The 125,886-nt window shown below is 48.9% G+C and overlaps 2 protein-coding genes across 2 annotated transcripts; one reads left to right on the forward strand and one right to left on the reverse strand.

The window, feature by feature from the left end:
- The first annotated feature begins 48,515 nt into the window (after positions 1 to 48,515).
- NR1I3 (nuclear receptor subfamily 1 group I member 3) lies at positions 48,516 to 82,669 on the forward strand. Its single transcript, XM_060257169.1, has 9 exons — positions 48,516 to 48,663; positions 54,760 to 54,990; positions 56,974 to 57,104; positions 66,011 to 66,210; positions 69,495 to 69,700; positions 72,500 to 72,645; positions 75,836 to 75,952; positions 78,479 to 78,584; positions 82,460 to 82,669. The coding sequence occupies exons 1-9, from the start codon at positions 48,530 to 48,532 to the stop codon at positions 82,590 to 82,592; spliced, it is 1,404 nt and encodes a 467-aa protein (XP_060113152.1). The 5' UTR covers positions 48,516 to 48,529; the 3' UTR covers positions 82,593 to 82,669.
- Positions 82,670 to 91,136: 8,467 nt separating this feature from the next.
- TOMM40L (translocase of outer mitochondrial membrane 40 like) lies at positions 91,137 to 104,263 on the reverse strand. The gene is made up of 9 exons (XM_060257185.1): positions 103,571 to 104,263; positions 101,517 to 101,584; positions 98,668 to 98,760; positions 97,127 to 97,228; positions 95,973 to 96,078; positions 94,262 to 94,384; positions 93,244 to 93,320; positions 93,050 to 93,152; positions 91,137 to 91,883 (listed from the first exon to the last, which is right to left on the reverse strand). Exons 1-9 carry the CDS (start codon positions 103,674 to 103,676, stop codon positions 91,744 to 91,746), a joined length of 918 nt encoding a protein of 305 aa, XP_060113168.1. The 5' UTR covers positions 103,677 to 104,263; the 3' UTR covers positions 91,137 to 91,743.
- Between the last annotated feature and the right edge of the window lie 21,623 nt (positions 104,264 to 125,886).

The following is a 125,886-nucleotide window of genomic DNA, read 5'->3' on the forward strand; positions in this document are numbered from 1 at the left end:
TCAAACCTGGTTCTCCCAGATAAGAGTCTGCGCACTTAACCACTATGCCACACAGTCACAAAGGTCCTGTTTGGAGATCCTTCACTGCATGCCTTGACCATCAGACGTATGGTGTGTGACCGCCGGAGCAGAGACTTTCTCAATAGAAGCACCACAACTGTAGACGGCATTCCTGAGGAAGGTTTGAACCAGTTCATTTAACTGCTAACATTTTGATGTTTGTAGAGAACAGCCCCTTTAAAAAGAGAGCCTTTTGCAGTGTTGAGGATTGGTTGCTGTGTTTGGAAATTATTATCCTTTCCTGGTTTATGGTTTTATGAGCTAGATCGTTTTACTTTGCCGATAGGGAGATTGATTTTTACGGCCTCCTTTTTCTACCAGTGACGGCTGCGCCTTCCCCTCCTGTTGTTGGCTGAATCATTATAACCTTTCACTAGCTTTTGTAATTATTCAAAAAAAGGATTCCTTTATTCCTTTATTATATTGCTATCTCGCTTTTCAGTACGGGAAAAATTAATTCTCAAAGCTGCTTTTCCCCAAAAAATGGAGTAGAAACAACAATTGAGGCTCCATGCAAAATATTCTTGGGTGGGGGGGAGGATTATCTGCTAAACTGGACAGAAGAAGACTGCAGATACCCTGGCCTTCTCTCTGAATCAGAGACTCAGAGCGGCTTACAGTCTCCTATATCTTCTCCCCCCACAACAGACATTCTGTGGGGTGGGTGGGGCTGAAAGGGTTCTCCCAGAAGCTGCTCTTTCAAGGACAACTCCTGCGATAGCTATGGCTGACTCAAGGCCATTCCAGCAGCTGCAAGTGGAGGAGTGGGGAATCAAACCCGGTTCTCCCAGATAAGATTCTGCACACTTAACCACTACACCAAACTGGCTCTCATGGCGGAAGTATATTCCAATGGCTCTCTCCAGCTAGTGATGCCAACCTGCAGGTGAGACCTGGAGATCTCCTGGAATTACAACTGATCTCCAGTCTACAGAGATGGGGTCTCCTGGAGAAAATGGTGGCTTTGGAGGGTGGTCTCTATGGTGCAATACCCCCAACTGAAGTTCTTCCCTACTCTAACTCCCCTCCCCAGATTCCACCCCCTAATCTCCAGGAATTTTCCCACCTGGAGATGGCAACCCTTCCTCTACCTCACATGGATAACGACTGGACAATTTTACTGATTGGTTTGTTGTCCAAATCAATTCTATTCTGCCCTTCTCTTAGCAGATCGCTGTAAATACATCCCTCCCAAGGTGGCAAGATTTTGTGCTCTCGGGTAATTTTAATCAGGCAGAGAAAAATAATTTTAACTTAATTTAATTCCAATATTTTATAAATTCTAAATGTTTACTTATTTAGTATCTGCCTATTTTTAACCATGCACGTTTGAATGTCATGAATGGATATGTTGTATACTTGTCTTAATTGTGATTTTGGATCATTTAATAAAATATGCTGTGCTACGACTGGTTTGTTGTCAGTTTGCCCTTGGCAAGATCTGGGGGCATAGTTGTTTTCAGTATCAAATTCCTGCTCTCTCCTCCAGCCTTCTAAAAACTTCAGGGTATCATGTAACAGAGGTGATCTGGGGGGGACACATCCCCATGCAATTTCAACCCTGTGCTCTAATAGGAACCTGCCCCTTCTTTTGTACTGCCATCTAAGGCTCAAGCTAGATAAGAACATAAAAACAAAAGCGAAGCCATGTTGGATCAGGCCAATGGCCCATCCAGTCCAACACTCTGTGTCACACAGTGGCCATAAGAACATCAGAGAAGCCATGTTGGATCAGGCCAATGGCCCATCCAGTCCAACACTCTGTGTCACACAGTGGCCAAAAAAACCAGGTGCCATCAGGAGGTCCATGATGTGTGGGGAAGGACACTAGAAGACCTCCCACTGTTACCCCTCCCAAGCACCAAGGATACAGAGCATCACTTGCCCCAGACAGTGTTCCAACAATACCCTGAAGCTAATAGTCACTGATGGACCGCTGTTCCATATGTTTATCCAATCCCCTCTTGAAGCCGTCTATGCTTGCAGCTGCCACCACCTCCTGTGGCAGTGAATTCCACATGTTAATCACCCTTTGGGTGAAGAAGGACTTCCTTTTATCTGTTCTAGCCCAGCTGCTCAGCAATTTCATGGAGTGCCCACAAGTTCTCGTATTGCGAGAAAGGGAGAAAAGTACTTATTTCTCTTCTTTCTCTATCCCGTGTATAATCTTGTAAACCTCTATCATGTCACCCCCTCATTCTCCAAGCTAAAGAGCCCCAAGCGTTTTAACCTTTATTCATAGGGATGTTATTTACCCCATTGAGAGGGCTTCATGGGGCCATTTGGGGGTCAGGAAAACAGCACAAAGAAGAGACAGAAGACTCTCCTTCCCCCACACCATGGCTTGATCAGAACTGGGCCCCTTTGGCTCTGGGGGACTTAGATCCGCACTAGGGATCCTCCAGGTGGGACTTGGGGATCTCCCGCTTTTACTTGATCTCCAGCTGGCAGAGATCAGCTCCCCTGGAGAAAATGGCTGCTTGGAAGGGAGGAGTCTATGGCATTGTACGATCCTGAGGCCCCTCCCCTTCCCAAACCCCACCCTCTGCTGGATCCACCCCCAAAGACTCCAGGTATTTTCCAACACAGACCTGGAAAGCTTAATCCCAGCACTTGCTCCATGTTAGAGCAGATTTGAGAGCTGGGCTGGGAAAAGCCTGGCTCATTGCATTTAAAATTATCACGTCCTCTTTGAGCCTGAATTCCTTTCCTTGAGATGTAGCAACTGCAGAAAATGCAGGACTTTTTTGTAGCAGGAGCTCCTTTGCATATTAGGCCACACACCCCCTGATGTAGCCAATCCTCCTGGAGCTTACAGTAGGCCCTGGACTAAGAGCCCTGTACGCTCGTGGAAGATTGGCTACATCCAGGGGGTGTGGCCTAAAATGCAAAGGAGTTCCTGCTACAAAAAAAGTCCTGAGTAAGGGCCTCTTTTAGAGTTGCTGGCTCTGGGTAAGGAAACACCTGGAGACTTTTTGGGGGGTGGAGCCTGGAGAAGGTGGGGTTTGGGGCAGGGAGAGACCTCAGTGGGGAATAATGTCAGAGTCCATCCTCCAAAGCAGCCATTTTTTCCAGGGGAACTGATCTTGGCCATCTGGAGAGCAAGCGTAATCCCAGGAGATTTCCAGGTGGCACCTGCAGGCTGGCAACCCTAGCCTCCTCTGGGTGGGAGCTCATTTACTGGGGGTGGGGAGAAGAAGAAGAAGATATTGGATTTATATCCCACCCACCACACTGAATCTCAGAGTCTCAAAGCGGCTCACAATCTCCTTTAACTTCCTCTCCCACAACAGACACCCTGTGAGGTAGGTGGGGTTGAGAGAGCTCTCCCAGAAGCTGCCCTTTCAAGGACAAGTCCTACCAGAGCTGTGGCTGACCCAAGGCTGATCCAGCAGGTGCAAGCGGAGGAGTGGGGAATCAAACCCAGTTCTCCCAGAGAAGAGTCCGCACACTTAGCCGCTACACCAAACTGGCTCCCACTGCTCTGTACTCCCACAAGGCCCCTGTCGTGTTGGTTCATGTAATCGAAACTTCGTATCCGACAAGGCTGAGCGTGAATTTTCACCTTTGACTTTCAGGACAGTGACTTTAATGTGCCTTTCTGGTGACCTGGCAGTCAGTTATTGATACATTTATCATCATTAAGTACTAAACTATATATTTCTTACGTTAGTTTTCCGTGTACTTCAATACGCTGTATTCCCCTATGACATGGGGGGGAGGGGCTACAGGAGGAAGCCCTCAGACTATAATTTAGCTCAAGTCCCGTCTGCCTTCCTGTCATCTTTCAAACGCCCTCTCGAGGAATGCTTACTTAGCACCCGTGTTGCTAAAATGTAGGTGCCAGGAGAAAGTGATGTGATTTTCCTGGGTGTTTGCTTAGCTATGCAAGGGGACCAGTCAGTGACAGTTACCGTCAAACGTCTGTGTGTCGGCTTGCTTAATCTTTTAACAATTAACTTTATGCCATTGTTGTGGGATTGGGGGCGGAAGGCGCTGTTCAAGCTGCAGCCGGATTTTTGCAACCCTGTAGGGTTTTCAAAGTGAAAGACGTTGGGAGGTGGTTTCCCCCTTGCCTGCCTCTTCATAACAACCCTGGACTTCCTTGGTGGTCTCCCATCCGAGTACTACTTCCTTTTTCAAAATGGCCGACCTCTTTCGTTGTAAGCTACCTCAGGCACAAATTGTGGAAAGGGGGTATTTTTGTTTTTAAAAAGCTTCAAATAAATTATCCCTTTGTATCTTAGCATGAGAACATAAGAACATCAGAGAAGCCATGTTGGATCAGGCCAATGGCCCATCCAGTCCAACGCTCTGTGTCACACAGTGGTCAAAAAAACCAAGAGCCATCAGGAGGTCCACCAGTGGGGCCAGGACACTAGAAGCCCTCCCACTGTGCCCCCCCAAGCACCAAGAATACGAAGCATCACTGCCCTAGACAGAGAGTTCCTACAATACGCTGTGGCTAATAGCCACTGATGGACCTTGATGGGGAGAATCCCCCCTCATAACAACCACAGCCTATAACTGGTAAGGTGGCTGTCCTCCAAGTGGTGACTGGAGATCTCCTGGGATTACAACTGATCTCCAGTCTACAGAGATCAGTTCTCCTAGAGAAAACCCCTCTTGAGAGGAAGAGCTCTGTGAGAACTTGTGATTGACTCAAGGTCACATCAGCAGGTACATGTGGAGGAGGGGAGAATCAAACCCGGTTCTCCCAGATAAGACTCCACATCCTTAACCAAACTGGCTCTCAACTGTATTTCCCATACATGCAGAGTCTGAACACCTCTCTTTTTGTAGCCTTTCCTTCCATTTTAGCTTGACAACAATCTTACAGGGTAGGCAAGGCTGAAAAAGGAGTGATGTTTTCCCCAGTGAGCTTCTTCATAACTGAGTGGGGAACAGAATTCAGTTTTATCACAACCAAATCTCTCTCAGTTTGAGTCCAGTGGCACCTTTAAGACAATAAAGTTTTATTCAAGTTATAAGCTTTCATGCGCGCACACACTTCTGCTCCACAATACCGACAGCTTTACAACAATGCCGTAAATCTTGGTGCATGTTAATCTTTCCAAGTTAATATTTTTTTTCATTATCTAACAGGGCAATCCTATGCAGAGTTTTAAGGCCACTGATTTCAATGGGCTTAGACTTGAATAAATCTGCATTTATTAAGTTGTGGGTTCTCTAAAGGAAAGGGGAAATCTTGATCGTGGCTGTGGTGAAAGGATTATAAAGCCGGCCTCAGTAGAGAGGTCATATCAGACTTGGAGACAGGTAGGAATAAAATATCACTGTGGAAGTGTGTGGGGGAAAATAGGGAAGGGGCCATAGCTCATTAGAAGAGCCTCTGCTTGGCATGCAGAAGACCCCGGTTCGATCCCCAGCATCTGCAGTTAAAAGGATCAGGCAGGAAGGGATGGGAAAGATTTCTGTCTCAGACCCTGGAGAGCCACAGCCAGTCGGAGTCAACAATACTGACTTTGATGGACTGATAACCTGTTTCAGTACAAGGCAGCTTTGTATCGAACCCTAAGTTCCTCGAAGGGATGTAAGTATTCATGTCAGATAATAAGAGAACATAAGAACATAAGAGAAGCCATGTTGGATCAGGCCAATGGTCTATCCAGTCCAACACTCTGTATCACACAGTGGCAAAACCCCCCCCCCCCAAGTTTCATCAGGAGGTCCACCAGTGGGGCCAGGACACTAGAAGCCCTCCCACTGTGCTCCCCGAAGCACCCAGAATACAGAGCATCACTGCCCCAGACAGAGAGTTCCAACAATAAGTTGTGGCTAACAGCCACTGATGGACTTCTGCTCCATATGCTTATCCAATCCCCTCTTGAAGCTTGCTATGCTTGTAGCTGCCACCACCTCCTGTGGCAGTAAATTCCTTTGGTAATCACCCTTTGGGTGAAGAAGTACTTCATTTTATCCATTCTAACCCAACTGCTTAGCAATTTCATTGAAGGTCCACGAGCTCTCGTATTGTGAGAAAGGGAGAAAAGGACTTCTTTCTCCACCTTCTCTACCCCATGCATAATCTTGTAAACCTCTATCATGTCACCCCTCAATCGACATTTCTCCAAGCTAAAGAGCCCCAAGCGCTTTAACCCGTCTTCATAGGGAAAGTGTTCCAACCCTTTAATCATTCTACTTTCTCTTTTCTGCACTTTTTCCAATGCTATAATATCTTTTTTGAGGTGCAGTATTATAGCACAATAACTAAATTCTTGCATGTGCCCACAGACTATTCTAACCCTTTCCTTTGACTGATTTTTTTTTAATGCAAGCCCCATGCCTGGCATGGTCCTGATATCATCCACAAAAATCACTAGACTGCCTGCCTGCAAATCAAAGTATCTTGGGGCACGTAGCAGCCTGAAAAGGAAAAAAAAAAAAACAATTAACCCTTCCTCTTTACCTTGCTGCCAGCTTTCAAAAAAGCTTTTTCTTCTCGGTCGCCTAGAAGCGATTCCAGTTCGCCACAGGCGAGCAGGGAAAGTGTCCCTTTGCAAGTGTGGCCTGCGGTAGGAGGTACTGTTGTAAGAAAGGCGAGACCACCCAGGAAGCAGACAGGGGAAGGGCTCAAGGAGCTGGTAGCATCCAGGCCTGCGAGATACATTTTGAATCATCGGCATCCATCTCGGGCTCCGGACCAATTCCCATCCCAGAGTCCCAAGCCCCCCCCAAGGGCTCTCCTTGGCCTCTCCGAGGCAATTAAGCATCATTAAGAGAATTGGGCTGGCCGGCCTCACGCCTAAATGGCTCCTGTCAACCCCACTTAGACACTGCCCGCTTCAAGGGCTCTCGCCAGGCAGCTCTTCTCTCTGCAAAAGGGATCAGCGGCTGGGGTGAGAATCACAAGGCAGAGGCAGGCCCCCTGGGGGAGGGGAGGCCCAGGGCTGCCTAGGTGCCATACAGCCACAACTGCAATGTCACAGAATAAATATCAAGGGTGGCCAAACTTGCTTAATGCAAGAGCCACATAGAATAAACATCAGATGTTTGAGAGCCACAAGACATGAATGTTAGATGTTTGAGAGAAGGAGGGAGGGAGGGAGGAAGGAAGGAAGGAAGGAAGGAAGGAAGGAAGGAAGGAAGGAAGGAAGGAAGGAAGGAAGGAAGGAAGGAAGGAAGGAAGGAAGGAAGGAGGGGGGAAGGAAGGAAGGGAAGGAAGGAAGGAAGGAGGGGGGAAGGAAGGAAGGGAAGGAAGGAAGGAGGGGGGAAGGGAGGGAGGGAGGAAGGAGGGAGGAAGGAAGGAAGGAGGGAAGGAAGATGGGGGAAGGGAGGAAGGAGGGGGAAGGAAGGAGGGAGGGAGAGAGGGAGGAAGGAGGGGGGAAGGAAGGAAGATGGGGAAGGGAGGGGGAAGGAGGGAGGGAGGGGTGAAGGAAGGAAAATGGGGAAGGAAGGAAGGAAGGAAGGAGGGAGGGGGAAGGAAGGAGGAAGGAAGGAAGGAGGGAGGGGGAAGGAAGGAGGGAGGGAGGAAGGAGGGAGAGGGAAGGAAGGAGGGGGGAAGGAAGGAAGGAGGGGAAGGAAGGAGGGGGGAAGGAAGGAAGGAAGAAGGGAGGAGGAAGGAGGGAGGAGGAAGAAAGAAGGGGGTAGGAAGGAGAAAGGAAGGAGGGGGGAAGGAAGGAAGGAAGGAGGGAGGGGGAAGGAAGGAGGGAGGGAGGAGGGAGAGAGAGGGAAGGAAGGAAGATGGGGAAGAAAGGAAGAAGGGAGGGGGAAGGAGTGAGAAGGAAGGAAGGAGGGAGGAAGGAAGGAGGGAGGGAGAGGGAAGAAAGGAGGGAGGAAGGAAGGAGGGAGGGAGAGGGAAGGAAGGAAGGAAGATGGGAGGAGGGAGAAATGGAAAGAAAGTAATTTTAACTATAAACGCATTCTCCAAGCCACTGGCTGGCTTGGCTTAGTGAAGTGACTGAAACAAACGAATGCCTCCTCGAAGCTGGTCGATGGGGCAGTGGGGGCTTCAGGAGCCACACAATATGTGTGAAAGAGCCACAAGTGGCTCCCAAGCCGCAGTCTGGCCACCCCCGCCACGGAGCTTGCAGGAGTGGATCGTCGTCAAGGCGGCTCAGCTGGATCAGACGAAAAGCCCAACTAAATCCAATCTCCTCTTTGGCAGCCAACCAGATCACTGCAGGAGGCTCCCAAGAGAATGCAGGAGGGCAACCGCCCGCCTCTGTAGCCTGCTGCATCTGGTAAGTCAAGGTATTCTGCTATCGCATATGGAGGTTCCGTTTACCTATTATAGCCAGGCCTTGAATTCAGCAGGAGCTCCCAGGAGCGCAGCTCTTGAACCTTTCTGAGGGTCCCCCCTCCTCCTCCCCACCTACCTACCTGGTCCACTGAATAGTAGGTGTAGCTGCATAACAATCCCTGGATGAGCTCCACCACCTGTTTTTCTACAAAGCAACCCCTGATCATAGCTAATACTGACAGTGCCACTACCCTCCCTGAAGGAGCCTCAGTCCCTTTTTGCCATCGAAACTAGTAACCACCATCACATCTTGTAGTAGGGAGTTCCATAGGCACCGCGTGAAAGGAAGGACTTCCTTTCTGGGCAATTGTGAACCGCTCGGGTGTCTGGCATTATTCAACAGAGAGAGAAAGAGAATTCTGCCTCTCCACTCTCCCCGCACTGCTGGTTATTCTTCTCGAGTTCCTCGAGGGAGTCCCCCCCCCCCCGCTTTCTTTCATTCCCACACAAGGGGGATCTCTTCCCGCACTTCCAGAATCAGATTGCACGTACTGCAGAGTGAATAGCACATATGCTTCAGAGTTCACAGCGCGCGCATTCGGATCGATACACCTAAACGCGCATAGCGGACCAGGGCCGGCTGGGCTATCCAGATGGGACTGAATGGAGTAAGATTAACGGTACCATTAGAAGCATGCCTGAATCTGGTTTCTCTCTCCCTCGTAGGATGACACACAGCCAACAACTGGCTTGGGCAGTCAAAACTGCTCCTCGTTTCTGCACGACTTCCACAGGTTCGGCTTTTTCTGCCCCTCTCTGACAGGCAGGCACAAACCCATGAAGGCTGGGTCATTTGTCCGGGTTCAGCTGCTGTTACCTAGCTGAGAGAAGCTGCACACGCAGAAATCCCCATCTTCCCCGCCATTCATCCCAGTCTCAGAGATTTGCAAAAACAAAAACTGTCCCTCAGCTCCCAGAATGCTCACGCGCAAGCAAAGCCATAGCAATAAGCGCGGCTATTTACATTGGCGTGGGATCCCCCTCACAGGCACCCACGCTCACCGCCAGGGTCTACCTTTGCAGGTTGGTCTTCAGACAACCCCCTGGGGAGGGGAGGGACGGTGGCTCAGTGGTAGAGCATCTGCTTGGTAAGCAGAAGGTCCCAGGTTCAATCCCTGGCATCTCCACTAAAAGAAGGGTCCAGGCAAGTAGGTGTGAAAAACCAGCTGAAGACCCTGGAGAGTCGCTGCCAGTCTGAGTAGACAAGACTGACTTTGATGGACCGAGGAGGGTCTGATTCAGTAGAAGGCAGCTTCATATGTTAGGGGAGGGATGGTGGCTCAGTGGCAGAGCATCTGCTTGAGAAGCAGAAGGTCCCAGGTTCAATCCCCGGCATCTCCAACTAAAAAGGGTGCAGGCAAATAGGCGTGAAAAACCTCAGCCTGAGACCCTGGAGAGCTGCTGCCAGTCTGAGTAGACAAGACTGACTTTGATGGACCCAGAGTTTGATTGAGTAGAAGGCAGCTTCATATATGTTCATATGAGCCTGCGTGGAGATCCCTCTCTTGCTTCCCTCTCTTTCAGACCCAAGAAGAAAGTTCTCTTTCTCTCTCTTCCACATCCCATGAAACCTCCCTCCTATACGCACAGTTGGATTGGGGCACACACACACACTTGAGCGATCCCCTTCCCGCGGAGCCCGTCTGCCTTTCTCCCCACGCACAGATTACACAATTAAGTCTGCCTGTCTCACCTAGCTAGGTAGACACACTCTCCGGAGGAGCTCCTCGGTGTCTTTTCTGCCCACCGCTGTGACATCCCAGCCCTGCTGTTCCAGCTGCACCCCACATGCCAAGTGCGGAGAAGCTGCATCTGCAACGGGGGGGGGGGACCCCTGGATCACACACAGGACTCTGCTTCCAGATCCCCTTCTCTCCCCCCCCCCTCCCAAGGCCCACATCCTTCTCACCTTGCTCATGACGCCTGCCGGGCTGGTACCCTGGGGATGCTCTGGCAAAAGATGCTGTGGTCCTCTTCTTCTCCCTTGCGCTCTCTCGCTCTCATTCACACACTGGCCCCCCTCTCTCCCCGGCTGTCTGGCATATATAGCATCTTGCCGGACTCAAAGATGCCGGCACTGTGAGTGGCAGGCGCGGGCGGCCAATGGGAGAGCGCCCTAGCTTTTTGCTGCATTTGCAAACTAGGTTAATACAATGGGTTAGCGATAGTAAACAGACACTTAGGAGGGAATTTGCCACCTGGCTGGTTCCGAGCAAACACAGCTCGATTTCCCTTCCCTTCCCTCTCTCCCTCTCCTTCCCTGACGCAGAGGTTTCCTTTCTGTCCCATTCTCCCATTTGCAACCTGCAAGCAATGCAAACAGATTAATATATACAAGCCAATGGTATTGATGGGGATTTTTTTTTTTTTTGCAGAAACCATCAGCCCCTCATTGGGGGCGGGGGGGACGACGAAAAAGACGGCAAAGACAGAGTAGGCAGATCTCTGGAAGTTGGCATAGAAATATTGCATGTCCCCCTCTTCCAAATTGATACTGGAACAGATTTTATTCTAGATCCAGGGCTTTTTTTTTGTAGCAGGAACTCCTTTGCATGTTAGGCCACACGGGGCTTTTTTTTGTAGAAACAGCCGACCGGAACTCATTTGCATATTAGGCCACACACCCCTGATGTCATCGTTGTTTTACATAGAGCTTTCTTGTTGAAAAAGTCCAGCAGGGATTCATTTGCCTATTAGGCCACACCCCTGACACCATGCCAGCCGGAATTGCATTCCTGTGCATTCCTGCTCCAAAAAAAAGCCCTGAGGCCACACACCCCTGATGTAGCCAATCCTCCTGGAGCTTACAGTAGGCCCTGTACTAAGAGCCCTGTAAGCTCTTGGAGGATTGGCTGCATCAGGGAGGTATGGCCTAATAGGCAAAGGAGTTCCTGCTCCAAAAAACCCCGTCTAGATCACTTAATCTGGAAGAATGACTACCCCCACCGTCTCATGCCCTGACCCAGCTGGCCCAAGCTAACCTGACCTTGTCGGATCTTTGAAAGCTAAGCAGGGTCAGCCTTGGTTAGTATTTGGATGGGAGACCACCAAGGAAGCCCACGGCTGCTATGCAGAAGCAGGCAATGGCAAACCACCTCTGCTCATCTCTTGCCTTGAAAACCCCACGAGGTCGTCCTACGTTGGCTGTGCGCACAGCTGTTGCAGTGGTTTAGAATGTCACCCATATTGACAGGACGTGCAACTGCAGCTCAATCATCCTTTAAGTACGCATAGGGTTCTTTTTGTAGCAGGAACTCCTTTGTATATTAGGCCACACACCCCAGATGTAGCCAATCTTCCCGGAACTTACAGTTAGGGTTGCCAATCCCCAGGTGGGGGCAGAGGATCCCCCGGTTTGGAGGCCCTCCCCCCACCCGCTTCAGGGTCATCAGAAAGCGGGGGGAGGGGAGGGAAATGTCTGCTGGAAACTCTGTTATTCCCTAAGGAGGCTTATTCCCATAGAAAATCATGGAGAATTGATCTGCGGGTATCTGGGGCTCTGGGGGCCCTGTTTTTTGAGGTAGAGGCACTAGATTTTCAGTATAGCATCAAGTGGCTCTCCCCAATATACTCCCTAATTTTCAAAAAGATTGGACCAGGGGGTCTAATTCTATGAGCCCCCAAAGAAGGTGCCCTTATCCTTCATTATTTCCTATGAAAAGAAGGCATTTAAATGGTGTGCGGTCCCTTGGAATGTGATGGCCAGAACTCCCTTTGGAATTCAATTACGATTGTCACACCCTTGCTCCTGACTCCACCCCAGTGTCTCCTGGCTCCACCCCCAAAATCTCCTGGCTCCACCCCCAAATTCCCCAGATATTTCATGAATTGGACTTGGCAACCCTACTTATAGTAGGCCCTGTAAGAAGAGCCCTGTAAGCTCTTGGAGGATTGGCTACATCAGAGGCGCATGGCCTAATATGCAAAGGAGTTCCTGCTTACAAAAAAAAAAGGCCTGATCACGCACTAGGATTGCCAGGTCTGTTTTGGAAAATACCTGGAGACTTTGGGGGTGGATCCAGGGTAGGGTGTAGCTGCATGTGGAGGAGTGGGGAATCAAACCCAGTTCTCCCAGATAAGAGTCCGCACACTAAACCCACCTATGTTCACTCTAAGCTGCAGAGCCTTGTGAGCAAAAATTCTACTTTGTAAGCTACAGGCAATAAAGTTGTGAGCTACTGGCATTAAAGCTGTCAGCTACTTGTATAAATTATTGTGCTCTGGGGCCCTCCTTCCTGAGCTAAGACAAAAATGTGCGAGCTGGAGGCTAAAAACCTGTAAGCTAGCTCACGCTAACTCAGCTTAGAGGGAACACTGTTAACCACTACACCAAACAGAGCCAGGCACCGGCTTTCTGGTATCTCGGATAAAGTCTTCTCCAGCATCTGGGAGGATTTCAGAACAAGATTTGAGAGCTCCGGGTTCAAATCTCCGCTCTGCCACAAATGCTCATGAGGCGACTTGGACCAATTGCAATCCTTCAGCAGAGCCTACCTCACAGGGTAGACATCGTGACGCTAAAGGGAGTCGGGGAGAACGATGCTATAAATCTCTTTAGGAGCCTCAAAGCAGAGTATACACTTTAAAAATAATTGTCTGGACGTTTGAGCGTTTGTACTAAACAAGCAAGTTGTTCTGAGGCAGAATGGGACAATGGCTCCCTGTCGGTGCCGTACGCCTCATGACAGCTTCCGCCGCCTTCCCCGTGCTTATCTTTTCAAAGGGAGACAGCTCCTGTCACCCACGCTGGCCCATTTAGAGTTGATGAAAGGCCTCTTCCTTTTCTTTTGGGGGTGGCTTTCCCCTCCCTCTGTCTTCCCCTCATGTTTAATTGAGAGCTGAAGAAGCGGGTGATAAAAAATTAATGTGGCACAGCCAGACCCAGGGAGAGGTGAGGAGCGGATCAAGATGGAAATCTCTGACTCAATTCGGCTTCCCACCAGCCTGCTCCCTCTGCAAGGCCATGTGCTGCGCACGTCCCATAGACCTGGGAGTGAGCGCTCCCAAGCAGTCCCTCAGAAGAGAAATGAATGGCTAAAGCTAGTTTGAGGTACAGGTTGGCTATTTGGTGTAGTTCCAAGAGCGGCAAAGGACCCGACCTCCCCAGGCTTTATGGCTCACCTTAAAACTTTAGAAAGTAGTGTGAACATGAGAACATCAGAAGAGCCTTGCTGGATCAGACCCATGTTCCATCAAGTTCAGCATCCTGCCTGTTGTTGGCCCTCCAGAGGAACTGGTTGAGGCCGCTGTATGAGGCAGGAAGCTGGACTAGATGGACCACGGGCCTGATCCAGCAGGGCTCTTCTGATGTTCTTATAAGGAGAAGGCCTCGGCCTCCAAGCCCTGTTGTTGGCCCTCCAGAGGAACTGGTTGAAGCCACTGTGTGAGACAGGATGTTGGACTGGATGGACCACTGATCTGATCCAGCAGGGCCTCAGTTAATTCCTCTGGAGGGCCAACAACAGGGCAGAGAGGCCAAGGCCTTCCCCTCATAAGAACTTCAGAAGAGCCTTGCTGGATCAGACCCATGTTCCATCAAGTTCAGCATCCTGCCTGTTGTTGGCCCTCCAGAGGATCTGGTTGAGGCTGCTGTATGAGGCAGGAAGCTGGACTAGATGGGCCACGGGTCTGATCCAGCAGGGCCCTTCTGATGTTCTTATAAGGGGAAGGCCTCGGCCTCCAAGCCCTGTTGTTGGCCCTTGTGGAGAAACACCATCTTAGAGTGTTGGTGCTTCATTGGCAGGGATCAGTAAATTCCCCAGCAGGCTTTGTAGCCTCCCTCCAACCCCCCCTCCCTTCCAGAGCCAAACCAACAACTCTAGAGGGAAAGCCTCCTAGAGAGGCAGGAAGTTCTTTTGTTCTCTGCATGTGAGTTAGGAGGAAGGGTTTTTCAGTTTTGCAGCTGGCGCTCTGGAAGAGAGGTTGCTTGCCTGTGAGCTCCTGCCTGTGGGGGAGGCCTGTTCAGGAAAATGAGGCCTCCAGGCAGTAAGACAAAGTAAGTCATCCAAAAGGGCAGGGCATGTTTAGACCAGGGCCAGCAGGATGCGTTTATAATCAACTTTTCTTTGTTATACTGGTTGCTGTACGGGTGCTGTGCTAATTTTGTAAATGCAACTGTTTTTGTTTTGTTTTTCTTTTCCTATCTTTTTCTCTTGTAAATAAATAGGTTTTCTGTTTTAAATGCTGGCAGTCAATCTCTGTACCACATAGATCCCCAACCGCTCTAGACCACGCTGTGTTGAGAAGGGGGCCCCGGGGAAGGGGAGAAGGCATGCAGTTGGATAAGGTGCCAATCCTCCAGGGGTGCCCCAAAGAAGTGCTGAGGTCTTTGTGAAACCCAAGTGCAGGGTGGCAGAGGACCTTGAGGCCTGGCCTCATAGCTGGAGAGGGGGATTGGGAGTCCTGTTCCTCTCAATCTGAACCCCTAGACTGAGCAGGTGGTGGCAGCGCGCCCAAGGGGCAGGAGGAGAAATAGCTCCCTCCAGGAGTTGGCGACTCAATAGGGAGTTGACGGGACCGGGTCTGAAGGCACAATCGGGCCGGTTCCGCCACACTTGGCGGCAGCGGTGGGATGAGAACAAACAGAGAACTTGATTGGCCAGGCATTTTTGGTTTTTGATATGTGCAAGCACCCAGAGGAAGCAACAGAGGTTTTGTTTTCTTTTCGGGTCAACTGGAGTAGGGAAAGTTCAGTTTAGTTAGGATGGAGCGTGCTAAGAAACTGGAAATCCTGAAGATGACAAAGCCACAGCTCCAGGAAGAGTGCGCAAAGCAAGAGCTGGAGTGTGACAACCTGACTGTAGTACATATGCAAGTCCTCCTGTTGGAGCATTATCAGCATGCAGGGGCACCTGCAAAAGTGCCCCCCACCCAGTCAGAAGCAATCTTGCGGCTACAGTTGGAACTGGAGAGAATGCGTATCGAGAGGAAGGAAAGACAAGCTGAGATCCGCAGACAGGAGGAACGAGAGAGAGAGGAACGACAAGCAGAGAGGGACAAGATCCGCAGACACCAGGAAAGAGAGAGGGAGGAGATCAGCAGACAGGAGGAACGGGAGAGAGAGGAAAGACAAGCTGAGAGGGAGCTGAGACAAGCTGAGATCCGAAGACGGGAGCAGGAAGAGCAACGTCGCCATGAGCTTGAGGTGCTACGTCTGGAAGCTGAACTAAGCAAAGAGATCCAAGTCACCCCCAAGGACTTTGCAGTGTACCAAGAGGGAGAAGACCCCTCCATATACCTCTCCAACTTTGAGAGGGCAGCCAAACAGTGGGGGATTGCAGAGGAGGACTATATGTCTCACCTCTGTAGCCTCCTGACTGGAGAACTCTCAGCCATCTATCACAGCATGCCTATGGAAGATGGGGGGATAACTTTTGCAGGCTATAAAGCTGCTGTATTTAAAAGGTTTAAACTGGGGCCAGACCACTCCCGAAAGCAGTTCAGGGGTTTGGCTCCACAAGAAGGTAAATCCTATTCTGAATGTGGGGTAATGAAGGAACAAACAGTTCCAGTGTTATTGGGCCGGGATTTGTTGGTTGGCCAGTACTCTATCAATGCTGTAACCCGCAGCCAAACCCTCAGGGGGAAGTGGGAGGAGGAAGGCAATGTTAGGGAAGCCACCTCACCACCAACCAGGGAGGGGGAAATAGCCCAGGTTACTGAGGACGAAGAGAGGGCAGTCACCCAAGAGGGGGAGGACCAGCCTATCTCAAGCCCTGGAGTAGGGTGTTCCCAAGGGGAAGAGGGGTGTAGCTTTCCCCAAGTGCAGCAAGAGGCTGTAGATGTTCCTAGCGAGGAAAGGGACCTGTCGAGCATAAAGGATGTGCGTGCTGAAGAGACCAAGGTGGAGAGTGGAGATTTCACAGGAGGTTCTGAGAGCAGCAAGGTTAATGTGGGCTCAGAGGAGCACATAGCTGAAGGCTTGGGGGAACGGGAGTGGTTCCAGAAGGGGGTCCGGAGTGACCTTAGGTGGGAACCGGTTCACCAAGTAGCTGTGGATCAGGAAGTGGGATCGGCCGAGACTCTCTCAAAACAGGTCGTCTTGAAGCAGGGCAGACAGGAGTCCTGGGAAGCTGTGGGACCTTCCAGGCAGGAAGGGGGTCAGTTGGGTAGTGCTGGAAAACCAACCGAGGGGACTGAGAACCCAAGCCAAACCCTCAGGGGAAGGTGGGGGGAGGAAGGCAACTTTAGGGTAGCCACCTCACCACCAACCAGGGAGGGGGAGGACCAGCCTGTCTCAAGCCCTGCAGGAGGGTGTGCCCAATGGGAAGAGGGGTGCCAATTTCCGCAAGGGCAGCAGAATGCTGTGGAGCCTTCCAGGCAGGAAGGAGCTCAGTTGGCTGACACTGAAAAACCAACTGGGGGGGCGGAGAACCCAGATCAAACGTTGGCTGGGTGTTCTGGAAACAGTGGGACTAGGGGTGGCTTGAAGGAACAGATGATAGGAAGTCTGAGGGAGCCAGAAATGTTCCTGTCTGAGGTTCAAAGTGACCCTAGGCTGGATCCACTGTGTGAGGTGGCAAGGGACCAGAAAGTGGAGTTCTCAGAAGCTGAGACAGGGGATAGGGTGATGGTTTTCCTGCCCCTTCATACTGGTGAACGGAAAGTGGAATGGGAGGGACCCCATGTGATTGTGGATGACCTAGACGAGGCTACTTATGTGGTGGCTATGGAGAAGACGGGAAAGGCAGTTAAAGTGGTGCAGGTGAATATACCACAGCCATTCTCTGCGAGGTCCATGGTGTTGCATATAGGTAGGAAGGAAGGAGACAAAAAGAAGCTGGGACAGCAATTGTTTAGAGCCCCAGAGGGGGTTTTCTGGGAGGTCAGAGTGGACAGAGGGAACATTCCACCAATGAGGGATAAAGAAGAAGCAACTGTGTGGAAACTGGGCAGTTTCCAACCTCATATGTGGGGCCAGGGATTTCCTCCTTTGATGGACCACTCACCCCAGCAACAGCAGCAACGGAGGGAGAGCACCAAACTCCAGAGGTGGTCCTGGGAGATGGAGGAGTACATCTTAAAGACTGGACATTCCTTCTGCATGCAGCAATGCAACGTTTTGTCCAGAAAGGACACGGACACCTAGGTTGTGGGACTTTGTGTATTATTGGAGAAATACCTGAATGTTTGTGTAATATTTTGGTTAATGGGTTTCTCCTTGGTTGGTTGGATTCTGCTACGGGGTCACCTTTGTAGGAGGCAACCCCTCCGGCTCAGAATTTAAGGAGGGGGACGTGTGGAGAAACACCATCTTAGAGTGTTGGTGCTTCATTGGCAGGGATCAGTAAATTCCCCAGCAGGCTTTGTAGCCTCCCTCCAACCCCCCCCCCTCCCTTCCAGAGCCAAACCAACAACTCTAGGGGGAAAGCCTCCTAGAGAGGCAGGAAGTTCTTTTGTTCTCTGCATGTGAGTTAGGAGGAAGAGTTTTTCAGTTTTGCAGCTGGCGCTCTGGAAGAGAGGTTGCTTGCCTGTGAGCTCCTGCCTGTGGGGGAGGCCTGCTCAGGAAAATGAGGCCTCCAGGCAGTAAGACAAAGTAAGTCATCCAAAAGGGTAGGGCATGTTTAGACCAGGGCCAGCAGGATGCGTTTATAATCAACTTTTCTTTGTTATACTGGTTGCTGTACGGGTGCTGTGCTAATTTTGTAAATGCAACTGTTTTTGTTTTGTTTTTCTTTTCCTATCTTTTTCTCTTGTAAATAAATAGGTTTTCTGTTTTAAATGCTGGCAGTCAATCTCTGTACCACATAGATCCCCAACCGCTCTAGACCACGCTGTGTTGAGAAGGGGGCCCCGGGGAAGGGGAGAAGGCATGCAGTTGGATAAGGTGCCAATCCTCCAGGGGTGCCCCAAAGAAGTGCTGAGGTCTTTGTGAAACCCAAGTGCAGGGTGGCAGAGGACCTTGAGGCCTGGCCTCATAGCTGGAGAGGGGGATTGGGAGTCCTGTTCCTCTCAATCTGAACCCCTAGACTGAGCAGGTGGTGGCAGCGCACCCAAGGGGCAGGAGGAGAAATAGCTCCCTCCAGGAGTTGGCGACTCAATAGGGAGTTGACGGGACCGGGTCTGAAGGCACAATCGGGCCGGTTCCGCCACAGCCCTCCAGAGGAACTGGTTGAGGCCACTGTGTGAGGCAGGATGTTGGACTGGATGGACCACTGATCTGATCCAGCAGGGCCTCAGTTAGTTCCTCTGGAGGGCCAACAACAGGGCAGAGAGGCCAAGGCCTTCCCCTCATAAGAACTTCAGAAGAGCCCTGTTGGATCAGAGCAGTGGTCTATCAAGTCCAGCTTCCTGTCTCACACAGTGATCTCAACCAGTTCCTCTGGAGGGCCAACAACAGGGCAGAGAGGCTGAGGCCTTCCCCTGAGAAGAACATCAGAACCCTGATGGACCAGACCAGTAAGGGTCCATCTAGTCCAGCATCCTGTCTCACACAGTGGCCAGCCAGTTCCTCCAGAGGGCCAACAACAGGGAAGAGGGGGCAAGGCCTTCCCCTGATAAGAACATCAGAAGAGCCCTGCTGGATCAGAGCAGTGGTCCATCTAGTCCAGTGTCTCATCTCACATGGCAGCCAACCAGCTACTCTGGGGAGCCAACAGTAGAACATAGAGACCAAGGCTTTTCCTGATGTTGCATCCTGGCACCAGTAATCAGAGGCTTCCTGGGTCAGATTCCATGTTCCCCCTAAGGATACCAAAATCTCAAAGCCAGCAGTATGGATAAGCAAGAGAAGAACCCACTTCTGACCTCACGCCCTATCTTGAACCACAGTGCCACGGTTTCTGAATTGACACATGTGTACACCCCTTTTCTCTGATGCGGAGCAATCTGGCTTCTTATATATATCTTATGCAGATACTGTGAACTGTCAAAAAGTCAAATCAGCATTGATCCTCAACCTAGACTACCCTATGAACAACCCAGGGGCTGCATCAGGCTGGCCAGTATTGGAGATCAGGGTTACCAACAGGTCTGGAGAACATAAGAGAAGCCATGTTGGATCAGGCCAGTGGCCCATCCAGTCCAACACTCTGTGTCACACAGTGGCCATAAGAACATAAGAGAAGCCATGTTGGATCAGGCCAATGGCCCATCCAGTCCAACACTCTGTGTCACACAGTGGCCATAAGAACATAAGAGAAGCCATGTTGGATCAGGCCAATGGCCCATCCAGTCCAACACTCTGTGTCACACAGTGGCCATAAGAACATAAGAGAAGCCATGTTGGATCAGGCCAATGGCCCATCCAGTCCAACACTCTGTGTCACACAGTGGCCATAAGAACATAAGAGAAGCCATGTTGGATCAGGCCAATGGCCCATCCAGTCCAACACTCTGTGTCACACAGTGGCCATAAGAACATAAGAGAAGCCATGTTGGATCAGGCCAATGGCCCATCCAGTCCAACACTCTGTGTCACACAGTGGCCATAAGAACATAAGAGAAGTCATGTTGGATCAGGCCAATGGCCCATCCAGTCCAACACTCTGTGTCACACAGTGGCCATAAGAACATAAGAGAAGTCATGTTGGATCAGGCCAATGGCCCATCCAGTCCAACACTCTGTGTCACACAGTGGCCATAAGAACATAAGAGAAGTCATGTTGGATCAGGCCAATGGCCCATCCAGTCCAACACTCTGTGTCACACAGTGGCCATAAGAACATAAGAGAAGTCATGTTGGATCAGGCCAATGGCCCATCCAGTCCAACACTCTGTGTCACACAGTGGCCAAAAAACCAGGCGCCATCAGGAGGTCCACCAGTGGGGCCAGGACTACTAGAAGTCCTCCCACTGTGCCCCCCTCCAAGCACCAAGAATACAGAGCATCACTGCCCCAGACGGAGAGTTCCAACAATACGCTGTGGCTAATAGCCACTGATGGCCCTCTGCTCCATATGTTTATCCAGTCCCCTCTTGAAGCTGTCTATGCTTGCAGCCGCCACCACCTCCTGTGGCAAAACTATGCTAGTTCAATCTCTTCTGCTCTGGTTGGCAGAGGCCCCCCCAGGGCCAAAAGAGCCAGTAGAACTGCCCGCGTTGAGTTGTGAAATTCCTGGAGATTTAAGGTGTTGCTTGGGGAGGGCAGGGTTTGGGAAGGGGACGGACCTGAGCAAGGGGTAATGCCACACAGTCACCTTTCCGCAGGATCAGCTTCTTCCAGGGGGACTGGTCTCATTTTCAGGAGATTGGTTATAATTCCTGGAGATGTCCAGGCCCCACCTGGAGGTTGAGAACAAGAAAACAGCCCTGTGCGAGGTTGTAGTTACAACCATTAAACATATGCTATAAAGACCGCATATACATATGCTGTAAATAACTATACAACAAGGACCACTTCTCTGAATTACGTTTCCTTCACTAGTTAATTGAAGGAAAACTACTATACACCATTCACACTGACAGAAAAATACGTAAGAGCTTCCTTTCAAAAAAATAAATGCAAGTCCTTAACAACGCCCGAATGGAATGCTGCAAACAAAGTCCAATGATGTCTGAGACGGTGGAAATAAATTATTATTTTTACTGAAATGTTGTCTGTTCCCTAGGCTGTGTTTCCCTTGTTTTTGTTGCCCACCTAGAAGTTGGCTACTCCAGAAACCAGCCAGAGGGCAGTTATTTATTTATTTGTTTATTTGTTTGCTTGGCGTCCCGGCTTACTGGGCCATGGCAGATGACCCCCAGGTGAAAGGGTGGAGCCAGTACCGCGCACACTGCGCTTCACCTAAAAAATTCCTCTGCGCAGGCCTGAAGGGCATATCCACATCCACAACCCACAACACACCAAGTCCTGCAGTGATGGGCAAGGGGCGAAACGGCAGGTGGAAGATGCCACTGGAAGCCGCAGTCCCGATCCTGCATGTAGGCGGTTCAGGGTATTGGTCACCTTATGCTAACCCGGAGACGAAAGCATTTTTCGGCAGCACCCTGAACGACCAAGCAGCCTTATCTAGGGACAGCACTGCTTGCTCCACACGGAGAGGGGCCTAGAAAAGGTGGCCTAAACAAAGCTCGTCTCCTCCCCGCCAGTTGGCTAGCCGCGGTCAACGGGCATCCTTACAGCACCAACCCTAAATCAGACTTTTCCCTGCAGCCACTGTGGCCGGACCTGCCTGTCCCACATTGGTCTTGTCAGCCACCAGCGAGCCTGCAGCAGACGTGGACTATTGCACCCTTCTTAAATCTTCGTTCGCGAAGCCAAGCCGAGAGAGAGAGAGAGAGAATTTCTATCTCACCCTCCCATAAGGCTCAGGGCGGGTTACAACAATTTAAAACAGTTAAAACAAATTATCACTCTTCTGGCCCAGGTCAGATGCTGCCTGGCCTTTTTTTGGTAGAAAAAAGCCTAGCAGAAACTCATTTGCATATTAGACCACACACCCCTCCTGGCATCACCGTTGTTTCACACAGGGCTTTTTATAGAAAAGGTCCAGCGTGATCTCATTTGCATATTAGGCCACACACCCCCTGGCATCACTTTCACGCAGGGCTTTTTCTACAAAAAAAGCCCAGCAGGAACTCATTTGCATATTAGTCCACACATCCCTGTTGCCAAGCCAGCCGGAATTGTGTTCCTGGTCAAAAAAAGGCCCTGGATGCTGCTCTCTTTTCCCCACTCCTCCCAGTGGCTCTGTGAAAGAGCACACATTTTGCATGCAGAAGGCCCCTTGTATAACCCCTGGGAGAGCCCATGGGCATCTTTGGAATTCTGACACAGTGTGGCAGGCACAGCCCCAAAATGGTTGCTGTAGATCCTTGTGCTGTGCTGGCAGCTGCTGCCAAAATGACGTATTTAACGATCTACAAAGCCGATCAAATCCTTGATACTCAATCCAAAGCCTTGCTGAACAAACAACAACAACAAAACCCACCAGGTCCACCCACTTTCTAAAAGCACTTGGTGGGCACCAGAAAAAGTGTTTGGGTTGGTGCCAGGGCACCCACAGGAATCGAGTTAGGCCGGGGTGGAATTCTAGCAGGAGCTCCTTTGCATATTAAGCCACACACCCCTGATGTAGCCAATCCTCCAAGAGTTTACAAAAAAAGAGCTGGTAAGAAGAGGAGAGAAGAGACTGGATTTATACTCAACCCTCTACTTGGAGTCTCATAACAGCTTATAATTTTCTTTCCCTTCCCCTCCCCACAACAGACACCCTGTGAGGTAGGTGAGGCTCAGAAAGCGCTGAGAGAACTGCTCTTGAGAGAACAGCTCCAACAGAACTGTGGCTAAAGTTCACCTAGCTGGCTGCCAGTTTGGTGTAGTGGTTAAGCGCGCAGACTCTTATCTGGGAGAACCAGGTCTGATTCCCACTCCTCCACTTGCACCTGCTGGCATGGCCTTGGGTCAGCCATAGCTCTCGCAGAGCTGTCTTTGAAAGGGCAGCTGCTGCAAGAGCTCTCTCAACCCCACACACCTCACAGGGTGTCTGTTGTGAGGGAGGAAGGTAAAGGAGATTGTGACCACTCTGCGATTCAGAGTATAGGGCGGGATTTAAATCCAATATCATCATCATCATCATTTGAAGGAGTGGGGAATTAAACCTGGTTCTCCCAGCTCCTAACCACTACACCAGGGATGGCCAAACTTGCTTAATGTAAGAGTCACATAGAATACATGTCAAGTGTTGGAGAGCCACAAGACATGAACATCAAATATTTGAGAGCTGCAAGACACGAACATCAGATTTTGAGAGAAGGAAGGAAGGAAATAGGTGGGGGAGGGAGGGAGAGGTGGAAATAAAGCAACTTTAACTTAAAATGCATTCTCCAAGCCACCAGCTAGCTTGGCTTGGAGAAGTGATTTAAAGAAACAAATGCCTTCCCAAACCAGTCTACGGGGTGATGGAGGCTTCAAGAGCCACACATCAGTCATAGAATCATAGAGTTGGAACGGACCTCTAGGGTTATCTAGTCCAACCTCCTGCGCAATGCAGGAAACTCACAGACACCTCCCCCTAAATTCACAGGATCTTCATTGCTGTCAGATGTCTAACCTCTGTTTAAAAACCTCCAAGGAAGGAGAGCCCACCACCTCCCGAGAAAGCCTGTTCCACTAAGGAACCGCTCTAACGGTCAGGAAGTTCTTCCTAATGTTGAGCTGGAAACTCTTTTGATTTAATTTCAACCCAGTGGTTCTGGTCCTACCTTCCGGGGCCACAGAAAACAATTCCACACCATCCTCTATATGACAGCCCTTCAAGTACTTGAAGATGGTGATCATATCACCTCTCAGCCGCCTCCTCTCCAGGCTAAACATCCCCAGCTCCTTCAACCTTTTCTCATAGGACTTGGTCTCCAGACCCTTCATCATCTTTGTCGCTCTCCTCTGGACCTGTCCCAGCTTGTCTATATCCTTCTTAAAATGTGGTGCCCAAAACTGAACACAATACTCCAGATGAGGTCTTACCAGAGCAGAGTAAAGCGATACCATCACATCACATCTGGACACTATACTTCTGTTGATACAGCCCAAAATTGCATTTGCCTTTTTAGCCGCCGCATCACACTGTTGACTCATGTTCAGCATATGATCCACTAAGACCCCTGATCCTTTTCGCACATACTACTGCTAAGACAAGTCTCCCCCATTCTATAACCATGCATTGGATTTTTCCTACCTAAATGCAGAACTTTACATTTATCCCTGTTAAAATTCATTTTATTGGTTTTAGCCCAGTTTTCCAGCCTGTCAAGGTCATCCTGTATCCTGTTTCTGTCTTCTTCTGTGTTTGCAACCCCTCCCAATTTAGTACCATCTGCAAATTTAATAAGCATTCCCTCTGTTCCTTCATCCAAAACACTGAATCAATGTTCCCTTTAAGCTGCAGTCTTGTAAGCAAAAATTCTACTTTGTAAGCTACTGGCATTAAAGTTGTGAGCTACTGCACAAATCAGTATGCTTTGGGGGTCATTCTTCCTGAGCTAAGACAAAAATGTATGAGCTGGAGGCTAAAAATCTGTGAGCTAGCTCACGCTAACTCAGCTTAGAGGGAACACTGCACACAATATGCGTGAAAGAGCCACAGTTTGGCCACCCCTGCCCTACACCAAACTGTAGAGTCCAAGCAGAAGATTCAGTCCCCTACTACATCCATTGACATAGCAGATCAGGGAAAGATCTCTCTCTGCATACAGGTCCGAATGGACCACTGATTCACTGAGTCAGACCACAGGACTGAAACTTCACAAATGTTCCTCAGCAAGCAAACAGCACGTTTCTTGCATACCGTCCCCCTGTTCACCAGAAAGGTGCGTCCATTCTCATTCGGTGCCTCACATTCCATGAGGACAAAAAGCCATACAAATCCCCCTGTCTGTCTTTTCTTCCGACCCAGCCTGAAAGCCGATGTGCGTCGGCTCCTTCAATTACACACCCACCGGTGAGCTCGCAGAGATGCGCTTGCTTCCCCCAGACAGACACTGTTCGTGCACACCGAGAAAAAGACTTGCGCGGGAGGGACACAATCGATGCAGCCTGTCTCTCTCCCATGCTTCAGCCATGCAGACACCCAGAGAGAGAGGCACACACACACTCACACACAAGCACACCTCCTACCTTAACACAACCAGGAGCACACCCCAAAGCATCCTATTTCCGAGGGGAGACATCACTATTTTGTGCACTGTACGTGTTGTTCCCGCTGGTAGGATTCCAGCAGTTCACAGCTGTGTGTTACGTTTATGAACCAAGAGTACATATTCAGGATTTCTGATCAGTTCAGAGCAAAATGAATCTCGGTTCAGTGACTGTGCGTCTGTAGCTGTTGCAGGAGTCATTGGAGGCATTTTGAGCCCATACGAGGCATTCCTGTGGTCTCCCTTAGACCCAGTGTACAGTGTGTTTGTGTGTCTATACACAAACACACACACATATGTGTGAGCTGGAGGCTGTATTGTATATATGTGTATTGTATTGTACATATGAACATATGAAGCTGCCTTATACTGAATCAGACCCCCGGTCCATCCAAGTCAGTATTGTCTTCTCAGACTGGCAGCGGCTCTCCAGGGTCTCAAGCTGAGGTTTTTCACACCTATTTTCCTGGACCCTTTTTTGGAGATGCCAGGGATTGAACCTGGGACCTTCTGCTTCCCAAGCAGATGCTCTACCACTGAGCCACCGTCCCTCCCCTAAATTGTAAATTTGACTTTTTGATTTTTATTGTCTAATCTATGCTGTGATCCACCCTGAGCCCGTTATGGGAAAGGGCAGGATATAAATTCATTAAATAAATAAATTAAATAATGTGTGTGTGTGTTTAAAAAATTATAGAGTTGGGACCTCCAGGGTCATCTAGTCCAACCCCCTGCACAGTGCAGGAAACTCACAAATACCTCCCCCCAAATTCACAGGATCAGCATTGCTGTCAGATGGCCATCTAGCCTCTGTTTAAAAACCTCCAAGGAAGGAGAGCCCACCACCTCCCGAGGAAGCCTGTTCCACTGAGGAACCGCTCTAACGGTCAGGAAATTCTTCCTAATGTTGAGCCGGAAACTCCTTTGATTTAATTTCAACCTATTGGTTCTGGTCCTGCTTTCTGGGGCCACAGAGAACAATTCCACATCATCCTCTATACGACAGCCCTTCAAGTACTTGAAGATGGTGATCATACCTCCTCTCAGCCGCCTCCTCTTCAGGCTAAACATGCCCAGCTCCTTCAGCCTTTCTTCATAGGACTTGGTCTTCAGACCCCTCAGCATCTTCGTCTTTGAAGACCTCCAGGTGGTGGCTGGAGATCTCCTGGAGCAAACTGATCTCCAGGTGAAAGGAATCAGTTCACCTGGAGAAAGTGAGCACTTTGGAAGGTGGCCTCTGCAGCGCTATACCTTGCTGAGGTCTCTGCCCCCCCCCATTCCACCTTTCTCAGACTTTCTGCCCCCCCCCACCAATAAAATCTCCAGGTATTTCCCAATCTAGAGTTGGTAACCTTAAGTGAGTGGCGGCACAGGACCAGGAAGGCTTATCAACCCCAAGATGGGGGCTGGAGCCCTCCTGGCTGCGGAATTGCAGTGTACAGATGATCTCCGGACTATCATGTCCCCTGCAGGAAACAGCAGTTTCAGAAGATGGACTCTAAAGGATAGAATAGAGAGACAGAAGTCCCAGAATGACACCATATCCCCACTGAGTTCCCTGCTTCCCAAACTCCTAGCCTAGCCTGAATATTAAGTCAAAATATCCACACAAGTCCCATGCACATGGAGCTTATCATAGAATCACAGCGTTGGAAGGGACCATAGAGGCCATCTGGTCCAAAGGTGGCCAAGTTTAACGTAAGAGCCACATAGAATAAACGTCAGGTGTTTGAGAGCCACAAGACGTGAATGTCAGATGTTAGGAAGGAAGGAAAGAAAATGGACAGGGTGGGAGAGAGAGGTGGAAAGAAATCCACTTTAAATGCATTCTCCAAGCTGCCAGCTGGCTTGGAGAAGTGATTTAAAGAGACAAATGCCTTCTCCAAGCCGCCCTACGGGGCGGTGAGGGCTTCAAGAGCCACACAATATGTGTGAAAGAGCCGCATGCAGCTCCCATGCTGCAGTTTCACCACTCCGGGCTATACCATATTGCCTTCTTCCCCCCTGCATAATCTATGGTCACAAAGAACTGGAGAATTCCATTTTTAAAATGGTGTCAATTCCTAGTCCTTTTATTTTCGCCATCAAGTCACAGCTGGCTTCTGGCAATTCCTCATGGGGCTTTCAAGGCAACAGAGGTGCACTGCTATTGCCTGCCTCTGCATCATGACCCTGGTATTCCTTGGCGGTCTCCCATCCAAATACTGACCAGCAGGGCTGGAATTCTAGCAGGAGCTCCTTTGCACATTAGGCCACACACCCCTGATGTAGCCAATCCTCCGAGAGCTTACAAGGCTCTTTTGTGTAAGCTCTTGGAGGATTGGCTACATCAGAGGGGTGTGGCCTAATATTCAAAGATGCTCCTGCTAGAATTCCCCCCCTGCTGACCAGGATCAACCCTGCTTAGCCTGGGCCATGCAGAGCAGGGCCTCTAACCCTTAAGGGTGCACAAAATGCATCAAAACGGGGCCATTCCAGAAGGAAAGCAACGTTAGCCTGTGGCTGCCAAATAAAGCCGGAGGCCAGCTTCAAGACTAACAAAGTTTACTCCAACCGAAGCACGGGTGAGTCAGAGCTTCCTTTGCCAAATGCGTGAAGCGTTCATCCATAAGAGCCGCATCTATTTTTAAAAGGCATAAACAATAGGGGGGGTGGGGCCTGAGGTTTTACCCTGGCCTGTTTTTGGAACATCTCCCCAGCCCCACACCCTTTCTTGCGGCTTGTCACTTTAGGTATAAATAGAACTGCTATGGACCCAGAACATCGGACAAAGTGAGCTTCCGGCTCGCAAAAACATCTGGCTGGAATAAATGTCGACCGATTTCGCACTAGCGTTTAAACCGCGGTGGCATGCCTTTTTTCTCCGGTTCATTTGTTGGGTTTCGCACATGTTGCCCCGCATCCTCGTTTTGATCCGCGGCTTTACAGTTTTCACCGCGCAGTATCTCGATGCTCATTTTTGCGGACTTTCCGAAAACCTGCGGATTCAATTCGCAGACCTTTCAGTGGGAAAATCAATCCCGTTCCGCGGCGACAGCTTTTGGGGGCGTCACCCCATTGCCTGTTAGTCCTCCCACTCCCTCCCCCTTTGACGTCGCGCGCAAAATCATCAGCCGTAGCACCTAGCGCTGCGTTTACCTCCGGCGGTCTCTTTCCGATGCCAATCCGATTGTAATGCGAAAACAATTTGCCGCGGAGCTACATGCGAAATTACCCCGCAACAGAGACCTGGTGCGAAATCCGCAGAAATGATCGGGAACAAAAAAAAATCCGCAGAGAAACGGTAGCAAATGCTGAATGCGAAATCGGTCGTTGTTTAGTCTTGAAGGTCCCCTGCCCCACCCCAAAACTCCTGTGTACTTTTTAAAATCTGCTTACACACTGACTCTACACTGCTTTCTACCTTACCACCATAAACCACAGGAGTTCTTCGCTGGTTAATGCAGAAGCAGCACTGTCTGGGGCAGCTGACCCAGGCCTTGAATTCAGCAGGAGCTCACAAGAGCGCACCTCCTCCTTCTCCCCACCTACCTACCTTGTTCATTGAATAGTAGGTGCAGCTGCATAACAACCCCTGGATTAGGAGAATGGGTAGCCAGCCAGCCACCAGACGCTTTGCCACACCCCCAGCAACCCTCATTAACCCCTGGAGAAGCCTGCACCACCCTTTCTCCACGTCTTATGTGATTTTGGGCTGGCGGGGGTGGTGGCCAAGGAGAGCCCCAGGTGAGTGAGGCCTGCTTGGGTTGGTTGGATCTTTAGCCAGATCAAGCAGGCCTCACTCACCCAGGGCTCTCCTTTCTTGCATCGGGTTGCTTTTGGCTGGGGGGCGACAGCAAATGCTAATGAGTTACGCTAATGACTCCAAATACCTGATCCCCTCATCTGATGAAGTGTGCTTAGAGAGCACACGAAAGCTTACGTTCTCAATAAAACTTGGTTGGTCTTAAAGGGGAAATTTGACTCCTGCTTTGTTAATGACTCCAAAGTAATTGACGCCAGTCTCCAGGCATGACTTGGAGTGATCGAATTTTTGAAAAATGAGTCCTATAAGCACGCAAGCCTGAGGAAGCCGCTGTGGGAAACGGGACAGTTCGGCTAGCATTCTGTCGCATTACAACACAATTGTGCGCCTAGACCAACAAGAATTTGGGAACATCAGAAATATTTCTATTCAGCACGAAAGTACAGCATAAGGAACGGGAGTTCCACTTTAATTGATTGGACTTTGGTATGAACCTCATGGTGCTTTTCCGTCGAGTCTGCATTGTACTGAGTTTTATATAGAGACGGGATCGTTCCCTCATAGATTTTGTAAAATTACATAGCATTCTTTTTTCACTTGCTTTAGTATCATTTATTGCACAGCTTGTGTTTACCATGGAGCCATGTGCTTCTTCTTTTGATCCCACCTGGAGGTTGGCAACCCAAGGACCAACGCTTGAGCTTGCTGAAGAATGAGTGCTAGAAGGTGTTCCATGCTATAGACTCTGTCTTGTAGGGGTTGGAGCTTGATAAGTATATATTTTATTTTCCCATCTTTATTATTTATAAAATGTATAGTGTTACTGGGCTGCTTGCCATTTCACACATTAGACAGAGACAAACCCAAATTTACTATCCAGTCTCCTCTCCCTGGCTCTCCCCACTCCTCCTGGTCTCATAGTCCAAAAGGGGTGGCCAAACTTGCTTCACGTTAGAGCCACATAGGATAAACATCAGATGTTTGAAAGCCACAAGGAAGGGAGGGAGGGAGGGGAGAGGTGGAAAGAAAGCAACTTTAAATGTGTTCTCCAAGCTGTCTGGGCTTGGAGAAGTGATTTAATGAGACAAATGGCTTCTCCAAGCCAGCTGACGGGGTGGTGGGGGATTCAAGAGCCACACCACATGTGTGAAAGAGCCCCATGGTCCATAGGGTTGCCAGGTCTCTATGGCCACCGGCAGGGGGTGGAGGAGTAGGGCTGTCAGCTCCAGGTTGGGAAAGTCCTGGAGATTTGGGAGTGGGGGGGACAGGGACCTCAGTGGGGTGCAGTGCCATCGAGTCCACTCTCCAAATCGTCCATTTTCTCCAGAGGAACTGATCTCTGTAGTCTGGAGATAAACTGTAATTCTGGGGGATCTCCAGGTTCCCACCTGAAGGCTGGAATCCCTAATTCCTGATGTACCCTTTTAGAATCACTGCTCTACAAGGCACCCAAAGAAATCCGCAAGGGGATACAACCCACTGATCAATTTGGAACTGTCAAAAAAAACCTCAAAAGCTATGTAATCTTATGCAAATTGCAGATGCTAAATAGGGTTGCCAGTTAATTTAAAAAAAAACGTTTCAAAAGCAAAGTTTATTAAGAAAGTAGGGGAAAGCAAAAATAGCATGAAAAGTTAAAGCAAAAATACATGCAAATATCAGGTAATGTGGAAAAAGAGTGTTACATAGAACACAGAAAACTTGCTTAGTAGGCAAAGGCAACTAAAACAAGTCTGAACGGCGACTAATAGATTTTATTAATAACATCGAGAGTGGAATGGAAATCATCATTATTGGCTAAATAGCCTAGGAAACCAAATGGAAGCAGATTTGGGGTTGTATGGGTCTGATTCACCCTGGGAAAGAAATTCTCCCCATAATGCAATATTTCTTGGACTTTTAGCAGCCAAATATGGATGGTTAAAACCAGAAGGCTCATGAGATGTGTAAAGCCAAGAGGTTTCTGTAGTTTACTGCTCAGTGTCACTGATTAATTGTTACCGATCGCACTGCTTTTATTTTATTTATTTATTTGATCTGTATCCCGCCCTCCGTGCCAAAGCAGGCTCAAGGCGGCTCACAGTATAAAAACCACAACAAACAATTTAAGATACGTATTATAAAAATTACACATTCGATCGTTAAAACAGAAATAATTTGGTGCTAATCTCTTGCTATTATACGATATCGCTATTTTAAAAGCATAGGTGCGGGGGGGCCATTGAAAAGTTGGCAACCTTCCTTGGAGGATCGCTCCAGCAGAAGGACCCAGGTGAATACTAGAGAAGCATGAGGTCGCATCCTTGGCAAATCCACACTGCAGCTGTACAAAGCCGAGGGAGGGGGGACCGTGCCGCCAACGTGACAGGAGGGAATGAAAAGACAATTTTCTCGTCGTCTCTCTCCCTCTCAAATATGAGGAAGAACAAGAAGCAAGATATTCCCCCAGGGATCCTAGGGGAAAACATCAACTAGAAGACTCTGAGTCTGGAAGGGGGGAGGATTGCAGTGGTACGGAGTGGGAAGCACACCTGACCCCGGAAGAACAGCAGATCGGTGGCTGAGAGCGTTGCCAGTGGGTCTGGAGAAAAACGTCCCTTTCTTTTAATAAGGCTAAATGTGGTAAGAGTTGGATTTATAGTCCGCCCTTCACTTGGAGTCTCAGAGCAGCTTACAATCTCCTTCCCTTCCTCTCCCCACAACAGATACCCTGTGAGGGAGGTGGGCCTGAGAGAGCGCTGAGAGAACTGCTCTTGAGAGAACAGCTCTGACAGAACTGGGACTGACTCAAGGTCACCCAGCAGCTGCTTGTAGAAGAAGAAGATGGCAATATTGGATTTATGCTCCGCCCTCCACTCTGAATCTCAGAATTGTAAGCAGAGTGGCTTACAATCTCCTTTACCTCCCTTCTCCCACAACAGACACCCTGGGAGGTGGGTGGGGCTGAGAGAGCTCTGACAGAAGCTGCCCTTTCAAGGACAAATCCTATGAGAGCTATCTCTGACCCAAGACCATTCCAGCAGCTGCAAGTGGAGGAGTGGAGATTCAAACCCGGTTCTCCCAGAGAAGAGAAGAAGACTGCAGATTTATACCCTGTCCTTCTCTCTGAATCAGAGTCTCAGAGCGGCTTACTTACAATCTCCTTTTATCTTCCTCCCCCACAGCAGACACCCTGTGAGGAGGGTAGGGCTGAGAGAGCTCTGAGAGAACTGCTCTTGAGAGAACAGCTGTGACAGAACTGGGACTGAATCAAGGTCACCCAGCAGCTGCATGTAGAAGATGGTGATATTGGATTCATACTCCACCCTCCACTCTGAATCTCAGTCTCAATTTCCTTTTATCTTCCTCCCCCACAACAGACACCATGTGAGGAGGGTGGGGCTGAGAGAGCTCTCTCAGAAGTTGCTCTTTCAAGGGCAACTCCTTTGCGAGCTATGGCTGACCCAAGGCCATTCCAGAAGCTGCAACTGGAGGAGTGGGGAATCAAATCCAGTTCTCCCAGATAAGAGTCCGCACGCTTAACTAGTATACCAAACTGATATAGCCTGATCTTGAAAGCTAAGCAGGGTGGGTCCTTGGACTGTGACTCTGCAGAGGAAAGCCAAGGCAAACCACCTCTGTTTCTCACTGGCCTTGAAAGCCCCTTGCTGGGGTCACCATAAGTCAGCAGCAACCTGGCAGCACCACACACACACACACACACACACACACACACACGTGTAAATAGGCAAGTAAAGTCTTTCATGGCATGGAAGTAAATAACACCCTCCTGGGAAATAGCAGCCCATTAAGTTTTAATTAAAGGGAAAGGCTCCCACCCCACCCCCACTGTCTGTTGGCAGCCCTTCCACCAGTGAAGCCAAATGAAAAAGACTTGGACCTCAGTCCAAAATAATAATAATAATAATAATTTCAAGTTGCCAGCTTCTCAAACAGGCTTAGGGCTGCCAGGTCCGACTTGAGAAATAACTGTGGACTTTGGGAGAGGAGCCAGGAGACTTTGGGGGTGGAGCCAGAAGACATTGGGGGTGGAGTTAGGAGCAAGTTTGTGACAAGCACGACTGAACTCCGAAGGGAGTTCTGGCCATCACAGTTAAAGGGACCGCACACTTTTTTAATGCCTTCCCTCCATTTGGAAATAATGAAGGATAGGGGCACCTTCTTTTGGGGCTCATAGAATTGGACCCCCTGGTCCAATCCTTTTGAAACTTGGGTGTTTTGAGGAGAGTAATCGGATCCTATGCTGAAAATTATGGTGCCTCTACCTCAAAAAACAGCCCCCCTCCAGAGTCCCAGTTATCCACAGATTGATTCTCCATTATACCCTGTGGAAACCAGTCTTCATAGGGTATAATGGAATGCCCAGCAGAAGTTTCTCTTCCTCCCCACTTTCTGATAACCCTGAAGCAGGAGGAGAACCTCCAAACCGGGAGATCCCCTGCCCCCAACTGGGGATTCACAATAGACTACACAGAGGAATGAAGTTGCAACCCAATAAATCAAAACCACTCTGTGAAAAATATATTTACAAAATGTGACTCATACAAAAAAAAAAGTGCCATTCAGCAACCTCATCATTTTACCTACTGCATGTGCTTGTTTATGTACAGATATATATCAGTCCAAATCATAAATAAATCCAAGACATGAATCCAAAAAGAGCTCCAATGGACAGCTAGCAGTATACAGTCCGTTTCGGACTGCCAGGTCCTTCCTCCAGGGAGGCAGAACTTGCTGTATATGTGTAGAGAATTTCACAATGTTCAGATCTTTCACAAATTTATGCACAAAATTGGAATGCTGCTGCCTTCATCTGGTCAGCAAGTTAACTGCATGAAATTCTCTACACAAATACCGCAAGATCTGCAAGACACTCTCTGGAGGAAGGACCTGGCAGTCCGAAATGGACTTTACACTGCTAGCTGTCCGTTAGAGCTCTTTTTGGTTTCATGTCTTGGATTTATTTATGATTTGGACTGATATATATATGTGCATAAACATGCATATGCAGTATGTAAATGATGAGGTTGCTGAATGGCACTTTTTTCTTGTATGAATCACATTTTGTAAATATATTTTTCACATAGTGGGTTTGATTTGTTTGGTCCCAACTGAGGATTGGCAACCCTAATACAGGCTCTACCCCTGTGCTACTAATAGCAGCTTAACAAAGAGACCTTTAGAGAACCATTTATTCTGGGAGGGATGCTACACGCCAGAGAAAGTGAGCCCTACAGAATTTTTGTGAGTCTGGCTGCCGTCAAAGGCAGAGCAGCAAGACCAAAAAGAAAATGACGCTCATCGTGTACCTTTCACGGTTGCATAACCTTTCACGGATGCATAAGCCTCCCTGAGCCTGCTTGTGAGATAGGGCGGGATATAACTAAATTTAATTTAATTTAAAAAATTAAATAACACTGAAGTTGCATGAAACTGAGGATTTGGGCCAAAGCAGCTCTCGTCCTGGCCTTTGGTCTACAGGAATTTGCCAGTGCGAAATGGTAATTTTCCAGGCCATACAAAGGCTACACAGCACGAGAGCAGGCTACACTGGGGGTTTTGTGATCAGTTGGCAACCCGGCCTCCTTCCTCTGTTCGTCTTGCTCCCCTGAGTGTTCTCTCATTCTAATAAAGACCAGAATCTTACTTCCCAGTTCTGGTGTCCATTTTTCTCTAGGCTGTGTTTTTCTGCCCTGAGGGGAGGGGGCAGCGGGTTAGCCACCTAGCTGGCCCAAGGTATTTGTGATAAATATATCTTATTAGAAAGCAGGAAGGTACATAAGGTTCCTGTCTGTGGTTTTTGTTGTTCCGTGTCTTTAATGTGATTATTTCATTTTAATACCCTGGCGTTTGCCTTATTTTGCGCACACTTCAACAGAAGCGATTTGTATATGTCATTCTCTTAAAGCACAATTTCCCTGAGAGAAAAAGTTTTATACGTGATCATTTTACTTGCAGGAATGACATGTGCAAAAACACTTCAAATTCACCAGTGACCTGCAAAATAAGGCAAAGGGACCAGAAGATTGCCAAGTTGCCAACAATCCTGGAGAAAGTTGCCAACAATCCTGGAGAAAGTTGCCAACAATCCTGGAGAAAGTTGCCAACAATCCTGGAGAAAAATACACTGTCCCTTTTAATACAGAATACATGCCTGGAAATAGGGAGCTGAAACTTTCCGTGGCATGGAGATCATAAGAACATTGGAAGAGCCCTGCTGGATCAGACCAGTGGGGGTCTATCCAGGCCAGCATCCCATCTCACACATGGCCTCAACAAGTTCCTCTAGACAGCCAGCAATGGGGCAGAGAGGCCAAGGCCTTCTCCTCAGAAGAACATCAGAAGAGCCCTGCTGGATCAGACTGGTGGTCCATCCAGTCCGGCATCCTGTCTCACACAGTGGCCTCAACCAGTTCCTCTGGAGGGCCAACAGCAGGGCAGAGAGGCGGAGGCCTTCCCCTCAGAAGAACATCAGAAGAGCCCTGCTGGATCAGACTGGTGGTCCATCCAGTCCAGCATCCTGTCTCACACACTGGCCTCAACCAGTTCCTCTGGAGGGCCAACAGCAGGGCAGAGAGGCGGAGGCCTTCCCCTCAGAAGAACATCAGAAGAGCCCTGCTGGATCAGACTGGTGGTCTATCCAGTCCAGCATCCTGTCTCACACAGTGGCCTCAACCAGTTCCTCTGGATGGCCAACAGCAGGGCAGAGAGGCGGAGGCCTTCCCCTCAGAAGAACATCAGAAGAGCCCTGCTGGATCAGACTGGTGGTCCATCCAGTCCAGCATCCTGTCTCACACAGTGGCCTCAACCTAGGCTTCCCAATCCCCAGGTCCCAGAGGGGGATCCCCCGGTTTTACAGGCTTCCCCCCTCCCCCAGCCAGCTGGCCAGCGGGGGAAGCCCCACCCCCAGAGCCATCATGCACCTCTATGAACGATTCCCATAGGGAATGATGGGGAATTGATCCACGGGTATCGGGGGCTCTGGGGGGGCTGTTTTTTGAGATAGAGGCACCAAATTTTCAGTATAGCATCTAGTGCCTCTCCCCAAAATACCTCCCAAGTTTCAAAAAGATTGGACCAGGGGGTCCAATTCTGTGAGCCCCAAAAGAAGGTGCCCCTATCCTTCATTATTTCCTATGGAAGGAAGGCATTTAAAAATTTGTGCAGTCCCTTTAAATGTGATGGCCAGAACTCCCTTGAAGTTCAATTATGCTTGTCACACCCTTGCTCTCGGCTCCGCCCCCAATGTCTCCTGGCTCCACCCCCAAAGACTCCTGGCTCCACCCCCAAAGTCCCCAGATATTTCTTAAATTGGACTTGGCAACCCTACCTCAACCAGTTCCTCTGGAGGGCCAACAACAGGGCAGAGAGGCCGAGGCCTTCCCCTCAGAAGAACATCAGAAGAGCCCTGCAGGATCAGACCAGTGGTCCATCTAGTCCAGCATCCTGTCTCACACAGGGGCCTCCATCAGTTCCTCTGGAGGGCCAACAACAGTGCAGAGAGGCCAAGAGCCCTGCTGAATCAAACCAGTGAGGGTCCATCCAGTCCAGCATCCTGTCTCACACAGTGGCCTCAACCACCTCCTCTAGACAGCCAGCAACGGGACAGAGAGGCCAAGGCCTTCTCCTCATAAGAACATCAGAAGAGTCCTGCTGGATCAGACTAGTGAGAGTCCATCCTGTCTCACACAGTGGCCCCAACCAGTTCCTCTGGAGGGCCAACAACAGTGCAGCGGCTGAGGCCCTCCCCTCATAAGAAGTAGGGTTGCCAAGTCTAATTCAGAACATATCTGGGGACTTTGGGGGTGGAGCCAGGAGAATTTGGGAGTGGAGCCAGGAGACTCTGGGTGGAGCCAGACTTCCCCATTTCCAAAATAAATACATAAAAATACAGCAGTGCAGTTCACCTGAATAGTCATCATTTCCTCATTCCCCAATACCTGCAATCAAGTAAATGAAAGTGTACACACACTAAAAGCAGTCAAAATGCACAGAGTTTGCAAGCTCACATTTTTGTGATCTCACTGGGGCTTTACTCACAGGAACTGCTGTTCTTCAGGTGAACACTGCAAATAAAGAGAGAGGTGGAGTTTTCCTCCATCCCATAAACAAGCTCCTCTACAAAGACTCTGAAAACAATGCAAAACAAGCACAGAAACACACATATACACTCTTACTGGCTCCCCTTCAAACACTTCTGAAAAGTACAGGGGCTACGTTGGTCTCTTTCTAACACAGAGACACACTTACTTGCTCTGAAATGAAAGCAAAACTTACAGGATCTGTGTTCTGACTAGACTTCCCAACCCTCCCACCCTGGCGGGGGACCCCCGAATTTTCAGCCTCCTCCCGCGCTCTTAAAAAATCTGGGGGCAGGGGGAGAGAGAACATACCTGTAGGCATCATGTTGTTTTACAGCTTGGGATCCGTTTTTAAAATGTGTCCCTTTAAGGCTGCACAGGAAACAGGAACGGCCCCTCCCTTTCTTTTCCTGTGCAGCTTGCTTTCCTTTTCACAGCAAGCAAATTCTGCTAGAAGAAGACCAAGTAAGGTAAGTATTTGTGTGTGTGTGTGTGTGTGAGAGAGGGAGGGGGCAGGGAGGGGGGATTCCCTGGTATGGAGGCCCCCCTTTAGAAAGCGTGGGGGGGAGGGAAATGTCTACTAGGCACTCTATTATTCCCTATGGAGAACGATTCCCATAGAGAATAATAGGGAATTGATCCATGGGTATTGGAGGCTCTGGAGGGGGCTATTTTTTGAGGTAGAGGCACCAGATTTTTAGTATAGCAGCTAGTGCCTCTCCCCAAAATACCCCCCAAGTTTCAAAAATATTGGACCAGAGGGTCCAGTTCTATGAGCCCCAAAAGATGGTGCCCCTATCCTTAATGATTTCCTATGGAAGAAAGGCATTTAAAAAGGCGTGCTGTCCCTTTAAATGTGATGACCAGAACTCCCTTGGAGTTCAATTATGCTTGTCACATCCTTGTTCCTGGCTCCACCCCCAAAGTTTCCTGGCTCCGCCCCCAAAGTCCCCAGATTTTTCTTTAATTGGACTTGGCAACCCTAGAGGGGAGGGAAATGTCTGCTGGGTACTCATAATTCCCTATGGAGACTTATTCCCATAGAAAATAATTGAGAATTTATCCATGGGGATCTGGGGGCCCTGTTTTTTGAGGTAGAGACACCAAATTTTCTGTATAGTATTCGGTGGCTCTCCCCAAAATACTCCCAAGTTTCTAAAAGATTGGACTAGGGGGTCAATTCTTCTTTGAGCCCCCAAAGAAGGTACCCCTATCCTTCATTATTTCCTATGGAAGGAAGGCATTTAAAAGGTGTGCTGTCCCTTGAAATGTGATGGCCAAAACTCCCTTTGGAGTTCAATTATGCTTGTCACACCCTTGCTCCTGGCTCCACCCCAATGTCTCCTGGCTCCACCCCCAAAGTCCCCAGATATTTCTTGAATTGGACTTGGCAACCCTAGCTCTGACAAGCCTCTGCTACTGACCCTTTCCCACGAAGTACTTCCTGCTCTTATTTAAAAGTACACACACATACATTTTAAAATGGGATCTGTTTGCAGGTTTGTAAAACTGCTGGAGATGTATATGGTGGCTGTGGAGGCGAGGCTTCCTCCCCACTGGCCAGCTGACTGGGGGTGGGGTGGAGCCTGTAAAACCAGGGAATCCCCCGCTGGAACCTGGGGATTGGCAAGCCTAATAAGAAGAGCCCTGCTGGATCAGACCAGCGGTCCATCTAGTCCAGCCTCCTGCCTCACACAGTGGCCAACCAGTTCCTTCAGTATTTCCAATGGAGAGAAAGCATTTAAAAGGTGTGCGGTCACTTTAAATGTGATGGCCAGAACTCCCTTCGGAGTTCAATCATGCTTGTCTCATCCCTGGTCCTGTCTCCACCCCCTCAAAGTCTTCTGGCTCCACCCCCAAAGTCCCCAGATATTTCTTGAGTCAGACCTGGCAACCCTAACCCCCAAATCTCCAAGAGCTCCCCAACCAGGATCTGAAAGCCCTACCCCCATCCATTCCCGCCTGTGCCAAGGGAGAACGTAGCAACCATAGACTTCCACTATGGCTTAGCTCTTGGCAATAGATTTTAACGCAACTGGTGTGTTTTAAGACTGCGCCCTGTTTAAATGAGGCAGTGTTTGAACTGTTTTTAATCATTTTATGCTAGGGCTTTTATATTTTATTAATAACACATTTTTACAAGTTTGCCGTGAGCGATCTCGAGCGTTTCTAATGGAAAGAGTGGGATATAAATATTTTAAATAAGGTACAGAGCCCTGTGCTAATAGGGGGGACGTTGGAGGAAGAGGGAAGTCCCAGCGGGTACAAAGATTCCTCATGTAAGTACAAGCTCAAGTGATTTCAAGCACAATTTTAATTGCTGGGAAGGGGGGGACAGCTTTGAACAGCCCTGGCTAGTGGTTTTATTAAGTTGCAATACTATATAAGTCAGAGCATGGACCAAAACCAGTTTTTTCACCAATCTTAGGACTGGTGGTTTTTTCGCATCGGAAACACCAACAACAGTGTTCTTGTGATTTGCTCAATTAATTTAGATCAGGAGTGTCGAACTCATATGTTATGAGGGCCAGAGCTGACATAAATGTGACCTTGTTGGGCCGGGCCATGTGTGTACCTATTTAAGATTAGGTAGCAGAGATATAAACTTTATAAAAGATACAAAATACAATTAAATGGTTTTTTTTAAATGTAAAAAATGCTGAAGACATTAGCACTCCTTGGTCTTAAAGGTGCCAAATTTGTATTTCTCCAATGGGATCTAGGGAACAGGGCAAAGGAAGCTCTGGCTCTTTCCTTCCTTTCCCAGGGGACCAGGCGGAGGAGCCTCAGCCAATAGAAGGAAGAGAGGCTTGGCTCAGTAGCTCTGCTGTGCGATTGAGAGAGCCTGGCAAAACAAGCTCTTCCTTCCCAAGGGAGGAGCCTCAGCCAATGGAGAAAGTAGGGGTTTTGATAAATAGCTCCTGTGTGATTAAGCAAGCCTTGCAAAACAAGCTGTGATGCAGAATGAAACAAGAGCGAAGTAGAAGGAAGCAGATGACAGGCAGTTGCTTGGAGTTCTGATAGGAGCCCTCCGGAGGCCTGATTTGGCCCTCAGGCTGCATGTTTGACACCCTTGATTTAGATGGTAGGATTTTATTTGTTTAGCAGTTCTCATAGGCGCTCAGTGATAGTGGAAAGTGCCGCCAAGTCACAGAAGACCTACAGCGACCTAGTAGGGCTTTCAAGGCAAGAGATATTAGGGGAGGGACGGTGGCTTAGTGATAGAGTATCTGCTTGGGAAGCAGAAGGTCCCAGGTTCAATCCCTGGCATCTCCCGCTAAAAAGGTTCCAGGCAAATAGGTGTGAAAAACCTCAGCTTGAGACCCTGGAGAGCCGCTGCCAGTCTGAGAAGACAATACTGACTTTGATGGACCGAGGGACTGATTCAGTAGAAGGCAGCTTCATAGGTTCATATTTAGAGGTGATTTGCCATAGCCTGCCTCTGCATCACAACCCCAGACTTCCTTAGTGGTCTCCCATCCAAATGCTAGCCAGTGCCGAGCCGACCCTGAAGAGATCAGGCTTACCTGGGCTGAGAGCCGCTTTTGGTGTAGTGGTTACGTGCAAGGACTCTTATCTGAGAGAACTGGGTTTGATTTCTGTTGTGGACTGAATTTAATGTTTTGCGGCAGCTTTCGCACACATCCGGGTAACCGCAGGAACGCCTAAGACACTTGATAGATTTGAACTCTGAACAGAAGCCAATGAGCGGTCTTGGCGCGAAATTTGACCGCCGTGATTTGGTAAGGGACTCTGGGGGGGGTGTTTCATTTGCGTGTTTATAAGCATGGTCTCGGCCCCGCCATTTTACCTTTGTGTGTAGTTCGTTAATAAAGCATGTTCCTGGATGAACTCCGCTGCATCGAACTCACTGTTTAACAGTTCCCTACCCCTCCATGTGCAACTGCTTATGTGACCTTGAGTCAGTCATAACTCTGTCAGTGCTGTTCTCTCAAGAGCAGTTCTCTCACAGCCCCACCTACCTCACAGGGTGTCTGTAGTGGGGAGGGGAACTCCAAGTGAAGGGCAGGGTATAAATCCAATCTACTCCTCCTCCTCCTCCTCTTCTGTCAACAATATTATCCTTACTACTAATAAAATTACCGCAGCTACTGAAAAGAGCAAGTCTCTAGTCCTCAGGAAGGATAAGCAAGAGATGTGACCAGGTTCTGCTAATAACAACAAAACTATAAGGGCCTCTGTGGGGAGGAGGTTCCAGCAGTAGGAAAAGGTACACCAAAGATTTAAACTTGAGCACAGAGTGATCCTTTGGTTCCCACTTTCAATTATGTGTTGGTGGGATTCAGGCTGAGAACATAGCAATTATCTGCAGCTCAGGGTGGTATACGTGGTTTCCTCCTTCTCCCATCCGTCATACCAAGATTCATCCTTTAAAAGTAGCCAGGGTTTTTTTTTGTAACAGGAACTCCTTTGCATATTAGGCCACGCACCCCTGATGTAGCCGATCGCCCAAGAGCTTACAGGGCTCTTAGTACAGGGCCTACTATAAGCTCTTGGAGGATTGGCTGCATCAAAGGGGCGTGGCCTAATATGCAAAAGAGTTCCTGCTACAAAAAAAGCCCTGAAAGTAGCTAAACACAGAAGGATGGCAACGCTAGCCAATCACACAGAGATCAGGGTCGGCGAGGGAAATTGTAATTGCTGGGATGGACAGTCCTCCGGATCCTTCCGCAGCTGCTGCTGTGGGCAACCATTATATGTTAACAAGTGCAGCCAATAAGAAGCCCTGCCTTGCAATAACCCCACCCACTTTCAGGAAAGTAGCAGTGGGTGCCACGTTGGGGAACCTTTGCTTAGACTGATGGACTAGGATCTGGGGGAAGGAAAGGAAAGGTCCCCTGTGCAAGCGCCAGTCGTTTCCGACTCTGGGGTGACGTTGCTTTCACAACGTTTTCATGGCAGACTTTTTACAAGGTGGTTTGCCATCGCAAGCTGGGTACTCATTTTACCGACCTCGGAAGGATGGAAGGCTGAGTCAACCTCGAGCCGGCTACCTGAACCCAGCTTCCACTGGGGATCGAACTCAGGTCGTGAGCAGAGCTTAACACTGCAGTACTGCAGCTTTAACCCTCTGCACCACGGGGCTCTTCCTAGGATCTGGGGGACTCAGGTTCAAATCCCCACTCTGCCCTGGAAGCTGGCTTGCTGACCTTGGACCGATCACACTCTCTCAGCCTAACTATTTCCAGAATAGTGGTTGTTCTGAGGATGCTGCAAGCTTCTTCGGGTGGCCAGGTCCCCCCTGTCCACCACAGGGGATGGGGGTTTAGGGTTGTCAGATCCAGGCTGGGAAACTCCTGGAGTAGGGTTGCCAATCCCCAGGTGGGAGCAGGGGATCCCCTGGTTCAGGGTTGTCAGAAAGCGGGGAGAGAGGAGGGAAATGTCTGCTGGGAACTCTATTATTCCCTATGGTGATTTATTCCCATAGAAAATAATAGAGAATTGATCCGCGGGTATCTGGGGCTCTGGGGGGGCTGTTTTTTAAGGTAGATGCATCAAATTTTCAGCACAGCATCTAGTGCCTCTCCCCAAAATACCCCCCAAGTTTCAAAACGATTGGATCAGGGGGCCCAATTCTATGAGCCCCAAAAGAAGGTGCCCCTATCCTTCATTATTTCCTATGGAAGGAAGGAATTGAAAAGGTGTGCCGTCCCTTTAAATGTGATGGCCAGAACTCCCTTTGGAGTTCAATTATGCTTGTCACAGCCTTGATCTTGGCTCCACCCCTAATGTCTCCTGGCTCCACCCTCGAAGTCCCCAGATATTTCTTAAATTGGACTTGGCAACCCTATCCCGGAGATTTGGGGGTGGAGCCTGGGGAGGACAGGGACCTCAGTGGGCTACAGTGCCACGGAGTCCACCCTCCTCAAAGTGTCCATTTTCTCCAGGGTAATTGGTCTCTGTAGTCTGGAGATGAGCTGTAATCCTAGGAGACCCCCAGGTCCTACCTGGAGGCTAAAAAGACAAACACAGGAAAAACACAATGTAAGGCTAAGAAACCACAATATTCCCTCTAAACTGTGGAGTCTTGTGAGCAAAAATTCGACTTTGTGCGCTATTGGCATGAAAGTTGTGAGCTACTGCATAAATTAGTTTGCTCTGGGGCCATTTTTCCTGAGCGAAAACAAGAATGCGTGAGCTGGAGGCGAAAAACTGTGAGCTAGCTCACGCTAAGTCAGCTTAAAGGGAACATTTCAAGACTCCACCGTGTAGCGACAAGATAATAAACTACCGCATTCAAAAACTCTTGTCGGTGTTTTCGTTATATAGCTTATTTTCACATAACCACCATATAAACCGTATCACTACTGTGAATCTCTAGCTGAACTAATTAGGTTTGGGGGGGGGGTTGCTGGTTATGTGAAAATAAGCTATAAAAAGAATACACAGACAAGAGTTTTTGAATGTGGCAGTTTATCATCTTGTATTGTTGCTACACGGTGGAGTCGTGTGGTCTCCCCACCTGGAGGCTGGCAGCCCTTTCTTTGGGTCCCAGTTAGGGAGGAAAATGTGGTAAAAATATCTAAATAAATTCCTAAACAAATTCCCTGAATGATGGTTCCGAATCTAGTTTATCCCATTTGCCAGGGCTTTTTTTGTAGCAAGGAGCTCCTTTGCATATTAGGCCACACCCCCTGGAGCTTACAGTAGGCTCTGTGAGAAGAGCCCTGTAAGCTCTTGGAGGATTGGCTACTTCAGGGGGTGTGGCTTAATATGCAAAGGAGCTCCTACTACAAAAAAAAGCCCTGCCACTTGCCATTATCTCCTCTTTCTTCCACAGACACACGTTTTACATGCCATCCCTGCAGAGTTGCCATCTTCAATTCTGGCCCGTACCCAGGGGTCATTTTGTAGAAAAATAGATGACGGAGCTCATTAGCACAAATTATTAGCATATGCCCTCCCCGCCAAAGGCAACCAAATGCAAAAAAGGAGAGCCCCAGGCAAGCGAGGCCTGCTTGGGCTGGCTACAGATACATGTGTGGGTCAAAAGGCCAGCAAGCCATTCGCTGCCCAAAATCACATAAGAAGTGGATAAAGGGTGGCGTGGGCTTCTTCAGGGGTTAATGTGGGCTGCTGGGGGTGTGGCAAAGCCCCTGGTGGCTGGCTGGCTGCCTCCTCTCCTAATCCAGGGATTGTTATGCAGCTGCACCTACTATTCAATGGCCAAGGTAGGTGAGGAGGAAAAGGGGGAACCCTCAGAAAGGTTCAGAAGCTGTGTTCTTGTGAGCTCCTGCTGAATCTGAGGCCTGCCCATACCCATAGCAAGCAGCCTGACTCACAAAAATTGGGTAGGATGCGCTTTTTCCCATTCCTGTACCAGAAAGAAAGAAAAAAGATTTTCCTGCTTAAATCCGTGTTAAAGGCACTGGAGCAAGGCCTGGTTAAAATGATGGCTACCTAAGAAAGCAGCAGAGCAGAGCTGACTGCAACCCACTGAGTCCCATCATCTTTTCCCCCTCCCCGGTGTCTGATTAATGCCCCATTCCCCTGGCGATGAAGCCCAATTTCCTGCTAATGAAACTTGGAGAGAAACTTGATTAATCTGCACCGTGCCAAGCCAGGCTGATCCGTTCTCCCCCCCGGCTCTCGCCAGCGGTGGCGGCTGGGCCTGAGATGATAATTATATTTGAACAGGACGTCTTCATTTTCCCCGTGACAGCTTCATCACCTCCAGACCTCCCTCGTCAGCTTCTCCTTCCGTAAGCCAGCACACCCCTGGGACTCCGCTAGCGTTGCGGCGAAGAGAGAAGGGAAGTTCAAGCCCATTTCGATCCGGTTTCCCCTTTGCCTCTTCTGCCAAGTACCCAGGGAACAAGGCGGGCTTGGCTTTCTACAGCAAATGCTTGAATTTGGCTTTCTACAGCAAATGTGTAGAACCTGCCTGTGCAACTTGGCGCATCGGCTAACATTGCACAGAGGAAAACAAGAACATAATTACAACACCCCGGCTCAGACTGAGGCTCACTGCCTGAACTCCCCCCTTCCAGATGTTACACATTGCTGAAGGCTCCACATTGCAGCTGCATGAAGGTACTCCTGAGTTCACTCTGCAATGTTACCCTCCACTGATTTAAAAGCCCAGGATGTTTGTTTGTTCTCTCTATGTGTGTTTTAAGTGCCATCGAGTTTCTTTCGAGGCATGACAGCCCTGCAAATTAATGTCCTCCGATAGGTCCTCCCATTCATGACCTTGCTCAGGTAGGGTTGGAAAATACCTAGAGACTTTAGGGGTGAATCCAGGAGAAGGTGGGGTTTGGGGAGGGGAAGGGCTTAGGGGGTGCACAGTGGGTGCTTAGGGGGGCACAGTGGGAGGGCTTCTAGTGTCCTGGTCCCACTGATGGACCTGATGGCACTTGGAGTTTTTTGGCCACTGTGTGATACAGAGTGTTGGACTGGATGGGCCATTGGCCTGATCCAACATGGCTTCTCTTATGTTCCTACTGTGTGACACAGAGTGTTGGATTGGATAGGCGATTGGCCTGATCCAACATGGCTTCTCTTATGTTCTTATGGCCACTGTGTGACACAGAGTGTTGGACTGGATAGGCCATTGGCCTGATCCAATATGGCTTCTCTTATGTTCCTACTGTGTGACACAAAGTGTTGGACTGGATAGGCCATTGGCCTGATCCAATATGGCTTCTCTTATGTTCCTACTGTGTGACACAAAGTGTTGGACTGGATGGGCCATTGGCCTGATCCAACATGGCTTCTCTTCTGTTCTTATGGCCACTGTGTGACACAAAGTGTTGGACTGGATGGGCCATTGGCCTGATCCAACATGGCTTCTCTTATGTTCTTATGGCCACTGTGTGACACAGAGTGTTGGACTGGATGGGCCATTGGCCTGATCCAACATGGCTTCTCTTATGTTCTTAGCATAATACAATGCCATAACTCTCCAGATTTTTTTGCCTACAACTCCCATCAGCCCCAGCCAGCATAGCCAATGGCTGGGGCTGATGGGAGTTGTAGGCAAAAACATCTGGAGAGCTACCATTGGCCACCCCTGCCATAGAGCAGGGGCGTCAAACTCATTTCTTATGAGAACCGAATCTGACATAAATGAGATCTTGCCGGGCCGGGCCATGTGTGTACCTATTCAAGATTAGGTTGCAGAGATATAAACTCTATAATGGATACAGACAAACATGATTAAAGGGGTTTTTTTTAATAAAAATAAAACATGCTTAAAACAACAGCGCTCATTGGTCTTAAAAATGCTTTCTTTGTATTTCTCCCACGGGATCTGGGGAACTGGGCAAAGGAAGCTCTGGCTCTTTCCCTCCTTCCCCAGGGGACCAGGAGGAAGAGCCTCAACCAATGAAGAAAACTGAGGTTTTGCTCTGCAGCTCCTGTGTGACTGAGCAAGCCTTGCAAAGTAAGCAGCGATGCAGAAGGAAGCAAGCGAGAGGAAGCAGAAAAGAGCCAATTGTTCAGGGGGCTGATAGGAGCCTTCCGGGGGCCTGATTTGGTCCCCGGGCCACATGTTTGACACCCCTGCCATAGAGTCCACTCTTTAAAGCAGTGTTAAGTGCTATCCAGTTGCTTGTGACTTAAGCTGACCCTATGAATTAATGTCCTCCAAAACATCCTATCATTAACAGCCTTGTTCAAGTCTTACAAACTGAGGGCCATGGCTTCCTTGTTTGAATCCATCCATCTCCTTTTGGGCTTTTGGAGCCAGTTTGGTGTAGTGGTTAAGTATGTGGACTCTTATCTGGGAGAACCTGGTTTGATTCCCCACTCCTCCACTTGCACTTGCTGGAATGGCCTTGGGTTAGCTCTGGCAGAGGTTGTCCTTGAAAGGGCAGCTTCTGTGAGAGCTCTCTCAGCCCCACCCACCTCACAGGGTGTCTGTTGGTGGGGGGAGAAGATATTGGCCCCAATGTGCATTACTTTGCACTTGGCCACATTGAACCTCATCTGCCACGTTGACGCCCACTCACCCAGCCTCAACAGATCCCTTTGGAGTGCCTCACAATCCTCTCTGGTTCTCACCACCCTGAACAATTTAGTGTCATCTGCAAACTTGGCCACTTCACTGCTCACTCCCAACTCCAAATCATTTATGAACAAGTTAAAGAGCATGGGACCCAGTACCGAGCCCTGCAGCACCCCACTGCTTACCGTCCTCCACTGGGAAGACTGCCCATTTATACTCACTCTCTGCTTCCTATTAATCAGCCAGTTTTTGATCCACAAGAGGACCTGGCCAAGTGCAAAGTAATGCACAATCGGGCAAAGAATCCCAGCTACAAATACAAGTTGATGGGGTGTGAACTGGCAGAGAATGACCAAGAGAGAGATCTTGGGGTTGTGGTAGATAACACTGAAAATGTCAAGACAGTGTGCAATTGCAATAAAAAAGGCCAACACCGTTCTGGGAATTATTAGAAAGGGAATTGATAACAAATCAGCCAGTATCATAATGCCCCTGTATAAATCGATGGTGCGGTCTCATTTGGAGTACTGTGTGCAGTTCTGGTCACCGCACCTCAAAAAGGATATTATAGCATTGGAGAAAGTCCAGAAAAGGGCAACTAGAATGATTAAAGGGTTGGAACACTTTCCCTATGAAGAAAGGTTGAAATGCTTGGGGCTCTTTAGCTTGGAGAAACGTCGCCTGCGGGGTGACATGATAGAGGTTTACAAGATAATGCATGGGATGGAGAAAGTAGAGAAAGAAGTACTTTTCTCCCTTTCTCACAATACAAGAACTCGTGGGCATTCGATAAAATTGCTGAGCAGTCAGGTTAAAACGGATAAAAGGAAGTACTTCTTCACCCAAAGTTTTGGCCACTGTGTAACACAGAGTGTTGGACTGGATGGGCCATTGACCTGATCCAACATGACTTCTCTTATGTTCTTCCTTTTAGTCACCATGGCTGGCAGAAACCAACAGGCCTCTCCTCCAGTTTGGTGTAGTGGTTAAGTGCACAGACTCTTATCTGGGAGAACCAGGTTTGATTCCCCACTCCTCCACCTGCAACTGCTGGAATGGCCTTGGGTCAGCCATAGGTCTCGCAGAACTGTCCTTGAAAGGGCAGCTGCTGTGAGAGTCCTCTCAGCCCCATCCACCTCACAGGGTATCTGTTGGGGGTGGGGGGAGGTAAAGAAAATTGTGACCACTCTGAGATTCAGAGTATAAGGCAAGATATAAATCCAATATCTTCTTTTTTCCTTTTCTTCTTCTTCCTTCTTCTAAATGTGTCTTAGTCCCTTTTTGAAGCCATCTGTTCCTGTAGCCATAACTGCATTCTCTGACAATGAATTCCACATTTCAATAAATCGCTGTGTAAATAATTTCCTTTTGTCCAGGTGAGGTGCACACCTTTGGGTGGGTGAGAAGGGAGGCGCGGGTTGGGGGCCTAGTGAGCGAAGGAAGGAAGGGGCTCCTCAACAGTCTGCCCCAGATCCCCCAAAACCTGACACCAGCCCTAGTTTGACAGATGCAGCTTTCCCCTGCCTGTGCTGGAGAAACTGATGCAAGCGGCAAAGATGTTGCAATTCTGCTGAGAAACAGACAACCAATCTCTGTTCTCAGTTCACTCCCCCTCACACCTCAGTGATGCCCCCCCTTCCCCATCAGATCTATTTCTAACTTCCTTCCATGTACACCCTTTCACAGGGGCCGTTGACCTCCCTTTCCCCTGGTGTTTCCACACGCAGACAATCACACACCCCTTCAGCCATGCAGCTGTTCCTTTGACTCCTCCGGGACAAAGTCCAAATTCCACCTTGGTCACGGGAAATCTCTCTGGCTCCTCTTCCCCAGACATGGAAGGCTGCTGGGGGGAAACTTGGACTCAGCCCCTGAGCAGCCGGTCCTCCCCGACCCACGACTCATCTCTCGCCCCCTTCACTGGTCCACCCTCACACCCTCCGTCCGCACGCTGCCGTAAGCCCAACCGGTAAGCAATCCCATGGGCATGCCAGGGTGAGGCAAAGAAAGCGTCTAGATACAGAAGCTTTGCAAGCTGTGTAGATGAGAGATTGGGGGGGGGTCGATTTGGGAGGTGGGGGAGGGAGGGAGAGGAGGGCTAAAGAACTATCAGAGGTCAGGAGAGGGGGGACTACAGACTGGTAGGGTTACCTCCCCCCTCCATGCCGGTCGTCTTCTCTGTCCTTCCATAGACAGCTGAGTTCTCAGGTGCCTTTTATAAAACTGAAGAATAACCCCCAGGTCTTTTTTTTTTTTTTTTCCTCCTCTCTAAGCTCCTTCTTTCTTCCATGCGCAAGAGAAGCACTTTCTTGTGACCTTTGGTTCTGGTAGTTTACATAACGACAATTTCTCCCTGTCCACGAAGATAAGACTCAGGCAGGTAGCTGTGTTGGTCAGAAGCAGAGGTGGCCAAACTTGCTTAACATAAGACCCGTCTCCATAAGCGCCCTGTTGTTAAAGTATAAATGTCAGATGTTTGAGAGCCACAAGACATGAACATCAGATGACTCTGGAGGTCCCTTCCAACTCTATGATTCTATTATGCTGGAGGGAGGAAGGGAAGGAAAGGGAGGAAGGAAGGGAAGGAAGGGAAGGAAAGGGAGGAAGGAAGGAAGGAAGGAAGGAAGGAAGGAAGGAAGGAAGGAAGGAAGGAAGGAAGGAAGGAAGGAAGGAAGGAAGGAAGGAAGGAAGGAAGGAAGGAAGGACAGCAATTTCAAGGAGTCACAAGGGAGGGAGGGAGGGAGGGAAGGAAGGAAGGAAGGAAGGAAGGAAGGAAGGAAGGAAGGAAGGAAGGAAGGAAGGAAGGAAGGAAGGAAGGAAGGAAGATAGATGAGAGAGGGAGAGGTGGAAAGAAAGCTTGGTATGGAGAAGTGATTTAAATGCCTTCTCTAAGCCAGCCAACGAGGTGGTGGGTCGTCAAGAGCCACACACTATGTATGATAGAGCCACATGTGGCTCCCGAGCCACAGTTTGGCCACCCCTGGTCTGAAGCAATAGAACAAGGTTTTGAGTTCAGAGGCACCTTTAAGACCAACAACGTTTAATTCTGGGTAGAAGCTCTCGTGTGCAGGCACACTTCATGGTATCTGATGAAGTGTGCATGATGCGTTCGTGGTATCTGAAGAAGCATGCATGCACACATTAGCTTCTACCCAGAATTAAATTTTGTTGGTCTTAAAGGTGCCCCTGGACTCAAACTTTATTCTCCTGCACCCATATAAGTATTTTGGAGAAGCTGAGCAAAGACCAGGCTGAGAACTGTACATGGTTCTTCAGTGGAACAGGCTTCCTCAAGAGATGGTGGGCTCTCCTTCCTTGGAGGTTTTTAAACAGAGGCTAGATGGCCATCTGACAGCAATGAAGATCCTGTGAATTTAGGAGGCGGTATATGTGAGTTTCCTGCATTGTGCAGGGGGTTGGGCTAGATGACCCTGGAGGCCCCTTCCAACTCTATGGTTCTATGATTCTAAACTGATTCAGGCAGGGGGCTGCAAATCTACAGCTCCAGGGCCAGATGCGGCTCAGTGCAGAACCAAATCTGACTTGTCGAGAAAAGGAAAGAAACTTTTTAAAGTTAAGGTCTATTGAAGGGGTAGGGCTGCCAGTTGGGAAATACCTGGAATTTTGGAGGTGTAACCTGAAGAGGGTGGAGTTAGGGGAGCGGAGGCACTTCAGTGGGGTATAATGCCATAGAAGTCCCGGTTCGATCCCTGGCATCTCCAGTTAAAAAGATCAGGCAGTAGGTGATGTGAAAGACGCAGGCCTGAGTCCTTGACTTACTGCCAGGTTGAATAGGCAGTACTGACTTTAGGGGGAGGGGCTGTAGCTCAGTGGAAGAGCCTCTGCTTGGCATCTCCAGTTAGAAAGGACCAGGTTGTAGGTGATGTGAAAGGCCTCTGCCTGAGACCCTGGAGAGCCGCTGCCAGTCTGAGTAGATTGATGGACCAGCGGTCTAGGCAGCATCCCTAAAGAAAAGTGATGTGGCCAATTATTGCCTTGTCTTTAATCTGCCTTTTCGGGGCATGGTGACCAAGACAGCAGTGACGGATTAGCTGTAGGCCTGCTTAGATAACTCATCTCCTCAGGACCCATTTCAGGCTGGGCTATGGGACAGAGACAGCTTTAGTCGATGGCATCTGTCTGAAGGTAGACGGAGGCCAAGCCTCTCTGTTGCTCTTCCTAGATTAAGGGTTGGCCAAACTGTGGCTTTATGTGACCTGCTTTCACACATATTGTGCAGCTCTTGAAGCCCCCACTGCCCTGTCGGCTGGCTTGAAGAAGGCATTTCTCTCTAAATCTCTTCTCCAAGCCAAGCCAACCTGCGGCATGCAGAATGCATTTAAAGTAGCTTTCTTTCTACTTCTTCCTCCCTCCCTCCTCCATCTATTTTCCTTCCTTCCTTCCTTCCTTCCTTCCTTCCTTCCTTCCTTCCTTCCTTCCTTCCTTCCTTCCTTCCTCTCTCCCTCCTTCCTTCCTCTCTCCCTCCCTTCTTCCTCCCTCCCTCCCTTCCTTCCTCCCTCCCTTCCTTCCTCCCTTCTTCTTTCCTCCCTCCCTTCCTCCCTTCTTCCTCCCTCCCTTCTTCCACCCCTCCCTCCCTCCCTTCCTCCCTCCCTTCTTCCACCTCTCCCTTCTTTCACCCCTTCCTCCCTCATTTCTTCCACCTCTCCCTCCCTTCTTCCTTCTTCTCTCCTTTCCTTCTTTCCTCCCTTCCTCCCTTCTTCCACCCCTTCCTTCCTCCCTTCCTCCCTTCTTCCATCCCTTCCTCCCTCCCTTCCTTCTTCCTTCCTCCCTCCCTTCCTTCTTCCTTCCTTCCTCCCTTCCTCCCTCCCTTCTTTCCTCCCTTCCTTTCTCCCTTCTTTGGCCACCCTTGTCCTGGATCCATCTGCTGCCTTCAGTGCTCTCTTGTTGAGGCATCTGGGGACAGAAGCAGGTATCAGGGGATGTGCTTTGGGCTAGTTTAATCATTCCTTATGGACTGGACTCAAAGGGTTGCCACTGGAGATCAGTTTTCATCAGCACAGTCTTACCCCCCATGCTATTCAATCTCTCTGTAAATCCCTTAGGCGAAACTATTCATGCTTTTGGAATTGGATGCTGCCATCAATATGCTGATGATGTATTTTATAGGAATGGACAGGATGCCATCAATATGCTAACATAGTTCTTATAGGAATAAATAGCTTTAAATGGGATTAGATCGATTCATGGAGGATAGGTCTATTAGCGGCTACTAGCCAAAGATGACTGAGGGGAACCTTCAGTTTCAGAGGCACCAAACTATCCCAGAGCCAGGAGGCAACATTAGGGGAAGATCATGGCCTTTATGGCCTGTTCCGGTAGAAAAGAGCAGGAATCTAGTACAGGGATGGCCAAACTTGCTTAACATAAGAGCCACATAGAATAAATATCAGATGTTTGAGAGCTGCAAGACAGGAACGCCAGATGTTTGAAAGCAGGGAGGAAGCAAGGAAATAGATGGGGAGGGATGGGGGAAGTGGAGAGAAAGCAAGTAGATGGGGGAGGGAGGGGGAAGTGGAGAGAAAGCAACTTTAAATGAATTCTCCAAGCTGTTGGCTGGCTTGGCAAAGTGATTTAAAGAGAGAAACGGCTTCTCCAAGCTGGCCAACAGGGAAGTGGGGGCTTCGAGAGCCACACAGTATGTGTGAAAAAGCCACATGTGGCTCCAGAACCACAGTTTGGCCACCCCTGCTCTGGAAGGAAAGGTCCCCTGTGCAAGCACCAGTCGTTTCTGACTCTGGGGTGACATTGCTTTCACAACGTTTTCACGGCAGACTTTTTAGGGGTGGTTTGCCATTGCCTTCCCCAGTCATCTACACTTTCCCCCCAGCAAGCTGGGGACTCATTTTACCGACCTCGGAAGGATGGAAGGCTGAGTCAACCTTGAGCCAGCTACCTGAAAACCCAGCTTCCATCGAGGTTCGAACTCAGGTCATGAGCAGAGCTTAGGACTGCAGTACTGCAGCTTTAACACTCTGCGCCACGGGGCTCTTCGACCCCTATTCTAGTAGGACCTTAAAGACTTAAATTTGTAGATCCAGGTGTGTTGGTCTGAAGCAACAGAATAAAGTTAGAGTCCAGTAGAAATTCTTAAGACCAGCAAAATTTTATTGAAGGTTTAAGCTTTCATGGACGTCTGATGGCACCTGGGTTTTTGGCCACTGTGTAACAGAGGGTTGGACTGGGTGGGTCATTGGCCTGATCCAATACGGCTTCTCTTATGTTCTTTTGTATCCGAAGAAGTGTGTGTGTACACATGAATCTTATAGCTGGAATAAAACTTGGTTGGTCTTAAAAGATGCTACTGGACTCTACCTTTATTCTAACAAAAATTTGTGGCAGGGTCTGAAATGTCACAAGTCACTGGGTACTCATTTTAGCAAGGAGGGAAGGAAGAAAGCTTTAACTTAAATGCATTCTCTAAGCCACTGATTTAAAGAGACAAGCACCCTCTCCAACCCATCAATGGGGCAGAGGCAGCTTCGAGAGCCACGCAATATGTGTGAAAGAACTACATGTGGCTCCCAAGCCACAGTTTAGCCACTCCTGGTATATAGTCTCTGTTTGCCATATGTACTATCTACCTCAGGGGTCCCCATCCTTTTTGGGCACCTATGGAATTCTGACAAGTGGTGGGCCCCACCACAAAATGGCTGCCACAGGAAGCCAACCACAACATGTCAGGGAGCGTTTGTGCATAATAATCTTTTACTTCAGGCAAAAGCTCTGCTTAACAGGATGCCTTTTACTTTGCCCAGACGATGGAATCTCCGATGGCCAATTAGAGACCCAGCTGGGCTAAAGTCCCACCAGGCTCCACCCACATTCTAAAAACGGGGGGAAATACTTGGGCCTTGTTGGGCCTTGTTGTAAATGTCTCGGGATGGTTCTGTTGCCACAATAATAGAAATTTAAGGCTTGTCCCCTAACTCTGTGTGTGCGCGTGTGACAGTTCCAGTAAATTCTAACATTGCAACCTCTTATTTTCGCCATTTGTGTGCCTTTAACCTCATCAGGGTTTTTCCTCATTTTCTGCATGTTTTATTCCTTCTACTGGTCATAGGGTTCCCAACCCCCAGGTGAGGGCAGGGGATCCGCCAGTTTGGAGGCCCTCCCTCCGCTTCAGGGTCATCAGAAAGCGGAAGGGGAGGGAAATGTCTGCTGGGTACTCCATTATTCCCTATGGAGACCGATTCCCATAGGGTAGAATGGAAAATTGATCCACAGGTATCTGGGGCTCTGAGGGGGGGGCTGTTTTTTGAGGCAGAAGCACCAAATTTTCAGTATACCATCCAGTGCCTCTCCCCAAAATACCCTCCAAGTTTTCAAAATGATTGGACCAGGGGGTCCAATTCTATGAGCCCCAAAAGTAGGTGCCCCGTCCTTCATTATTTCCAAAGGAGGGACGACTTTTAAAGGTGTGCAGTCCAATTTAATGTGATGGCCACAACTCCCTTTAATTATGCTTATCACAACCTTGCTCCTAGCTCCACCCCCAGTGTCTCCTGGCTCCACCCCCAAAGTCCCCAGATATTTCTTGAATTGGACTTGGCAACCCTATCCAAGGCCGGCCCTAGATTATCTGCTAACCTAGACAGCAGTGCTGTGGCTCTGCTCCCAAGCCCAGCCAGGGAACTGCCAACATGCAGTGCCCATCGGGTTCTAGGGAAGCTACTGCAGCAGCACGGCTTGGCCTCCTGAGCCCCACCAGCGAGCCAGGATTTGGGGAAGATGCCGTGGTGGCGCAGCTTCGTCTCCTGAGACCAGCCATCGAGCTGGGCTTTGGGCAAGCTGCGCAACAGCACGGATCCACCCCTAAGCCCAGCCAGCAAGCTGGGCAGCTCTGCCCCCAAGCATCCAGTTTGGCACCCCCCAAGGCCAGCACCCTAGACGAGTGCCTAATTCGCCTAGTGGCAGAGCCGGTCCTGCCGACATCTCATTCTATCAGCCGTGCTGACTGACACTGTGTGATCTTCCTTGAGGCTGGAAGAAAAAGGTGGACTATAAATACAGTGAATGTTAATAAAATCGGTTTGTGTGGTCCCAGAACAACAACTTGCAGGGAACAGACAGGCACGTCTGCCAGCATGCAGTGCCCATCGGACGCCGAAAGCAGCAGCAGCAGCAGTAGTAGTAGAGGAAGCCCAAATACCACGACCTCGAGACGCAGAGACATGGATCTTGATGGGGAGGAGAAGATCTGTGCCGTGTGCAGAGACCGGGCCACAGGTTACCACTTCCACGTCATGACCTGCGAAGGATGCAAAGGCTTCTTCCGGTACGCCCTTGCCCCATACGTGTGGGGAGAGGAGAGGAGATTCTTACTCAGGGCAGCCGAAACCTACACCCGGCAATTCTAGGGCAGAGTCTTCAAAATTACTTCTCAGCAGGCCAGTGGAATTGTCTTCCTATTACAGGCAGGAGGTGGTTGGAAGCTGAGGCCAAGTCTGCTGAGTGGGGTTGCCAGCCTCCAGGTGGCCCCTGGAGATCTCCCAGTATTCCAGTTGATCTCCAGACGACCCAGATCAGTTCCCCTGGAGCAAATGGATGCTTGGGAGGGTGGTCTCTAAGGCATTATACCCTGCTGAGGTCCCTCCCCTTCCCAAACTCCCCCCTCCTCAGGTTCTACCCTCGCCCCCCAAATCTCCAGATATTTCAATTTGGTGTAGTGGTTAAGTGCATGGACTCTTATCTGGGAGAACCGGGTTTGATTCCCCACTCGTCCGCTTGCAGCTGCTGGAATGGCCTTGGGTCAGCCATAGCTCTGGCAGAGGATGTCCTTGAAAGGGCAGCTGCTGTGAGAGCCCTCTCAGCCCCACCCACCTCACAGGGTGTCTGTTGTGGGGGAGGAAGGGAAAGAAGATTGTGAGCCGCTCTGAGACTCTGAAATTCGGAGTGGAGGGTGGGATATAAATCCAATATCTTCTTCATCATCTCTTGCCTAGAAAGCCCCAGGAGGTTCTGTGGACCACGTTAATTTGTTGTGACTTCACAGCACACTATTATCTTGTGCAGCAGCCCTAGTAGCCAGTTTGGTGTTGTGGTCTGCTGTAGTTTGGGAGGCAGTGTGTCACAGAGGTTAAGAGCAGTGGACTCTAATCCAGGGAACAGCCTTCGATCCCCCCACTCTTCCACATGCAGCCAGCTGGGTGACCTTGGGTCTGTCACAGTTCTCTCAGCGCTGTTCTCGCAAAAGCCGCTCTTTCAGAGCTCTCTCAGCCCCACCTCCCTCACAGGGTGTCTGTTGTGGGGAGAGGAAAGGAAGGAGATTGTAAGCTACTCTGAGACTATGAAGGGTGAGGTATAAATCCAATCTCTTCCTCCTCTTCTCCTCCTTCTCCTCCCTCTTCTTCTCCTCCTGCTCCCTTCTCTCCCTCCTTTTTCTACTCCTCCTCCCTTGTCTTCCTCCTCCTTCCTCTCCTTCTCCCTCCTTCTTTTTCTTCTCCCTCTTCTTCCCCTTCCCCTCCTCCTCCTTTCTCTTCCTCCTCCTCCTTCTCCCTCTCCTTCTCCCTCCTTTTTCTTCCTCTTCTACCCCTTCTTCTTCTCCTTCTTCTCCCTTCTCTTCCTCCTCCTTCCTCTTTTTCTTCTCCCTCCTTTTCCTTCTCCTTCTCCCCCTTCCTCCTCTGCATCTCCTTCTCCCTCCTTTTTCTTCTCCCTCTTCTTCCCCTTCCCCTCCTCCTCCTTTCTCTTCCTCCTCCTCCCTCTCCTCCTCCCTCCTTTTTCTTCCTCTTCTACCCCTTCTTCTCCTCCTTCTTCTCCCTTCTCTTCCTCCTCCTTCCTCTCCTTTTTCTTCTCCCTCCTTTTTCTTCTCCTTCTCCCCCTTCCTCCTCCTTCCTCTCCTTCTCCCTCCTTCTTTTTCTTCTCCCTCCTCTTACCCTTCCCCCTCCTCCTCCTTTCTCTTCCTCCTCCTTCTCTCTCTCCTTCTCCCTCCTTTTTCTTCCTCTTCTTCCCCTTCTTCTCCCTTCTCTTCCTCCTCCTTCCTCTCCTTTTTCTTCTCCTTCTCCCCCTTCCTCCTCTTCCTCTCCTTCTCCCTCCTTCTTTTTCTTCTCTCTCTCTCCCTTCTTCTTCCCTGCCTAGTCTGAGTTCCTCGGAGCTCTGCCAGGTCTGCCCACGGCTGGGAGCCCCCCAAAGAAGACTGGGGCTAGTCTCTCCCCTTCAGCACCCTCCAGCTGTGGGCCCCCTGAGTCTGTGGCCACTCCACAGCCCATCCCCCTCCTTCACACTGACAAGGTGCCCTGCGTTCCTTCTTCCTCTCTTGCAGGCGGACTGTCATAAAGGGTGTCCAGTTCACCTGCCCCTTCACCCGCAGCTGTGCCATCACGAAAGCCAAGCGGCGCCAGTGCCAAGCCTGCCGCTACCAGAAGTGCCTGGACGTGGGCATGCGGAAAGACAGTAAGTCCGGCAGGGGCTTCCTTGCTCCCATCGCCGCCGGGGAGTTGGGGATACGCAGGTCGAGGCGATCTAAGAAAGCGTGCCTTGACGCGGCAGCCAGATCGGTTCGTTCTCAAACTTTCTGTTCCCAGGCAACATTGATTTCTCTCAGCCGTGCAGCCACCGTGTGCTGCAAAGCATTCTGGGGGATGCTCGAAGGCATGAATACAGAGTTTGTGCTGTGCTCTGGCCAGATCTGTTGAGGCTGATGTCCCGTGTGAACTTGTAGTGCAGAGGTGGCCAAACTGTGGTTTGGGAGCCACATGAGGCTCTTTCACACAAATTGTGTGGCTCTCAAAGCCCTTACCAGCCCATCGGCCAGCTTTGTCTCTTTAAATCAGTTCTCCAAGCCAAGCCAGCTGGCAGCATGGAGAATGCATTTAAAGTTGCTTTCTTTCCACCTCTCTCCCCCTCCCCATATTTCTTCCTTCCTTCCTTCCCTCCCTCCCTCCAACATCTGATGTTCACATCTTGCAGGCCTTGCAGCTCTCAAATTTCTGACATTTATTCTGTGTGGCTCTTACATTAAGCGAGTTTGGCCACGCCTGCTGTAGTGGTTCCAAAACCACTTCCCATTCTCCCCCACTATGTGTAGTCCATGTGAGAAGCTGAATTTCTGAGCTCACCATCTGCCATTCATTGATCTTCTCACTGGTAAGATTATCTGAAAATCCATGTGAGGCTTGTTGGTTCAGAGGCCGAGTTCTCACTCTGGGGGCCAGAAGGCCTGGGTTCAAATGCTAGACTAGGCTTGCCAACCTCCAGACGGGAGCTAGAGTTTCCCCAGAATTACAACTGGTGTCCAGATGATGGAGATCAGTTCTCCTGGAGAAAATGACGCTGTGACATTATACCACAGCACGGTGTAGCGGTTAACAGAACAGGGGGTTTGATTCCCCACTCCTCCTCCACAGTAAGCCTGCCGGGTGACCTTGGGTCAGTCACAAGTTCTCTCAGAGCTGTTCTCACAAGAGTCGATGTCTCAGAGCTCTCTCAGCCTCACCTGCCTTGCGAGGTGTCATTTAGGGACAGAGGACAGGAAGACGGTTGGAAGGGCTTTGGACGGTTGGAAGGGCTTTGAGATGCATGAAGCCTCCTGGGTGACCTTGGATCAGTTCAGTGGCGGCCTGGCCAGGGTGTCGGCTTGCCCGATGGCAAGTGGGCCCTGTAGGCCCCTGATGAAGTGGGCCCCCTTAAACATTAGACAAGACGTTAAAAATGTTCCTGACCTTTTAGTAGCTTGAAAATATAATAGGTCCCAATATTATTACTGTAATGCAGCTAAAATTGACATTGTATTTAGGGTTGCCAGCCTCCAGGTGTGGCCTGGGGAGCTCCCTCTTTTACAAGCCATCTCCAGCTGGCAGAGATCAGCTCCCCTGGAGAAAATGCAACCTGGATTTACGTTTAGCATCTACTGTACACTGCCAGTAATATGTACAATATATGAACATATGAAGCTGCCTCATACTGAATCAGACCCTCAGTCCATCAAAGTCAGTATTGTCTTCTCAGACTGGCAGTGGCTCTCCAGGGTCTCAAGCGGAGGTTTTTCACACCTATTTGCCTGGACCCTTTTTTGGAGATGCCAGGGATTGAACCCGGGACCTTCTGCTTCCCAAGCAGATGCTCTACCACTGAGCCACCGTCCCTCCCCCACTGTAATTACTAAAAATATATACATTTATTTTGCAAACGTTTTAATTGTACGTTTTCCCCACTTATGTATTTTTTGAAAATTTTATTTATTTCATATACAAATTAAATGATAGCCTTATAGTTGTGGGTGGGCCCCCTATGTCTCCTGGCAACCAGTATTTTTAGATCCAGTCCGCCACTGGGTCAATCACAAGTTCTCTCAGAGCCGTTCTCTCAAGAGTCGTTGTCTCAGAGCTCTCTCCACCCCATCTTCCTTGAAAGGTGCCTGCTGTAAGGAAGGGAAGGTGATTAAGCCACTTTGAGACTCCTTAAGGCAGAGAAAATCAGGGTTAAAAAAACCCCTCCTCTTCTTCACTTGAGCGGGATCTCCTTTCCTGAAACCCTTTGGAGAGTAGATTGTATGGTATATACAGGGGTGGAATTTTAGCAGGAGCTCCTTTGCATATTAGGCCACACACCCCCATGTAGCCAATCCTTCAAGAGCTTACAAAAAAGAGCCTTGTAAGCTCTTGGAGGATTGGCTACATCAGAGGATGTGGCCTAATATGCAAATGAGCTCCTGCTAGAATTCCACCCCTGGGCTTATACCACTGAGTCTTGGAGAAACAGAAGTGCCTCGCTAGGTACTGGCCCCCAAATCTCCAGGAATTCCCCAAACCAGAGTTGGCAACCCTATGCCAGACTCTCCTATATTCAGAGAGGGGAGGGGACGTCCAATGGAAATGTCAGAGGCTGTAGCATTATGAATTCCATGCAGAAGCAAGCAGAATCAGCTGTATGAATTGGAAATGGCCAGAAAGGCCATGCTACAGCCCAGGGGTGGCCAAACTACAGCTCGGGAGCCACATGTGGCTCTTTCACACATATTGTGTGGCTCTCTAAGTCCCCACCACCCCATTGGCTGGCTTAGAGAAAGCATTAGCCTCTTTCAATCACTTCTCCAAGCCAAGCCAGCCAGCAGCTTGGAGAAAACATTTAAAGTTGAAGTTGCTTTCTTTCCACCTCTCCCATTCCATTTTCCTTCCTCCCTCTCTTCCATCCTCCCTCCCTCCCTTTCTCCCTCCTTTCCTTCCTCCCTCCCTTCTTCCCTTCCTCCATTCCTTCTTTCCTTCCTTCCTGCTTTCAGACATCTGACATTCATGTCTTCCAGCTTTCAAACATCTGACATTTATTCTAGGTGACTCTTGCATTAAGCGAGTTTGGCCACCCCTGCTACAGCCGGATTTTTTTAAAAAAAAATGTATAGATCCTGGCTCCCCAACACAATTAACAATTTACAAATACAATTTAGCAGAGAAGGCCCAGCTCTAGCAGCAACAGGTTTCTGCATCCAGATCTTCCATCCTATAACCAGTCAACATACTCCCTCATGCCAGCATGGAGGGCCCTGCCAAAGGGCTAAAACCCTCCAGCATTGCCCTGCAAAAACGCTCTGTTCTTCTGACACACAGATGGCTAGATGGATCTGCCTCGTCCCTCTCAGAGCCCTCTCTGACTATCTCTGCTTTGCAGTGGCGCCAAAGCACGAAGCATCTCTTCCATCCCCGAGACTGTCCTGGAGCGCAGCCAACCCCAGTCTGGGCTCCTTCCGTCTGGTGTAGTGGTTAAATGCGCAGACTCTTCTCTAGGAGAACCGAGTTTGATTCCGCACTCCTCCACTTGCAGCTGCTGGATTAGCCTTGGGTCAGCCATAACTATCACAGAGGTTGTCCTTGAAAGGGCAGCTGCTGTAAGAGCCCTCTCAGCTCCACCTACCTCACAGGTTGTCTGTTGTAGAGGAAGGAGAGAAAGGAGATTGTAAGCTGCTCTGAGACTGATTCAGAGAGAGGAGGCAGGGTATAAATCTGCAGTCTTCTTCTCATAGACCACAGGCTTGATGGCAGTTAAGAGCCTTAGAGGAGGGGGGGGAGCTTAATGGATTGAGCCTCCTCCTTCAGCAGTGATGGCAGTGGCTCCAACCACGAAGAAGAAGAAGAAATTGGATTTATACTTCATTCTGGAGTACAATCTCCTTTTACCTTCCTCCCCCACAACAAACACCCTGTGAGGGGGGGGGGGCTGAGAGAGCTCTCCCAGAAGCTGCCCTTTCAAGTACAACTGTGCAGGAGCTATGGCTGACCCAAGGCCATTCCAGCACCTGCAAGTGGAGGAGTGGGGAATCAAACCTGATTCTCCCAGATAAGAGTTGGTGCACTTAACCACTGCACCAAACTGCCTCTGCAGCACAGCATTGCCAACAGAGCATAATGCAAGAATTCCCTGGACGCTGCTGATAGGGTGGCCGCTGCCAACCTCCAGGTGGGACCTGGGGATCCCCCTGAACTGCAGCTTATCTCCAGACAACAGAGATCAGTTCCCGTCTGGAGAAGATGGAAGCTCTGGAGAGAGAGCAGACTCTGTGGCACTGCACCCCACGGAAGTCCCTGTCCTCCCTAGACTCCATCCCCAAATCTCCAGGAGTTTCCCGGCCTGGAGCTGGGATAATCTTTAGAACCAAAGCAGAGATGATAATGATGATATTGGATTTATATCCCACCCTATACCTTGAATCTCAGAGTCTCAGAGCAGCCTACAATCTCTTTTACCTCCCCCCCCCACCCTCGCCCGTGAGGTAGGTGGGGCTAAAAGAGCTCGTACAGCAGCTGCCCTTTCAAGGACAACTCTGCAAGAGCTATGGCTGACCCAAGGCCATTACAGCAGGTGCAAGTGGAGGAGCGGGGAATCGAACCCGGTTCTCCCAGATCTCCTTTCCTTTCTCCTCCCCATAACAGACACCCTGTGAGGTAGGTGGGGCTGAGAGAGCTCTTACAGCAGCTGCCCTTTCAAGGACAACTCTGCAAGAGCTATGGCTGACCCAAGGCCATTCCAGCAGCTGCAAGTGGAGGAGCGGGGAATCGAACCCGGTTCTCCCAGATCAGACTCCGTGCACTTCACCACTACACCCAACTGGCTCTCTGTTGGATGCATATCCTGCCCTTCACTCTGGTTTACAATCTCCGAAGGAAGCCGAAGGTTCCCCCACCCGACCCCAGCATGCAGCAGCCTGAAGAGCAGACGCAAAAAAACCCCTCCTTGTCAGTTTGACAGCTGTGTGAAGAAGCTGGGGGTGGGGAGGGGGGGAGAAAGGCTCAAAAAGCCATAGAGTTGAAAGCTTTCTCTGTTCCACGCCAAGGACATCCCTGCTCAGGCAAACAGGCGGGGTGGGTGGGCTTTGAACACCGAGCGAGCGTGGAAAATCCTTTTGCTCTGTCAGCTGAGAAAGGAGAAGAGGAGGAGGAGGAGGAGGTGATTGTCTGCCAAGCCGCATCACCTCCCCGGGGAGCCACACACCGTGCTAGAGAGCTGGGATGGAAGAGGCCGCCCAGGCCTGGCTTTTCCTCTCTGCCTTTGCTGGCCAACGAGGCCAGGTTCCATTAAAGGCGGGGGGGGGCGGGGGAAGAGAACCGAGATGAGATCAGAGCAGAGAATCGCCCGCTCTTTCCCTTGCATAAGGAGACTTCCCTCCCCACCCTGCCAGGGCAGACAAAAGCGGGTTGGCGACAGATCAGAAGGGGACCTGTGCAGAACCCCCTGATGGAGTGAGAAGGGGAGGAGGGGTGGCACTGAGCTGCATTGAGCTGCACCGCAGGGCAGGAAAGGAGGGGAAAAGAGCCGTCTGCGAGAGCCCCCTGAACGGGTGATGCATTGCAGTCTCTGCCGTTGGTAGGCTGTGCCATGCTGCAGTCCGCCTTCTGTGGAGCTGCTGCACGGGGAGGGGGGAGAGAGCGAGAGCGAAATGCAATCCAGATCTCTGCCGCACGCCAGCAGCCGGCTGATGCCATTCACACCTGACCCCTCTACAGAATCCCATTAAGGGGGGGTCCCGTGAAGAGGGAGGAGGGCAGCTTCGCCATTCAATTGAAGCAGGCGCTCCCTGCAGAATCCTGAGCGGGCTGAGCTGAGTGGCAGGTGGTGGGGAGAGGAAACACAGGCGTGCCCAGGGAAGGCTGGTGTGAAAAGGAAGCTGGCACAGCGGCAACACCTTTATGCGGCGTTGGCTGTTCCTGCTCTGGGTGTATGGACCCAAGAGAGGAGGAAGGGCATCAGCTTTGCTACAGTTGTTAATGCCTTCGTAGCCTTTGGGCTAGATTACGGCAGGGCGCTACACCCGGGGCTGACCTTGAAGACTGCTCGCAAACTTCCGCCGGTTTAAGAATGCAGCCAGAAGGCCATCACCTTACCTGGCTGTGTCTCTAGAGTAGCTTCGTTCCCTGGCTTCAACAATGGCCCGAGAGCCAGTTTGATGTAGTGGTTAAGTGTGCGGACTCTTATCTGGGAGAACCGGGTTTGATTCCCCACTCCTCCACTTGCACCTGCTGAGATGGCCTTGGGTCAGCCACAGCTCCGGCAGAGGTTGTCCTTGAAAGGGCAGCTGCTGTGAGAGCCCTCTCCAGCCCCACCCACCTCACAGGGTGTCTGTTGTGGGGGAGGAAGGTAAAGGAGATTGTGAGCTGCTCTGAGACTCTTCGGAGTGGAGGGCAGGATATAAATCCAATATCTTCATCTACCTCACAGGGTGTCTGTTGTGGGGGAGGGGAAGGTAAAGGAGATTGTGAGCTGCTCTGAGACTCTTCGGAGTGGAGGGCGGGATATAAATCCAATATCTTCATCTACCTCACAGGGTGTCTGTTTGGGGGAGGAAGGGAAAGGAGATTGTGAGCCGCTCTGAGACTCTTCGGAGTGGAGGGCGGGATATAAATCCAATATCTTCTTCTTCTCTCTGGTTTCCCACCTGGGCCTTTTTGAGCCCTCCCGGGTGAGCGCTGCCAACAGTGCAATGAGTCCAGCAGGGAATTCCAATCCCTGATGGCTGAGAGCAAAACTGAACCCCTGCAGTACATCATAGCTCTTCTCCTTGGCTGCCCCAAGTAGTTGACCAGAGAGCCAGTGTGGAGTAGTGGTTAAGAGTGTTGGACTCCAGCCTTTTTTTGGTGGCAGAACTCCCCTGATGTAGCCAATCCTCCTGGAGCTTACAGTAGGCCCTGCACTGAGAGCCCTGTAAACTCCAAGAGGATTGGCTACATCAGGAAGCCCAAGGGGTGTGTGGCCTAATATGCAAAGGAGTTCCTGCCACAAAAAAAGAAGAGCCCTAGTTAGACTAGTATCTGGAAGAAGCGGGTTCGAATCCCCACTTGTGCCATGGAAGCCCACTTGGTGACCTCAGGCCAGTCAAGCTCTCTAACCCACCTGACAATATTGTTGTGAGGATAAAACGGAGGAGAGGAGAACGATAGAAGCCGCCTTGTGTCCCCCACTGCGGAGAAAGGCAGGATAGAAATCAAGTAGATAAATAAGGTCCTGGCACACCCATGTTTCCATCCGGAGGGAGTCAGGAGACCTGAAGAAGTGGGCAGTGACTCACGACAGCTCCTCCCCTGCCACAAATTTGCCAGCCTTTAAGGTGCTACGAGACTCTTGCTCTTTTCTACCGCTACATAAAGAAGGGCAGACTCCTGGCGCAGAGTGGTAAGCCACAGTGCTGCAGTCCAAGCTCCGCTCACAACCTGATTTCGATCCTGGTGGAAGCTGGCTTGAGGTAACTGGCTCAAGGTTGACTCAGCCTTCCATCCTTCAGAGGTCGGTAAAAAGAATCCCTAGCTTGTAAGTGTAAATGACTGGGGAAGGCAATGGCAAACCACCCCATAAAAAGTCTGCCAAGAAAATGTCATGATGTGACTTCACCCATGGACTTAATGCTTGCACAGAGGACTACCTTTACCTTTAAAAGAGCCCCGTGGCGCAGAGTGGTAAAGCTGCAGTCCAAGCTCGACTCACGACGTGAGTTCAATCCCGGAGGAAGCTGGGTTCAGGTAGCCAGATCAAGGTTGACTCAGCCTTCCATCCTTCCGAGGTTGGGAAAATGAGTACCCAGCTTGCTGGGGGGAAAGTGTAGAGGACTGGGGAAGACAATGGCAAACCACCCCGTAAAAAGTCTGCCGAGAAAATGTCATGATGTGACTTCACCCCAGAGTCAGAAACGACTGGTGCTTGCACAGTGGACTACCTTTACCCTTTTTTACCTTTTAATGCAGGAGGGCTTGAATTTTGAAATAGCCACAGATGTTCTTTCGGAATTGCCCATTTTCGAGTGACGCAGATGTTCTTTCGGAAACGCGTGTTTCTGCATAGCACAGGTGTTTGTTTGGAAATGCACATTTCTGCCCCTGAACTCCACATTTTGGGTATGGCTAAAAGCAGGCCTTGAATTCAGCAGGAGCTTCCAGGAGCCCAGCTCCTGAACCTTGCTGAGGGTTCCCTCTCCCCCTCCCCACCTACCTTGTCCATTGAATGGTAGGTGCAGCTGCATAACAATCCCTGGATTAGGAGAGCAAGCAGCCAGCCAGCCACACCCCCAGCAGCCCTCATTAACCCCTGGAGAAGCCCGCACCACCCTTTCTCCACTTCTGATGTGATTTTGGGCAGTGGTGCAGAGCCGTAGCCTGGATTTCATGTTTGGTGGAGCCCACAGCAGGATTTGCTGGTTTTGGGGGGGGGGGGTCAGGGGGCCACCCGATTTGGTGGCCCTAGTGGGCTCTCAGCACTGTAAGCTGCCTTGAGTTCCACAAGCTAACCCTCCTTCGCCTGGGCAGTCACAGCAGCTCTGCTCCCCCCACCCCTTTCTTATGCGCCCCTCTCTCAGAGAGACAGAGACCTCTTGACTCTCTCTCACCCCCGCTTTGCTCTGCAGGCTGTGTTAGGGAAGGGGAGAGAAAAAAGTGAAAAGACCAGCAGCAATGCTACTACTTGTTCAGAGTGACGGTGAGCAAAGGTTACAGATTTGGGGGCCTCCGATGGAGGGGCCATACAGTTGGAAGGGAGGTTGGAAAGGATGGGCCTGGCCTCTCCCAGGCCCCCTGTACCTACGGGCCTGGCGGCAGGTGGCTTGCTGGCTTTTGACTGGGGTGGGGGTGGACAAGGAGAGTCCCAGGTGAGCGAGGCCTACTTGGGCTGGCTGGATCTCTTTCCAGCCCAAGCAGGCCTCGGTCACCTGGGGCTCTCCTTTCTTGTGTCGAGTTGCTTTTGGCTGGTGGGTGGGTGGCATATGCTAATGAGCTCCACCACCTTTTTTTTTTATGCAATTACTCCTGGCTAAAAGAAATGCCCTGGGGAACTGTGGGTTTGCGCCAGGCTTGGTGGGGTACACACCACATCTCTTGGTTTTGCCCTAGTGATCATGTCAGAGGAGGCTTTGCGCCTACGCCGGGCCACGAGGCAGCAGAAACAGCATGGAGAGCAGAGCCCCACGGTGGTGCAGGAGCCGTCCGAGGACACCCGTTTAACCGCAGAGCAGGAACAACTGATTGAGATCCTGACGGAGGCCCACAACAAGCACTTTGACTCCACCTTTGCCCAGTTCATCCACTACCAAGTGAGTTCCGGGGCGACGTCTGTGGGGCGGGGCTTTAGAAAGAGGGACGGAACAGCAAGCTCACACAGACACATGAATGCGCCTTACAGAGATGGATTAACCAATAGGCCAAGTAGGCACCAGCCTATAAGAGTCAGTTTGGTGAGGTGGTTAAGTGTGCAGACTCTTATTTGGGAGAACCGGGTATGATTCCCCCCACTCCTCCACTTGCACCTGCTGGAATGGCCTTGGGTCAGCCATAGCTCTGGCAGAAGTTGTCCTTGATAGGGCAGCTGCTGTGAGAGCCCTCTCAGCCCCACCCACCTCACAGGGTGTCTGTTGTGGGGGGAGAAGATATAGGAGATTGTAAGCCACTCTTAGTCTCTGATTCAGAGAGAAGAGCGGGGTATAAATCTGCAGTCTTCTTCTTCTTCTGTGGGCCCCCATGCCTTTAAGGGCCCCGGACCGGCTCTCCCCTGGTTTCCCACCTGCTTGCAGCCCTCCCAGCCTGAGCCGCTCTTTGCCCCACTTGCCTGCTGCGGCTTTTGAGAAGGTGCCTGCAGGCTGCAGCAGGGGCTGCAGATGGTGGGGCGGGTGCTCGACTCTGAGATAATTTGCAAAGAGGACCCCAAGATTTCAACTGCCTAGGGGCCTCCACAGGGTTTAATCCGGCACTGGCACCTTAAACTGAATCAAACCCTTGGTCTGGTAGACAGTGGTGCTCTGGGGACTCAAGCAGGGTCTCTCGCTCCCAGGGCTTTTTTTGTAGCAGGAACTCCTTTGCATATTAGACCGCACCCCCCTGATGTAGCCAATCCCCCTGGAGCTTACAGTAGACCCTCTACTAAGAGCCCTGTAAGCTCTTGGAGGGTTGACTACATCAGAAGGGTATGGCCCAGGGATGGAATTCTAGCAGGGGCTCCTTTGCATATCAGGCCACACTCCTCTGATGTAGCCAATCCCCCTGGAGCTTACAGTAGGCCCTTTACTAAGAGCCCTGTAAGCTCTTGGAGGATTGGCTAAATCAGGGGCAGGTGGCCTACTGTGCAAAGGAGCTCCTGCTACAAAAAAAAAAAAAAAGCCCTGTTCACGTCACCTACAACCCGACGTTTTTAACTGGAGATGGCAGGGGTTGAACCTGAATCTGGAACCTTCGACATTATTTTGTTGAGAATCTTTGCTGTTATAATTTTTTTTCCAATCGCTTTTTGCAGTTTGCTTATTGATTGATCGAACAGCTCTTATTGTGTTTGCAACCCGCCTTGAGTCCCTGTGAGAAAGGCGGACTACACATGAAGCGAACAATAAATAATAATCATTAATCAGTAGTAGCAGTGAGCACCCAGCTTGCTGGGAGTAAAGTGTAGATGACTGGGGAAGGCAATGGCAAACCACCCCGTAAAAAGTCTGCTGTGAAAACATGACGGGACGTCACCCCAGAGTTGGAAAAACGACTGGTGCTCGCACAGGGGACTACCTTGACCTTTTTAGTCGTGAACACGCATGAAGCTGCCTTATACCGAATCAGACCATTCATGGGTGGAATTCTAGCAGGAGGTCCTTTGCATATTAGGCCACACACCCCTGATGTAGCCAATCCTTCAAGAGCTTACAGAGCCTACTGTAAGCTCCAGAATTAGCTACATTATGGAGGTGTGGCCTAATATGCAAAGGAGGTCCTGCTAGAATTCCTTACAGGGCTCTTAGTACAGGGCCTACTGGAAGCTCCAGGAGGATTGGCTACATCAGGGGGGTGTGGCCTAATAGGTAAAGGAGGTCCTGCTAGAATTCCTTACAGGGCTCTTAGTACAGGGCCTACTGGAAGCTCCAGGAGGATTGGCTACATCAGGGGGGTGTGGCCTAATAGGTAAAGGAGGTCCTGCTAGAATTCCTTACAGGGCTCTTAGTACAGGACCTACTGGAAGCTCCAGGAGGATTGGCTATATCAGGGGTGTGTGGCCTAATAGGCAAAGGAGGTCCTGTTAGAATTCCTTACAGGGCTCTTAGTACAGGGCCTACTGGAAGCTCCAGGAGGATTGGCTACATCAGGGGTGTGTGGCCTAATAGGCAAAGGAGGTCCTGTTAGAATTCCTTACAGGGCTCGAAGTACAGGGCCTACTGGAAGCTCCAGGAGGATTGGCTACATCAGGGGTGTGTGGCCTAATAGGTAAAGGAGGTCCTGCTAGAATTCCTTACAGGGCTCTAAGTACAGGGCCTACTGTAAGCTCCAGGAGAATTAGCTACATTAGAAAGGTGTGGCCTAATATGCAAAGGAGTTCCTGCTACAAAAAAGGTTACAGCAAACAGCCAACAATAGAGGTGTCCTCCGTAAATCTATCCAACCCCCTTTTTAAAATCCATCTGAGCCAGTCACCACAACCGCACCTTGTGGCAGTGAGTTCCGCAAGCCCTCCTCTCATCTGAGCTCTCCTCCTCCTCTGATTTCCCAGTTTCCCTTCCCGGGACGCAGCCGCAGGAGCCGGTGTGCAGCGGAGAAGCCAGCATACTCAGGATGGAGATTTCTCTGTAGCCAGTTTCATTCTGCCTGATTTTTTTTTTAACCGAGAAAAAGAATATATCTAGGCCCCTTCACAGCCCAGTCACAACAAGCCACAAATACCATCATTGAAATGAATCACATATGCAGTATTTAAAAGCTCACGTCCTCCGAGAAACAATCAAACAGGCACCTCTGCAAAGGAACCCGTTTGGGGCCTGAGAGAGAAACTACCTGTCGCAGTAATAATATGAATAAATAGCTGTTGTTAGCCTGCCTGCCCACACAGCCCTTGGAATAGTAATTTGTTATGAACTGGTTTTATAAGAGAAAAGGAGGGAGGAGAAGCCAGGAAAACAACTCTCTTCCAGTTCATAAAAAACCTTTTAGAGGCAATTCCCGGCCCCCGCTTTTAAAGCTTCTGTCCATTTTGAGAGCCAGTTGTCCAACTGAGAGCCAGTTTGGTGTAGTGGTAAAGTGTGCGGGCTTTTATCTGGGAGAACCGGGTTTGATTCCTCACTCCTCCACTTGCACCTGCTGGAATGGCCTTGGGTCAGCCGTAGCTCTCGTAGGAGTTGTCCTTGAAAGGGCAGCTTCTGGGAGAGTTCTCTCAGCCCCACCCACCTCACAGGGCATTTGTTGTGGGGGGAGGAAGGTAAAGGAGATTGTGAGCCGCTCTGAGACTCAGAGTGGAGGGCAGGATATAAATCTTCTTCAATTTCTCATGAGGACCAGCTGTTTCATGGGGGCGTCTGTTTACTGAGTGCCTTCACCCTTCTGTCCCCTCTTAACTAGCCTCTTTCTCCAGCCTCCAGTGCGCCTGTACATCCACAGTCCAAGGGCTCGAAGCCCTCAGGATCCCGCCATGCCTCCCCACTGCCCACAAGACCACGTGGAGAGCTACCCAGAAGAGGTCCTCCCGGACGTGTTCTCCATGCTGCCGCTCTTTGCCGATATGAGCACCTTCATGATCCAGCAAGTGATCCAGTTTGCCAAGGCAATACCCTCTTTCAGGTTAGATCTGCATTGGGAGGGGAGGGGGGCACACGTGATTGCAGGGGTGTCAAACATGTGGCCCAGGGGCCAAATTAGACCCTCGGAGGGCTCCTATCAGGCCCCCGAGCAATTGACTGTGGTCTTCTCCCTCTCTATTGCTTCCTTCTGCATCACAACTTGCTTTGCAAGGCTTGCTCAATCGCACCAGAGCTACAGAACAAAACCTCTATTTTCTCCATTGACTGAGGAATCTCCCTTGGGGAAGAAGGGGGGGAGGGAGAGCTTGCTTTGCCAGTTTCTCTCAATCGCACTGCAGAGCTACTGAGCCAAGCCTCTCTTCTTTCTATTAACTGAGGCTCCTCCCCCTTCTGGTCCCCTGGGAAAGGAAAGAAAGAGTCACAGCTTCCTTTGTCCAATTCTCTGGATCCCATGGGAGAGATACAAAAAAAGCACATTTAAGACCAACAAGCGCTAATGTTTTAAGTTAAAAAACAAATCTTTGTGTTTGTCTATGTCCTTTATAGGGCTGCCAAGTTCAATTCAAGAAATCTCAGGGGAATTCAGGGGTAGAGCCAGGAGCAAGGGTGTGACAAGCATGATTGAACTCCAAAGGGAGCACTGGCCATCTCCTTGAAAGGGGCTGCACACCTTTGAAATGCCTTCCCTCCACTGGCAATAATGAAGGATAGGGGCACCTTCTGTGGGGGCTCATAGAATTGGACTCCTAGGTCCAATCTTTTTGAAACTCGGAGGGTATTTTGAGGAGAGGCACCGGATGCCATGCAGAAAATTTGGTGCCTTTACCTCAAAAAACAGCCCCCCCCCCTTGAGCCTCAGATATCGATGGATCAATTCTTCATTATACCCTATGGTAGGAGTGGCCAGCGGTAGCTCTCCAGATGTATTTTGCCTACAACTCCCATCAGCCCCAACCATTGGCCATGCTGGCTGGGGCTGATGGGAGTTGTAGGCAAAAAAAAGATCTGGAGAGCTACCGTTGGCCACACCTGCCCTATGGAAATCGGTCTCCATAGGGAATAATGGAATGCCCAGCAGACATTTCCCTCCCCCTGTCACCACTTTCTGATGACCCTGAAGCGGGGGGAGGGCCTCCAAACCGGGGGATCCCCTGCCCCCACCTGGGGATTGTGTAGCCGAAGTAGAGAATCACAGCAAGAGAAGGCAGGGGAAGACAAAGCAAAAAACTACCGTGATGATCAACCTCCAAAAAATGAAAGCCAATGATCCAAAATTATCGAAACATAATAAATATAATTGTTTTTACAAACAGTGAAGTTAATCAGTCTTTCAAACCCTCCAAGGAAGTGTTTACTGTTCGTAAAACGCTTATATTTATTAGGTTTCTATAATTTTGGATCATTGGCTTTAATTTTTTGGAGGCTGAACATCGCGGTAGCTTTTGGCTTTGTTTTCCCCTGCCCGTCTGGGGATCGTAAGCCCTAGTCCTTTATAAAGCTTCTATCTCTGCTCCTGGCATTACAGTTTATGATGCACATGGCCTGGACTGACAAAGATCGATTCCCCGCTAGCCTTATTCTGCTCTCACACTCGTCTTCTCCATGTGGCTTCTGTCGGATTTCACACTCTCTGCCTCCGGGCTGCAACTCGCTGCGCCTTTTTCACGCGGCAAACCAGTTTTTAGAGGATCTTGTTTGCTGAGCGAAAAAGGCGGAGTGAGTTGCAGCCCCGGGGCAGATAGTGTAAAATCCGACAGAAGCCCCAAGGAGAAGAGGAGAGCGAGAGCGGCATAAGGCTAGTGGGGAACCGGTTGAGGTCTCATTTGTGTCAGATCCGACCCTTATAACAAATGAGCTTGACACCCCTATAGATCTTAGTACATCCAGCATGTTTTTTTGTTTTGTTTAACATTTTGTATGCCACGCTTTCTTCCTTACAGGACTGAATGCTGTTATGCGCTCACCCTCACAGCGGTTCAGGGGCTCTCAAAAATATATTTATTCTGTGTGACTCTTACATTGAGCAAGTTTGGCCACCCCTGGGCTAGAGACTGGGTCCACAGTTGAGTGAATCTCATGGCTTACAGCAGGGGTGGGGAATCTTTTTCCTGCCAAGGGTCATATGGATATTCATAACATCATTTGCAGGCCATAAAAAATTATCAACTTAAAAAACAGTGCTCCACCAAGGGAGAATGATTCAGGCTGGCAAATTTGATGCAAATAATTGTTTTTCTATTTGAAGTCATGTGGGGAGAGCCCAGTGTGGCGCACACACACACACACCTGGCCCGCCACCCTAGGAAAATGCATAGATTCAGGGCTTTTTTGTAGAAAAAGCCCAGCAGGAACTCAGTAGCATATTAGACCACATTCCCTAATATTAGCATATTAATTCACACACTCACTAGCATATTAGGCCACACCATCTGGGATAATCAATAAATAAAGGAATGGGAATAAAGGGGAACAAAAGAAATGGGGGGAAGAAATGAAAAGAAAGGGGAATAAAGAAATGAGGAGGAAACTTACCTGAACTGTGACAGTAACTATTCCAGGCCCTGCAGCAATTCTGGCCAGCCGGCCGGGCCCCAGGGAGGCAGCTGCACAGTACATCTGGGCCCTGTGATCCCTGCCTGGCCCTGGGGAGGCTGCCGCACAGCATGACTGAGCCCCACGATCCTCACTGGCCAGCCAGGCCCCAGAGAGGCTGCCACGTGGCTCAGTTCAGCCCAGCAATCCCCAAGGACCACACCAAGTGACCTCGAGGGCCGCATACGGCCCTTGGGACGGAGGTTCCCCACCCCTGGCTTACAGCTTTCATTTTGTTTCTCCCTAGAAGCCTGCCAATTGAGGATCAGATCTCACTCCTCAAAGGGGCTACTATTGAGATCTGCCAGATCCAGTTCAACACAGTCTTCAATGAAGAAACCAACGCGTGGGAGTGCGGACAACACTGCTACACCGTCCAAGATGGCGCCCTGGGTAAGCTGCAGGAAGGGAGCCTAAAGCTGCGCGTCACAGGATGCCCTGAAAGACGAGATGTAGGAAGACCTTGCCCTGATCTGGGCGGCCCAATCTCGTCAGCTCTTGGGAGCTAAGCCGGGTCAGCCCTGGTTAGTACTTCGATGGGAGATAGAGGAGTTCCCAGGTGGAAAAAACAATACAGGAGAATCACGGACAAGAGGAAAACACTACAGAATACCGTGATTAAACAAAACTGCCGCTCTCTTACAAATTATTAAATACTCTATTTATAAAGCTTGAATCTACTCGCATCTCACAACTCACGTTGCTAATCGAAAACCCCTCAATTCATAACAGTATAAACGGCCACAGTGATTAAATATCCAATGCCCCCCCCCCCAATTCTCTTATTTATTATTTATTACATTTGATGATTCGCCCTTTCCCAGCTACCGCCAGGCTCAGGGCAATGTACAACCGTAAAAAATACATAAATATAAAATCAGTTACATTAAAAATGACAAACCCTAAAGTGCTCTTATTCGGTCATTACACCACATCAGGGGTGGGGGGATCCTCCCAAGAGGGGGGGAGAGGAAAAGGTACCAGCACGGCAACTGCCGCTGTCCTCATGCAAAGGTTTGGTGGGACATCTCTGCCTTACAGGCCTTGCGAAACTGTAAAAGATCCTTCAGGGCCCTGATGTCTTCTGGCGGAGCGTTCCACCAAGTCGGGGCCAGGACTGAAAAAGCCTTGGCCCTTGTTGAGGACAGTCATACCTCTTTCAGGCCAAGGATCACTAGCAGATTTCAACTACTGGAGCGCAACGCCCTTTCGGGGACATAGTGGAGGAGGCGGTCCCGTAGATACATTGGTCCCAGACCACTCAAGGCCTTAAAGGTCATAACCAAAACCTTGAATCTAACCCAGACTAATTAAAAGTCCAAACTCCACACCTGAAAGGCAAAAGGCGTTTGTGCAAAAGTGCTTGTAACATTCCGACTTCCAGAATGGCAGTCTTGTAGAATCGCAGTATTGTGTAAGATGTTTTTAGCCTCCAGGTGGGGCTTGGAGATCTCCCGCTTTTACAACTGATCTCCAGCTGGCAGAGATCAGCTCCCCTGGAGGAAATGGCTGCTTTGAAGGGTGAACTCTATGGTATTGTACCCTGCTGAGGCTCCTCCCCTCCCCAAACCCCGCCTTCTCCCAGCTCCACCCCCAGAGTCTCCAGGTATTTTCCAACAGAGGTCTCGCAATCCTAGAGATCACCAGGAAGTCCAGGGTCATGACACAGAGGGAGGTAATGGCAAATCACTTCTGAATGTCTCTTGCCTTGAAAACTCTATGACATTGCCATAGTAAAGGTAAAGGTTGTCCCCTGTGCAAGCATCAGTCATTCCCAACTCTGGGATGACGTCGCACCGTGATGTTTTCATGGCAGACGTTTTTTATGGGATGGTTTGCCATTGCCTTCCCCAATCATCTACGCTTTCCCCGCCAGCAAGCTGGGTACTCATTTTACTGACCTCGGAAGGATGGAAGGCTGAGTCGACCTGGAGCCAGCTACCTGAAGCCAGCTTCCGCTGGGATTGAACTCAGGTTGTGAGCAGAGCTTGGACTGCAGTATTGCAGCTTTACCACTCTGCGCCACGGGGCTCCTTCTATGACATTGCAGTTAGTTGCAATTTAATGGCAACCCCACCCCCCCCACACCCCGAAAGGACAACCTCTAGCTGGAGCTGCAAAATGTTTTTGTTGTTGCTGTTATTACCAAGAGAGCTGTAGATCCATTATTTGGATTAGAACCCTCCCACAGGAAAGTGGACATTTAACTCTTCCCCATATGTTGCTGTCTCCCATTAGGAGGTGGCAGCAGCTTGACCTGGGGGTGGGGGTGGGCATATTTTAGATCAGGAAAATAGCACAGGAAAAAAAGGTTCAAAACCCTCTCATTCTCACTCTGGCCAGATGGGAGATGAAGATGTACGTTTTTTATTTAACAACAGCCCTCACAATTCGCTTGTTTAGAGATAATACTTCTTCTTCTTGAACACCCACGGCTGTTTTGCTCATAAGCTGCCCTCCACCCCCACATGGATACAGCAGGATGCGTGCACCAATAATGATTTCCCCCTGGTTACTGTTTTCAGCCCAAAGTAGGAGTAGGGGCCCCTGCTGGGCCAATGAGATTTGAGAAGCAAGGCCTGACCTTGGCGCCTTCCAGAACCTGTCACAGTTATAAGGTTCCTATCACTGGTCATGCAAAGGGGTAGCATGGCCATGGATTTGTTATGAAGATGCGCCCTCGTGTGGCCGGAGGAAGGTATGTTTTTTTGTCCAGGAATACCCGAGTTTAACAGAGAATATCCAGTTTGGCTTCTCTCGAACCAGGTTTATTACACGAAGCTGCCTTATATTGAATCAGACCTTCAAGTCCCTCAAGGTCAGCGTTGTCTACTTAGACTGGCAGCCGCTCTCCAGGGTCTCAGGCTGAGGTCTTTCTCATCACCTAACTGCCTGTTCCTTTTAAGCTGGAGATACCAAGGATTGAATTTGGGACCTTCTGCACGCAAAGCAGAGGCACTTCCAATGAGCCACAACCTCTCCCTAAACCACGGGTGGCCAAACTTGCTTAATGTAAGAGCCACATAGAATAAACATCAGATGTTTGAGAGCCGCAAGACATGAATGTTACATTTTCGAGGGAGGGAAGGAAGGGAGGAAGATGGGGAGAGGAAGGAGAGGTAGAAAAAAAACAACTTTAATTTTAAATGCATTCCCCAAGCCGCCAGCTGGCTTGGCTTGGTGAAGTGATTTAAAGAGAAAAATGCCTTCTCTAAGCTGGCCAACAGGGCAGTGAACATAAGAACATAAGAGAAGCCATTTTGGATCAGGCAAATGGCCCATCCAGTCCAACACTCTGTGTCACACAGTGACTTTTACAGTGACTTCAAGTGCCATATGATATGTGTGAAAGACCACATGTGGCTCCCGAGCCATCATTCAGCTACCCCTGCCCTAAACAAACATGAAGCTGCCTTCTACTGAATCGGACCCTTGGTCCATTCAGGTCAGTATTGCCTACTCAGACTGGCAGCCGCTCTCTCCAGGGTCTCTGAGGTCTTTCACTTCACCTAATAACTGAGATAACCGGTTATTACAGCTGCACAAACCACTCACTTTGCTGTCTGACTCCACTCTCTTCCAGCTGGATTCCAGCAGATCTACTTAGAGCCGCTGCTGAAATTTCATATCAGCCTGAAGAAGCTGAGGCTGCATGAGGCCGAATACGTCCTGTTACAAGCCCTAGTGCTGTTCTATCCAGGTAAGACCTCCCACCGGTGCTTCTCCCTTCGTCCAAAGGCAGATTATTATTTTTATTTTTTTGTGATTTGCAGGGCTCTTTTTTGTAGCAGGAATTCCTTTGCACCCTAGGCCATACATCCCTGATGTAGTCAATCCTCCAAGCGCTTACAGGGCTCTTAGTGCGGAACCTACTGTAAGCTCCAGGAGGATTGGCTACATCAGTGGGGGTGTGGCCTAATATGCAAAGGAGTTTCTGCTACAAAAAAAGCCCCGGTGATTTGTATCCCGCCCTACCTCATGAGCAGGCTCAGGGCAGCGCACATCACATCAGCAAAGACAATTTAAAGCACCAATCATCAACACCCTACAAATAAGATTAATCGTTAAATAGATAAAGTTCCTAGCTGACAGTTTGGCAGTTGGCATCATTCCGTGTAGCTAGCCCCATGCTAGAGGGGTGATGGATCAGGACGGATTAAGTTGAGCGCCAATAATACGAAAGCACTGTGGGCATCTGAAGCCAGAGAGGCCGAGGATAGTCAACATCCGTTGCTTGAACCAAAAGGCCTGGCGGAACAGCTCCATTTTACAGGCCTTGTGTGATTGCAACAGTTGCAGCGAATAATCATGCGGCTCAACTGGAAAAAATCTGGCACTCTGCACATCTGATGGTGGCATCAAGTCACAGCCAAATTACAGCGGCCCTGTACAGTTTTCAAGGCCAGAGGAACAGGAGTGGCTTGCCTGCCTCTGCCTCCTCACTGGAATTCCCTGGTGGTCTCCTTTCTTAATTCTGACCAGGCCTGGCCCTGCTTTGCTTCTGAGATCTGACAAGATTAGGCTCGCCTGGGCCGGCCAAGTCGGGGCATATGCATTGCAGCTTTCTCCTAGGGCTGCCAAGCCCCCAGTCTGGGTGGGGGTTCCCCCGCTCAGGAGGTTCCCAATCCACCGGCCCACATTGGGCCGGCAGGTAGAACCTCCCCTGACGTCGTTGGTGTGATGACATCACCCGGAAGATGAAGGTGATGTCGCTCACAGCCGCTCTAGACATTTCCGGGAAAACTCTATGGTTTTTCCCGGATGCTCTAGCCATTTGGGAGGGAAAAACTCTATGCTACAATAGGTACCATAGAATTTTCCCCTCCCAAATGGCTAAAGCATCCCGGGAAACCATAGAGTTTTCCCAGAAATGCCTAGAGCAGCTTTGAGTGACGTCACCAGCGCGATGACGTCTCTTCCAGGTGATGTCATTGTGTCACATGCATGTGAAAGTCCCCCGCCAGGCAAGGCTGGGGACTTGGCAACCCTACTTTCCCCAGATGTGAAAGAAGTTTTGAATGGGCCTGAAGTCAACATACCTCTGAGCATGTGCTGTGTGACTTTTCCTTTGAAAAGAAATATATCATTTATAAGTTAAAAAAATAGTAGTCCCCTGCGCAAGCACCAGTCGTTGCCAACTCTGGGGTGACATTGCTTTCACAACGTTTTTACGGGGTGGTTTGCCATTGCCTTCCCCTTGCCATTGCCATAAGTTAACCACACTTTAAAAACTCCTTCCTAGTGCTCTCTCTCACACACACACACGCACGTGTAATGGTGTTCAAAAGAAGATGATACTGGATTTATACCCTCCCTACAGTCCGAAACTCAGAGTGGCTCACAATCTCCTTTACCTTTCTCTCCCACAACAGACACCCTGTGAAGTAGGTGGGGATGAGAGAGCTCTTACAGCAGCTGCCCTTTCAAGGAGAATTCCTGCGAGAGCAATGACTGACCTAAGGCCATTCCAGCAGCTCCAAGGGGAGGAGTAGGGAATCAAACCCAGTTCTCCCAGATAAGAGTCTGCACATTTAACCACTACACCAAGTAGACCCATGATGGTTAGACAGTCCCATCATCACCCAAATTTCCCCATTTTAATTTTTGTACTGTATATACACTCCACCTTTCACCACAGTGTCTCATTTCCTCCTCCACTCCTCCATTTTATCCCTGGTGAGGTAGGCTAGACTGCAAATGTGTGATAAGCCCAAGGCTGCCCAATGAGCTTCCATGCCAAGAGGGGGAACAGTCCAGGGGTTCTTGACCTGGTGCCCATGGAGGCCACGGCACCTGCCAAAACCTTTTCTGGTGCCCACCAAGTGTTTTTAGGAAGTGGGTGGGGCCAGGTAGGGTATTTGCTCAACTAGGCTTCTGATTGGCAACTGGAGATTAGATTGTGCAGATTTTTTAAAAATGTTGCTTTGGCAGCAACCGCCAGCACAACACAAGAATCTACGCTGTGTGACTGCATTAGGCTGTGGCAGCCATTTTGTGGCCAGCTCCACCCCCTGCGGCAGCCATTTTGTTGCTGCGCCCACCGTGCTGTGTCAGAATTCCAAATGTGTTCACAGGCTCAAGAAGGTTGGGGACTCCAAGCCCCATTACCAAAACCATTCCACAACGTGGGCTTTCCATGCCCCCTCAGGATCAGGCCTGACCCTCAGCTTTTCTGCTCTGCTCCTTTCCCTCATCTCCCATTGCTGAAACCCTGCCCCCTTTGCAGACAACTTGGAAGTCATGCAGCGGGACGAGATTGACCAGACTCAAGAGAAAATTGCCCTCACGCTGAAAAACTACATTGACCAGCGGCACCCTTTACCTGAAGGCAGGTGAGTAAGCAGCAGCTTCTGCACTCTGAAATGCTTCACACATCATTTGGGCTATTGCTGAAAATCAGGGATTTTTTTGCAGCAGGAACTCCTTTGTATATTAGGCCACACACCCCTGATGTAGCCAATCCTCCTGAGCTTACAGGGCTCTTAGTACAGGGCCTACTGTAAGCTCCAGCAGGATTGGCTACATCAGGGGTGTGTGGCCTAATATGCAAAGGAGTTCCTGCTACAAAAAAAAGCTCTGCTGTAAACTATCCTCCATGAGGGGCTGTGGCTCAGTAGAACATCTGACGTGCAGAAGGTCCCAGGTTCAATCCCTGGCATCTCCAGTTAAAGGATCAGGTAGGTGATATGAAGACCTCTGCTGGAGACCCTGGAGAACCGTTGCCAGTCTGAGTAGACAGTACTGACTTTGATGGACCATTCAGTATAAGGCAGCTTCATGTGCTTTACGTACACAACAATTTTAAAATGTTGCTTTGGCAGCAACCGCCAGCACAACACAAGGATCTACACTGTGTGACTGCATTAGGCTGTGGCAGCCATTTTGTGGCCAGCACCACCTGCGGCAGCCATTTTGTTGCTGCGCCCACCATGCTGTGTCAGAATTCCAAATTGTTGTGTGTGGTATTCATGGACTCTATACGAGCCAGATCTGCTTGGCTTCAAAGGTGCTGCTGGAAACACATTAACCCGCCTTATACTGAGTCTGCCCCTTGGTCCATCACAGTGAATGTCGTCTACTCAGACTTGCAGCAGCTCTCCATCGTCTCAGGAAGAGGTCTTTTCTATCATTTATTATTTGGTCTTTTTTGAGCCGGCTGTGATGTAGTGGTTAAGAACAGAACTGGGCTTGATTCCCCACGTGAGAGCCAGTTTGGTATAGTGATTAAGTGCCCGGACTTTTATCTGGGAAAACCCGGTTTGAGTCCCAACTCCTCCACTTGCAGCTGCTGGAATGGCCTTGGGTCAGCCATAGCTCTCATAGAATCATAGAGTAGGAAGGGACCTCTAGGGTCATCTAGTCCAACCCCCTGCACAATGCAGGAAACGCACAAACACCTCCCCCTAAATTCACAGGATCTTCATTGCTGTCAGATGGCCATCTAACTGTTTAAAAACCTCCAAGGCAGGAGAGCCCACCACCTCCCAAGGAAGCCTGTTCCACTGAGGAATCGCTCTAACGGTCAGGAAGTTCTTCCTAATGTTGAGTTGGAAACTCTTTTGATTTAATTCCAACCCATTGGTTCTGGTCCTACCTTCCAGGGCCACAGAAAACAATTCCACACCATCCTCTATAGGACAGCCCTTCAAGTACTTGAAGATGGTGATCATATCACCTCTCAGCCGCCTCCTCTCCAGGCTAAACATCCCCTCTCCAGGCTAAACATTAATAGGGTAGCTTCTGGGAGAGCTCTCTCAGCCCCACCTACCTCATAGGTGTCTGTTATGGGGGAAGGAGATAAAGGAAACTGTAAGCCGCTCTGAGACTCAAGAGTGAAGGGCAGGGTATCATCGTCCTCTTCCCTCGTCATCCTCCTCCTCCTCCTCCTCCAGCCAGCAGGATGGCCTTGGGTCAGTCAAAAGTTCTCACAGAGCAGTTCTCTCAACCCCACCTACCTCACAAGGTGTCTGTTGCAGGAGTTTGTAAGCCCCTTTGAGACTCCAAGTGAAGGGCGGAGTATAAATCCAGCCTCTTCTTTTGTCTTAAGTGCAGATGCCAGGGATTTTCTGCATGCCAAGGAGAGGTGTGGGAGGCTTACGGGGTGTTAGCCACAGTTCACACCGAGCCTCAGCAGCACATAACGATGCCTTGGTGTTCATGTGTTTGCGCAGACATGAACATGCAGGTATGATAGCCAGCCAGTCGCCCCTGGTTAGTACTTGGATGGGAGTTCACCGCGGCCACTGTGACACCGCCGGTCCACTTTTGAGCAGAGTTACACCCTTCCAAACCAGTTGATATCCATGGGCTTCGACAGGGCTTTTTAAAAAAGAAAAAACCCAGCAGGAGCTCCCCTGGGCTTCCCCCGGCATGCCTGCTGCAGCGGGCTCACTGGGGAAGGCTGAAGCCATGGCGGAGCCATTTGAAGATGCCTCCCCACGCCTTCCCCCGAGTGCCGTGCCAGGTGGTGCTCCGCTTCTGTGCGCTCCTACCCTAAAAGAGCTCTGGGCTTCACAGGGTGGAGCTCTGCTTTAGGATAGTCCTGTTAATTTCTCGGGCATTTGGTGACAGAGCTGAACCTTGCTAAGGCCAGCAGGTCACAGCAACGAGGTTTAATAAGTCATTCCCTTCCAATGGAAAAAAAGAAAAGACAGGAAATGGGATTCAGGAGGGACAAATTACAGAAAACCCAGAACGCAGATGGAACGCATGACATTTAAGTGCCCCTTACTATGTGCATCGGTCACGCACACACTCCCTTGTTGCTTTCATATGGGTTTTGAAAGCCAGTTTGGTGTAGCGGTGAAGTGTGCGGACTCTTATCTGGGAGAACCGGGTTTGATTCCCCACTCCTCCACTTGTAGCAGCTGGAATGGCCTTGGGTCAGCCACAGCTCTCGCAGGAATTATGCTTGAAAGGGCAGCTGCTGTGAGAGCCCTCTCAGCCCCACCCACCTCACAGGGTGGAGATTGTGAGCCGCTCTGAGACTGATTCAGAGAGAAGGGCGGGGTATAAACCTGCAGTCATCAACATAAGAGAAGCCATGTTGGATCAGGCCAATGGCCCATCCAGTCCAACACTCTGTGTCACATAGTGGCCAAAATATATATCTTCTTTTAATGAGATACTGAACGGGGTAGAGAGAATACTGTGTGTGTCAAGGGCTCCTTCTAAGCTGTGGAGTCTTGTGAGCAAAAATTCTACTTCATGAGCTACTGGCGTTAAAGCTGTGAGCTACTGCATAAATTAGTTTGCTCTGCGGCCATTGTTCCTAATCGAAGACACAAATGTGTGAGCCGGAGGCTAAAAACCTGAGCTAGCTCACACTAACTCAGCTTAGAGGGAACACTGGCGTGTGTATGCACACATGTTTGTGTTTGTGTGTGTGAAGTATCATTAAGTCACAAACACTTGTGGGGCATTAGGACAAACTAACAGAGGTTTTGCCATTGCCTGCCTCTGCAAAGCAGCCCTGGACTTCACTGATGGTCTCCCTTTCAAGTACGAACCAGGACCGACCCTCTTAGCTACCAAGAGCTGATGAGATCAGGCTAGCCCTCAGCCATCTAGGTCAGGCTAGAGAGTACGGCATTATGTCGGCAGAGCTATTATATTCATGAAGCTGCCATACACTGAATTGGTCCATCAAGGTCAGTACTGCCTATTCAGACCGGCAGGAGGGCTCCCCAGGTTCTCAAGCAGAGAGGTCTTTTGGACCACCACCTCCTTTAGCTAGAGATGCCAGGGACTGAACCCGGGATCCTTCTGCAGGCCCGGCTGGTGCTTTGACACTAGAACATAAGAACATAAGAACATAAGAGAAGCCATGTTGGATCAGGCCAACGGCCCATCAAGTCCAACACTCTGTGTCACACAGTGGCAAAAAATGTTATATACACACACACACACATACTGTGGCTAATAGCCACTGATGGACCTCTGCTCCATATTTTTATCTAAACCCCTCTTGAAGGTGGCTATACTTGTGGCCGCCACCACCTCCTGTGGCAGTGAATTCCACTGAGCCACAGAGCTCAGGACACTGAGCCACAGAGCTCCTCTTCTCTGGAAGGTGGGTAAGACCTGGCCCTAAGGAAGTACGGACAGCCCCCTCCTGTGTGCAAAAGAGAGAGTGTGGTATAGCAGTTAGCGCTGGACTAGGCTCCAAGGCAGGAAGGTCTGACCCATTCCCCTCCTCTCCGCCTAGGTTCCTCTACGCCAAACTTCTCTTGCTGTTGACGGAGCTGCGGTCGCTGAAGGTGGAGAACACCCGACAGATCCTCCATATCGACCAGGATTTTTCCGCCATGACGCCGCTGTTGTCGGAGATTATCAGCTGAAACGAGGAAGGCGGATACTGGCTTCTCGCGCCTAAGATTACCCAGTGCTTTGAAAGCCACCAAGACTGAAAAGAAAAGGGACACCTCAGGGTGACCTTCATGGGAAATCTAGGCTAGGACCAAGCCTGTAGCTACAGTGGGGTTCAGGAGGGGCCAGGCCCATCCTTTTAAACCACCCTTCCAACTTTATGGCCCCTCCTTTTATGCCCCCCTTCCAACGGTATATGAAGAGCCCCGTAGCGCAGGGTGTTAAAGCTCCAGTACTGCAGTCCTAAGCTCTGCCCACGACCTGAGTTCGATCCCTGGCGGTAGCTGGGTTTTCAGGTAGCCGGCTCGAGGTTGACTCAGCCTTCCATCCTTCTGAGGTCGGTAAAATGAGTACCCAGCTTGCAGGGGGGAAAGCGTAGATGACTGGGGAAGGCAACAGCAAACCACCCTGTAAAAAGTCTGCCGTGAAAACGTTGTGAAAGCAGCGTCACCCCAGAGTTGGAAACGACTGGTGCTTCCACAGGGGGCCTTTCCTTTCCTCCAACTGTATGGCCCCTCCCAAGCTGTCCCCTTTGCTTACCGCCACTCTGAACTAGTAGTGGCATTGCTGCTGGTCTTTTTGCTTCTTTCTCTCCCCTTCCCTTACCCAGCATGCACAGCAAAGTGTGTGTGGGGGGGGAGAGAAGAGTCAAGAGGTCTCTGTCTCTGAGAGAAGGGCACATAAGAAACGGGTTAGGGGAGCAGAGCTGCTGTGACTGCCCAGGCGAAGGGGGACTGGCTTGTGGAACTCAAAGCAGCTTACAGTGCTGAGAGCCCAGGGCCACCAAACCGCCCCCCCCCCTCAAACAACAAATCCTGCAGTGGGCCCCACCAGACATGAAATCCTGGCTATGGCTAGGGCAATTCCGTCGATAAAAAACAACCCCGAGAACTAGCGATCTTCTGCAAAACGGGGCTCCCTTACCCCTATCGCTTTGAGCCGGGGCTACCGTGGCAGATCCGGAACCTCTTGCCTCTCTCCGTTCTGAGCCTGATATTCCCCCCGCAGCCAACTAATCCTCCATTAATCCAATAGCAGCCAATCCTGTCCCTGCACTCAGCCCCCCCCCTCCCCAGATGATCCCAGCTTAGCTGGCATCGTATGATCCAGCCCTGTCTGATCCATTGATCCTTTCTGAGCTGCCCAGGCTCTGCCTCTTAAGCTCTCATAGGGTTTTATGGTCACTGAAGCACGGCCCACTGTGCCCCCTCCCCTCGGCCACCTTTGCAAAATAAAACGGGAAAGAGAATAGGGCACACGCGGCTATGTAAGAACCGGCAAATCGAGGAGGGTTTATAGGACTGCCAGCAATGTGATCAGAAGGGGTGTCAAAACCCAGCGGGCTTTCGAAGCATGCTAGACTAACTTCCCTTCAAACCGCTCTCCCTGCGCCACCGTGCCTCTGGGCAACTCCTGAGAAAACACGATTAAGTATCTGTTTGATGGGATTTGCTCAGCAAGAACCACCAGCCTGAGCGCAGGAGCGATTTCAATGGCTCTGCAAATCCACACCTGGAAGAGACTGCCCCCCCCGTCTGCTCCCCCCCCCCGCCACACTTCTAACAAATACAGTCTAGGTCAGGGGTGCCGAACTCATCTGTTATGAAGACTGGATTTGACATAAATGAGACTTTGTCAGGCCGGGCCATGTCAGACCAGGCCATGTGTGTACCTATTTAAGATTAGGTAGCAGAGATATAAACTTTATAAAGGACACAGATAAACTTATAACATTGGCACTTGGTCTTAAAAGTGCTTTCCCTTGCTATCCAGGGAACTGGCCAAAGGAAGCTCTGGCTCTTTTCTTTCCTCCCCAAGGGAACAAGAGGGGAGAAGCTTCAGCCAATAGAAGGAAGAGAGGAGTAGCTCAGCTCTGCTGTGCGATTGAGAGGGCCTGGCAAAGCAAGCTCTCCCTCTCCCCCTTCCTCCCCAAGGGAGGAGCCTCAGCCAATGCAGAAAATAGAAGCTTTGCTCTGTAGCTTCTGTGCAATTGAGCAAGCCTTGCAAAGCAAGCTGTTATACAGAAGGAAGCAAGAGAGGGAGAAAGAAGCAGACAACAGCCAGTTGCTGAGGGCCTGATAGGAACCCTCCGAGGACCTGATTTGGCCTCTGGGCCACATGCATGACACTCTTGGTGTAGGCCCCGGTACAATTTCTGCCTCTGCCCAAAGGCACTGAAGGAAAGGGAGACTCGCTGAATCAAACAAAATGTCCACATACTCCACAGCCACAGCCAACCAGCTAAATTTATCTTCAAAGGGCAGGAAGACAAAAGTCCCGCCCCCCCATTACTTTCCTTCAGGTCTTCAAAAGGATCTTGCTGCTGCACATGCAAGTTCTACTTTGCCAACGACTAGGGTTGCCAAGTCCAATTCAAGAAATATCTGGGGACTTTGGGGGTGGAGCCAGGAGACATGGGGGTGGAGCCAGGATCAAGGCTGTGACAAGCATAATTAAACTCCAAAGGGAGTTCTGGCCCTCACATTTAAAGGGACGGCACACCTTTTCAATTCCTTCCTTCCATAGGAAATAATGAAGGATAGGGGCGCCTTCTTTTGGGGCTCATAGAATTGGACCCCCTGGTCCAATCTTTTTGAAACTTGGGGGGTATTTTGAGGAGAGGCACTAGATACTATACTGAAAATTTGGTGCCTCTACCCCAAAAAACAGCCCCCCCACAGCCCCAGATACCCGCAGATCAATTCTCCATGATTTTCTATGGGAATAAATCTCCATAGGGAATAATAGAGTTCCCAGCAGACATTTCTCTCCCCCCCCCTCCCCCGCTTTCTGACGACCCTGAAGCGGGGGGAGGGTCTCCAAACCGGGGGATCCCCTGCCCCCACCTGGGGATTGGCAACTCTACCAACGACTTAACAGCCATTAGAATTATCTTTTTAGAAATGACGTAAGGCCGTCATTCCTACAAAAGCACAGATTTGAACTTAGGCCCCAGGATATCCTAAGCCTGGGGTTCACCACTTTGGTGAGCTTATATAGGATAACCAGGGCTTTTTCTGTAGCAGGAACTCCTTTGCATATTAGGCCATGCCCCACTGATGTAGCCAATCTTACGAGAGCTTACAGTAGGCCCTGTAAGAAGAGCCCTGTAAGCTCTTGGGAGGATTGGCTACATCAGGGGGGAGTAGCCTCATATGCAAAGTAGTTCCTGCTACAAAAAAGCCCCGAGGATAACAGTACCAATGTTCATTTTTTTTAAAAAAAATGGGATTAAAGTCCAGTAAGCACCTAAGAATTCCACAAGATTTTCAGCCAGGAGCTTCTGAAAGTTGAGCTTCTTTCGTCAGATACAAGAACAAATATTCTTAAAAACTAAAAGCACATACCCAGGGCTGGTTTTGTAGCAGGATCTCCTTTGCATATTAGGCCACACCTCCCTGATGTAGCCAATCCTCCTGGAGTTTACAATAGGCCCTGTAAGCTCTCAGAGGATTGGCTACATCAGGGATGTGTGGTTTAATATGCAAAGGAGTTCCTGCTACAAAAAGAGCCCTGCATATCCCTAAAATCTTGTTGGTTTCTAAGGTGCTGCTCAATTCAAATTTAGCTGTTCTACAAAAACTTTGTTGGTCTCCAAGATGCTATTAAGACTCAGATCTAGCTGTTCTGATGCAAGCTAACATCTGGAACTAAAAGAAATTAAACTCCCAGACTGCTTTCTGTATGGAAGGTACCTAATGCGGACTGAGCACATAACTGCCAGGCTTGAGGGGGCGGAATATCTCCTGTTTGCATGGAAAGACCTCCACTTTTACTCCTCCCACATCAGTTTGTCCTCCAACAGGGGTGCAAACAGCTGGGTTGCTCCAAGCACCCGACTCCTTATCCCCTCAGCCTCAGAACTGAAGTAAATTCTTGTCAGTGGGGTTTAGCACAGACCTGCAGGCCTCAGTGAACGGAACCAGTTGGCCAGGACAGCGTTGCTAAGCAACCATGAACTCAGCTCCCCCATGCAACTGAGGACAAGGCCGAACATCCATCTATTATCCGACCCATCAAATTTCCTTTGCGCTGGCAATCATCAGTAATTTTTTTCAACTCGTGCGTTGATACTGTTCCAGTTCAGCACAGAGAGCCATTTTCTTTACATTCTGGAACAACTGGGGACTTGCTGTTAGGGCTGGGAGATCTCCTAGAGTTACAACGAATCTCCAGACTACAAAGATCAGTTCCTCTGAAGCAGGGTGACCTAACTGTGGCTCAGGAGCCACATGTGGCTCTTTCACACATATTGCGTGGCTCTCACAGCTCCTGCCACCCCATTGGCAAGCTTGGGGACTGCATTTAAAGTTGTCTTCTTTCCACCTCTCTCTTCCTCCATCTATTTGCCTTCCTTCCTTCTGGCTGTCAAACATCTGACACTCAAGTCGCACAGCTCTCAAACATCTGACGTTTATTCTACATGGCTATTAAGGGCTCTTGGAGGGTGGGTTCAATTAGCATTATACCCTGCTGATGTGCTTCCCTTCCCCAAGTCCTATCTCCAAATCTCCAGGAATTCCCCAGGCAGCAGTTGGCAACCCTACTCGCTATGGTAATTTGAAGGATGTATCAGAAGAGGAGGAAATGAGTTTTCACCACCACAGCACTTTAAACGATAAATTAAAAAGCTGGTTTTATTTTTCCACTCCTGCAGCATCTCTCTTTCTGTTGCAGACACACCTGAAATCCTTCCCTACCCCCTTACTAGTCCTCTATTTTAACACTATCATCTATGCTTCAAAGCAACGGAAGCCATATGAGAGAGGTCTACAAGATTATGCATGGGACAGAGAAGGTAGAGAAAGAAGGACTTTTCTCCCTTTCTCACAATACAAGAACTCATGGGCATTCAATGAAATTGCTGAGCAGTCAGCTTAGAACAGATTAAAGGAAATACTTCTTCACCCTAAGGGTGATTAACACATAGAATTCACAGCCACAGGAGTTAGTGACAGCTACAAGCATAGACAGCTTCAAGAGGGGATTGGATAAAAGCATAACATAAGCCATGTTGGATCAGGTCAATGGCCCATCCAATCCAACACTCTGTGTCACAAAGTGGCCCCAAAAACCAGGCGCCATCAGGAGGTCCATCAGTGGGGCCAGGACACTAGAAGTCTTCCCACTGTGCCCCCCCCCACAAGCGCCAAGAACACAGAACATCACTACCCAAGACAGAGTTCCAATACACTGGGGCTAATAGCCACTGATAGACCTCTGCTCCAAATGTTTATCCAACCCTCTCTTGAAGCTGGCTATACTTGCAGCCACCACCACCTCCTGTGCCAGTGAATTGCATGTATTAATCACCCTTTGGGTGAAGAAGTACTTCCTTTTATCAGTTCTAACTCGACTGCTCAGCAATTTCATTGAATGTCCATGAGTTCTTATATTGTGAAAAAGGGAGAAAAGTACTTCTTTCTCTATCCCATGCATATTCTTGTAAACCTTTATCATGTCAACCCTCAGTCGATGTTTCTCCAAGCTAAAGAGCCCCAAGCGTTTTAACCTTTCTTCATAGGGAAAGTGTTCCAGTCCATCAATCATTCTAGTTGCCCTTTTCTGCACTTTTTCCAATGCTACAATATCTTTTTTGAGGTGCAGTGACCAGAATTGTATACAGTATTCCAAATGAGGCTACACCATTGATTTGTACAGGGGCATTATGATACAACATCTGGAGCAGAGGTCCATCAGTAGCTATAAGCCACAGGGTATTGATGGAACTCTGTCTGAGGCAGTAATCTCGGTGATTGAGGGGACAACAGTGGGAGGGCTTCTAGTGTGGACCTCCTGATGGCACCTTTTTTGTTGGCCACTGTGTGACACAGTTTTGGACTGGATGGGCCACTGGCCTGATCCAACACGGCTTCTCTTATGTTCAAGTGGCATGTTTATTTTGCACATTTTAAAGCCAGGGATCACGGACCATGTGTCTGCTGCTACAACATCACCAGCAATATACAAGGTTTTTTCTTCATTTGTAGGACTTCCTGAAGTCCAATGCAGGTGTGACTGCAGTTCCCAAACTGATGTGGCTGCAACTGGACTGCTGCTTCCATCCACTTTCAAGAGAAGCCACGGACAAACAGAAGCGTGGAGCTGTGCTTGATCCTTTGGAGATAGACAGAGCAGTGCCAAATTCAAATTGTATCCCTTGGTGAGCTGCCTGAGGAAGGATTCACTCTGAAAGCAGCAGCCCACTTGCAGCCACCCAGTATGGGAACCGCAATCATCTGCATTGGACTTCAGGAAGTCCTACAAATGAAGAAAAAACATTGTATACTGAAAAATGGACTGTAAAATAAGTCTAAATTAATACGTGAAAAATACTGTGGTTTAAAACTTCGTTTTTGATATATGCATTAAGTTAAAGCTCTCACGGAGCATTCTAAGTTGGGTGGGAAGTCAGAAACCGATTCGCAGCTGGAAAAGAACATATATGAACATATGAAGCTGCCTTATACTGAATCAGACCCTTGGTCCATCAAAGTCAGTATTGTCTTCTCAGACTGGCAGCGGCTCTCCAGGGTCTCAAGCTGAGGTTTTTCACACCTATTTGCCTGGACCCTTTTTTGGAGATTCCGGGGATTGAACCTGGGACCTTCTGCTTCCCAAGCAGATGCTCTACCACTGAGCCACCGTCCCTCCCGATTCCAATTCTCCAGTCCAACGCCACCAGGAAGCCTCGCTTCCTCCCAAAGTGGGAAATGAGAAAATTATTCCAGCCAATCCCCATCCCTGATCAGCAGGGAGTCCTCTTCTGATCACGTCCGTGCAAAGCTGAGATATAAATATATGAACATATGAAGCTGCCTTATACTGAATCAGACCCTCGGTCCATAGACTGGCAACGGCTCTCCAGCGTCTCAAGCTGAGGGTTTTTTTACACCTACTTGCCTGGATCCTTTTTCGTTGTAGATGCCGGGGATTGAACCTGGGACCTTCTGCTTACCAAGCAGATGCTCTACCACTGAGCCACCGTCAATACAGTCTGCTGGCTACAGAGCAGAAAAGGACTCCCAACCAGGGCGTTTTTTGGTAGCAGGAACTCCTTTGCATATCGGTGGAATTGGCTCCCAGAGGATATCAGAGCTTTGTGGGACCTTTTGCCCTCTTCCACAAAGCCTGCGAGACGACGACGCTATTTTAGCTCGTGTATGGCAGTTAATTATTAACTAGAATGAACTGAAATGACTGCCATTGCCGAGGACATTGGATCTGATGTTTTAAGACTACTGAATGCCGTCTATGTGTGTTCAGCTACAGCCTGCAGCCACAGGGGGGCCTGTGGGGGCACCCCCCCCCCCCAACTTCCAGGGGGCCTCCAGTGCACAGTCTGCTTTTTTCATTTTCTTTTTGCCATGGCTGAGCCGGCAAAGTGTCAACAGTGGCAGCCAGAGCTAGGAGAGCTGAGCAGGGCACAGGGCACTGTGGCAGCAAAAGCAGCAGGTGGAGAGAAGGGAGGTGGAGGAAGCCACGTGGAATGGGCTGGGGCTGGGGGGGACTAATGGAGCTCCTGGCTGCAAAGTGCCAGGGCAGGAGAGAGGGAGGGTAGAGGGAAATCTCCCAGCTAGCATACAAGGTGCAGTCTTAAGTTTTAAGGTTGGCTGCCTCAATTTGGCCACATTCTGAGCCTCCAGCTTTTGCCCATTCCCCAGAAAGCTTCTGAGAAGTGGCAAGCCCCTCAGTGGATGGGAAAGGGTGCCCCCCGACTTTTTAAAAAGCCCCGCCAAATCTGGGCCACGGCGCTGATTTAGCTGCTGTGTTATTTAATTGCATAGAAATTAGCACCTGAATGTTGTAGTAATGTTTTTATTGTTGTTTTACTACGAATTGTTGTTTTATTACAATCCGCAAGCCGCTCTGAGCCGGCCTCGGCAGGGAGGGTGGGACATAAATCGAATAAGCCTAAACCTATCAGGCCACACACCCCTGATGTAGCCAATCCTCCTGGAGCTTACAGTAGGCCCTGTACGCTCTTGGGAGGACTGGCAACTTCAGGAGTGCGTGGCCTAATATGCAAAGGAGTTCCTGCTACAAAAAAAAGCTCTGCTCCCAGCCAATCCCCTTCTCTATTGGCAGGGAGTCTTCTTTCAACTGCCACCCTGCAGAGCTTGGATGCAGCCCTCCCTCTTGCAGAAAGGCACAAAATGGCCACCAATAGCCCAACAGCCTGGTGACAAATCAGCTGTCCAGCACCCAGGACGTAAGTGGAACCGGTGAGGATTCAAGCTTCCTTAGTTTTAAGCTAAGATTTGCCAAAACACCAGCATAGCCAAATTTCATAGCGTTTTCAGCGTTACCACATTCGGTCCCGAGATACATGAGAAGCAAGGAAGTGCCTCTGATAGCATACCTTGGGCCTCACCAGAACAGAGGTGCTGCCAGCCCGAAAATTTGGAGGGGTGGGCAGGAGTCGAGCGCACAAGCTATTTCCACGTGTTCGAAAACTACCGCTGGTGAAAACCGCTTTTGGCAAGGTTTACAAAATGACTGCCAGTGAGACGTCCTTCGTGAAGGGGAGGAGTGGACTCCAGTATGATTTTAATCAGGCTCCAAGTCATCATACACAGAATCGGCAACCGTTTCAACAGTCAGGGGAAAGGGGGGGTACACAGCACCCACAAGCCAATTGTAGGGTGCCAGGATGGGAGATAAACAGCCTCTCTCCCAATTGCCGAGCCCTGGCACCGGTCCAACATAGAAACAACATCCACTCCATGAGGTCGGCATCCACCGAACTGCAGCGAACGAAGGCAGGAAGGCTACCATCCATAAGGTGGGGGGGACAACGGGGTTCTGCCACCCACCACACCCCTGCCACAAAATCAGTACCTCGTGGATCGGGATGAGGGCAAACCACGACCGCTTTTGGACATCTCTCCAAGCAACTGCCGGCTTTCCACAGGCCCATCAGAGAGCCCTATTCCGGCAGGGCTCTGGAGCAAAGGCTCTGAGAGGGAGGGCATCGCAAGCCCTGAATTACCACCCCCTGCGCCAAGTCCGTGGTGGACCAGCCCATCGCCCTCACATGCAGCCGGGCCGACCGTACCACACAGTTTCGCAAAACATTAAACCCGGCAGCATCTCCCTCAGCTGAGAAGAGTCCCAGAGCTCTCAGCCCACGATGACGCTGAAGCCGCAGTGGAACCGATTCTTCCAGTGGTTGAGGAAGGTGCCCAAGGCCAGGGTGACGGGCAGAGGCGGCAGCTTCTTCTCCAGAACGGCCCCCACGCACCAGTTACTATCCAAGAAGCCTCAAGAAGAAAAGAACCATTAAAGCAGGTCAGGAGACTCTCCAGCCTTCTAAAGAAAAGCCCTGTATATTTGTATTTTTATTAACTATAAAATGCAGTAGCCATAAATCAGCGATCACCAATGATATGGCGACATCAATTCCAGCATGCACCGAAAGTGATATCATTGTGTTGCTGGTGAAATGGGATGCCCGGGAATTTAGGCCAAATAATGTGTTAAAGACAGACGTCTACCAGAGAATTCCTGCCCAAACACCAGAGCATCATGCACTGCCAACAGCACAATGACATAACTTCTGGTGAGCGCAGGAAGTGTCATTGCTGTGATGGCAGCTGAGGCTGTCCCCTCACTGCCAGCAAGTCCCCCCTATTGGTTGCCTAAATGTACCTGGTAGCCCCGCACCAAGCCTTATCCCCCCCAGACTTACATATTCCACCTCCAGCAGATATTTAAACAAGCCAGGAGATTACCACAAAAACAAGGAGCCCCCCCCCACCAGTCATATATAAACAGCACACTAGCATCCAGATCAGGCAGTGTGTGAAGACTGACAAACTAGAAAGTGCAGTCTTGTTGGAATTCACTGCCACAGGAGGAGGTGGTGGCAGCTACAAGCATAGACAGCTTCAAGAGGGGATTGGATAACATCTGGAGCAGAGGTCCATCAGTGGCTCTTAGCCACAGCGTATTGTTGGAGCTCTCTGTCTGGGGCAGTGATGCTCCGTATTCTTGGTGCTGGGGGGAGCACAGTAGGAGCGCTTCTAGTGTCCTGGCCCCACTGGCGGACCTCCTGATGGCACCTGGGTTTTTTGGCCACTGTGTGACACAGAGTGTTGGACTGGATGGGCCATTGGCCTGACCCAACATGGCTTCTCTTACGTTCTTATGGCCACTGTGTGACACAGAGTGTTGGACTGGATGGGCCATTGGCCTAACCCAACATGGCTTCTCTTACGTTCTTATGGCCACTGTGTGACACAGAGTGTTGGACTGGATGGGCCATTGGCCTGACCCAACATGGCTTCTCTTATGTTCTTATGGCCACTGTGTGACACAGACTGTTGGACTGGATGGGCCACTGGCCTGATCCAACATGGCTTCTCTTACGTTCTTAAGGAAGTATCAAGGGCAAACCCCCTACTTTGTAACCTGACTCTCAGCTCACCTCTGAACACCATGTTGGCTTGAGGAAGGGTCAGCTGATAACCAAAAGCAAAGCTAGTTTCCTGCAGCCGGGTGTTGGCTTCAAATTCTACCCCAACCTGAATCTGCAAGAAGGAAAAAAAAAACTGAGGTAAAAATACGAGGGACAGGCATTTGATCCCAGGGATTTGGGGAGGGGATTCATTTTTGCCTCACCTGGTCGTTGGCTCGGTGGTAATAGCTGGCATGAGCCCCACCATAGCCGAGGTTAAGCGTGGCTACCCATTTGAGAGCTACAGAAGGGAGAAGAAAGGGGGGGAATATAAGGTGTGTATACGTTGGGGTATTATTGAGCCTACGGAGAGTGCGGATGCAGCAGTTGGAGTTGAACAAGCATCTGAGATACAAGCCTTGTGCCATGGCTTTGAGTGACCGTGGACAAGCCGCCACCACTCAGCCTAGCCTACCTCACAGGGTTGGTCTGAGGATAAAATAAAGATGGGGGAATCATGAACACCACACCCCTACCTCCTGGGAGAAAGGGCAGGATAAAGTTTACTAGATACAGGGCTTTTTTTGTAGCAAGAACTCCTTTGCATATTAGGCCACACCCCCTGATGTAGCCAATCTTCCTGGAGCTTACAGTGGGCCCTGTACTAAGAGCCCTGCAAGCTCTTGGAGGATTGACTACATCAGGGGGGTGTAACCTAATATGCCAAGGAGTTCCTGCTACAAAAAAAGCCCTGATTAGATATGTGAGATTTAGACAGGGACAGGGATATATAGGTTTCCCCCCACCAGGAAAAAAAATAGGCAGAAGATTCTCTCGGACAGCAACACACCAGACTGGAATTCATTTAAAATTAACTGTTTAATTTTGCAAGCTCAAAGACAAGTTATACATTCAAGGATTTTAAAAAATTCTAATGAGAATGAGATCTTCCGGGACTTTACTACAACAGATTGGAGGGGGGGTATGACATTTTGAATGCTTGCTCATGTAAAAACTCTTCCAGCACATAACAAAAACTTAAGTTTTCTTAAACAAAGACTTCTGTTCCAGCTGGCTGCATGTGGAGGAGTGGGGAATCAAACTCAGTTCTCCCAGATAAAGAGCCCACGCACTTAACCATTACGCCAAACTGGCTCTCACTACACCAACCTGGATACAAAGGGAGTGTGGGGAGGGACCCTTCTCAACTTTGGACCCCAAAGCTTTATCACAGGAACCCACCTGTATACTTCCCAGCCAGTGTGACGATGGCGCCCTCTTCGCCTGGCCGCCGGTGGTATACCATTTCACCCCCTAGAACCAACCGTGAAGTAATGCTCTGCAAGAAGTGCGCAACGACAATAACTGCAGGGAAGGAAACACAGTGTCTGCTGTTCAGTAAGGAGACAGAACTCTTCCCCACCCTTTTAATAGTTAATTTGTGTTCGAAAAAGTGACTTCACAGCATCACTTCCAGTCACATAACAGGAAGTGACATCATATGCTGCCAGGACACTCAAGCGTAAGAGTCCCCAACCTTTTTTTAAGCCTGTGGGCACCTTTGGAACTCTGACAAAGGGTTTTTGGGAACTCTGACAAAGGGTTTTCGGTGCAACTACAAAATGGCTGCCGCAAAAGGAAGCGCCAATGACAAAATGGCTGCTGCAGGAGGTAGTCACACAGAGGAAACTCAAGTCCAGGGAAGAAAAGGGATACTCTAAAAGGAAATAAAAGTGAGAGAAAATAAAACTAATCCCATGGTGGCAGCTGCAAAACATTTTATTCCGCCCAGCCCATCAGATTTTTAGTAGCCAATCAGAAGCCAACATGGGCCTACCCACTTTCTGAAAGCAGCTGGTCAGTGCCAGGTAAGCTGTCAGCAGGCACTAATAATAATAAGGCACCTTGTTGGAGGGCCTTGCTCTAGCAAGTTTTGGGGGGTTGCTAGAGAGTCCCAGCAACACGTGACATCACTTCCAGTTCCATGACCGGAAGTGACATCATGTGACACTGTGCAATGCCCAAGCCTGCCCCCCGAAGCACCCAAGGGTTGCCAGCCCTTGATGACTGGGACAAGACACCAGAGCTGCTCTTTAGTGATGGCCCCCAAGACTGCTCAGAGGTTATGATCCCCCCCTGCTCACCCCGAGATGTCTTTGCTGTCCATTACACAGTAGCTGAAGGGGATTCCGGAGCTCCCCCACCCACATGAGTCAGTTAAGCTGCTTTGGAGGCGTGATTCTCCATCCTCCTCTAAGCCACACAGATGTTACGGTGATCCATCCCATTTCAGAAGCAGTTGCTAGGTTACTTATCGCCTGTCCTGTTCGTTGCAACAGTTGCTAGGTTACCCAGGGGCAGGGATGCAGACCCTTTTTATGGGGTTACAGAACTCCCTACGCCCTCTAATGGTGGCTGGGGGGAATCGCGGGACCTGAGGTTCCGTTACCACCACCCTCCAAGGGAAGCAATGCAGGCCTCTCCCCCCACTCTACAGCACAAGCAAACAAGTGACAGCACTCTAGCTTTTTTGAGGGTTTCGGTTGCCAAGTTACACGCAGCGTGGGCTTTCCAGTCTGCACTTCCAGCCAAGGACGCTGATGCTCTTGTTTGCACCACAGAGCAAAATCCCGGCCGTATCTTGCAGTAATTACATGAGACTAGCACCCCCACGTCCAGCAGCGTCCCTGCCGAAAACCAGTGTCACTCCCTTGCCAGCAGGCTGAGAAAGTCTGGCACGCAGTCACAAAGATAGCGAAGAAGCAACCATCAGCAGAGCTCTCACACATGATGGGGGCTAGGAAAGACACACCGATGCGTTCCAAAGTCCCCAACGGCAGAAGCGAAGCAGGAGAGCTTCCCTGCCGTACCCACCCATGTCGGTCCTGCCTTGGACAACCATGAACTGGAGAAGCAAGGGAAAGATGGGACCGTTTCCCATGGCGGCACTCACCCGACTCGCTGATCAAATCCGGGTTGCCCAATGTCAGGGTGGCTGTGTAGTCATCGCCCCGGTACTCTGTATCGAACTGCCAAGTCATAAATTTGGACTGCTGTGTCTGGAATGGACAGAGAGAAGGGAGAGGTCGCGGCTTGAGAAGGAGGTAAGATTTGAACCAATTCCTGGCTGGTTCACCCCAAGAACGTAAGAGAAGCCTTGTTGGAGCAGGCCAATGGCCCACCCAGTCCAACACTCTGTGTCACACAGTGGCCATAAGAACATAAGAGAAGCCTTGTTGGAGCAGGCCAATGGCCCACCCAGTCCAACACTTTCTGTCACAGTGGCCAAAAAACCCAAGTGCCATCAGGAGGTTCACCAGTGCGGGCAGAACTCCAGAAGGACTCCCATGTGCCAAGAGTACAGAGCATCACTGCCCCAGACACAGAGTCACAACGATAAGCTGTGGCTAATAGCCACTGATGGACCTCTGCTCCGTATGCTTATCCAATCCCCTCTTGAAGCTGTCCATGCTTATAGCCACCGCCGCCTCCTGTGGCAGTGAATTACCTCTTACCTGCTACTTTTTCTTAGTCACTGATGGCTTGCCAAGAGAAGAATATGAACATATGAACCTGTCCTATTCTGAATCAAACCCCTGGGTCTATCAAAGTCAGTACTACCTGCTCAGACTGGCAGCGGCTCTACAGGGTCCCTGGAAGAAGTCTTCCACATCACCTCCAACCTGATTCTTTTAATAAAACTTTGTTGGTCTTAAAGGTGCTACTGGACTCCAACTTTGTTCTGTTTTTAAACTGGGGATGTTGGAGATTGAACCTGGGACCTTCTGCATGCCAAGCAAATGCTCTACCTCCGAGCCACGGCCCTTCTCCAAATGCAGTTGAACTGTCAGACCGGCAAGACCCTGCTTTGGGAGTAGGGCTGCCAACTCTGGGTTGGAGAATTCCTGGAGATTGGAGGTTGGAGCCTGGGGAGGGCAGGCTTATAACACCATGGAGTCCACCCTCCAAAGCAGCCGTTTCCTGTTGTCTGAAGACCAGAAGAAATGAGGAGAGATCTCCAGGGCAACCCTGGAGATCGACAGCCCTACTTGGGAGCTGCTCCCCTCCATGCCCACCCACCCAAGCCAGGCCACACGTGGCGCTTACCTGGAAGACAGCCTTTGTCCGGATCCGCTCTGCCAACAGGAGAAGCGCCTGAGCGTTGAGACTTCCAGTCGTGTCAATATCCCCAATGAGGGTTGGAAAGGCCTAGATGAGAAGCAGGAAGACAGGCAGAATGAACTGGGAATCGGAGGCCAGGCTGAGCAGCAGTTGATGACTTAGAATGACCCTTTTAGGAAGCTAATAGTGCTCGCGTCCTGTATCATCTTAGAAGCTACTGTTCCACCACTGATAGAGGGAGTAAACAGCTTGGTATAGGGGCAATACAAAAAACACTGCGGTATAGGGACTAACAATGTTTAGTAAAACTTTTAAAGAGTCATGTAGATCAGGGGTTCCTCGCCCCAGGGCCGCGGACTGCTACCAGTCCGCAGCCTGTTTCCAACCGGGCCGCACCTCACCGCCCGTTCCCCCGCGCAGCCTCGCTGTCCGCCCTCCACAGCGCCTCCTCTTCCCCCCATTTTCACCATTTAAAGGCCGGAGAAGAGTCCGTGAAGTGCTTCCCAGGCCGACCCCCCCCATCCTGCTGATCACTGGGGAAAACCGCAGCAGTAAGTGACAAGGGCAGAGCCGCTCTTTCAGCAGGTCGCTCGCCACGGCTGCCGCAGTTTTCCCGGCTGCTCAGGTGATTGGCGGCAGGGGGGTCAGCCTCGGAAGTGCTTCACGGCCCCTTCCCCGGTCTTTAAATGGTGAAAACGGGGGGCGGCGAGGCTGCGCAGGGGGGGGCAGAGGAGGGAGGAGGAAAATGGGGGGGGGAGGAGGAGGTGCCGCAGGGGGTGGGTGGGGGGGAAGCCGAATTGGGTGCCCCCACCCTGCCAGCCTTGGGGCCACATGGGCTGGCCCTTGGGGCCAAAAAGGTTGGGGGCCACTGAGGTAGATCTATTGTATACATTATAAAGAAGTACAACTTTACAGCATTACAAGAAAGGTCCATCCAATGAGCACCTAGACAGAAGCTCATTTCGTCAATGACTTCCTCAGGAAGGTTCCTATTCCCTTTAAGGTTATCAACCTCTTGTTACAATTCACTGTTATTGCCTTCCGCAGCATCTTTACTTTCTTTTGACTGCCTCCCAGTTTATAGGTGGACACCACCATCAATTTACCATAACCCAAGACCGGTACAATGTGCCCAAACACAAAAATATGCACAGAGCTGATAACTGCCCTCTACGTTGATTAAAGACGAAAATGAAACTTTAATTTTCTAAATATGGTGGTTGTTGGCTTTTACTCCAGCACCAGTTAAAGATTAAAGCACTAGGATGCATGTAAAAGATTAAAAGTGACCTCAAGATAACAACTAAGCAGCCAGGTCCTTCCAGAAACCCCAACCCACATCCGAGACTTTAACCATTAAACCGATACCAGCTGAAGCTCAACTGACAGGGCAAAGGCACCTAAAAGAGATTCAAAGTCAACACCTACCTGCTGCAGACATTTGCACCCAGTATGAAATAAACTTATTCCAAATTCCCACTTCAACCTCTTCCCCTGCACCACCAATAAAGCAATGGTTCACTCACCTCTGTGGGACTGGTCTGCTGATCCCCAACATATGTGGCATTTATGTGGTAATTTGACGGCCCGATTGTGCTCATGTGGATTGTGTGGGACACCTGGAGGGAGATGGAAGCAAAACATGGGAGAAGATGCAGCCCCTTCCCAGGAAAAAAGGATAATTTTTCAACTGAGCTGCGGGGCTAGAACAGATAAAAGGAAGTACTTCTTCCCCCAAAGAGATAAAAGGAAGTACTTCTTCCCCCGAACACATGGAATTTACTGCCACAGAAGGTGGTGCTTGGGGCTCTTTAGCTTGGAAAAATGTCAACTGAGAGGTCAACATGTCAACATGACAGAGGTTTATAAGGTTATGCATGGGATAGAGAAGGTAGAGAAAGAAGGACTTTTCTCCCTTTCTCACAATACAAGAACTCCTGGGCACTCCATGAAATTGCTGAGCAGTCAGGTTAGAACTGATAAAAGGAAGTCCTTCACCCAAAGGGTGATTAACACATAGAATTCACTACCACAGGAGGTGGCAGTGGCTGCAAGCATAGACAGCTTCAAAAGGAGATTGGATAAACATCTTGAGCCAAGGTCCATCAGTGGCCATTAGCCACAAGGTACAGATGGAACTCTGTCTGGGGCAGTGATGCTCTGTATTCTTGGTGCTTTGGTGGGGAGGCAACAGTGGGAGGGCTTCTAGTGTCTTGGCCCCACTAGTGGACCTACTGACGACACCTGTTTTTTTTTTGGCCACTGTGTGACACAGAGTGTTGGACTGGATGGGCCATTGGCCTGATCCAACATGGCTTCTCTTATGTTCTTACGGCCACTGTGTGACACAGAGTGTTGGACCGGATGGGCCATTGGCCTGATCCAACATGGCTTCTCTTATGTTCTTACGGCCACTGTGTGACACAGAGTGTTGGACTGGATGGGCCATTGGCCTGATCCAACATGGCTTCTCTTATGTTCTTAAATAACAATTTGAGAAAGGTGTTGGAAGCTAAGCAGTGTCGGCTGTGGTTAGTCCTTGTATGGGAGACCACCAAGCAAGTCCAGGGTTACTGCATAGAGGCAGGCCATGGCAACCCAACTATCAGATCTCAGAAGCTAAGCAGGGTTCCCCCTGATCAGTACTTGGATGGGAAACCACCAAGGAATTCTAAGGTTGATGGATAGAAGCAGCCAATGGCAAACTACTTCTGGTGGTCTCCAGCCCTGCAAAATCTACGGGGCTACCATAAATTGAACGCAACTCAACATCCCTTTCCACCACTGCCACCATTCACAAGACCAAAAAACCCTGACTATCACATCGGAATTTGTAGATTCAGGGCCTTTTGGAGTCGGGTACAGAAGAGGCCAAGAGCACCAACTTCTACAGAGAGCCAGTTTGGTGTGGTGGTTAAGTGTGAGGACTCTTATCTGGGAGAACCGGGTTTGATTCCCCACTCCTCCACTTGCACCTGCTGGAATGGCCTCGGGTCAGCCATAGCTCTGGCAGAGGTTGTCCTTGAAAGGGCAGCTGCTGTGAGAGCCCTCTCCAGCCCCACCCACCTCACAGGGTGTCTGTTGTGGGGGAGGAAGGGAAAGGAGATTGTGAGCCGCTCTGAGACTCTTCGGAGTGGAGGGCGGGATATAAATCCAATATCTTCTTCTACACAGTTTATCTCTCGTTCTGCCCGTACTGGCTGAAGCCGAATGAAGCAGCACAGGGCACGGAGGTGGGCAAGACCCCAGAGACAGCAGAAACCTCTTTGCCGGACCAGGCAGGAAGGGTTGCATCAGTACTCAGTTCTCATGGCCCTTTCTTACACACCCAGGGAAATGCCGATCACCAATTTGGGATCAGGCAGCAATTTAGAACCATAGAGGCACAGGAGTTGGAAGGGGCCATACAGGCCGTCTAGTCCAACCTGTCCTCCAAGCCAGTTTGGACAGGGATTCTGGGGGTTTTCTGCCATCTTTTGGGCATAGAAGGGAGTAGTCACCATGGGAGTGGGGAGAGGTAATTGTAAATTTCCTGTATTGTGCAGGGGGTTGGTCTATATGACCCCAGAGGTGCCTTCCACCCAGTGTTCCCTCTAAGCTGAGTTCGTGTGAGCTAACTCACAATTTTTCAGCCTCACACATTTTTGTCTTAGCTCAGGAAAAATGGCCCCAGAGCAAGCTAATTTATGCAATAGCCAAATCACTCGCTCACAACCTTAACGCCAGCACTCACAAAGCGGAATTTTTGCTCACAAGACTCTGCAGCTTAGAGGGAACATCCCAACTCTATGAATTTAAGCTAAACTAGTTTCCTTTCTCTCCAAGTAATTATGACATACATTACAGGAATACAGGAATGCAGAAAACCAAACTGTCCATTGTAGTTGCCAACCTCCAAGTAAAGGTTGGGGATCTCCTGGAATTACAGCTTATCTCCAAAGTACATAAATGGCTTATTATTTATTTAAAACATTTATTCCACTTCCCATGGAGAAAATGGCTGCTATGGAAGGTGGACTTTATGGCCTTATACCCTACCAAGCCCACACCCCCAAAGCTCCACCCCCAAATTGCCAGGTATTTTCAAACCCAGAGATGGCAACTCTAATTAATGTTCACTGTTTTGCACTCCCCCCCCCCAATAACCAGGCCATACCAAAGCCCAACAGATCAGCCAATTTCTCCACAACATTGGGTGGAATTCTAGCAGGAGCTCCTTTGCATGTCAGGCCACACCCCCTGATGTAGCCAATCCTCCAAGAGCTTTGTAAGCTCTAGCAGAAGCTCCTGCTGGAATTCCACCCCCGCACAACATGGTTACAAAAACTGGCCCCCTAACCCACCCAGGATTAAGAAGAATAACAAAAGCACCAACCTGAAAATGGCTGCTGAGGGCTTTATTAATGATCAGCTTGACGCCTTCCATCTGCTGAGGGAAGACTTCTAGAAAGGGGGGGGGGGGAGAAGAGAAGCAGCCACATTAAATTTAACCACAAAAGCAAAGGACTATCATCATTTACATGGGTCATCCCTTGCAAAATTTGGGTTTTGTTGTTGCTGAAGTCAGACTATATTATATATAAAATAAATAAGGACTCTCCCTGTCCCTTTTGACAGACAGGAATAAAGGCAGCAAAAAGACAAATGTTTCTTTTAAATTAACATGAGGACTAGAAACTTAGGTTTTTAATCAAAGCATATCTTGTTGCGGGGGGGATCTCTCATTGGGCAGCATATTTTCTGCTCTTTCACACAGGACACAAAGCTCAGGGTGCCTTTAACCGCTACCCAAAAAGCAGAAAGTTAACAAGAAAAGCTTCCCCCCCCCCCACCCCCAACCTGTCAACACATTGATGTGGAAAGTGTACCCACCGGGCAGCTTTTCAGATTACAGGCCTCTATTTCAGCCTTTTCTAATGAAGACAGAGGTGGGGAACAGGATAGGAGCAGTCAGCATTTTTACCCTCCTTTTTTAAAAAAAGATGGAGAGTTGACAGCTTGATTGAGACCATCCAGTAAGATCAACAAAAAGGCCAGATTTTAATCCAGAACCAATGCAGCAAAACTGTTAGAATGAATTTGCAAAGGCTGAACCCCTCTCCCACATTTGGTGTTCATGTGCATACCCCCCCCCTCCCAAAAAAAGAAGAAGTTTCAACTGTGGTTGAACATCCACCTTCACATCCAACCATACAGGGAAGATGAATTACAGTCATAACCCAAGCCGTATTTCATAATTCATTTTATATCCTGTCCTGTCAATTGCACTGACAGCACTCTCAGGGGTGTCGAACTCATTTGTTATGAGGGCCAATGTGACATAAATGAGACCCTGTCAGGCCAGGTCGTGTCGGGCTGGGCCATGTGTATGCATTTTAAGATTAGGTAGCAGAGATATAAACTTTTTAAAGGACACAGACAAACAAGACTAAAGAGTTTTTAAAAAAACTTAAAACACTAGCGCTTATTAAAGATGCTTTTTTTGTATTTCTCCCATGGGATCCAGGAAACTTGGCAAGGGAAGCTCTGGCTCTTTCCTTCCTTCCCCAGGTGACCAGGAGGGGGAGAAGCCTCAACCAATGGAGAAAACAGAGGTTTTGCTCTGTAGCTCCCGTGCGATGAAGCAAGCTGAGATGCAGAAGGAAGCAAGAGAGAAAGAGAAGGAAGCAGATGACAGCCAGTTGCTCCGGGGCCTGATTCGGCCCCCAGGTTACATGTTTGACACCCCTGCTCCTCCTACATTCAGTTGGGTGGCTGCGTTGGTCTGAAGCAACAGAACAGAGTTTAAGCCCAGTAGCACCTTTAACACCAACAAAGGTTAATCCTGGGTTAATTCTGTTCATGTACAAAAGCTCATACCTAGAATTAAACTGTGTTGGTCTTAAAGATGCCACTGGACTCAAACTTTGTTCTAGCACTCTATGTAATCCACCTTGAGTCGCAGTGAAAAAGACGGACTACAGATGACAATTAATGCATTCAATAAGCTCTTGTGCAGGATCAGCAACTGGCAAGCAACCCTTGCGTCAAACCCTGCCCTGGAGTAACCAACCCAAAGCAAGAGGGAGGGAGGAAAGCAAACAAGGATCTCCAGCAACCCACTTTGGACAGGTGCAACAGCGACCTGCCCCCGCCCAGCAGATTAAGAGTTGCTAACCGACCCCAGATGCTCAGTTGTAGAAAGGAAAGCACATAAGCCCAGTGTTGCCCCTAAACTGAGTTAGTGTGAGCTAGCTCACAGATTTTTAGCCTCCAGCTCACACGTTTTTGTCTTAGCTCAGGAAGGATGACCCCCTAGAGCACAATAATTTATGCAGCAGCTCACCACTTTAATGCCAGTAGTTCACAATTTTAATAGCAGTAGCTCACAAAGTAGAATTTTTGCTCACAAGACTCTGCAGCCTAGAGGGAACATCGCACAAGACTTACCTTTGCATTTTCTGTGCAGCTCATCGAAACTCCCCGGATTAGCCAGCGGCTCCTCGCGGCGGGGGCCCCTCCGCGGGACGGGCGCGGGGTAAAGCACGTTCCCCATGGCCTCGATCCGACCCTGCCCCTCCGCTTTCAGCTCATGTGGGGGGGGGGCTCAACCCCTCCCCGCACTACCTCGTCCCTTTTCCCTTCGTTGCAACTTAAGCGAAAAACGTCCCAGTGAAACCCAGGAGCCGGCACCACCGCATCTCACGGAGATAGGAGCCCGCCCCGACGACCCTCATGTCCCTTTCTCCCCCAGAGAAGCCCCCTTGCACAAAAGCAACCGCTTATAGCTTCAAAAAACCCAAAAAATTCCTGCAGCATATGGCATCTTTGAACATCTTTTGTGTGCAAAGGAACAAGCTGACTTCTCCGCAGGGCAATCTCTCTACGCATCCTTTTGACACCCAAGGCAAGACTAAATTGACAGGGTGCAGGAAATGCGTGCATAGGAAGGGGGAACTCTCTGGGAATTGGACACCTCAACTAGGCAACCCTACAAGACCAGCACCCCAGTCCTGGCAAAGCAACCTGCAAGGGACAAGAGAGCTGCCCCCCAGCAAGCAGGCTGGAGTCCACTGCATGACCACTCTACGATCTTGATGGGGGCAGCCATCTTATTCCCCCCACGCCCCAAGCTACCCTCCCTGTTTTCCCCGGAAATGACTTTTAACAAGGAACCCTCTCTCCCCATATCCGCCCTTCCGCGGCCATATTTGAAAAGGGCAAGCGCTCCATTTCCCCACCCTCTCCTGCCTTTGTATCAAAGGAAGCGAACCAGCTGGAATGCGGGGCTGCTCTGCGATTGGATAATAATGTGGCCACCGCTTTCCTCCCCTGGGCGTTCTAAAAGTTGCCGCCCACGTTCCAAAGAGGAGGAGCCGCGCTGTGATTGGATAGCAACCTTGCGAGAGCTGGGCTTAGTCTGGGTGATGTAGCAAAGGCGCCTCCAGCCCCCCGTATTTACCGGTATTTATTTTTATTTTTTTTAACACATTTTTATTATTTTAATTTAGAATAAAAAACAAAAACAAAAAACCAAAACATTCCTTACAGAGATAAGACATACAGAAACAGTGCAAAAACTTAAATATAAATAAATTCTCTCTCTCTCTCGGCCTGGCTTCGCGAACGAAATTATACCTATACAAAACCTTGACACCTGTTACATACTAGCAACATATTTAAAGAACAAATTAGTACAGAATGTAATCCAGATATTTAGTTGGAATAGATGAGCTGGAAGACGGATTTTCATTTATGTATGCAAGGAACCCAAACCATTTTTCAACAAAGGTATCTGCTAATAATGGATTTTCAAATTTCAATATGCAGGATGCCAACTTATCATAAATCAAGAGACCCCAGACTTTATCAAACCATTGATGAATATTAGGAGCTTTATCAGATTTCCAACATTGTGCCACCTTGATCTTAGCCACCATTAAGAAAATAGAAAATAGTTCTAATTTCAACTTAGAACACAGTTTCTTATTCCATATATTCAGCAGAATCAACTCCGGCTCTAGAGGGATAACACAACCTATTATTTTCGTAACAATCTTTAGCACAGATTTCCAAAATACTTTTATTTTAGGGCAATCCCACCAACAATGTTTGAACGTGCCTATTTCTCCACACCCTTTCCAACAACATGGGTTTGGGATTAGTTTGCTACAAAACATAGTCCGTATTTATTTTTTAATGCTTCAAAATCTCGGGGTGCCTCCAGGTGGGGCTTCCAGGTGGTACAATGCCCATAGAGTCCACTCTTCAAAGCAGCCATTTTCTTCAGGGGAGCTGATCTCTGCCAGCTGCAGATCAGTTGTAAAAGCGGGAGATCTCCAGGTGGGGCCTGGCAACCCCAAATGAGACTGGACTAGCTTGGGCCACCCAGATCAGGGTACATATCACATAACATCTGTTAATATAGAACATGCACACACAACAGGGTGTTTCTCATGTCCCAGACAGATTCCTAGGACAGGATGATATCAATTTTTGCATTCAAATGCGCATTGATGCTTATGTGCTTTTGAACTACCTGCCTGTCTCTTGGAAAGGAACCGATGGTCAGCAAAAAAGTACCGTCTGTGCCCTTACTACATCCAGAAGACTTGTATTGCAATATCGGAAGGATTAAAAGCCCACTTCTGTTGTTGAATAGTGAGTTTGATGCAGCGGAGTTCAACACTGGACGTGCTTTATTGCTGCTACATACTAAAAGACAACATGGTGGGGCCAAGATATACGTATTCCTGCAATAGAAACACACACACACACCCCGGTTTCCATACCAAATCACAGCTGTCAAGTCTCGTGCCAAGATTGCTCATAGGTTACTGCTCCGAGTTCAAATCTATCAGCATCTACAGCGTTTCCTGCGGTTGCCTGGATGCCCACAAGGCTACCACGAAGCAGTAAATTCAGTACATGACATCCGGTAAATCAAGGCTCTTAGAACTCTTATCGATACCTGAGCACATGGCATAAAGATGACAATTGCACATGGACTTATTCTTAGATATTTCAGAACTCTCGATAGAAACTTATGTGTAGCTCTGACCCCACTGTGATTAAAGTGTTGGACTAGGCTCTTGGAAATCCAGGTTCAAATCCACCCTTGTGCCATGGCAGTTCGTGGGGGGTGGGTACTTTGGGCTAGTCATAGACTCTCAGCCTAACCTACCTTGCAGAGTGGGGAGGATAAAACGGAGGAGGAGGAGGAGAATGATGTAAGAATGATGCCAATTTCTTTTGGGTCCCCATTGGAGTGAAAGGCAGAATATACATGAAGTAAATAAATAGGTAAAGTAAATCAATAGGTAACCCTGTGCAAGCACCAGTCAATTCTGACTCTGGGATGACATCACATCCTGACGTTTTCATGGCAGACTTTTTACGGAGTGGTTTGCTATCGCTTTCCCCAGTCATCTACACTTTCCCCCCAGCAAACTGGGCACTCATTTTACTGACCTTGGAAGGATGGAAGGCTGAGTCAACCGTGAGCCAGCTACCTGAACCCAGCTTCCACCGGGATTGAACTCAGGTCGTGAACAGAGCTTGGACTGCAGTACTGCAGCTTACCACTCTGCGCCACGGGGCTCTTACAAGTAAAGTCCTATGAAGAAAGGTTGAAGGAGCTGGGCATGTTTAGCTTGGAGAGGAGGCGGCTAAGAGGTGATATGATCACCATCTTCAAGTACTTGAAGGGCTGTCATATAGAGGATGGTGTGGAATTGTTTTCTGTGGCCCCAGAAGGTAGGACCAGAATCAACGGGTTGAAATTAAATCAAAAGAGATTCCGGCTCAACATTAGGAAGAACTTCCTGACCGTTAGAGCGGTTCCTCAGTGGAACAGGCTTCCTTGGGAGGTGGTGGGCTCTCCTTCCTTGGTGGTTTTTAAATAGAGGCTGGATGGCCATCTGACAGCAATGAAGATCCTGTGAATTTGGAGGGAGGTATTTGTGGGTCTCCTGCATTGTGCAGGGGGTTGGACTAGATGACCCTGGAGGTCCCTTCCAACTCTTATGATCTATAAAACTGTAACATGCAGTTTCCCTTCCCACAATACAAGAAATAGTCCACCCACTGAAGTGGGTAGCACACCCAAAGATAAACAATTTTCTTCCAACACAATGCTTACTTTAACAGGGTTGCCAACCTCCAGGTGGGGCCTGGAGATCTCCTGCTTTTACAACTGATCTCCAGCTGGCAGAGATCAGTTCCCCTGAAGAAAATGGCTGCTTTGAAGAGTGGACTCAATGAAGATCCTGTGAATTTAGCGGGAGGTGTTTGTGAGTTTCCTGCATTGTGCAGGGGGTTGGACTAGATGACCCTGGAGGTCCCTTCCAGCTCTGTGATTCTAGGAAATAAATACATGTATTTATATATATTTTCTTTTAAAATACTTTATTCAGTTGCTATATTTCAAGTTTTTTCCCTCTCTCTCTCTCTGTGAAGGATTTTTTGTTTTTAATGACTGGATCTGTTGGTTTCTGTGGCTGGCTTACGTGCACGTACTTGTGCCGGATCATTTCTTTCTTAGAAACAATCAAGTGGACCCAAAGCTTTCTGATGATTTCAGGTGGGGAGGGGGCAGGAGCGGGGAGGGGAGGGGAGAGGTACCAAATGTCCTGCCTTGTCCAAATATTGTGGAAGCCACGATTACATAAGTAAACCTTTTGAACTCCACCCGCCCACTGGCTGTCCAAACACAACGGCATGTGATGCAAAATCCCAACGTCTAGAGTTACCAGGTGTCCTCTTTTTAGAGGCCATGTTCTATTTTGGGGGTGTCTGTCCCTTATTATTTGGCCTAAATAAATCAATTAAAATCGTCGAACAAAGTAGGAGTCCAGTAGCGCCTTTGACAAAGCTCTACGTTGAGATGCTCCTTTCACTTTGTCTAATTGCATATTTTGCTTCTTACTTTTCGTTAATTTTTATTCTATTGTTATGATGCTTTTTGATTAAATAAAGTTTATTTTTAATTTTTTTTTTTAAATGGGAAAGTTTTACTCGGAATGTAAGCTTTTGTGCTGGGGAAGGCAATGGCAAACCACCCCATAAAAAGTCTGTCGCGAAAAGGTCGTGATGCGACGTCACCCCAGAGTCGGAAACGACTGGTGCTTGCACAGGTGACTACCTTTAAGCTTTTGTGCACACTTCAGACCATGGAATGAGGTACAGTGAGCAGAGCTACATATAGCTGGCGGGCAGTGGTTAAACATGTGAAATAAAGTGGTTAAACATGTGAAACAAAGTTAGAAAGAATCCAATGGCAAAATAGTGAAGTTAACAAATTAAAAGAACATTTGGTCTGGTCAGCTTTGGCATGGGAAAACAACAAAGGCAGAATTGGAGAACGATGGCGAGGGTGTCACATGGCAATAAATGCAGTCTGTGGATTGCTCTATTGCTCCTCCAGTCCGGTTTAAACTGAGAACATGTCATTCTTATGTTTCCTTCCAGGTGACATCGTCATGCCATCTGCGCTTTGCGCACAAGAGAGGAGTCCCCTGCTGTAGCAGCGGAGGGACTTAGCAACTCTGAATCAGGTCCCCCGGAGAAAATGGCTGCTTTGGAGGGGGGCTCTGTGGCATTGTACCCCACTGAGGTCCCTGTCCTCCCCAGGCTCCATCCCCCAGTCTCCAGGAGGTTCCCAAACTCGATCTGGCAACCCTAATCCCCACCCCTTGCCTAGGGTTGCCAGGTCCAATTCAAGAAATATCTGGAGACTTTGGGGGGTGGAGCCAGGAGCAAGGTTGTGACAAGCATAATGGAACTCCAAAGGGAGTTCTGGCCATCACATTTAAAGGGACCGCACACTTTTTAAATGCCTTCCCTCCGTTGGAAATAATGAAGGACAGGGGCACCTTCTTTTGGGGCTCATAGAATTGGTCCCCCTGGTCCAATCCTTTTGAAACATGGAGTGTATTTTCAGGAGAGGCACTGGATGTTATGCTGAAAATTTGGTGCCTCTAACTCAGAAAAACAGCCCCCCCCCCACCGAGCCCCACATACCCGCAGATCAAGTCTCCATTATACCCTATGGAATCGGTCTCCATAGGGAATAATGAAGCGCCCAGCAGACATTTCCCTCCCCTCCCCTCCCCTGCTTTCTGATGACTCTGAAACAGGGGGAGGGCCTCCAAACTAGGGGATCTTTAACCCTTGAGTTTGCCCTCTCCTGACGAGTGTCTTTGGTTAACATCGCATTTCTTGACATATTGTTAACTTTTCTACAAGCTGCACTTTGACAAGGGTTAATGATAGACTGGCCTGCACATTTCAATTTTCTCCTCCTTTTTATTCTATCCAAAACACTCTTAGAACTTTTGGTTCTTGGTAAAAGACCTACCTGGGTGTAGTAATTTTCCAAAAATAGGATACCACAGGACAAAAAACTTATCCGACGCTTTGGTGAGATCTGACTTTAAGAAAATGCCCTTTCCTACTTACGTGGGGGGGCACCATAAATGCGGGACGTGCTCCGCTTGCCCTTTATCTTTGGAACTCAGAGAGTTTCAGCATCCAAGATCAGGTTTTAGCGTTAAATTAAAAGAGACAACAACATGTTCAACTAAAGGGTGTATTTATATAATTTTGTGTCCATGTCCAAAAATATATTGTGGAAGCACCAGACGGGCGGTACGTACCCACGTCTTGGAACATAGGTCCCGTGTGAAGAATTTTGTGCCTGAAGCTCCTCTTTCAGAACATTTGTGTGATTTACATCATGATCCAAATGATCTTAAATTTTTTGTGTTGGAAAAATTTCCCGTTCGGCTTTATGGGAAAGTGGATATGCATAAGTGGCTTTTGAAGCAGGAAATGCGATGGATTTTTAAATTAAACTCCTTGGTTCCCAATGGATTAAGAACATAAGAGAAGCCATGTTGGATCAGGCCAACGGCCCATCCAGTCCAACACTCTGTGTCACATAGTGGCCAAAAATACACACACACACACACACACACACACACACACTGTGGCTAATAGCCACTGATGGACCTCTGCTCCATATTTTTATCCAATCCCTTCTTGAAGGTGGCTATGCTTGTAGCTGCCACCACCTCCTGTGGCAGTGAATTCCACATGTTAATCACCCTTTGGGTGAAGAAGTACTTCCCTTTATCCGTTTTAACCTGTCTGCTCAGCAATTTCATCGAATGCCCACGAGTTCTTGTATTGTGAGAAAGGGAGAAAAGTACTTCTTTCTCTACTTTCTCCATCCCATGCATTATCTTGTAAACCTCTATCATGTCACCCCGCAGGCAACGTTTCTCCAAGCTAAAGAGCTCCAAGCGTTTCAACCTTTCTTCATAGAGAAAGTGTTCCAACCCTTTAATCATTCTAGTTGCCCTTTTCTGGACTTTCTCCAATGCTATAAATGCTATTGAACAGCGATTGGGATTTGTCGTGCTTTTTGTAATCTTATAAACTTTGTATTGTGATCTGTGGGAAGTACTGCTGTAGATACTTTAAGAGAGCATTTGATTGATTACACTTGTAGCTTATATGTGCAGTGGATTGTGTTATTCGAAGCCGCCTTTGTCTGCAGAACAGTTAGAGCGTTGGTCTCCCACATAAGTTGTAAAAATGTTTTGAAGGTATATATAGGAATGCCTGACGTGTTTGTAAATTTCAATTTGTTTACTTATCTATTTGCTAGTGAATTTTAACCTTTTGTATATGCAGCTGGTAGAAGCTTATTGTGAAACAGGGCATCAAGCACATCCCTGTCGCGTTCTTTTTCCTTGCTGCTTGTAGCCATCTCTACACTGGCTACAAGAAGATTTGGAGCACAGGACTCCACCTTCACGGCTCATCGCACCACGTCTCGGAGTCCCAGCTTTAAGGAACAATTAGAAGGATTTTTATTCCAAAGAAATAGACTATTGCTTTAAGTATATGGACTTCGTATATGGGTGTGTCTTATATTTGCACTTTTGGTATGGTATGATTCTATGAGGATATTTGATTGTATAAAACAATTGGAAAATCTGGGGTTTTGTTTACGTGGATGCCTATGGGCTTTCTTTCCTGTTCCCCCCTGAGAATTGGCAACCCTATCTTGGAGTTTGACAACCATATAAAGGGGGGAGGGAAACAAATTTCTTGCCCTTTTTCTGTATGGAAGAGAGACAGGGGAAGCATTCAGGAAAATCTAAGGTCTCCTTAGGAAAAAGACTCCTTCTAAGGTCAACAAGAGGGGAAAATCAAATAGTTGAAATGGATTTTTCCAAGATTTGTTTGTTTGACCCCTAGGCTGAAACCTAAACCGGTAGAAGCTTAGGAAGCATCTTTTATACCTTGGACTTTTTTTTTTCTTGCTGACTCAATTTCCCTGCATCGCTCTCCCCCTCCACCTGACTTGTTGGAGGTTAACGTCCAGCGATAAGATTAGAGCCAAGCACCGGCCTTCACCCGTCTGCTAACAACACCATCTGTGAGCTGGCAAGACCTTTGGGGAGATCTACCGGAGAGACCGGGATGCAGGAATCCGTTCGGGTTGCCACCTTTGGGCGGGGAAATTCCTGGAAATTGAAGGCTGCCAATCCCCAGGTGGGATAGAGTACAATCTGAGAGAGGTCACTATAATGGATAACACAACAAAAAATGCAAGCTAGTGACCAGTTTACTAAGAAGTGTATAGAAATCAGCCCAAATGTCCAAAACATGTATATTCAAGTCCCAAAGTAGTGTGGTGACAAGCCAATCGATTAAGTACTTGTTTCTTAATCGATTGGCTTGTCACCACACTACTTTGGGACTTGAATATACATGTTTTGGACATTTGGGCTGATTTCTATATACTTCTTAGTAAACTGGTCACTAGCTTGCATTTTTTGTTGTGTCATCCCCAGGTGGGGGCAGGGGATCCCCTGGTTTGGAGGCCCTCCCCTCATTTCAGGGACATCAGAAAGTGGGGGGAGGGGGGAAATGTCTCCTGGGCACTGCATTATTCCCTGTGGAGATCGGTTCCCATAGGGTATAATGGAGAATTGATCCATGGGTATCCGGGGCTCTTTGAGGGGGCTGTTTTTTGAGGTAGAGGCACCAAATTTTCAGCATAGCATCCAGTGCTTCTCTTCAATACACTCCCCCAAGTTTCAAAAAAAGATTGGACCAGGGGGTCCAATGAAGGATAGGGGCACCTTCTTCATAGGATTGGACCAGGGGGTCCAATTCTATGAAGAAGGTGCCCCTATCCTTCATTATTCCAAATGGAGAGAAGACGTTTAAAAGGAGTGTGCATTCCCTTTAATTGTGATGGCGAGAACTCCCTTTGGAGTTCAGTTGTGCTTGTCACAACCTTGCTCCTGGCTCCACCCCCAAAGTCCCCAGATATTTCTTGAGTTGGACTTGGCAACCCTATGTAAAAGTGGGAGACCACTAGGTCCCACCTGGGGGCTGGCAACTGTACCTAAATCGCAAACTATTTTTGTCATGCTCTCCTAAGGCAATATGAACTCTCAATGCCAAATAAGAGAATCCACTGAGCAGGGACCAGTTAGCAAAGCTGTTTCATGCAGCCAGCAAGAATGAGAAAGGATTGCCAGGCTGTAGCTCCTCTGCATTTAACAGTCATCCGGGATGCACAGATTTAGGAGATGAAGCAGTTCCTGGCATGAAGGCGAAACATTGGGGGGAAACTTCACTTTTATTTTAGTGACACAACAAATTTGAAGAATAATGATATGGGGGCATTGAAGTAGCGTGCCACACCTTTTCGCTTGGTGGTGTTCCTCTGCTAGGGTTGCCAATCCCCAGGTGAGGGCAGGAGATCCCCCCAGTTTGGAGGGCCCTCCCCCCACTTCAGGGGCATCAGAATGCGGGGTGGGGAAGGGAAATTTCTGCTGGGCACTCCATTCTTTCATATGGAGACCAATTCCCATAGGGTGTAATGGAGAATTGATATGTGAGTATCTGGGGCTCCAATGGGGCTGTTTTTTCTGGTTTAACATTTTATTCAGTTTCATTCAGAAAGGAAGAGGAGAAGGGAAAAGGGGAAGGGGAAATGAAATAAAAATATACATTTCAGTTTCTTTGTTTCTCCATCAAAGCGTCAGTTTAACACACATACCTTACTCCTTAATTTCATTAATAAACTCTAACTTAATATAGACACTATAGACACAGTAACAATTAAAAATACAATTCATACCCTTATAACTCTTCCAATCTACCGTTTTCAACCCATTGTAAAAAGGTTGCTACATTTCCTTCAGATCATTTTTACTTTCTTCTCTCAGTAGAGCCAGTTTGGTGTAGTGGTTAAGTGTGCGGACTCTTATCTGAGAGCCAAGTTTGATTCCCCCCTCCTCCGCTTGCAGCTGCTGGAATGGCCTTGGGTTAGCCATAGCTCTCGCAGAGTTGTCATTGAAAGGGCAGCTTCTGTGAGAGTTCTCTCAGCCCCACCTGTTCCACTGTTGTAGGAGTGGAGGGGAATGGAGATTGTGGGCCGCTCTGAGACTTTGAGATTCAGTGTATAGGGCAGGATATAAATCCAAAATCCAATATCCAATCCTATAAATCTGTTAAGATGTCAATTTCTGCATTTTCAAAAATCTTTGTTAAGGGGGCTGTTTTTTGAGGTCCTCATAGAGAAGATGCTTCAAACTGCTGGCCCATCTCAGTTGCCATTTTTCCTACCTCTGAGCCACCCTTTCCAAAGATGGAGAGAGGGCGTCCCAAATTATACACAGCTTTTTAAACATGGTTGCACCAAGGAGGTACAGAGCAGCCTCGGATGAAGCTTGACCTGACAACTTCACTCCCATTCACATCCACACACTCGCACAAAGCAGCGGCCGTTTGCCCTGCCCAGTCTTATCGCTGTGGTGAGGCGGAACTTGACCCTTAGACCCCAAACCTATTTGCCTAGGAAGTGTCTCCATTAGCAATTGTACGGCACGTAAACAACAGATTCGGAGCCAGAGGATTTGGATTGACACCAAATAAACAGGTGGAACAAACCAGGTGAGACCAGCTGATCTTCCCCACCAGTATATAAGAACTCCCAGCTCTCGGTGACAAGCACTTTTCTCTCCTCCCTCGTTTCTTTTCTGGATTCCCTTGGGTAAGAAGAAACCATTTGTTTAATTTTTTTTGTGAGAAAAAGCTTTGGTCCTTTGTGGAAACTTTGCGACTTTACTGAGTGCCTGACAGGTAGAAATCCAACTAGTGCAGCTGACCGGGAAAATCTTTCACACCGAGTGTTGAACGTGTGGGGGCCAATACTCCGTCTAAGCTGCGGAGTCTTGTGAGCAAAAATTCTACTTTGTGAGCTACTGGCATTAAAATTGTGAGCGGCTGCAGCAATTCGTTTGCTCTGGGGATATTTTTCCTAGGCTAAGGCAAAAATGTGTGAGCTGGAGGCTAAAAAACTGTGAGCTAGCTCACACTAACTCAGCTTAGAGGGAACACCGGTGGGGACCCGCTGTAGTTACCACTGAGGAGGGTTTCAGAATTGAGGTGTGGTTTTGAAGACGTGATAGACGGACCCAGACAGACTTGTGCCAGGTTAAGTCTTGGAGTAGGTATGCATTGGCTGCTCCACTTGAATGGCTGTCTGTCAGCAAAGGTAGGGAGAAAGGTGATGAGGGGAAAAAGTGATGAGTGAAAATGAAAAACGAAGGTGTGTGAGAAAATATCCTGACATGACATACTTCATAAATTTCTGTTTTATTGACGGGGGGGGGGGGTGTGTGCATTGCTGAAATATTATTGACTCTTTTATGGGGGGATATGATTGTCAATCAGGCTCCTTTAGTGGCCGGAAAAGAGGAAACAAGATATTTAAAACAAATATATATAAACATAAATATATTTAAACTTAAATATATTTCTCTTTTTTTAATTGACCCAAAGCAGATAACTTAACCTATATTCAAGCAGAATCTTGTCTGTAGTTTGTTTATTTTGCTTAGTTATAGCCCACCTTTCTCATGAGCTGCAAGGTGGATCGAAGAGTACAGAAAGAGAGGGAAAAATGTAATCATACAGTGTAGGACAGGAGTGTCGAACTCATTTGTTATGAGGGCCGGTTCTGACATAAATGAGACCTTGTTGGGCCGGGCCATGTCAGGCCAGGCGATGTTTTTACCTATTTAAGATTACTTAGCAGAGATATAAGCTTTATAAAGGACACAGACAAACACAAGTAAAGATTTAAAAAGAAAACCTAAAACATGCTTAAAATATTAGCACTTGTTGGTCTTAAAGGTGCTTTCTTTGTATCTCTCCCATACAATCCAGGGAACTGGGCAAAGGAAACTCTGGCTCTTCCCTTCCTTCCCCCAGGGACTAAGGGAGGGGCCTCAGTCAATAGGAAAAAAAAGAAGCTTGGCTCAGTAGCTCTGCTATGTGATGGCAAGACCCCGGCAAAGCAAAGCAAGCTATCTCTCCCCCCCACTTCCCTCCCAAGGGAGGAGCCTCAGCCAATGAAAAAAATAGAGGCTTTGCTCTAGGGTTGCCAATCCCCAGGTGGGGGCAGGGGATCCCCCGGTTTGGAGGCCCTCCTCCCGCTTCAGGGTCATCAGAAAGCGTGGGGAGGGGAGGGAAATGTCTGCTGGGAACTTTATTATTCCCTATGGAGAAGTATTCCCATAGGAGATAATGGAGAATGGATCCGTGGTATCTGGGGCTATGGGGGGGGGCTTTTTTTTTTAGGTAGAGGCCCCAAATTTGCAGCGTAGCATTTGGTACCTCTCCTCCAAGTTTCAGAAAGATTGGACCAGGGGGTCCAATTCTATGTGCCCCCAAAGAAGGTGCCCCTATCCATCATTATTTCCTATGGAAGGAAGGCATTTAAAAGGTTTTCAGTCCCTTGAAATGTGATGGCCATAACTCCCTTGTGCTTGTCACACCCTTGTTCCTGGCTCCACCCCCAAAGTCTCCTGGCTCCACCCCCAAAGTCCCCAGATATTTCTTTGCTCTGTAGCTCCCTTGCTGTTGAGCAAGCCTGGCAAAACAAGCTGTTACACAGAAGGAAGTAAGAGAGAGGGAGAAGGAAGCAGATGACAGCCAGTTACTTGGGGGCCTGATAGGAGCCCTTCTGGGGACTGGATTTGGCCCCTGGGCCACATGTTCGACACCCCTGGTTTAGGACATTGACTGAACAGTGTCAGTAACAAAAAAAAAACAACTAACAAAAAATTGGGGCAGGGTAGGAGTTTTCATGAGTCACTGCGCACTTCTTCAGTGACTCAGCAAAACTACTTTGCCACACACGTTGTTAGCTTTTAAGGTACCACTGGACTCTTGCTCTTTTCCACTGCTACGGACAAACTTGGCTACCCATCTTGATAGGCCTGTGTGTGCGGTGTGTATAAAGTGCTGTTGAGTCGCAGCTGACTTATGGCAACTCCAACTAGGGGCTTTCATAAGGTTGCCAATCCCCAGGTGAAGGCAGGGGATCCCACGGTTTGGAGGCCCTCCCCCCGCTTCAGGGGCATCAGAAATGCTTCAGGGAGGGAAATGCCTGCTGCACTCTCCATTATTCGCTATGGAGACCAATTCCCCTAGGCTATAATGGAGAATTGATCCGCAGGTATCTGGGGCTCTAAGGGGGGCTGTGTTTTGAGGTAGAGGCACCAAATTTTCAGCATAGCATCCAGTGCCTCTCATCAAAACACCCTCCAAGTTTCAAAAAGTTTGGACCAGGGGGTCCAATTCTAGAAGCCCCCAAAGAAGGTGGGAGGGACGGTGGCTCAGTGGTGGAGCATCTGCTTGGTAAGCAGAAGGTCCAATCCTCAGCATCTCCAGGCAAATAGGTGTGAAAAACCTCAGCTTGAGACCCTGGAGAGCCACTGCCAGACTGAGTAGACAATACTGACTTTGATGGACTGAGGGTCTGATTCAGTATAAGGCAGCTTCATATGTGCCCCTTCCTTCATTATTTCCAATGGACGGAAGGCATTTAAAAAGTGTGTGGTCCCTTTAAATGTGATGGCCATTGTGATTGTCACAACCTTGCTCCTGGCTCCACCCCCAAAGTCCCCAGATATTTCTTCAATTGGACCTGGCAACCCTAGGCTTTCAAGGCAAGTGATTAAAACAGAGGTGGGTGGCTATGGCCTGGTCTGCAAAGGCCATCTTGGTGGTCTCTCATCCAAGTCCCGACCCTGCGTAGCTTCCAATGTATATTGACCCCAGCCAGGGGCTTTCAAGGCAAGGGAGAAGCAGAGGTGTTTTGCCATGGCCTTGTTCTGCAAAGTCTTCCTTGGTGGTCTCCCGTCTTGAGTTCTGACCCTGTTCAGCTTCTGAGATCCGGTGAGGCTGGGCCTGGGTTATACCATGCCCACCTTCATCTCCACAAAAGGACTAGGAATGCAACATGGAATGCTAAGAGAGGCAGCAAACTGCGCAGGTGGAGCAGGGTTGCCAGATTCAGGTTGGGAAACTCCTGGAGATTTGGGGGTGGAGCCTGGGGAGGGCAGGGACCTCAACGGGGTGCAATGCCATAGAACAGGGGTGGCCAACGGTAGCCCTCCAGATGTTTTTTGCCTACAACTCCCATCATCCCCAGCCACTGGCTGGGGCTGATGGGAGTTGTAGGCAAAAACCATCTGGAGGGCTACCGTTGGCCACCCCTGCCATAGAGTCCACCCTCCAAAGCAGCCATTTTCTCCAGGGCGACTGATCTCTACAGTCCGGAGCAGTGTTCCCTCTAAGCTGAGTTAGCATGAGCCAGGGCTTCTTTTTTGAACAGGAACGCACAGGAATGCAGTTCCGGCTGGCTTGGTGTCAGGGGGTGTGGCCTAATGTGCAAATATGCCCCTGCCGGCCTTTTTCTACAATAAAGTCCTGTGTGGAACAATGGTGACATCAGGGGGTGTGGCCTAATAGGCAAATGAGTTCTTGCTGGGCTTTTTTCTGCCCCCCCCCAAAGCCCTGCCATGAGCTAGCTCACAGATTTTTAGCCTCCAGCTCTCACATTTCTGTCTTAGCTCAGGAAGGATGACCCCAGAGCACAATAAGTGATGCAGCTGTAATGCCAGGAGCTCACAAAGTAAAATTTTTGCTCACAAGACTCTGCAGCTTAGAGGGAACATTGGTCTGGAGATGAGCTGTAACCCCAAAGTCCCATCTGGATGCTGGCACCCCTCCTTTGGGTTGGATCTAAACAGGCTTTTAAAACTAAATCTTGCCCTCCCTGCAAAAGACCCAGTTCCACAAGCCTTTTTGTACATGCAGATCCCAGGATTCTCAGCATAGCGTTTGGAAGAGGGGTGTGTGTGTGTGTCACAGAGCTTTTTTTTTTTTTTGTAGCAGGAACTCCTTTGCCTATTAGGCCACACACCCCTGATGTAGCCAATCCTCCAAGAGCTTACAAGGTTCTTAATACAGGGCCTGCTGCAAGCTCTTGGAGGATTGGCTACCTCTGGGGGGTGTGGCCTGATAGGCAAAGGTGTTCCTGCTACAAAAGAAGCGCTGTGTATGTGTGTCAAAGGGTTTTCTTTCTCTCCTTAACAGCAGAAAAGCTGGCTGAATCCCTGCCTCCAAGGCCAGACTTTTCATATGTAGAATGTGAAGGGATTGGGAAGAGTTTCCTCTGATTTTTGGAACAGAAACAGAACGAAGTTTGGGTCCAGGGGCACCTTGAAGACCAACAAAATTTAAATCTGGGTAGATGCTTTCGTGTGCGCGCGCACTCCTTTGAAAATACATAGAAGAAAGTCTGAATCCAGGGGCACCTTGAAGACCAATGAAGTTACATTGTGTGGATATAAGCTGTTGTGCACATGCACACCTTTACTTGCTGGTCTTCAAGGTACCCCTGGACTCAAGCTTTGTTCTGTTGCTTCAGACCAACACGGCTGCCCACCTGAATGCATCTTTTTGGAACGGAAGAAGCCTTTTCTCCACTTTTCATGATATACCTTTTCCTGACAGGGCTGCTGCCACACCGAGAATTGCATCTACCCTTTGAACAAAAAGGGAAAATTAAAAGAATTTTCTAGTCCTCGTGATGGCTTAGGCAGAGGCGGTTTCAGAAGGTATCCGTGTTGGTCTGCAACGAAACCATTAGAGCCGGGCCCAGTAGCACCTTTGACCAACGAGATTCTCGGGGAATAAGGTTTCCAGAGTCAAACCTCCATTCATCAGTACTTGTGTCTGACAAAGAAGAAGAAGACTGAAGATTTATACCCCGCCCTTCTCTCTTAATCAGAGACTTAGAGCGGCTAACAATCTCCTATATCTTCTCCCCCCACAACAGACACCCTGCAAGATGGGTGGGGCTGAGAGGGCTCTCACAGCAGCTGCCCTTTCAAGGACAACCTCTGCCAGAGCTCTGGCTGACCCAAGGCCATTCCAGCAGCTGCAAGTGGAAGAGTGAGGAATCAAACCCGGTTCTCCCAGATAAGAGTCGGCACACTTAACAACTACACCAAACAAAGGGAGTGTTGACTCTTGAAACCTCAATACCCTGAAACTCTTGTTGGACTTTGAGGTGCTCCTGTTCTCAAATTGAACTGTTCCAGGTAAAGGTGGAAATTCTTAAGGCAAAGTGAAGAGTAGGCAGTTGAGCAAAGGGCCTTTGCCACGTAAGTAAAGACTGGTTCTGTGTGCCTCCTTCACAAGCTTTCCCTTTCCTCTGTTCTATTCCCAGTGTCTAGGAGTGCTCCCAACTCTGTCAAAATGAAGATGTTTATCTTGGGAATCCTGCTGGTCAGCTTGTACTGCATAGAAGGTAAGGTGAAGAATGGCAGCTCTCTTCTTCACGGTGGAAAAGGGATCCTAAGGAAAGTTGGGAAGTAACGCAGGAAGCATCACAATGAAACTCACAATCAGGGCTTTTTTTGTAGCAGGAACTCCTTTGCATATTGGGCCCCACACCCCCTGATGTAGCCAATCCTCCAAAAGCTTACAGGGCTCTTCGTACAGAGCCTACTGTGGCTCCATTTGGTATAAAGTGAAGGGTTTTTTTTATTATTATTATTTTGAGCAATTTGTTTAATCTTTGATCAAACAATAATTCGGCACTGATTGTTTTAAGCAAGTCAGTTGCGCGTCCTTGGCAAACCTAAGTGAAACAGAATGAGGTGCATAAATAGTTGCTTATTTGATTGAACAAATTAAATGACGATTTATCATGAATATTGCAAGTATACTAATGGCTGGTAGCATGGTCCAAACACTTAAATTGAAATCCCGGAATGCTGTATACGTACACGGAATTTTATTGCCTGTATGACAAAGAAAGTCTGAGATGTCTATTGTAGCTTTGGGCATGGCTGAACCAGCAATTTCAAAATGAAAAGCCATGGAAGCAGCGGCAGTAGAAATTGCAAATATATTGCCAGCTGTGTCCATTCCCTGTCGTAGACATTACAGTCCACAATGACTTTAGTAATGATCAACGCCACTCATGATGATTGGCTGCCTTGCTCACTTATCACCTTCCTTTTTTGGTTTGGTCTTGTAAATAATTATTTTGTAATATAACTCATGTTATTTCTCCATCTTACATTCCTACAGTATCTTACATTCATATTACAGATCCATCAATTCCCTCCCTCCCCCCACCTCTCCCAAATTGACCATTATAGAACCCATTTATATTTTCAACCACAGGCACACCCTTTGGAGTCTGAGCCTTCTTGCGTTATTAGCCCCTCCTGCTTTTACCCATCCTATATATTTATAGCACCTTTCCTTAATTTCGTCAATCTTTTCCTCTCCTTGCTTTCCTTGTTTTAGTATTGATAATATATCTGACTGAATCCATTCGTATAAATAACTGTTCCATTTATCCATTTTTGGGGGAGGGACGGTGGCTCAGTGGTAGGGCATCTGCTTGGTAAGCAGAAGGTCCCAGGTTCAATCCCTGGCATCTCCAAAAAAGGGTCCAGGCAAAGAGGTGTGAAAAACCTCAGCTTGAGACCCTGGAGAGCCGCTGCCAGTCTGAGAAGACAATACTGACTTTGATGGACCAAGGGTCTGATTCAGTATAAGGCAGCTTCATATGTCCATAAAGTCCATTCCGTGGCCCAACCAAATGCTATGACAGCCTGGGCTGCCAAAATCATAGCCTTAAATATCTCCTGAAAAGGCTTATCCACTTTAGGGTTCCCCAATATTCCCATAAATAATACCTTTCCCGAAAGTTTCGCTTTGGTATAAAGCGAAGTGTGCCTTGAATTCACACCCAAACCCATGACATTTTCAAGACAAAAGGGGGGGGGGAGTTGATTTGCTTCTGCATAACAGCCCCAGTCTTCCTTGGTGGTCTTCCATCCAAGTACTGACCTTGTTTAGCTTCTGAGCTCTGAGAAGATCAGGATAATAACAACAACAACAACAACAATTATTATTATTTATTCTTCTTCTGCTGCTGCTGCTGCGTCTTCATAGGATAGGGTTTGTTGGGGGGGGGGGGTTTCAAAACACCAAAATTTACCAGGAAGGAGAAACCTTACAACTGCCATATCTTCGTCTGGGGATATGGGGGGTGGTTCCGGGGCATGTATATAAGCGGGGTTGCGGCCCCGCCATTTTGTCGTCATTTGGAGTTATCAATAAAGCATGGTTACTGTTATATACTCCGATGCATTGAACCAATAATAATAATAATGGATTGCCCTTCCTTGCTACAGCTATTAGTCTTATTAGGACCACTGCTACTCATTGGGAATACTCAGGTACAAGTCTGGTCACGTCATCTCTAGTAGCGCAGGGTGGTAAAGCTGCAGAACTGCAGTCTGAGCTCTCTGCTCACGACCTGAGTTCGAGCCTGGTAGAAGCTGGGTTCAGGTAGCTGGCCCAAGGTTGACTCAGCCTTCCATCCTTCCGAGGTCAGTAAAATGAATACGTAGCTTGCTGGAATGAAAGTGTAGATGACTGGGGAAGGCAATGGCAAACCACCCCGTAAAAAAAAGTTCCGTGAAAACGTGATGCGACGTCACCCCAGAGTCGAAAACAACTGGTGCTTGCACAGAGGACTACCTTTACCTTACCAGTAGCACTCAAAATGCCACAGTGTGTATATGCCACAGTGTGTATATATATGTGCATATATATATATATATAATTTTTTTTGGCCACTGTGTGACACAGAGTGTTGGACTGGATGGGCCATTGGCCTGATCCAACATGACTTCTCTTATGTTCTTATAAAATGCCAACCAGATTTCCTAGGGTATATATCTAGATAGCCCAGACTAGCCCAATCTCATTGGATCTCAGAAGCTAAACAGGGTCGGGTTGGCCGGTATTTGGACAGGAGACCTGCAAGGAAGACCAGAGGCTTGACATGGAGGCAGGCAACAGCAAATCGCCAGAACTTAACAGTAGACGGGAATTGGATCCCTGTTTGGGAGTTCTGGTTTCAGTCCCCAAAGTGGGTGAATTCTTGTGGCCTCCATACTCTCCCTGTGCAGGTTGCATTATAATCTCTCTTGTCAGGAACAGCTCATGTAAACGTGGGTAGATTGAAATACCTGGAAAAAGCCTTGCTGAATGGGCAGTTGGAAAACAGGGGCTACGCTGGCCTTTATTATAATATACTTGTGCTTTTCTTTAGATGGTGGGGCAGGAGGAAGAGTATTACGAGATTCAAAGACAAACTGGAGGGGGAGGGTGGTGGTTTGCGCTCTTTGTGATTTTATTCCTGAGGTTAATTGCAGGATGGATGCTATAATATAGTGGGTTCTTTGCATCGAGGAGGCAAGGCGGTAGTGAAACCTCAGCTCTTTATTGATTTCAGCATAGTACAGGCTAAGCAACAAGACTGGTGAACTGGGCCAACAGGCGAACTTTATACAGCTCAGGGTTCTCGCGCTAGCATGCTATTGGATCCTTCAAACCAGCCGGGGGCTTGTGATTGGTGCAGGGCAGCAGGTATTTGCATCCTGCTACCCATTGTTCCAAAGTCCCCACCCAAGCTCCATTCGTGCAGCTCCAACGAGCCAGGCAGGAATGCCCAATTCAGTTCTCATTTGAGTCCCCATACATAACAGATGCAAGGGCAAGGCTCTTGGGGGACAATTCAACAGACAGCTGCAGAAGCCGTGCTCTCTGATTGCTGGCTCCAGTCTCTACCCAAGCATCACTACATGCTATGGAAATGTAGGCAATCTCTTGCACTTTTCACTGGTTATAGTCAAAGAAAACCACTAGGAGGCAGTCTTGCAACATCCATCTCATGATGAGTTATCTTAGAGCAGGAGTAACCCGACTTGCTTAACATGAGCCACATAGAATAAATGTCAGATGCTTGAGAGCTGCAAGACATGAGTGTCAGATGTTTGAGAGTCAGAAGGAAGGAAGGAAGGAAGGAAGGAAGGAGGGTGGGAAGGAGGAGGGGGTGGAAAGAAAGCAACTTTAAATGCATTAGGGTTTGTAGAATCTTTTGGGCTCAAGTGCCGTGTTCTACTGGAGAAAGTTTTTCTCTACTGAAAGTTTTGGCCAATAGAAAGTTTTTCTACTGGAGAAAGTCTTTTCTACTGGAGAAAGTTTGCCGTGTTCTACTGGAGAAAACTTTCTCCAGTAGAACACGGCACTTGAGCCCGAAAGATTCTACAAACCCTAATGATGTTACCAGCCGTGAAAACCTGAAATCTTTAAATGCATTCTCCAAGCCGGCCAACGGGGTGGTGGGCGCTTCGATAGCCACACAAGATCTGTGAAAGAGCCACATGTGGCTCCTGAGCCACAGTTTGGCCACCCCTGTCTTAGAGGTTGGTTGAGAAATGTATTTCAGATGGGAATAATAATGATCACGCTACTAACTTTGCTATGTTGTTGTAGCCAATGTATCCTGAACCTATGGGCAATGTTTGTTTCTTGCTTTCAGAGAAAAGAACCCACCCACGGCACCACATTATTACGAAGCTTTGTTAATGCAAAATGAAGTCGGAAGTGACTCTTTTGCTGTATCTCAGGCATGAAAGAGTCAAAGGGTGGGATTAATAGGCAAGGGTCATGCCATTTTAGATCTTAAACATTGTTGTGTGCAGCTTATGAAAGCTAATTCAGTCAAAGTACAAAAAAGGATGCGACAAACTGCAGATGAGGGCAAGACGTCTAGAGGGAACTGATAAAGCGAAACTTGTCTTGAGAGAGAAAGAAACTATTTTGTGAGACTGAAAGATTTGTGAGAACTGTTATTTCAATTTAAAGTCCATCTCTCTCTCTCTCTCTGCTTGGCAAATGTACTTTTATAGAAATAAAGGAACCTCTGTAATCTAAAGACATCTCTGCGCATGTCTAAAAGTTGTCACACTGTATAAGAACATAAGAGAAGCCATGTTGGATCAGGCCAATGGCCCATCCAGTCCAACACTCTGTGTCACACAGTGGCCAAAAAAACCCAGGTGCCATCAGGAGGACCATCAGTGGGGCCAGGACACTAATTAATTTATTTATTTATAACAGTCATGCACCAGCAAACAATTCATAAAAGTCCAATTCATAACCAATAAAAGGTGATCTAAATATACAATATTATACACTAAATATACAATATTATACACTAAATATACAATATTATACACTAAATATACAATTATTATTATTACACTAAATATACAATATTATACACTAAATATACAATTATTATACACTAAAATATGATACCACCTAAAATATACATAAAATACGAATACAGACTTTAAGACACTGACACTGAAGATGTAAAATTAGTGTTAAAACCAAGGATGAACTAAAAACCCTGTCTAGACCTCTTTGTTTCTTCCCTTAATAAATAAATTATTTATTCACTGCCTAAGCCTGCATTTAAAACAGTAAAATCATACAAAATTAAAACTGATTGTCCATAAAATCATACATAAAAGGCATAAAATACTGTTATAAAACTACTAACATAACAAAACATGGCAGTTACAACCAACAGAGTGGCAAAGGTGTTTAGCCATTTCCTGACTGAATCATTAGAGTTTTCCTTATTCTTGTGGCAAGCCAGCCAAATCTTGCAAATTTGTATGTAACCTCAGGGTTCCTATCGCTAAGATGATTCTTAAGAGCCAGTTTGGTGTAGTGGTTAAGTGTGCGGACTCTTATCTGGGAGAACCGGGTTTGATTCCCCACTCCTCCACCTGCAGCTGCTGGAATGGCCTCGGGTCAGCCATAGCTCTGGCAGAGCTTGTCCTTGAAAGGGCAGCTGCTGTGAGAGCCCTCTCCAGCCCCACCCACCTCACAGGGTGTCTGTTGTGGGGGAGGAAGGGAAAGGAGATTGTGAGCCGCTCTGAGACTCTTCGGAGTGGAGGGCGGGATAGAAATCCAATATCTTCTTCTTCTTCATCTTCTTAAGGAGTTGCAATTTTTGGCTACTGATAAAAAGTATGGCCATGGAAAACGGAAGTACTTCTCGATGATCATTATAAGTTTCACAGTCAAATATGACATGGACTAAAGATTCGATACCATCATTGCAGCAGCAGGGACATAATCGTTCTTGGAACGGCACCTTTTTGTATCTCCCCTCCACCACCGCTGAAGGGAGAATGTCCCACCTCATAAGAGTAAACGTTCTCCTTTATTCATTGTTTGTTAAGAGGTATAAGTAGGGCATCGGGATCACCCTGTTCATTGGTTCTGTCAGAGCTCGCCATTTGGTTGTGCTATTGAGGTCGTTTTGTCCGACAACGTCCAATATTCTCTGTTTTGCTATCTCCCTAGCATTATCATAAGTGAGAGAACTGAGATATTGTTTGGAAAGGCCGTAATAATGAATTCTGTCCTCTATGGCCCTAATCCATCTTGGGACCAAGGTATCTTGCAGAATTAAACTGATCAAG

The sequence above is a fragment of the Heteronotia binoei genome, chromosome 1 (assembly GCF_032191835.1).
Source record: "Heteronotia binoei isolate CCM8104 ecotype False Entrance Well chromosome 1, APGP_CSIRO_Hbin_v1, whole genome shotgun sequence".
Classification (NCBI taxonomy): Eukaryota; Metazoa; Chordata; class Lepidosauria; order Squamata; family Gekkonidae; genus Heteronotia; species Heteronotia binoei.

What these genes read in the sequence shown, in the direction of transcription:
- NR1I3 (XM_060257169.1), top strand. Translation starts at nt 48,530, where the DNA reads ATGGAAGGCTGCTGGGGGGAAACTTGGACTCAGCCCCTGAGCAGCCGG. An exon ending in GGATGCAAAGGCTTCTTCCG is followed by an intron (nt 54,991 to 56,973) that starts GTACGCCCTTGC and finishes CCTCTCTTGCAG; the next exon opens with GCGGACTGTCATAAAGGGTG. An exon ending in CGTCCAAGATGGCGCCCTGG is followed by an intron (nt 72,646 to 75,835) that starts GTAAGCTGCAGG and finishes ACTCTCTTCCAG; the next exon opens with CTGGATTCCAGCAGATCTAC.
- TOMM40L (XM_060257185.1), bottom strand. Translation starts at nt 103,676, where the DNA reads ATGGGGAACGTGCTTTACCCCGCGCCCGTCCCGCGGAGGGGCCCCCGC. An exon ending in GGATTTGATCAGCGAGTCGG is followed by an intron (nt 94,385 to 95,972) that starts GTGAGTGCCGCC and finishes CCTTCCCTGCAG; the next exon opens with TTATTGTCGTTGCGCACTTC. An exon ending in AGCCAACATGGTGTTCAGAG is followed by an intron (nt 91,884 to 93,049) that starts GTGAGCTGAGAG and finishes TTTCTTCTTGAG; the next exon opens with GCTTCTTGGATAGTAACTGG.